This window comes from Myotis yumanensis, unplaced genomic scaffold, assembly GCF_028538775.1.
Source record: "Myotis yumanensis isolate MYYU_CA2020_CCGP unplaced genomic scaffold, mMyoYum1.0.hap1 SCAF_3, whole genome shotgun sequence".
NCBI classification, from domain to species: domain Eukaryota; kingdom Metazoa; phylum Chordata; class Mammalia; order Chiroptera; family Vespertilionidae; genus Myotis; species Myotis yumanensis.
Genome location: NW_027223754.1, coordinates 182,458,552 through 182,580,447, shown reverse-complemented (window position 1 = coordinate 182,580,447; position 121,896 = coordinate 182,458,552). Strand labels below are relative to the sequence as shown.

General features: G+C 36.6%; 1 protein-coding gene and 1 pseudogene across 19 annotated transcripts; one reads left to right on the top strand and one right to left on the bottom strand.

The window, feature by feature from the left end:
- Nucleotides 1–844: 844 nt before the first annotated feature.
- Nucleotides 845–93,067, bottom strand: C2CD5 (C2 calcium dependent domain containing 5). Of its 19 annotated transcripts, none has more exons than XM_070410561.1 (29): nucleotides 92,886–93,067; nucleotides 92,621–92,739; nucleotides 84,487–84,573; nucleotides 83,514–83,685; nucleotides 80,621–80,716; nucleotides 77,019–77,174; nucleotides 75,588–75,786; nucleotides 69,812–69,936; nucleotides 63,616–63,701; nucleotides 62,973–63,005; nucleotides 56,209–56,317; nucleotides 52,941–53,006; nucleotides 44,047–44,161; nucleotides 40,858–40,953; nucleotides 39,841–40,032; nucleotides 34,206–34,392; nucleotides 29,191–29,355; nucleotides 25,280–25,420; nucleotides 22,812–22,875; nucleotides 22,381–22,442; nucleotides 22,069–22,167; nucleotides 20,765–20,854; nucleotides 20,157–20,244; nucleotides 16,199–16,285; nucleotides 7,101–7,151; nucleotides 6,112–6,213; nucleotides 4,392–4,582; nucleotides 3,309–3,455; nucleotides 845–2,145 (listed from the first exon to the last, which is right to left on the bottom strand). In XM_070410561.1, exons 2-29 carry the CDS (start codon nucleotides 92,708–92,710, stop codon nucleotides 2,014–2,016), a joined length of 3,228 nt encoding a protein of 1,075 aa, XP_070266662.1. In that variant the 5' UTR covers nucleotides 92,711–92,739; nucleotides 92,886–93,067; the 3' UTR covers nucleotides 845–2,013. The 19 variants fall into 19 exon arrangements, with proteins under 19 accessions (XP_070266662.1, XP_070266661.1, XP_070266667.1 ...); XM_070410560.1 differs by lacking the exon at nucleotides 69,812–69,936 and adding an exon at nucleotides 68,674–68,825; XM_070410566.1 differs by lacking the exon at nucleotides 52,941–53,006.
- Nucleotides 93,068–98,012: 4,945 nt separating this feature from the next.
- Nucleotides 98,013–98,747, top strand: LOC139005617 (large ribosomal subunit protein uL30 pseudogene; annotated as a pseudogene).
- Nucleotides 98,748–121,896: the final 23,149 nt, after the last annotated feature.

Sequence of the window (121,896 nt, the reverse complement as noted above, 5' to 3'; positions counted from 1 at the left end):
CCAGCTAGTTTTATATTTTAAGAATTAGAATAATGTGTATGCACAGGATATGACACAAAGCAGGTACTCAATTAGTGGCAGTTCTTATTATTCCCCTGCCTAGAAAGGGATCTTAAATATAGACAATCATAAAATAGTTGGGTGGGTGAATAAACAGTCAATTTCAGTGAGTTGCCTATTTTTCCAGACTGAGCTTAATTATTATTATTTCCTTTGGGAAGCTACCTAGCTACCCTTACCCCAAACATTTTCTCACTTAATAGTGTAGGTATCAGAGTCAGGTTGCTGGTGCTTGAATCTTGGCTCCACTACTTATTGTGTCTTGGATGTATCACATAAACTCTCAGCTGCCTCAACTATAAAATGGGGCTTACCAATAGTATCTACCTCATCGGGTTTCTGTAAAGGCTTACCACAAAAATGTATTTGTTAGATTGCCTGGCATGTAGTAAGCATTCAATAAACATTAGCAATCATTACAGGGCTATAAACCACATTTTATAAATTATTTTCTTGTGTAGTTCATGAAAATAAGCTTCGTGAGAGCAGTAACTTAGGTGTGTGTTTTTTCATAGTCTAAAACTATGCCCTGGGATCTGTAGGCCTTCATAAATAGTTGTTGAATGAATACCTACCTACCAAAGACACAGAGTGCCACAATTATATATATATATATATTTTTTTTTTTCCCCAAAAAATTAAGAACAGGGCTTTGCATAGAGTAGATGCACAACAGATATTTATTGATTGAAGGGATGAATGAAGATGATCAAATGTCAAATGACTCCAGACTACTGACAGTAGTGTATCCAGGAGGCAAAAAAGAGATTAAGGAATATTCCAGTATCTTTATAAACATTTTATTTAAAAATAAAAATTATAAACAAAATACAGAAAAATATTGACACCTGTGATAACAAGAAAATGACTCCTAATCTTTAGGGCAGTTTGTTATCCTGGAAGAGCAAAATCATGAGTTTTATAAAGAAATTTGATTGTGCAAAGGAAGAGTGTACTTTTTAAGGTTCATTTAAAACAGGTATTTGGCATTGACAGAAAAAGTATCCCTATGTATACATTCAACATTTTGCAGCATATTTACATTCAAGTTACATTTCCGAATTCTATGCCAAATACAGTCTAACTCACCATCAAAAGTCCCTAAGACATTACTAAAATTCTATTTGGTAGAAGTGCATTATTATTTTATTAGAAAATAATTTTATGTTCCTATTAGATCAATTATATTTTAACTATTTCAACAAAATTCACTGACTTTTTTTTCCCTGGTGAAGCCAAACCTCCTCTAGACGAATTAAGCACCAACTGAAATGGGACACTTATAAAGTTAAATAGTAATTTATTTTCCTCCCTCCTCAGAGATATCATTAAAACTTTCAATAAAAGGACACAGGCACTGATACCCTGTCTTCTTTCACAGTAGCTAAGACATATGGATGCAAGCAGTGGAATTGGAACTTCTTTTTAAAAGATGGCCGAAGCACTGCTCCCCTTCAGTTGTGACCAAATTCCTCATCAAAATAAAACGCATTAAGAAACCCACATCATTTTCTGAAAACTTTTCTCCATTTTCCCACACATCCCTCAAATCAGACCATTTCTTCATTAACAATTTGTGAATCTGTTGCTTAACTTTCTGAAGTTACATTAGGGCAGCTATCTTAGTTTCCTGATGATCTTCCCATTTCATTTTGTAAATTATGATTTTACTAAAATCAACAAAAATTACAAATATCACCCACCTACAGTTCTCTGAGAAATTTAACTTACTCATGAGGCCTGTCGGTCTAAGCTTGGCAAACAAAATGTCAAGATCAGAAAATTCTCATGCTTCCAAGAGATTCTAGACAAATCAAATCTACTCATAATGTATCAATTCTTTTTGAATTATCTCAGGTCAAGTTCAACTTTTTAAGAAGTCTAGAAAGATAATGACAAAACAATGGAGACAGATAAATGTCATGTAGCTGAGCTCTTTCTTTCTAATTTACTTCAGGTTGTAACGTCTCCTCCAGGACATGACGACTGGCAGTTGGCAGTAGGTGGCTGAGATGATACCACTTCTAATTCAGATTCACGGACAAAAATCACTGCATCACCACTTACATTTATAAGACACTGTGCCTATAAGAACAACGGGACATGTTCAGTCACAAATTCAACAATATGCTCATACTCGTCTGTTACTTTAGGGGCACCACATTCATTAGAGAAAAGATAGACAACCCACTAGAAAAATGAGCAAAGAAGGCAATTCATAAGAAAGTAAACTCAAAGAAACATTATAGTCATTTAATTTTTAAAGGACTCTAACAATTTTGAGTTATCTTAACAAAAATGATAAAAGAAATTTATTCTAAAATTTAACCTAAGCAGTACACTTTAGCCCCCATTAACAGAATTACATTACTTATTTAAAAACGAAACAAAGCAGTGTGGCCCCATTATGATGTACTTTTCACCAGCATGGCAGTGAGAACCTGATGGCATCATAATCCAAACTAGAAGAGGGCTTTTTGAATATATATATATTGATTGATTTCAGAGAGGAATGAAGAGGGAGAGAAAGATAGAAACATCAGTGATGAGAGACAATCATTGATTGACTGCCTCCTGCACACCCCACAATGGGGATTTAGACCGCAACTCAGGCTTGTGCCATGACTGGTAATCCAACAGTGACCTCCTGGTTCATAGGTTGATGCTCAACCACTGAGCCACGCCTATCAGGAGGCATTTTTAACTCTCCTCAGTCAGCCATCACTGTATTCCAAAGACCCACCAAGATGATGATGAAAAAAGTAGTAAATCAGAAGCCCAGTCTGCGTCGTCTCGCAGTCTGGGATCCCTCTCGCAGTCCCGGACCCCTTGTTCCTTACTGCCCGCCTGCTCACTGCTCCTTACCACTCAGCTCACTGCTCCTTAGCGTTGCCACGGAGGCGGGAGAGGCTTCCGCCACCACTGCTGCGCTAGCAGGGCCATGAGCCCGGCTTCTGGCTGGGCGGTGCTCTCCCTGTGGGAGCGCACTGACCACCAGGGGGCAGCTCTTGCGTTGAGCGCCTGCCCCCTGGTGGTCAGTGTGCATCAGAGCGACCAGTCGTTCTGGTCGTTCTGCCATAATGGTCGCTTAGGCTTTTATTATATAGATTCTTTAGAACATGTTCTAAGCATCGAGAATCAAAGAGCTTTATAAAGAGCAAATCTCTTTTACAGGGGAGGGTGGCAGGTGGGAAGGCCATGGGGGACATTCCCAGGTTCCCGGTCAGAGGTCTTTAGCTACCTCTTACCTGGTTCTTATTTGGATTCTCCATGAAGACACACTGCTTCATGATGTAGGAGACAACAGCATTCCCTCCTAATGCAGCAACATGAGCTCTCACCATTGCAAACACCTCAGCCACAAAAGCATGGAGAAAACCACTGACTCCTCCTTCCTACATAATAATGCACAGGAAAATCAAATTAGGTACTTGTATAAATAAATGTATATAAAATGTCAAAGAAGATATATTAAAACATCGTCAATGATCTTAATATAATGGATTATTTTAATGTCCTTCATGAGGACTTGTTGCATGAATGAACAAACCTTTACTGAACACATATCTACGATAGGGATTACTCTCCTTATTTTACAGATGATGAAGCTCAAAGAATTTGTTATGTGCCCATGACTAGCTATGATCACATAACTAGTAAATAAATGGCAGAGAAAGAATTCAAATTGTTCCTCCATCTTCAACATCTCCCTCTATCAAATCGTTCCCATTCTCCTTCAAATAAATTAATGATAAATATAAACAATAAAACCTCCCCGCTATCCATATCTCCCCTTCTGAACCATGTTCTAGTCATGTTTACCTTTTATCAGTTTCTCAAAAGTGTCAAGCACTTTCTCTGCCTCAGGTCTTTATATATGCTGCTCCTGAAGGTTCTAAGGATCGTTACCCAATTTTCTACCAGGATAACTCGTATCTAGTTCTTTAGGTCCTGGCTGAAATGGAACTTCCTCAGAGATACCCTCCCTAAATCTAAAGTGAGTTCCCCCGTTATATTTTCTAATGGCCTCTATTATATTACTTACTAACACGTAAGTATTTGTTTAATATCCACCATGCTCCAGTTTCACTAGACTGTGAATTCCATCAGGTCCGGGGCCCCATCTGTTTTGTTCATAAGTCTTATGATAATACTACTGTGGGAAATTTGGTAGGTCTAATTTAGAATCGATCCAGACAGGTTATTGGCGGGGGGAGGGATGTGTGTGTTACTTTTGGCAAAAAAAAAAATGAAACTTGTTTAGTTTTGTCACTAATATCTTCAATCATAGAAAATTCACAAAAATAATAAAATAACATCCATAAAATTACCTCACGTAGAGAAGTGGTTTCCCGAATAAAAAACATGTTAATTATCCCAAGATATTTCGTTATTTTTGCTCCAGGAATGAAAGAAAGAGGTGTCATCTTAACAACCCCAACTGTAGAATTTGCACAAGGTGGAGCAGAACGATTCCGGAAATTTCCTTCACTCATTGGACTTGCTTTTTCAACTGTCACAGCTAAAAATTGGAGAAAGAAGAGAAAGCACCAGGATCAGATGCCAGTAACTCAATTACACCCCCAAGGTTTCCGAGTAAGTGGTGACAACATTCAGCTGTCTGTGAGGCTAAGCCATGTCATGAAAGTCAAGAAATTATCATGCACTGCATGCAATTTAAAGAGAGAGAGAAAGAAAAACATAAGAGAAAATGCTGAAATGGAATTCTTTTGGAAGAAAAATGGCATTCCTGCAAAAGAAAATGTTGATGCGGTGTAGCTACACATACAATGATCGTTATAAAGTGAAGAAAAAGAAAAAGCGGCAGAGCAATTAAAAATTATCTGCTGTGGGAACAAATTATTACAAAGAGTGTGAAAGTTGTTATATTTCCCAGTTTTTTCTCCAACTTTTTCAGATGACTTCATCATTGTCAACTTGTAGAAAAACCTTGTTAACTAGTTGTAAAAGGTTTATTTTCCAAACCATTTTGATCAAACTCATAATTTTAAAAACTTAGAAATGACCTTGGCTATCTAAAAGTTGATTGTTATAAAATATAAATAATAATAGCTATCACTTATCAAATAACTATTATAAACCAGGCACATATATACATCTAATCCTTACAACAACCCAGCAACCTAGGTTTTATCCCCATTTTCAACCTGAGGAAATTGAGGCTCAGAGAAGTTAAATAACTTTCCCAAGGTCACACAGCTATTAAAATGGCACTTCTAAGATTCAAAACCAGATCAACAGGTTCCATATCCTGTGATCTTTCCTCTAAAAGATAGTTCTTTCCCTATTAATGTACTATAAACTCTGACACTCAAATACATTTACCTCAGAATCTACCAAAACACATGGAGTACAGATAAAGAGCATATGATGATCTTGATTCTAACAGTGAGATAAGAGTTTACTTTCTCTCTAAAAATACCTCATTCTTTCAGCCCTCTGGATACCACACTTGGTAAACTGACACATGCCATAGGCTAGATCAGTGGTTCTCAACCTTCCTAATGCCGCGACCCTTTAATACAGTTCCTCATGTTGTGGTGACCCCCAATTTCATTGTTACAAATTGAACATAAAGCATAGTGATTAATCACAAAAACAATATGTAATTATATATGTGTTTTCCGATGGTCTTAGGCAACCCCTGTGAAAGGGTCGTTTCGACCCCCAAAGGGGTCTCGACCCACAGGTTGAGAACCACTGGGCTAGACAGTACCTTGGGTGCTGGAATAGTATCTCTTCAATAAGAGAGCTGACAATTTCCTTCCACTAGAAGAATATAATATCTATTTATATACTTCTAAGAATACCTTCACAAAAAGTGAAATTAAAAAAGAATTCTACAGTTAAAATCAACAAATCTAAAGGCCCTTCAATAACTTCTGTTAAATGACCATTAGTCTGCAGCTTTCACACTCCAACACATGATTGATTCGCAATGTTATTACTGGGTGGAAAAGTCTAGCCTTCACCACTGGGAAATCAGGGATATGCTTCTCAGATCATAATGTGGTAGAAACATCCGCCTACTTGTCTTAATTGATCCGCGCCTTATGGTCTGAGCTTTCAGTTTAATGAGCTCTATCCAGCTGCTGCATCTGTCTGCAAAGGAACTGTAATCAACTGACGTTGCTGGAAACACAGACAGAAAACAAAAGAAAAAATATGTATGACGTCTCTTACTCGTCATAACACTCCTTCCGATGACGTAATTTAACTGTAATACAGAAAAAGAATGGTCCCTTTCAAGTCAGATAAGAGAGACAGTAAAGAGTCAAGCTTTAGACACTGATTTGTCCAAAACCAATTTCTCAGTTAGCTGGCTGAGCGTTTTTGGTGATGTCATAGTTGTGTAGTCTCTTAGAAAAACGGAAGTGGGGTTTAACAGAAATATCAGGACCACATACCACGTTTTAACTAACTTTCTCCCCATTCTTTTTACTTTACAATGTTTTAGCTGTTTATACTTTAGGACTTTAATTTGCAATCCAAACTTTGTGAATAATTGCCTTCCTATGTCTACTTTAAAATCAAAACAAAAAATAATGAGTCAAATATTGAATAGATGAAAAAAAAAATCACTCGTTGACTTATCTTTTATTAAAATACCTTCTTTCTACCAAGAGTAACAGGGAAGCCAAAGGATCGCTTCTGTCCATATTCTCTTTTCCATGTATGATTTTTGGCAACAAAGCTGCTGATAACACAGGGTAGGGTGGCAGGTGTGAACCTATCAAGTTCTCCTTCTAAAAGAATAACTTTTACTACTACTGAGCAAAAAAATATATATATATTTAAAAGCTAAACTTTTATTTTTAGAAACTGGAAAACTATGAAAATGCTTTAAATTTTTAAAATATTAGTTTTATTAATGTTTTTGAGACACATTCTAACTACAAGAAGGCCACATTTTGGTGTCTGAATTCCACTGTCCAGTGCATTTTTCCAATGTCTGTATGTTTATGCACCACCACACTAGAATTTCACACCTTGGTGACTATTTGATTAGACGAACTCACCTCTCTGTGCAGCTGGTATACCTGAGTTAGAACTTGCACTCTCCAGGTGTTCTAATAAGACAATATGAACAACATTAGCTTGGATGCTAAGTATAAATCAGTTTCTCTTCTTTGCTGTTTGTAAGTACTCTCTATAAGCCAGAAGAATAGGAGGAACTCTTTATGCCTTCATTGTAAAAGCAAACCAAATAGAAGTATTTCGATTTCTAATGCAATTTCTATTGACATATGAAAACTAGCTCAGTTAATAAATACCATGCCAAGGAAGACTACTTGTTAGTATAACACAAAAAGAGTTTCAGAAACTTCATAGGCATGAGAAAATATAAACACAGTAACAAATAGGATGAAAGCAGAATGTAAGAAAACTGAGCAGAGAAAAGGGTCGATGAATTGGGAAGAAAATCTGAAGTGAAATATGGAAGGGAAACATTTGTGTGGGGAAGAGCTAGTAAGATTAAAAATTACAGACAAGGCAATGACCGATGTCTCACAGACAAACACAAGCTCCTTACTAGCCATAACCCTCCCCCTGACCACCAACCCCTTCATTCGAGGACATCACTGTCAGCAACTTCCTCTGGTGGTATCAAGACTTTGTGGAACAAAAAAGTGACTGTTCTCCATAGAAATAACCAGGAATCCCAATCACTTCCTTTCCAGTACCTATAAAAATAGCATCCAGAATTTTCTCTGATATTTTATATTTTTTATAGATTTTTAAGGTATTGTACAAATTTAAACAGTACTATAAAAATCATCTATTTCTACTGTTCAGGATCTATCCACACTAGCACATTTGAATTTTTGTTTCAAAGAATTTTATAATTGAAGGAATAGTGTTGTCAAGTAGAAATAACCCATAAGAAATACTGAGAATTATTTGGGTCAGCCAATTGTTTTTTTAAATTTATAAACGAATTAATATTTTTTGTCTCTGCCTAATGGGTTGATCTTTTGGTACTATTCTTAAGTTAATAAAATTTATACTTTCCAAAAGTAAGATTTGTACAGAATGTTTCTGATAATTGGGTGTAATGGAAGTGTCTCCCATGCCGCCCTCCTCCCCCATTTTTATAGGTCAAGCGGCCACTAGCTAATACTGAGCGTGTACAATGGCTGACATGCCCCTTACAATAGAGAGCTGACAAATAAACAGGGTCACTGGGTGGGGTCCACAAAATGCCTGTGAGGGTGCTATGCTGTGGACATGCCCTGATAATCATGGCCTCAGACTGGAGATCCAGACAGGGAGAGTCCTCTGGATTCCGGATCCTGAGGGAACTGGAAGCCCAGGAGGAGATGGAATCTACAGGAAGAAGGCCAGACAGAGCTGACATCTTGAGGCCGATTAGATCTCTAGGGACAGCTCAGCACAGCAAGACCCAGTGCTGGGACAGCCAGAGACCTACCCCAGGCTTCCATGTCTCAGGAGGGTCCCAGGGTTCTCATATGCCCTTGGTGAGCATAGAATTATAGAAAATTAGGAATTCTGTGAAAGTTTTTAAAATGTAAGAAAGCTAAAGAAAAAATGTGAAAATCACTAAAGTGAAATTATCTTCTGTACCTCAATATTATCTGAGTAATATGGGATTCCTCAGTAGCAACTATATATGTTAAAGGCAAATGTCCACAAAAAGAGCTTAAATGTAAAAAGTGTCTGTTCCCTCCCAGCCAGTGTGGCTCAGCAGTTGAGCATCTATCCCAGGAACCAAGAGGTCATGGTTTGATTCTCAATCAGGGCATATGCCCAGGTTGCAGGCTCAATCCCCTGTACAGGTATGCAGGAGGCAAGCATTCGGTGGTGTTGCTCTCTCATCTATGTTTCTTTCTAACCTTCTCCCTTCCTCTCTCTCTAAAAATCAATAAAAACACATTTTTTAAAAAAGAACTTTGTCTTAAGAAGAAAAAAATGTATCTGTTCCCATCTCTAAGTATAGCCAGCAGAAAAAACCCACAAAGGTATACAATGATGGGTATAATATTTGTGTTTTTAAAAAAGAAAAAAATATATAATAAAAATAAAATAAAAAAGAAAAATATATTTGCAAAGACAGATAATAAGCTATTAAGAGTAGTTGCCCCGCCTGGCCGGTGTGGCTCACTGGCTGAGCATCGACCCATGAACCAGAGGTCACAGTTCAATTCCCAGTTAGGGCACATGCCCAGGTTTCTGAGTTCAATCCCCAGAAGGGGACATGCAGGAGGCAGCCAGTCCATAATGTTTCTCTCATCGATGTTTCTATCCCTCTTTCCCTCTCCCTTCCTCTCTCTGAAATCAATAAAGACATATTTAAAGAGTAGTAGTTGCCTCTTGGGAAGGGAAATGAAGGGAGATGAATGCTTTATTGGACTATATGATTTTTTGGTAGGATTTGAATTTTCCACCATGTGCATTTACTACTTTTTCCATCAAATTTTACAAATGATAGGGAAGAGGGAAAATAAAAGCAAAGGAAAATATTTATTCCTGGCCCTCAAATATGAATGTGTTTGAATTAAAATCTGAAAAAAAAATCAGTTTTAAAATTGGAGACATTCTTAAGGGAAAGGGCAAGTGAAAAGATTTATCTCACTTAAGAACAGCAGGTTCATCTGTTAATATGCTAACTATGACCTTAATTTTTTCTCTCCGAGAAAAAGCCCAAGGTGAGCTGGTTCTGACAGCACCTTGGACTGGTTTGACTACTTCAAATATCTCATGACCTTGGGCTCTCTGTCACACTGCTCCTTCTGATTACAATTTGCCTTCCCAGGCAACAGGCTTTTCAGAAGAGAAGGTACTACATATATAAGCTATCTGGCTCATTGACAAACTAGTAATTTTGGTTAAAAAGAAATTAAAAGTACATACGTAATCTCTATGCCAATAGTACAAAAAAACAAAAACAAAAAACAACAACAACAAAAAAAACAACACTTCATATATAGGGAAAGAAATCTTATTTAAGTCATTTGGGCTTTGTTGAGGGCTAATGCTTAGTGTGGGCCATTTGTATATCTACGTGAAAGAGTTTGAGACAAACACTTATGTTAGGTCCCCATTCTAGCTGTAAAGAGAGTCTCAATCAAGCCACATGGCAGCCTACTTCTCTTATGATTTCCTTTCCCACTGAATACAAGAAAAAGATTATTTAGTTTTTAAAAAGCACAAGTGATAACCCTATTATTCCCAAATAAGCAACCCTAGAAAGTTAGCATGGCACGCACACAGCACATATGGCTTTCTTATTCTCTTAGTACATTCTAGCAATACTTAACAAGCCCTAATGGTGTGGGGAGGGGGACTAACCTAAGTTAAAAGCAGTTTAGTGAAAATGAGCAAAATGATGACAAAGAAAAAAATGTGGCAAGAATTCTTTCTCCCTCAATTATACATGTTCCAATGCCTCTAAAGGTTGAGGCTTCCCTATTTTCCTAAATAATCTGTGATACCAATGACAAAGGTGTTGATTAACTATGATAAAGTTCTATACTGACAACTAACTCTTCTGACCACTTACTCACTTTATATCATTAGAATTCACAGAACATCTTTGCTCTTAATAATTAAAATATATTTGAGACAATCTTACCTGGTCAACCTAAGAAAATTACTAAAACTGAAAAAATTCCTGCAAATTATGAAAAAGTTCTCTGGCAAATTATGCATTTCCATCAATCTATAATGCACTGTTTAGCTAAGTCATATAACTATAAAATCTGGATTAATATCCAAGTTAGATAATGGATGTATATGAACATTCAGCATAAACTTTGTCCATAATTATATTCAAATACTGGTGGATTGGTAATCAAATGGCCATATTATAGTTAAAAATTATTAAGGCATAGAAAAAGATAGACCCTCAATTTGGACAGTCCATAAGGGAAAAAAATTTTTCAATTATAAAGGTAATACATACACTAGAGGACAAAGACAAGTAGCTTCTCTATCTGGGTCGTTAAACTTCCAGCTAAAGGTGTACAACATCCTAAACCACTTGTGCTTTTCCTTTAATCACCTATTGTTTTCCTGCCTCCATTACCAGGTACCCACTCCTCCTCTCCATCCTTTATATCGTCTGTTCCAAATAATCCGTTTTCCATCAGTAACTCAATTCAATTTTTCTTTGCTTTTTTTTTTTACTACCTACTCCAGATTTTACTCTCGTCAAGCTACCTTAAAGAAGCTAAAATTTCTTAACCCTACTTCTCCGTCAATTCTTTTCTTCCTTCCTTCCCATTTTGTGGGTAAGTTTTCCACACACTTTCCTCTCTTTAGTTTCTATTTTCCTCTCATTCTCCTTTCCCTCGGTATCTCTCCCTTTCAAAATCTCCCGTGGATTGTTGTGGTCATCAATAACATGGAGAACTTTCTATTGTTGATACCATTTGGTCATTGTGACAAAATATATTTTAAAGAGAGAGAGAAAAAAAACAGGCATGCAATGAGTTGTTAATATATAAAGGGATTTTAGTTAGTATAATGAATTATATAGACTTGTAAGAATTCAGTACAGTTAGTTGGCAGAAAAAAATGAAAGCTAACTTTAAAGGTTTCATAGATTTATATTTTTAATAGCTAGTTTAAAATAATGTGAGGGAAGTCATTAAATTTAAAAAATTAAGATATCTTTTAAAATCAAATTTGATGTAACAAAAAGAAAAACTAACTCTTATAAGCCTACAATAAAAGTAAAGATAAAAAAAACTTCTGATGTGGATACCTAATTATGGAGTATAACGTATTAAAGGAATAAGCCAACTTGTTTTCTTTTATATTGAAACCCAGATTTTGGCCTATGCTTGTCACATTAGTCAGCAGCTGCTTGATGAAAAGAGTAATCTTGGCAGCATATAGCTTATGCCACTGAGCATGAGGAAATCACGCCGGCATAAAGCAAAATGAAAGCAGAAACAAGGTGGGTATAAAAACTTCTCTGTCACGCGGGAGACTGGGGTTCGTTTCCCCGAAGGGGAGCCAAAAAACAACAACAACAAAAAAAAACTTCTCTATACAGTTTTATCCAACAGTGTATAAAAACTAGGATTGACTTAATCAAACCTTTAAAGTCTTAACACTCTCAAAATTTTAATGAAAATAACTATCCTATTATAGATTAGATTTTTAAAGTATTTGAAATTTATTAATAATAGGATATAATTCATACACTTTGTCATGAATGTAAGTCCTAAAACCCTACAATATGGTATCTAATATCTCAAGATTTATATCTTTAGAAATGCATCTAAAGTAATGCTAATCTTTTATTAAAAATACATATGTTTAAAATTCTTGAGATCAACTACAGTTTATGAGAAAAATCTTACTAACTTATTTTTTACTTTCCACGCAAATTATATTCACTCAGAGTCTCCATTTTTACTATATTTGATCCCTTTTTTCCTATATATATCATTTTATAAGTCTCTTGAAACTATTTCGAGAAAAACTGAAGCCTAGATATTAATAGTTAGGAAAAACACTATGAAAGTGGCATAAAAATTCACTATAGCCATCTTTTTTCTCATAAAACAGCTTCATGTGAAAATAATTTATGTCAATGCCACATCATCTATGATCCTTAGTATCAAAATATTTGGATGACCTTCACATGACAATGTCCTTTAAGAAATTATTTCAGCTCAGCACTTTTTAATATTTCAAATCTGAAAAATCAAGATAACTAGCAAGGTAACATCAAGCCAACCACAAATTTGAGACATACTTCAAACTATTTTGTTACCTTGAGAAACAAAACCAAATATAACAAAAGATGGAAGAAAAAAAATTGAACATGGATGGACAATTCAGGCCCAGGCTTACTCTATACACAGAATTAGGATACAAATAATTGAAGCATCTTTTCTTCACATAATATTCACTCATTTCCAATAACATGAAAGGATAAGAAAAGGTTTATCTACAAGTGAAAAGATGGAAGCATTAATAAACATACTGTGCTTAACTTAGCTCTTAAAACTACTCTGTCAACATAAAAGGAAATGAACATTTTAACAAATTATCCTATTTGTGATAAGAACATGAAGAATAAATTAGAATCCAAAACTTTCAGAATTAAAAAAAGAAAAGCTCCATCAGCTTAGCTAATCGAACTAACAAAACTATAAAAACTATATATTTATTTACTTCTCAGTATTAGTAATTTACTTTTAAGCCTCTGTAGGTTGCATATAAAAAAGTAGAGAAGATCCTAACTCATGTAGCTCAGTGGTTGAGCGTTGACCTATGAGCCAGGAGGTCACAGCTCGATTCCTGATTCCCAGTCAGAGCACATGCCCAGGTTAGGGGCTCGGTCCCCAGTGTGGGGCATGCAGGAGGCAGCCGTTCAATGATTAATTCTCTATCATCATTGATGTTTCTATCTCTCCTTTCCTCTCTGAAATTAATAAAAATATTTTTTTTTAAGTAGAGACATTTTTGAACATTTATTCCTAGCACTCTTACCTTGCCCTCGCCTGCCTGTTTCCTCTGAATTGTTATGCTTAATTTTTTCCAGATATTTCTATTCTCTACTCAAAGCCTTTCTTCATTTATAATGCCCAGTTGCTACATTCATATTATAACACTCTATTATAACATTTTTAGGACCTTTACAAAACTCACCCTATCCTCTAATCTTCGAAAATACTTTCTTTAAAATAACTTTTTCAAATATATTTGGTATAGCCCATGTTCTCCTAAAAAGACTTTGAGGGAGCAAAGACAATAAATAAGCATGCAACATAAACCACAATTTACAAAACTGTTTACAACAGATACAGATAAACTTTTTAGTGCTTACTGATGATTTTGAAATGCAATATTCATGGAAAAGCACACAGGTTTTTCAGTTAAGCACTTAGTATAAAAAGTTTTATACATATTAGTACTGGTTGTGAATGATGTTGATCATTATGAACATGATGATGACAATGATAATAAAGGTGAAATGATCTGATTCCATTATTTCCCAACTTTGAAACCCTTTCTTCAAACAAAATCACATGTAGAAAGCAGATACGCAAAAACACACTGAATCGAAGCTGCTCTAAGTTCAGAGGTAGGGTAGGGGGTCCAGAGACCTACCCCGTCACATCCCCAACCCTTTCAGCTTCCTCCCTTCCCACCCTGCCTCCTGGGAAGTCATGAGGCACCTCCGAAGAAACACTATGGTTTTAAAATTATTGGTTTAACTAATTAGAAGCTATTTGGAAAATTTTAAGTTCAGTGTGACCATGACCATAGGCATAATTTAGCTTTTGATTTGTTTTTAGTAATGGGAATATGTTAATAATTAAAGAAACACAAACTACAGAAACCCAGGGAATTGGAGAATTTTAATGGCTAGAGGGAACCTTAATCCTTTCACATTTTACAGATGAGGAATTGAGGTTTACTAGTAACTTGGCCTCAAGTCTCACACTTCTGAGTAGAACTGAGAAGAGGTCTATTGCTTTATTACTCTACCCAATTGAATTGCAAATACTTTAGGTATTGTTCAGATATTACTTATTCCACTCAAATTCTTCTTTCCTCATTCTTCAGTTCACACAGTATAATTTACACAAAATATACTAATGACAAGAAATACTAGTTATAAGACTGCAGATACTGTGTTATCAACACAGATAAGGCAAACTTAAGAGTTTAAATTTGATCTGCAGAACTCAGTAGCTAATAACATGGTAAAATATAGTTACTGGTAACAGGAACCCCAAGAACACATATATATTCCAATAGATTAGCAATTGATGAAATCTTTTTTGTTAATTAGTTTTTTATTTTGTTTCTCCCCTCCCCCGCCCCCTACATTTCAGGGTAAGGATGAATAAAAATGATACCTAAAAGTAGTTTGGAACTAACCCTGCATTAAATACACATTTCTGTATAAAGTAGGCATTAAAAAAAATCCTGTCTAGTCAGTTCAAGGGAGATTCTTAACAGTTCTACTTTTTATTCTGGAATCTATATTTATTTTATAAAGCTGAACTCAGATTATCTTTGGATTTGATTTTTCCTCTCTATTCTTTCAAGGAAGTTGAAGTATGCAAAAATTCTCCATGGAGTTCTAAATTAGAATTTTTATTTAGATAAAAAGAAAAAAGGACCGCAGTTACCATGTCAGAAAGTTACTAATTTGAAAGTACCTCATCTTTTCATCTCCAAAATAAGAGACGGGATCTACTTATCTATATGGACAGGTTTTGCACTGATTTAGTAAAGATTATTATTATACATGCAATGTGAGTATAAAACTATTCTGTATTACATCTAATTTGTCAGATAATATACCTGACAAGAAGAAATCATGAAATAATTTCACTTGTATTATAAAATATAAAAATCAGAAAAGTCAATATGAATTTTTAAATAACAGATGTACCATTTTTCAGAAAACATTTAGAAAAAACACAAACTACATTTATTATATATGTAATGCTATGAAGTAAAGTACAATAATTCTATAAATTTTATAATAAAAATTGCACTGAAATCAGAAGAAAAATGAAATAAAAAACTACCATTTTCTCCAAAGAGTATTAGATCAAAGTAGATGTACTGTTATTAAGAGATGATCATTTTGTATTTGAAAAAATGGCAGCATCTTGTAAATACCTAAAAATGTTCCTCAATTGTACCCAAGATACCTAAAAGAGACAAAAAACACATTCCTTTCTCACATTACTGCTGCCACCCAAAACCTCTCCAAATACCTCTGGAGAAAATAAGTAGTTTGTTGTCATTTTCAAAATGAATATTTTTGTAAAGGTTTAATTGTTGCTGAAAAAAATTACCAAATGTAATATAAATTTCAAATATATCAAATAAATCACTATGGGAAATCCAAACATCTGAAAATAAAACTTTAATACATTTGATATATAAAAATGGAGTCTCATATGAAAAATTACCTTAATAATATGTGCTGATATTACTTGAGAAATTAAAATGAGAATATTACCCCCCCCCCCTTTATGTATATGAACATAACAATGAAGAAATGAAGAATAAATCTTCATCTCAAGATTCAGTAAGATTATCTACTATAATGAAGCAAGTAAAAAACACCAGGAACTAGGATTTGGGTTTGCATTTCCCTTATTTAACCAACCTTTAGCTGGTGGAAAAGGATGAGAAGGAAGTGAATCTGAACAGAGTTCCAGTGGAAACTGCAGAAGGTCTTCATTATCTGTAGAGGCTTAGGAAGCAAGAAAAACACTAATTATTTAGTAATAACCTACTATTAATTTTTTAAAATTAAGAATCTGGTATAACAGATTGTAAGAAAATACTTTGAACATCTATATGCCAACAAAGTGGGCAACCTAGGAGAAATAGACAAACCCTATGTACAATCTGCCAAAATGTAATCAGGAAGAATCAGAAAACCTGAATAAGCCAATAACAACTAATGAAATTGAAGCAGTAATCAAAAAACTCCCAGCAAACAAAAGCCCTGGACCCAGTGGCTTCACAGGTGAGTTTTAGCAAACATTCAAAGACAAATTAACACCTATCCTCCTCAAAATCTTCCAAAAAATTTAAGAGGAGGGAAGACTTCCAAGCTCTTTTTATGAGGCTAGCATTATCCGAATTCCAAAACCAGATAAAGACACTACAAACAAAGAAAATTATAGGCCAAAATCCCTCATGAATGTGGATGCTAAAATCCTCAACAAAATACGAGCAAATAGAATCCAGCAATACATTAAAAAAAATCATACAACATGACCAAGTGGGATCTATTTCAGGAATGCAAAGATGGTTCAATATTCACAAATCAATAAATGTGATATTCCACACAAACAAAATGAAGGATAAAAATCATATGATCATATCAATAGACACAGAAAAAGCATTAGACAAAATCCAGCACCCATCTTTGATAAAAAGTCTCAGGAAAGTGGGATAGAGGGATCATAACTCAACATAATAAAGGTCATATATGACAAACCTACAGCTAACATCATACTCAATGGGCAAAAACTAAAAGCATTTCCCTTAAGATCAGGAGCAAGACAGGGATGTCTGTTTTCACCACTCTTATTCAACATAATACTAGAGGGTCCTGGCCACAGAGACCAGACAGAAAGAAGAAATAAATGTATCCAAATTAGAAAGGAGGAAGTAAAACTATCATTATTCGCAGATGACATATATTGCACATTGAAAACTCTAAAACACTCTACCAAAAATTGCTAGATTTAGTAAGTAAATTTGGCAAAGTAGCAGGATACAAAATTAATACCTGGAAATAGATGGCATTTTTATACACCAATAATGAACTCTCAGAAAGAGAAATGAAAAAAAAAAAATCCCATTTACCATTGCAACAAAAAATAAGGTATCTGGGAATAAACTTAACCAACAAGGTAAAAGTCCTATACTCGGAAAACTATAGAACACTGAAAAAGGAAAGAGAGGAAGATACAAACAAGTAAAAGCATATACCATGTTCATGAACTGAAGAATTAACATCATTAAAATGTCCATACTACCCAAAGCCATCTATAGATTCAATGAAATACCAATTAAAATACAAACGACATATTTCACAGATCTAGAACAAATATTCCAAAATTTATACAGAACCAAAAAAGACCCTGAATAGCCACAGCAATGTTGAGAAAGAAGAATAACATAGAAGGAATCACAATACTTGATATCAACCTATACTACAAAACCACTGTAATCAAAACAGCCTGGTATGATGATCTCATATATGGAATCTAGTGATATGTCTGATAAGGGGTTAAAATAAACTGATGAACAAAATAGATCCAGAGTCATAGAAGCATGGAACAGACTGTGGAATCTCAGAGGGAAGGCAGGGGAGGGTGGGTGGGTAGGAGGAGATCAACCAAAGAGTTTGTATACCAGTGCATATATGCATAACCCATGGACACAGACAATAGGGTGGTGAAGGCCTGAGACAGGAGATGGAGGCAGGCTAGAAGAGGTCAATGGGGGAGGGGGAAAAGAAGGACATATGTAATACTTTCAACAATAAAGATTTTTTAAAAAACCCATCCTGGTACTGGAACAAAAAGAGACAAATAGACCAATGGAATAGAACAAAGATCCCAGAAATTTGACCCACGCCAATATGGTCAGTTGGTATTTGACAAGGAGGCAAGAGCATACAATGGAGTAAAAATAGTCTCTTCAATAAATGGTGTTGGGAAAATTGAACAGGTACATGCAAAAAATGAAACTAGACCACCAACTTACACCACACACAAGAATAAACTTAAAATAGATAAAAGACTTAAATGTAAGTCACAAAACCATAAAAATCCTAGAAGAAAATATAGGCAGTAAAATCTCAGCCATCTCACTTAGCAATATTTTCACTGAGACTTCACCTTGGGTAAGGGAAACAAAGGAAAAAATTAACAAATGGGACTACATCAAACCAAAAAGCTTCTGCACAGCAACAGAAACCATCAACACAATGAAAAGGAAAACTACTGTATGAGAAAACATATTCACCAATGATACATCTGATAAAGGGTTAATTTCCAAATTATACAAAGAACTCATACAACTCAACACCAGGAAGACAAATAATTCAATTAAAAATGGACAAAAGACCTGAATAGACACTTCTACAAAGAGGACATACAGATGGCCAATAAACACATAAAAAAAGTTCAACATCACTAATCATCAGAGAGATGTAAATTAAAACTGCCAGAATAGCTACCATCAATAAATCAACAAACAACAAGTGCTGGCGAGGATGATGAGAGAAGGGAACCCTAGTACACTGCTGGTGGGAATGCAAACTGGTGTAGCCACTGTGGAGAACAGTGTGGAGTTTCCTCAAAAAATTAAAGGTGAAACTGCCTTTTGACACAGCGATCCACTTCTAGGAATATATCCTAAGAATCCTGAAACACCAATCAAAAAGAATGTAAGCATCCCTATGTTCATAGCAGTGTTATCTGGAAATAGCCCAAGTGCCCATCAGTAGATGAAGGGATAAAAAAAGCTGTGGTACATTTACACCATGGAATACTATGCAGCAGTAAAAAAGAAGGATCTCTTACCCTTTGAGATAGCATGGATGGACCTGGAGACTACTATGTTAAGCTAAATAAGCCAGGTAAAGGAAGACAAATATCACGTGATCTCACTTACATGTGGAATCTAATGAACGAAATAGGTCCAGAGGTATAGATGCATGGAACAGAATAACAGACTTCAGTGGGAGTTGGGAGGTGGGACAGGAAAAGATTAACCAAAGAATATATATGCAATAATGCATAATCTATGGAATAGACAATAGTATGGGGACAGCCTGACATAGGGTGGGAGTTGGGTAGAGAGGAGCAAAAAGGGAGAAAATGGGAGACATCTGAAATACTGTCAAAATATGATGGGCTGGTGTGGCTCAATGGTTGAGCGTCAACCCATGGACCAGGAGGCCACAGTTCGATTCCTGGTCAGGGCACATGCCCTGGTTGTGGGCTTGATCTCTAGTAGAGGGCATGCATGAGGCAGCCAATCAATGATTCTCTCATCATTGATGTTTCTATTTCTCGCTCCCTCTGCCCTCCTCTGTAAAATCAATAAAAACATATTTTTTAAATAAATAAATAAATAAAACAAAATCCTACTTTTAACACCTAACAAAACAAAAAAGAATGATACTTTCTAAATTCTCCTGGGTAAATGACAACTCTGAGAATCTGTTGACTACTATGGGACTTTTCCTAAGAAACACATGATGCTTACTACATCAGTAGTTTCTCAAATGCCTTGAGGACCTCCTTAGAGCTACCAGGATAGGAACCTCTAAGTTACTGCAGAATTAATATGCTACAATTTAAATCTATAAAATGACAGTATCTCTATGTAAATACCAGTCCACCACCTATTCACGTATAAAAAGTATCAAATCAGCCATATGCTTATCCTCACCATTACTTTGATAAAGATAAACAAAAAGTGGCAGATTCTCTTCAAGAAATAATTCATTTATTTAATCTACTATCCTCTATATTTTATCACTAAACTATAATGTAGACAAACATGAACTATAATCCCACTCATCATAGATTTACCTCTTTGCAATGACTTTTCAACCTGTGTTTTTGTTGTCTGTAAAGCCTGATTTTTGTCAAAAGTTATTGCAACGGCTGTGACTGTAACCTAGAATCACAGAAACAGTAAGATTAGCAAAATAATCATTGTCAAAATAAGTTTCTTACACTTATTACTCAGTACCATGGAACAACTTAACACTAAGTTAAGGCTAATTTGCCTTTCTTGGTTAAGATTCTCAGTTACAATTCCCAGTTGTAATTCTGGTTAAAATTCTCAGAGAATTATACATCAGCTCAGATATTTAAACTATAACTAAGCCCAACATGTACACCTAAACACAGATATTCCAGAAAGAGCTCAAGAACTTTGTCTAATGGATGGGGACTGGAGAAACTGTATAAGTAGAAATCCTATTGTATGTATGCTGGAGCACAATTGTATGTGATTCCACCTTCAGATAAGCAGAGTTCAGGAAAATAAAATATACACAGTGTTTCATATTAACATGTTTCAAAATATTTTAAATAAAACAGGTTAGTTATTTAATTATGCCATACTTATAATATTATAACAGATCAGATAAAAGCTAGAAATCTTCTTTAATAATAGACTGAATCTTAATTACCTGAATTAATTCATCTTCCGGAAGAGATACTGTAAAATTTACATGGCAAAGGCAGCAGGGGATCATAGACCGTAGTTTAAAATACAGGCTCTATACAATAGAAAATATTAGCAATGTCATTTCTTTTCATTTAAAAATTTACAAAAACTGACATTTCAATGCACATTATATTATGGCAAATAGAAAGTTTAAAGGATTAAAACAAAGCTGGTCCAATTCTGTTTTGTTTATCCTTACATTGAAAATCCATCTATAATAATAAAAGTGAAATATTAGACAAGATGTCCTTCCTTCTGGACAAAGCCACAGTAGGCGTGGGCCACGGAGGCGGGCGGGGGCCGGGGCCAAGGCCCTTGCATGAATTTCGTGCATAGGGCCTCTAGTATAATAATAAAAGCATAATATGCAAATTGACCAAACGGCCGATCAGCGGAACGGCCATCCGGATGACCACGCTATGACACCCACTAGCGCCAGGCCAGCCAAGGCAGGTGTGATATGATTGGTCGGGGGCCCAGCCATTACCCCATGATCGCCCCACAGAGGCAGACCCAGGCCACCAGCCGGCAGGGCGATCAATTGGGGGGCTCCACAATCGCCCCAAAGAGGGAGACCCAGGCCACCAACTGGCAGGCTGTGGTGGGTGGGCAGGGCCTCCCTCTGTGGGGGCGATCCATCATGTAGCCCTGGCTGGGTTGGCAGGGACTACCTCTTTGGGGTGATCCATCACGGAGCCCCGTGATCAATTGCCCCAAAGAGGGAGGCCCAGGCTACCCAGCCATCAGTGCTGCAGCGGGTAGCCTGGGCCTCCTCTGCGGGGGCCATCCATTGCGGAGCCCTGGCCGTGTGGGCAGGGCCTCCCTCTGAGGGCGATTGATCGTGGGGCTCCTGAGCTGTGAGAGGGTGCAGGCTTGGCTGAGGGGCCCCACCCCCTCCAGTGCATGAATTTCATGCACCAGGCCTCTAGTTCTCAATATTATGGCAGACAATAAGGTTTAATCATATCTATCAATGTCATAAAAAATAATATAAGAAAAAGGTATTTTAAATTTACATACACACAACAGATTTTTATGAAGTTTAAAGCTATGAGATAACTTAAAATATATTTCTTTTATAGTATGGTATATTAAGATAGACAGGACAACTTTAGCATTTTATCTGATGGCAGAGCTAAGTTGATATGTAAACAAAAATAATTCAGCCCATAACTGTGTAAGGTATTCCAGACAATATGTACACATTTTCAATTTCATGATTCTTAGGAGTTTTAACTAAAATATAGTTAGTCATAAGGTACCTACCTTGAGCAAATTTTCACAGAGATCATTAAAGTTCTTATTGAGGGCTTGATTAGTCAGGTTAAGACTGCTTAATCGGATTACTCTTACTGATGTGAACATCTAAATATGGGGAGATATGATAGTATGGCATTTTATTACTTTAATCACTATAACAATAAAACTGCTAATGATGAACAATAATAACTAATGTGGTATGAAAAAGGGTAACATTTTAATTGCAATAAGGAGGTGAAAAAGAAAACATCTATTAAGAAGGAACTTGCTAAGATCACTTATGTTGTATTTATTTAAAATTAAAAATGAAAGATTCACCTGTATTTCAGATGTCCAATTATTTATGCCAGGCATAATTTCTGTATTACAACTATAAAAGCCTGTCAAAATAAATTATAGTTAAAATATGATATTTCATTTATTTTTGTGTTAAGAATAACCTGTTCCAATTATTACATGACATTCTAACTATAAGAACCATTCATTCTTTTCTAAAATGTTAGACCATCTTAATAAATTACCACTTTTTAAAAAATGTGTAATCTTAAAAGGATTAAAAATCAGTTCATCTAAGTTCTAACATAAATATTTTAAATCTGTTTTCCGCCTTGGAACAGCAAAGCACATAACAAGGTGTGACATTGATAAAGCCTCTAAAATAAAAGTTAGTCCCATAATAATTATGAACTAAAATACTGATGTGCAAAAAAAAGGACAGTCGCATCTCAAAGGTAATTTTTTCTGTTTACCTGAAGGAGGAGGAACATCAGTAAGGAGAGAATGTACATCTTCCATAGCATCTGTGTCATCAATCTGAAAATAGAAAGATTTCAACTATTACATAAGTAGTAAATATATAATCATTTTCAATTTTTAAAAATTTTTTTACTAAATAAAAAACATAAGAGTCAAAAAAGAACCTTTTCCCTAAATTAAAATATAAAACTTGAAAGAAATTCTTTTCAAATATCGGTATATTTCTCCACAGTAATAATTATAAATACTTCCAAGTGAAATAATTTTTGGGTTTTTTTTTTTTGTTTTTTTTTTAAATATATTTTATTGATTTTTTACAGAGAGGAAGGGAGAGAGATAGAGAGTTAGAAACATCGATGAGAGAGAAACATGGATCAGCTGTCTCCTGCACACCCCTACTGGGGATGTGCCCGCAACCCAGGTACATGCCCTTGACCGGAATCGAACCTGGGACCTTCCAGTTCGCAGGCCGACGCTCTATCCACTGAGCCAAACCGGTTTCGGCGATAATTTTTAAGTATAATTAATTTTTTCTTTTAACGAGCCTTTTCTTAATCCTTTAGGAGGGCATGTTTCAAAAGAAGATACCATAAGCAAAAATTATCTCTATTTGTTTAAATAAATATAGTGCAATTAAAAAAAACACAATTTTGACTAAATACACAATTGCTTTAAAATAAAATTATGTAGGGATAAATTTAAAGGCATGCCTAACAAATTAGGTCTAAATCCTATTTTTCTTATATCACAATATTCCATTGTGAATAATAAAGAGTGAAACTATGCAACTAGACATATACTGAATTCATCTGTACATCAGGGGTCTAAGTCCTGCCTCACACACTCTATGCTTCCACTCACCTCACCCCTGTGACTTCCAGAACCACCTTCACTCCCACTTTACCTTAACTACCATGGTCACGGCTATACCTCAACACTGTTCCCCAAACCATTCCACACCCAGATTCAAGCATTCTCCAACTACAATCCCCTATCCTTTTGCCCTTTCTCTTACTGAATCTGCACCTTGTCCCACATCTTCTGCCCACATTTGAAGCACTTCTGTTCATTACTTAGTCAGGATCCCAGGATGAGAAGTATCAATGATGCTCTAGATCAGCGGTTCTCAACCTGTGGGTCGCGACCCCTGTGGCGGTCGAACGACCCTTTCACAGGGATCGCCTAAGACCATCCTGCATATCAGATATTTACATTACAATTCATAACAGTAGCAACATTACAGTTATGAAGTAGCAACGAAAATAATTTTATGGTTGGGTCACAACATGAGGAACTGTATTTAAAGGGCCAGAAGATTGAGAACCACTGCTCTAGATCAAACTTCAGGTAATGCTAAGACTCACCTGGAGAGTTTGTTAAACAGATTCCTTGGCCCCACCATGAAATTTTCATCTATGAAGTCTGAAGTAAGAGGCCCAGAATTTGTATTTCTTACAAACTTCCAGAGGGTGCTAACACTATGGGTAGTCACAGCACACTTTGAGTAGCACTGCTCTAACCAGTACCCTGAATCCTTTTACCTCCTTAACCTGACATATTCTTTACCAACTCCCATGATTTTTCCATTCTCAGACCATAAAAAAAAGGTGAGAAAAAAGCACAAATCCATACAGATTGAGTTTTCTACAAATTAACACTCTTACCTCAGTTAAGCCTTATGCATTTCCCACGGCTGACATCCTGATCACACTCACAGGCACTGTTCTAGACTCTTCAGAACTCCAATCCCATTCCAATACAATTCTACCGTTAGCTTCCTGCTTCACTGAGATCAAGGCACCTGACTTTTTCTTTCAACAGGCACCTTACCAGGACATTTCTGAGCATCCTCATTTATTTTCCTTTCCTTCAATATCAAAGGAATCTACCTCTTTCAAAGCTAACCGTTCTAGAGAGGAGGGCAGGGGGAGCAGATTTGTTGAGAGAGGAGGCTCCCTGAACCTTTTGTACCACATTTATCCTCCAGAAAAGCTAGTTCTGAGTATATTTTTATAATGAAAGTTCAATGATATCCTCTGAATTCAATAAGAAAACACTACATTCAGATTCACAGTGCCTATATTATTACATGTAAAAATGTTAAAGTAAAATGTTACAACATATAAAGCAGGGAATTCTAGTAAGTGAAACAATAGCACATTAATTTCTTATTTAAATTCATCCAAGTTTACAATAAATAGCTCCAAGAGTTAATATTACTTTAATTTTATTTCAACCCATACATAAATTTTTCCAGAACCACCTGCATTATTGTTATCGGTCTTCTGGTATTGAACAAAAATATATTACTAAGTTCTGATATTCTCAAGTTTATTGTAATATTTAAATATTATATTTTTTATATTTATAACAGTTGTAATGATACAAAAGAATCACATCAAGTATGATTGTAAAATTAAACATCTAAAAACTTTAAGAAATTACTCCAATGCAATAATACCTCCAAAACAAAAGCATCTTTTTTCCCATGTGAAAGGTCCAATTCTGTAACTTCATCAGAACTTTCTGACTGAGATCTTAAGAGTCTTGAACGTTGTCGAGGTTCTGGGATGGGTGATCCTATAATCTCTTCAGATATCTCCTAAAAAATATATATAATTGCTTTATATTACAAAAGACCATAATTTTCAGTTTTTTCTTTTTTTTAAATTGAGGTATAATTGACATATAACATATTAGTTTCAGGTGTATAACACAATGATTTGATATTTGCATACTTTAGTTTGGTTTTAAATTTTTATAATAACAGACAACTACCTTTGGGGGGAGTCTACAAAAAATATTTAAAGTGTATATTTCATAACTAACTTTTTATAGGTATGTATAATTCAAAAACAGACATGGTAAGGCATTACTGACATCTACTGTACAGAGAGAAAACTACAATGAGTAGGGAACTGGCAGTCCTTCCAGCTTAGAAGGTATTTTCTGCACAGCATTTAAAAGTCCTAATACTCCACAAAGAATTAAAGATTTGTGTCCCTAACTATGATTCTACTCTTTATATCTTTTCTTATCCAGTGGTAATTTTTCATAGCTCCACAGAGTAAAATGAGGAATATAATAGATGTATGTGTGTATGTATATGTAGTGCACATATTACACATGTATTTGCTTTACTATTTTTTAAGCTAAATAAACTTTGGTAGTTACAATAATGATCTTTTTGAGGTCAGTGTAAGGTGCAATCCTGTATGGTTTAATCAGCTTTTTCCTATTACATAGCCAAATATCAGCTAACCAGAGGTTCTAAGTATCTGTTGGCAACTTACCAGGAGAATGGATATGTGAGGACAAATGCAAAAGACATAGCTTATTATTAGTATAACAGACCCATCTTTTAAAAAAACAAACAAACAAGAAAACAAGGAAGTTATAAGAAAAAGCTTTTCAAAAGGCTAATTTTAAATGTTCATCGCTAGCGCATAGGTTACGTAAGACTACCACCACAGTTTCATAACACAGCTATCTATGCAGTACTTTCACATCCATTTATTTTGCTTCTACTCCAAATTAACCTGCCCTATACAAATCTGACAGGGTGCCTATTATAATGAATACAAAATGAGAAAGAGACGCAGTTCAGAAGTAGAGTAGTTTGCCTGGGTTTGCACACTAGTAGGTGATGAACTTGTCTAGATCAGTTCTTTTGACCCTGAATGCAATATTGAAACTATCCTTCATTTTATAATTCTATAGTAGTTTAAAATTCAGTTATGCCTCTCTTTATTGTAACATGGATGAAATAAATGTAACTATCTAAAATTGAATATATCTTAGATTCATAATGAGGTTTTACCACTGGTGCTGTTAATTCCCAATAAAAGTTTTGCACCTCATTTTGATATTCTGGCTGACTTAGTTATTTCCAGTTAAGTGGTACTATACCTTTGCATAAGAAATGTTTTTCTTAGCAACAGGGATGAACCTTGAGAACATTATGCTAAGTGAAATAAGTAAGACAGAAAAAGAACCCTATGATTTCAGTAATATGTGGGATATAAAACTGAAACTTGTGAACACAAACAGCCAGAGGGAAGGGGTTGGGGGCAGAAGGGAGTCCTAATATGAGGTGACAGGAGATTTGACTTGGGTAGTGAGCACACAGTGCAATACACAGATCTTGTAACATAGAAATCCACACATGAAACCTGTATGTTCATGCTGACCAATGTCACCCCAATCAATTTAATAAATAAATTTTTAAAAAGTTTCTCAAGGTATTGAGAAAAAAATTAAACAGCAGCACTCACTTTAGCTGGGGCTATCTTTCTAAGATACGGAACACTGACCCACATTTTCAGGGTGGGCATACATTGTTTCAGAAAATTCAAAACACAAAACTGTAATATGAGTAGTGGCCTTGTACAATGACTTTTTCAAACAAATTCTGATAGGTTAAGCTAAAAGACCAGAATGTAATAAGTATTGAAATAAGGAAAGCCATAGTAGAATACTCATAAGTTGATTAATCCTTTTGTAAAAATACATATTCAACATATGAAATCCATATATGGTGAAGTTTTTAAATTCATAAAAGATTTATTCCCGCCCAGCCGGTGTGGCTCAGTTGTTGAGCATCGACCCATGAACCAAGAGGTCCCCGGTCGATCCCTGGTCAGAGTACATGCTCAGGTTGCAGGTTTGATCCCCAGTAGGGGGCATGCATGAGGCAGCCGATCGATGTTTTTCTTTCATCGATGATTCTGTCTATCCCTCTCCCTTCCTCTCTCTCTAAAAAAACCAATAAAAACATATTTTAAAAAGAAAGATTTATTCCCTCCTCTAATATGCAATACTAAACAGTAGCTCATAAATATTTATTGAGTAAAGTAACTTAATTCACATTCTCTAAATATGTCTCTGTCTTCAAGGGGCTTTTATTATAGAAAAGAAAGAGAGACATGTAAAACTAAGTGCACTAAAATGTAACAGGCACCATGACAGAAGCAAATACAGGTACAACAGAAACACAACAGAAGAGCCAGGTCCTGAGGGAGGTCAGGATGGAAGTAGAGTTGATAAACACTGTTACGTGAAAGTTCAGCTCATATCATTACAATTCATATATGGAATCCTAACATATATCTTTGCAAATCATTCTTCCCAACAGGAATAAACACTACTAGATGTTTAAATATCAAAATATAAATATAAAATAAAAATAATTACAGCAAACAAGCAGTCAACAAAGCGTTTTGCAGAAAGCTTTTACAAAGGCTATGTAAGTAAATATATTAACACGTTAACATTTTCAATGAATTTAAAGAAACTATATCAACACTGCTCAATAGAAATATAAAGCAAGCTTCATAGGTAATAATATAAAAGAGATACAAATGAAACATGTAATCAATATAAAAAGAATCCAAAAGGTATTTTACGTTCTTTTTCATTTATTATGTCTTCAAAATCCAGTGTACTGGTATATTTTACACCAATACCACATCTCAATTCAGACTAGCCACATATCAAGTGCTTAATAGCCACATGTGACCAGTGTCTACCACACTGAACTGTGTAACCCTAGTTATGTCCTTAAAATTCCTACCAGCTTAATAACTTTGCTAGAAAGCTGTTAGTTTGAAGCTGGAATTCAGATGTACTATTCCAGAAGACCAACCAAAATTCAGTAGCATATATAAAATAATGAAAATAATGTTATCCAAACAGTTACCTTTTATAGAAGTATTTCATTATCAGAGACTTATAAAAACAAAGTTTCATTCCTACTTCAACACATTTTTCAATTCAGGTTAAAGCTATAGGACATCTGTAGAGTAGGAAGCATTGTGATACCAATTGCAAAGCTGGTGAAAAGACTGACTATGGAAATGACTGGTAGGAAAATTGTAAGAAAAATGCCAAACTAAAAAAATCTCTATTCTTTCACACTTTACCATAGGTAAGCAATCTTTCTTTTTATTAAAAGAGAGAGAGAGAGAGAGAGAGAGAGAGAGAGAGAGAGAGAGAGAGAGAGAAGATTTTAAGCTATTTAACTATTCAATAAGTATTTATTTAAAAAATACCAGAAGGAACTGTTCTAGGCATTAGGGATACAGTCCTGATAGAGCTTGATTCTACTGGCAGTAACAAACAATAGATAAGAAAGGGGGATAGGAAGTACCAAAAATTAATGGGAGAGTTACAATTCTTAAATAGTCAGAGTGAGCCTCCCTAAAAAGAAGACATTTGAGCATAGATGTAAAGGGAGGGAAAAGAATGAGTAATGAGGAGAACATATCTGAACAGTGAAAAAAGTCTTTAAGGTCCAAAGTAAGATAACCAAAAAAATATACTAACAGCTACACAATAACTGATATATTCACAATGTAGACTTAGTTTACTTACTGGAGGATTGATTTCATATAACTCTTTATTCTTAGCGATCGTGTCATTTATCTTCTTTTGCATATGAGATACGTGCTGTTCGTAGGAGCCATCATTAGGAGTCTTCCCAGCAATCTGAATTCCACCAGGCGTTGGTAATGCTGCTAAATATACGCCTGTGGCCGACTTGTAAAAATAATTAGGAAATAATTGTTAAAAATATCTATAGGACAACAGAACCTTAAGTTTTCATATTTAGGAATGTGGTCTTTGCCCAATAGGAGAACAATAATTAATGTCGATGGATGCGCAGGACATAGGTGGACAAGCACGGCAAAACAGAACTGGGAACAGGGGTTGGCTGCTTCTGTTGAGAACCTGGGGTAGATGGTTTAGGAGGACTTACTTTTCACTGTGTACCCAACTGTACTATAAAATTTTTACCTATGATTGCAAGAAATTAATTGCATTGAAAAAGTATAGGAAAAAAAGATAAAAAGTTAAAAGTAGCCCTGGCTAGTGTGGCTCAGTTGGTTGAGCGTCATTCAGTGCACCTAAAGGTCACAGGTTCAATTCCCAAGCTGCAGTTTCAACCTCTGGTCAAGGGGCCTACAGGAGGCAACCCAATCGATGTTTCTCTCTCACATGAATATTTCTCTCTCTCTCTAAAATAAATAAATATATAGAGAGAGTTGTTAAAAGTAAGTTTTTCATCAATGAGTAGATAATTGACCTTTTCTGTGACAAAAAAGGGAAACTTTGCAATGAAAGTGAAGATACTGAAGTGCAGAAAGAATAGGGAACTTACTCAAGATGACACTGTCAATAAATTTGGAAAAGAGACTTGAATCTGTTTCTCCAAACCCAAGAACTTTTCACTAAACCATGCTACCTCCATAATTATCAAGAAGGAAAACACCATGGATGGACCTGGAGAGCATTATGCTAAGCAAAATAAGCCAGTCAGAGAAAGATAAATATCACATGATCTCACTCATTTGTGGAATATAATGAACAGCATAAACTAATGGACAAAAACAGAGTCAAGAGAAAAAAAATATTTTAGAGTATAATAGAAGTAATCCTGTTATTTACAGATTTGTAATATTGCCTACAACATTTGTGATATTATACTATGTTAGTACAGTTTTGATAATATTATTATACTAGAGGCCCGGTGCATGAAAATTTATGTACTGGGGGGGGGGCGTCCCTCAGCCCGGCTGTCCCCAGTGGTCAGTGCACATCATAGCGACCAATTGTTCCCGGTCATTCCACCGTTTGAGTCAATTTGCATATTACCCTTTTATTATAGAGGATTTAAAATATTTTTTTCTTGAAATATCAATGTTTATTGCATGTAATCCCATATAATAAAAGCCTAATATGCTGTGTCTGGTCGACCGGTCGGCCATTCAACCAATCACAGCATAATATGCTAATAATATGCTAAGGCCACTCAACTGCTCGCTATGACATTCACTGACTGCCAGGGGGTAGATGCTCCAATTAGTTGGTTAGCTTGCTGCTGGGATCCAGCTGATCGGGACTGAGTGAGACGGGCCAGACACACACTGGAGCCCTCCTGTGGTCCCTTCCCCAGCTGGCCAACCTCCCATATCTCTCCCCAGCCCCAATCATGTGCTGGTGGAGTCCCTTGGCCTGGCCTATGCCCTCTCGCAATCCAGGACCCCTTGGGGGAATGTCAGAGAGCTGGTTTCGGCTGATCCCTCAGGGGGAGCACCGCTCAGCCAGAAGCCGGGCTATGGCTGGCAAGCACAGCAGTGGTGGCAGGAGCCTCTCCTGCCTTCGCAGCAGTGCTAAGGATGTTCAACTGCCGGCTTAGGCCCACTCCCCCCGAAGCCGGCAGTAAGACATCCCCCAAGGGCTCCCAGTCTGCAAGAGGGCACAGGCCGGGTTGAGGGACCCCCCCCCCCCCGAGTGCACGAATTTCGTGCACTGGGCCTCTAGTATTACTATATTTAAAATCGCTTTTCTTGAAATATTAATGTTTATTGCATATAACATTATATTTAAAATCATTTTTCTTGAAAATTAATGTTTATTGCATGTAACATTATATTTAAAATCGTTTTCTTGAAATATTAATGTTTATTGCATGTAAATGGCTAATTACTTTGTATCTACAATCTGGTAATAGATTTTGTATATTGTAAAAAAATCAAATAAAATAAAGAAAAAAAAGAAGGAAAACTGTACTTGATACAGATTTACTTTAAATTTTTTATTAATGGGCTATTAATTTCTGACTCTGTAACAGTACTATATTCCATTAGTACTAGAAAGCTATTAGGGGAAATACACACACACACTCCACACACTTATGTGCATATATATTTAAATATGCTTATATAAACAAAGCAAAAAATACATAGACGTACTAACATCAAATTGTTCACATCACAGGGGTAGAATGAGCAAAGAGAAGACAATTTTTAAAATCTGGATATTTGTGTTATTTTGAATTGAGGTGGGTTTTAAAAATTAATCAATTGCCAATTTTATAAAAGTCCATTCTCAAAAAGTGTATGACACTTTATGATGAAGACTGGGCAGTAGCCGAAACCGGTTTGGCTCAGTGGATGGAGCCTCCGCCTGCGGACTGAAAGGTCCCGGGTTCAATTCCGGTCAAGGGCATGTACCTTGGTTGTGGGCACATCCCCAGAGGGGAGTGTGCAGGAGGCAGCTGATCGATGTTTCTCTCTCATCGATGTTTCTGGCTCTCTATCTCTCTCCCTTCCTCTCTGTGAAAAATCAATAAAATATATTAAAAAAAAAAAAAAAAAAAAAAAAGACTGGGCAGTAGATGAAACTGATCCTCAGAAGCTCTCCCTCCTGGTTTGTTCATTAGTGTCCATGACTGCACCTATGACCCAGTTTCTGATGCTGATGCTCAATCCCAGAATACCCTCTGTGCCACATGAAGCCTTAGTGTACCATTTCTAATATTAACTGCAATGGCTAATGAGGCAATGGCTCAGAATAGTTGAGAACACACAGACTCTAGAACTAGACAGTTCTGGGTTTGAAACCCAGTTCCAGTACATGTAACCATGTCACTTTGGACAAGTTTCAACCTATCACAGCATACATTTTCTCCTCGCGCAAAGTGAAGATAATATTACATTTCTTCTGAAATAACACAGTGACAGACACCCAGTAGCAATCATCAGAGGTTAACTACCATGGAAGCTACTCTTGGGACCTTGAGTACACAAGCTAAAAACACACACAAAGATCCAAATCTCAAACAGCTATAAATCATGTCACTAGATGACAAATCTCAGCTATAAATGATGTCACTAAATGTGCCCAAGAAAGAAAAGATTAGTAAGAATTAGAAAAGGCAGTATTTGAGGCAGGTATTGAAGCATTATACCAGGATCACATAATAGTTTCCTGGGGTTCTACCACAGGAAGGGTTTGATACATTTGGCACAGTGTTTCTTACACCTCTGAATACAAATCAAGTTCTTAGTTCTTATAGATGCCCACCAGTAACTATAGTTTTGTATGTTAAGTCTTAGCTAAGTGTGTGAGTGATTCTCAACCTTCCTAATGCTGCAACCCTTTAATACAGTTCCTCATGTTATGGTGAACCCCAACTATAAAATTATTTTCGTTGCTACTTCATAACTGTAATTTTGCTACTGTTATGAACCATAATGTAAATATCTGTTATGCAGGATGTATTTTCGCGACCCACAGGTTGAGAACCACTGGTTTAGATGAAAGAATTATAACAGATACTTTGCCCCCCCAAGTTAATCTATCAAATATTTGAATATAAATAATTAATCACTACAAATTCCTAGTTAAAACTTGTGATTACATAATTAATCATCATTACAAAATTATATCCTACATACAGAAATTTCCATATTTGCTCTTATAGAAAAGTGGATGAAGCAAGAAACAACATTTTATGCACAAATGCATACTGAAAAAAAGAATCCAAGTTCCATCAATTTCTTAAGTAAAATTTCTATGCATGTCTCAAAAAGATGACAGAGAATTCCAAATTTAAAAGTACCAATGACATAAAATTCTGGCTATCCAAGTATCTTGTGTGTGAGAGCTTTTCGATAAACATTGTTGCTCAGATTCCAACTAATCAAGATATATTTCGCAGGCAACTAGTTCTCTGGATCTCAGGCTACTTATAAAGGCAGTTCATGCCCATTATAACTTTTCTATACAGAACTTGTTTTCTAATAAGCAAAGATAAACATGAAGCTGAGATAAAGAGCTTTCCACTGCCTCACAATTTATCAGCACTTAAGAGACACATTTTATTGCATATTCTACTGTCTTCTGACCACAGATGTTACATTTATAATAAAATATAATTCTCTGCCCAACAGTAGGCAGTGTCTCACAGGTATTGCTTTACTTTCTCCATTAAAACTAATGATTATTTTAGTTCTTCCCCCTCATCTTCCTTTCAGGAGTGATTTTGCCCCCTAAAGGACATCTGGTAAAGTCTGGACACATTTTTTGTTGTCACAGTGGAGGAAAGTTATTAGCTTCTAGTTGGCAGAGGCCAGGGATGCTGATAAATATCCTACAATGAATGAGACAATCCGCTACAACAAAGAGTTATCCAGCCCCAAATCTCAACAATTCCAAGCAGGATAAGCCCTGTTTTAGCAACTTATAAACAACAATAAAGCCCAGTACAATGGTGGTCAACTTACTAAACAAGCTGCACATGATTATTTTTAGAAATCTGACTACTGAGGTTATGGGCAGAATATAAATATATAATAACATAAATATCAATCAATCAATATTTTATGTGATAATTTATTAAATTAATTTTAAATAACAATTTTATAATTAAAGATAAAATATTTAAAAGTCTATCACCTGATCTGTTAATTCTTATGTCTCCAACCCTTAAAAGTCTTGATGCCAGTTTCTTTAGATAAGTCTTTTAAAAAGACTCTTTGAATCACTTAAAACAGAATCTACTACAACTACAGGAATTGCAAAAACAAAACATGCAAACTTACCGCTAAGCCCATCAACATATTTTCACCCACTGTGATCTGAATTCTCAGTCCAAATAAAGCATTCATTCCTTTGAGTTTTAGTTTATTCATTAGCTGAGTATGCACTTCGTATTCCATAAATGGCAACAGATTACTGATAGCTGTGGCATTTGCTTCTGCCTGTGCTTTCTTTTTTAAACGACATAACCTGTTAAAAAAGAATGTAGTTAGGCCTGGCCACTATAGCTCAGTGGTTGAACATCGACCTATGAACCAGGTGGTTTGATTTCGGGTCAGGGCATATGCCTAGGTTGTGGGCTCATTTCCCTATTGGGGTGTGCAGGAGGTAGCCAATCAGTGATTCTCTTTCATCATTGAAGTTTCTCTCTCTCCCTTCCTCTCTGAAATTAATAAAAATATTTTTTTAAAAGAAATATCTAATTTTTAAAACTTTCTAAGAGTGTGCTTGGGAAGACATTTGCTCATTTCAAATAGGCTTAATTTATATCAATAATCTTTCTGCCATTTTTTTTCACTGTATACGTTTTTGCTGAAAATCTATTTCAACAAACAAAAGGAAAAAAATCTCTAAATCTCTAAATATGAAATACTGATCAAAATCACTAGAGAAGCCGAAACCGGTTTGGCTCAGTGGATAGAGTGTTGGCCTGCGGACTGAAGGGTCCCAGGTTCGATTCCGGTCAAGGGCATGTACTTGGGTTGCGGGCACATCCCCAGTAGGAGATGTGCAGGAGGCAGCTGATCGATGTTTCTCTCTCATCGATGTTTCTAACTCTCTATCTCTCTCCCTTCCTCTCTGTAAAAAATCAATAAAATATTTTTTTTTTTAAATCACTAGAGAATATAATTTAAATCTTAGGCTTCATAACTCCATGTGATTGTATGATGAATGGACAGCAAAGGGAAAATTTATTCATTGAAAGAATATAAACTTATAAAAACGTAGTTTATAAAAAATATAAAACTTGAATATCTGTCATGTGCCAGGCACTCTTCTAGGTGACGAGCACTAATCAATGAAAAAAATACAAAGTCCTGTTTCTCATGGTTATTGCTAGGGACATTCTTGTACTCCATTATGCTCTGCTTGGGGCTCTCGCCCCTCCCAGTGATTGTCCTGTTGTTCTCACTATAGGTTTCATGATTAATGGCCTTTGACTTCCAGTAAACTGCCTCACCCACAGTTTCCAGGGACCGCCTCCACCTGGCCTCCACCTGCACCTGGTCCTCTGACTGACCTTTGTAAGAGACATAAATATCTCGCTCCCCCTCCTCTGCCCCGCTGATGCTGTTTTGGTCTCAGCCCTTCTGCTAGCAGATGTAACAATAAATTTATAATTCTTTACCACTTTTGGCCTTGTGCATTCCTCCTTTGGCGACCCTAACAGTTATATTCACAAAGACCCTTGTTCTCATGAATATAAACCAGTGAGTGAGTGAGCGAGTGAGTGTGAGTGTGAGTGCGTGTGTGTGTGTGGTGGGGGACATAAACAAGGCAACCTCAGATTATGTTAAGAATCAAATATCTGAAGAAAATAAACCAGGTGAAATAAGTGGGAATAACTAGAGAGGCCTCACAAGAGAGATGACACCTGAGTTGAGATCTCTGATACATGATGGGACTGGGAGAGCAGGAGAAAGACAATCATAGAACAGAACTAGCTAGCATATTAGAAGAACCAAAAGGTGACCGCCATAGCTACAGTGAAGTGAGCAAGGGTGAGAGTAGTACTTAGAAGTGTACAGGTAAACAAGGGCATGATCATATTAGGGGCTCATGGGTCATGGTAAGGAGTTTGATTTTATTCTGCCAGCGATGGAAAATCCCAAATGGGTTTTGAGTAGGAACATGAGCCAATTTATATTTTAGGACATCATTTATATTGCTACACAGAGAAGGGAACAAAGATGACAGAATTGATGTAGGGATGGTAGACAAAAGGCTACCATCCCCCATACTGGAAGCCAGGCTATTTATCTTAGTAGTTCTCAAACTTTAGTTACATCAGAACCACCTGGAGGACTAGTTAAGAAACAATCAGTGGGCCCCATCATCAGAGTTTCTGATTCAATAAATCTGGGGTGAGACCTGAGAATTTACACTTCTGTAAGTTCCCCCTAGGATGGTGATGCCATTTCTTAGTCTGGGACCACACTCTGAGAACTGCTGATAGAGACCAACCCCCTTCTACCTAAAACAAACAAAAAAATGGTTAAGTATATATATATATATATATATATATAGATAGATAGATAGATAGATAGATATAGATATAGATATAGATATATAATGTATATGTATATATATTATATATATAAATCTTCTGAAAAGCATCACAGGACCAAGGCAAGGGGCAGTGTGGGGCATAAACATAAGGAGATAGAACAAAAAATTTCTTTTTTGGCCTGGAACTGTTCTGTGTCTTGATTGTGGTGATGGTTGTAAAAACTGAATAAGTTCTGCACTAGATTAACAGAATTATACCAATGTCAATTTCCTCACTAATACTCTATGACAGTTGTATAAGATGTCACCAATGAGGAAAAGTGATGGAACTCCTTGTACCATTTTGTAACTTCCTGTGTGCCTATCACAGTCAAAGCAAACAAAACACTATGAACAATAACCAGCAGAAACAACAGAAAACAAAATATTTCAGATATTAAAATTAATTACAGAATCAGACTATAACATGTGATATTAGATTTGAAAAAGAGTGAAATAAGACTTCTATAAATAAAAATTACCAAAAATTTAAACTCAAATTATTAGGCTTCTTAGCATATTAGACAGCCAAAGAGAAAAATAATTGAAAGACAAGAAAGTATATCTAAAATATAGCAAAGAGAAACAAAAAGATAGAAAATACAGAAGAGACGGTAACAGACATAGAGGAGGCAGTGGAAAGTCTAACATATTTTAACTGGAGTATCAAGAAGAGAGAAGAGCCCTAGCCGGTTTGGCTCAGTGGACCAAAGGGTCCGGGTCTGGGTTCAATTCTGGTCAAGGGCACATACCTTGGCTGCAGGCTCCTCCCCAGCCCGGGCCCTGGTCAGGGCTCATGCAGGAGGCAACCACATCAATATTTCTGTCTTTCCCTCTCTCTAAAAAACAATGGGAAAATATCCTCGGATGAGGATTTAAAAAAAAGAGAGAAGAGATGGAAACATAGGAGAATTAAAATCTAAAAATTTTCTAAAACACATGAAAGACATTATTCTACAGATTCAAGAAACCCAACTTATAACAATTAAGATAAAGATAATTCCAACATAACACTTCATAGGGAAACTGCAGAAAACCAAAGATAAAGAATAGCTTACACACAGCTTCAAAGAAACAGTCTAACAGATTATTTTTCAAAAGTAGCAATAAAAGCAAAGAGGCAGTGGAAGAGTATCTTTAGTGTGCTGAAATAAAGTAACTGCCACCCCAAAATATCTTTTAAAGATAAAATAGATTGAGAAACCAAGATGGTGGCATAGGTAAACACCTGAAATTGCTGCCTCCCACAACCACTTCAAAACTACAACTAAAAGACAAAATGGACATCATCCAGAACCACAGGAAGACTGGCTCAGTGGAAATTCTACAACTAGAAGGAAAGAGAAAAGCACACTGAGACTCAGAGGAGGTGCGTAAGTAAAGTGTAGAGGTACGGAGGTGCACGCAGAAAGGGCTGGCAACTGAGGACGAGGTTGTCTTTTTCAATCGGGAGGGAGACACAAGCTCCCGACTGCTCTGAACTCCAGTTCTGGTTGAGTCTCTCGGGACCCAGACCCATACGGGGAGAAACTGGACTTTCTGGCAGCGGGTGGAACTCGAGGGCGGCTTTCTCTCAGAGGTGCTTGCAGCGATTACTGCGGGACACTGAGATCCGGGGCCTCTTAGGGCAGGGCTGAGGATCAGCCATAGCTGTCTGCTCCGCCTTGTTGATTCCCTGAGACCCCGCCCCACCCAAGCTGTGCGCAGAGGCTTTTGCATATGAATGGCCTGGCCCTTTGCAATCTAAAATTACCTAACAAACTGCAGCTCGGTCAGAGAGACCCAGAACATCCAAAAGAAGGCCCAAGGCCCCACAGCAGCTTGCATTGCTTCATAGCTGGGCCTCATCATGGGGGAAAAAAGAGGAACAACTGTAATAATCTGAACAATAAAGATTTAATTAAAAAAAAAAAAAAGAAATATTCAACTCCCCATCAAACCAGAAAAAGAAAGAAAGAAAGAAAGAAAGAAAGAAAGAAAGAAAGAAAGCAAGAAAGAAAGAAAGGGTAGAGATGAGAAAACTATAATTAAAAAATTAAGAAATAATCCTTCAAAAAAATAAAAAATAATAAAATTTTTAAAAAGATAAAATAAACACATTCAGATAAGCAAAAATAGAAAGTTCACCACCAGCAGACCCACCCAAAGAAATACTAAAGGATATACCTCATGCAAAAGTAAAACAACCCAAAATGAAAGGCCTAAAATGCAGGAGGGAATAAAACAAAAGTAAGTAGATTAAAAATATATTTCGAAGAAAACGCAACATGACTATGTAATAACAAGTGGGGAAATTAGGAAAAGGACAACGTCAAAAAATACCATATTTATCATGAAGAACTGGATAGAGCAAGGCATAATTTATTAAAGTAGAGAAGGCTAATATGAAAGAAGTAGAAAAAACCAACAGTTCAATTTGGAATTAGCATGAGACATCTATTACACATCAATAGCATGGTGAAGACTTGGGGAGGGGTTGGGAGGGAAGGGAGGGGGGTCAATGGGTAAAAAGGAGGGCATCCGTAATACTTTTCAACAATAAAGATAAAATTTTTAAAAATAATTTTTAAAATGGGATGTGAAGTAGCAGGTTAGTATATGGGTCTGAAGCTCAGAAGAAAGTTCTGGACTGAAGTTATAAATTTGGGAGACACAGACACAGGTAACATGGGTTCAACTATGGAGAGAGTTTTGAAAGGAGGATCCAGACCCATGGCTCTCAAGGATCAAGAAATGAAAAGGAATCAGCAAGGAGACTAGACACCATTCATAAAGGTAGGAAAAAGCAGAAGGTTTGGAGTTCTGAAGTCAAAGAAGTTTCAAAAAAGAGAAAACAATCAACTGTATGACTATGCTGGAATGTCAAGGAAGATGAGGACAGAAATGCTCACTGGAGTTGGTAACCCGGCAGCTGTTAGCGACCTACTAGTAGACAATCAGAGCTGTTTCCCATATGCCTACCACAATTTACCATTTCCTACTCTTGTCAGTTTAAAAGGAACTCTTACCAGCTAAGAGAAATAATAAAAGAAATACTAAATAGCACTGTCTTTTAAAAGAAAAATGTCAGTTTCCAAAAGCATACTGAGTCACATCCCGGTCCTTCGACAGGTTAATTAATAATCATCATCATAATAAAAATATATACAGAATTTAAATGTTTAAAACTAATATATACTTACTTAAGTTTTATAATGAGGGTATTTTTCCTCCCAATTTTCTCTATGATAATATACAAGGTTCAGACAGAACTTCCTAGCCTGTCCAGGATCCCAGGTAGCAAACAGAGCAGATATTTGAAAATATGTCTATTTGGCTCCATACCCGATACTCTTTCAGGGACCCCAAATACTGATTTCACAAACATACCTTGCTTGAATAAGACAACCTTTTCCAATAACTGTAGCATCTATTGGGAGGTCTATAGTTGTAAAGAGAACATCAGGAACTTTTTGTTTCCTGCAGTTATAGCAATATGTGAGATGAGCTGGAAATGGCATATTCAGTTCATCATATGGTATATGGCAAAATCCACAGCCTGCAGGCAAATTTTCTTCTAGCCTATATGAATACATTAAGAAGAAAAATAAGGCACAGTTGAAAATTCTGTGCTTCTTTAAAAACAAACAAACAAACATATTACATACATAGTTCTTGTGTACAAACTACACAACAATTTCTACCACAGAGAGTACCACTATGACTGGTAAGAATTACAAATGACCATGAAATGAGAACCATGTGAGAGAAAAGGCTTATACAAATAGAAAATCATTTTTTATCAATTTGTGTGATGACTTACCATCTGACAAAAAACACTATTAATTCAAAGTTTTTTCTTTGGGATACAACATAAAAACAAATGGTTAGACAAAAAAGGTGATATTTGCTTATTGCATGACAGATATAATGCAAATGTAATTTAAGAATTTCTAATAAAAACATTTCACTTTCCATGAAGCTTTATATATAATTTTGGTATAATATAGTGTTTTGATGGTTTTATAAATGAAGAATTCTCTTTATGAAAATTGTTTCATAGTCTTTTTCCATTTTAGAGGTAAGACAAAAGAAAGAAAAAATCAAATCAAAGGAATTATTTCTATAATGTAACAAACAAAAAAATGTCTCCTTGAAATTCTGCAATTGGTAATCATAAATGTCACTTAACAAGATACTAGAAATTATGTGTGTCATATAGTGCAGATTTCAATACTGCTCTGTTGCTGTGCATTAGATAAAAATCAGTAAAGTGCCTGGTACTGTTTCCTACACTGTCCCACTGTAACCCACCCTCACAGAGAAGACTTATCCCAGCTCTGACAAAAGAAATCAACCTCTCCCTTCTCTGCCCTTATGGAAAACAAGCCAGGCTGCCATGACAACCTCTGTTCCAAACAGCTCTCCACGGTGCCATCCTGCAGAAATCTAGGGTTCAGTACAGCTGCTGTGCCAGATGCAGATAAAATACAGACCTCTTCACTATAAAAGAAAAAAAAAATAAAACAAGTTAACATTTTCAGGTTATCTAAGTTTGGAAAATGTTAAATATCAGAGTGATTACTAGGATGACAATTTAAATTCAGGTTAGACTCTACTAAATATTAATAATATCACAGGATTACCTCCTAAACCTAGGAGAGAAAATAGAAGAAATGTAATGTTATTAAAATGGAGAAGGCAAGAATTCTTTATTACTTAAAAATTGTAAAAGATAAGTATAATATTAATGACAATAAATTCCTTTAAAATATGGTAAAGCTGAATAAGATAGGAATATTTCAAAATAAAAGTAGTAACTGTATTGTTGAATCAGGCAATGTCTCATTAAAATATATTACAATCTTCTAAATGCACATTAAATTTATTTAAGTTATTCTAAAAGCAAACTACATATATATCTATATTGCTAAAGCTTAATATAAACTTAATAAAAAGTATCTGAAACAAATAATATCCAAAATATACTAAATGGAGCTTAAACTACATCGTTTTATGTATATACTAAAAATTTATATTCAAAAGAATTCTTTGAGAGTCTTTACTATATATTACCCAATTTGAAAGCCAAAAAAAAAAAAGTAGACAACACAAATATTGAAAGAGATCACAAAGCAAATCAGAAAAGTAGCAGCCTAGGGACAAAAGGCTGGAAACAAAGTGTAAATGGATGGGAAGCCTAAGAGGACAAGAAAGAAATGATCACTTGATTAGAGAGAGGCCAGGCTTAAAATGTTCAAGTGGGTACTGAGAATGGCAGAAGGAATAACATGGAGTAACTAGAAGACATGGAATCAAGGAGCTGTAAGAGCAGGTGTAGTTCAAGGAGTTTAATACAGTAATAGTAAGTTGGATGGGTTAGAACAGAACACATTAGTAAAGATGGGATTCAATACAAAGACTTTTTGAGGTCTAGAGAAAAAAAGGAGTGTGTGCAAGATGAATTCAAACTTCTAAGTAAATTAATTGGACTCATGTCTGTAGACCTCACATCTGTGATCTATCTCCAGCCTCACTGAATCTAAACCTCCTCCAGTGTTGTTTTTAGCCTTGAACACTCCTTATGCCTCTTCACTTCATTTATGTGATTCATACTCATCCTCCAAGATTCCATTCAAGCTTCAGTTACTACATTAACACTTTCTTCTAATCATACCTTTAACCTCCAACCCTCTGGGATCCCAAAGCATCCTGGGATATCTCTATCATAAAATGTATATTCATCATAATTCTCCAGTATAATGTGAATCTGATAACAAAAACTATGTCTTTTAAAACCATATCCCTAGGACTTGATAGTGTGTGCCCTTAAATCTGTGAATGAAGCAAGACTATATATTGGGGAATAAGGCAGGATAAGCATAATAGAGTTAGTAGTTTAACAAAAGTAGAACTACAATGGGAATAAAACAGTTCAAGAAGATAATACATGGACTGTAAAGATAAAGATGCAACAGGCATGGCTCTGTAATGTCCACATTTACTACAATCTAATCCTTCTTCTCTAATAATGATCACCACAAATGCAAGAGAATTATCCATGTAATAATTCCAGTAAGAATTATCTAAGAACAGAAGATGAAAAATAAGACAGCAGAAGGTTAGTTTCTAGATGATATCTATTGTAAACTTTGAAGGAAATTATAGTAGGGTACAAGGATGGCAGAAATAAGTAAAGCCAGAACCTGAGTAAGGAACTAGAAAAACTCCTGGTTATGATAGAGGCCCAAACAAACCAAGTGCGCATGAGCAAATGGTGTGGAGGAAATTATTGTGATCCAAGAATGAACTCTTAAGAGTCTCACATTTTTTTAAATTTCTTTATTGATTAAGGTATTACATATGTGTCCTTATCCCCCCATTACCCCCCTGACCCCCCAAATAGCTGCAGCGATCCTGAGAAAGAAGAACAAAGTAGGTGGGATCTCAATACCAGATATCAAGTTGTATTACAAAGCCACGGTTCTCAAAACTGCCTGGTACTGGCACAAGAACAGACATATAGATCAATGGAATAGAACAGAGAATCCAGAAATCGACCCAAACCACTATGCTCAATTACTATTTGACAAAGGAGGCAAGAGCATACAATGGAATCAAGACAATCTCTTCAATAAATGGTGTTGGGAAATTTGGACAGATACATGCAAAAAAATGAAACTAGACCACCAACTTACACCTTACACAAAAATAAACTCAAAAATGGATAAAGGGCTTAAACATAAGATGGGAAACCATAAAAATACAAGAGGAATCCACAGGCAGCAAAATCTCAGACATATGCCAAAGCAATTTCTTCACCAATACTGCTCCTAGGGCAATGGAAGAGTTACACATTTTTAAGAGGCAACAGTTTTGAGTGAAAATGAGGTCCAAAGTATGGTTAAAAGTCAAGTGGAGATAGAGGACTTAAGAATGAGAAATACAATGCCAGGGTGATAGAAGTGAGTTAATTACTCTAACTGGAGGAGATGGCAGAGAAGAAATTAAGACAGGCAGAAGGCTGCTTTGGAGGGAGGGAGAAAAGTCTGAACTGTGGAACGGCATGGACTTTAAAGGAGAAGAGGTTGTTCAAATGAGAAATAGGGAAAAAAGATTTTGAGAACTAACAGTATGGAAGTCCCTTCATTGCTTGGCAGAATTAGAATGATTTGGTTAGTAGGAGAAAGTTAAGTAACAGTTAGTAAAAGAAGGTAGAAAGAGTGTACAGATGAGCTTTAACGACAGAAGGCAGTACATTTGCAAAGATCAAGGGTTCCAAAGATCCCAAAGGCAGAATTTGATAGAGTCACAACCTGGAATAAAATCAGCCTAGAGTTAATATTTACTGTGTGCCAGTATTATATTCTCATTCAATGTGTACGTTGAGGCTCAGAGGAGTAGAGTAACTTTCTCAAAATTTCACAGCAACTCAGAGGCAAAAATGGCATTTAACCCTCAGTCTGAGGTACTCTAAAGACCATGCGCCTGGATCACCTGCTATTCTTCTCTCTATATTTGCATAAAGCTTTTCCCCTTTCAGAATACAATCTGTAAGTTACAGCATCTAGAAAAGCACGTTGTATTATCATTTACCAGATGCTAGTCGATTCACTGTAGCCCACTACAGCGTGACAGCCTAATGCTTTAGCATGTGACTTTATTTCTTGTCTGATTTCTGCCCACCACGCATCTCGAGTTTCTGGTTCATCTGAAAAATAAATTTTAAATCAGTTTACTACTCAATAGTACATTGTCTATATGAACAAGAAATGTTTATATAAACATACTCTGGAAGGCAAAAAAAAAGGTACTGTTCTACAACAGATTTTACAACGTCACACCTTTAAAATACTACTTCTCAAAAGCTTAACATTTTAATGTAATGCTACTTCTCAAAAAGTATAACATTTTAAACTTGATTGCAGGGGGGGAAAAACACCTAGTTCTATTTACTTTATTACTTTAAGGGACATCTATAGAGATGTATTTAATTAGATACAACTTAAAATGTTGACCCAGACTTTCCAGATTCTAATCTTAAATTGAGAAGGTATCTTATATCTCACCTCACTGAGAGAACATACTATGAATCATATCTATAAATTTAATATAGATTCAGATTTCATTTCCTGGTACCTATCTTTTATAACCCACTATATTCTGAGTTCTTTCCAAGGTAAAGATTTATTGATGTTAAAAAAAAAGAGAGAGTGAGAGAGAGAAAGCCCGCCCTAACCGGTTTGGCTCAGTGGATAGCACGTCAGCCTGCGGACTAAAAGGTCCCAGGTTCGATTCCGATCAAGGGCACATGCCTGGGTTGTGGGCTTGACCGCCAGTAGCGGGCATGCAGGAGGCAGATGATCAATGATTCTCTTATCACTGATGTTTCTCTGTCTCTCTCCCTCTTACTTCCTCTCTAAAACCAATAAAAAAATATTTTAAAAAAAGAGAGAGAAAGCCATCTGTAGCTATCCTTCTAAAAAGATGTGGGTCCTAAAGCAAAATGACAAAATATAAAGGGACTAGCCAATTCAAAATAAAGAAAACAAATACATTTAAAAGATTAATACAAATAATTTTGGTCATTGTATATAGGGACAAATTTCAGATAGAACACTGTAATTCCACGTATGGCTCTGTAATTACGTAAATGCCTTAGAATCCCAGAATTAGATTTCATTGCCATAGAGAAATCCAATGTTGTTTTGTAATGGAGCATTATAAATGGAGCATCACTCACACATACTTCCTAATCACTTGCATATAGCTGCAAAATACTGGTGAACAGCAGCTGCAAATTATAGTAGCTTTTTATATACAAAGATGTTAGAAACAGAAACGGACTATAATCAGCACATCCTAATTTATTTCTTTTTGTGGCAAATTGTTGAGATAGAAAAAAACCAACTCTAAATAGTATGTTAAGCTCTTATTGTAAATTTTCCACACATAAGGCACTACTAAAACTGAAAATGAAACAATCTCCAAACCTTTTTTGAATTTCAGTATATATCCATTTTCAAAATATGTTTTGCAAAATACGAAGAATAAGTAGAATTATACTCACTAGTGAAATATTGAAGACAGCAAAGTAAAGAAAGGTTAAAGGCTTACTATGGCTCACATTCCTATGATGTAATTTTGTTTCCTCCACGGGAGGAAGATCAGCAAAAGGTAGAAATGAGGAGATAAAGGCCAGAACTACAAATGATGCCAGCCACTTCTTGAATTAAAGCTTTGGATCCAAGACAGAGCTACCCTAAAACTTTCTTTCAGAAGAAAAGAAAAAATGCAGACTCCAGGAAACTAAGAAAAATGTCAAAGTAGGAGAAAAATAAAGAAAGAGAAATAGAAAAGACTACAATATGGTGTTAGCAATCAATATTATGAATTAAGACATGTGTGAGAGAATTAGGTGGTCCTATTTTGCACATATACTATTATGTTAAAGAATTTCTTCATAGTTTTAACTGAAATGCAGACATTAACAGCACAAATACACTTTCAAATCCATACTCTTTTTCTTTTAAGACAAGTATAAAAAAACATCTATTTAATATCATCCTTTCCTAACAGGGAATTTTTAGAACATAGTTACTTAATCTATCAAATTATTTATTCTTTGAAAATAGATACCATAAATAATAATAGAAATATTTCTGTTTAGAAAATAATTATTTTTGTAAAAAACTGTGTAAAATAAAAAGTCTAACTTTTCCTAAATGCACTAGTAGGGCCTGCTGTTTACTTCTTATATCTTTCTGTAAGTTTAAACTATTTTTTGCTAAGACAAATAATTATATACTATGGTTTTATAAAAATATATTTTCTCACATTAGGTGTGCCTACATTTTTGCCACAAGTAATACATGGTAGCTTTTCTATTTTAAGAATGAATTTTACAAGAAGTAATACATAACACTTTTTCAAATTAATGAAAAATCGAGGGAGCCTCTTAGTTTATGTTAAAAATATATTTATTTAGAAATGACTAGCATGTCTAAATAGAAAAGTATGTAATAATAATTACTATGAGATACATGTAATCACATAGAATACAAAGTTTATTACATCAAACTTACCTTGGTATAACACATAAAATAATCAGATAATTAAACCAAACACTATGAAAGAATAGGTGGCTGATTTAAAAAAATAAAAAATAAATAAAAAGCTGAATGCAGCACAAGTGGAGCATTCATATTCTTCTGACAAGTTCACAAGCAGCCTTTATTTTGACACACGAGCCACGCAGTTGCACATGGGGATGCCACTGTTGTAATTATTTACAAGTTTAATAAAAGCTAACAAGTTACATAACATGGAGCTAAAGAAGCAAATGGCATATGTCCACACTCAAAACAATTTCTTAAATTTGGTTTTTGGCTAAAGCAAAAGCTCAGAGAACGAAAGATTTTGCAAAGCAGATTCAGCAGACAGGAGCCAGAAACAGTGGATATTTTGGGCGCATGCTTGGATCAGGTGACAGTACAGACCGAAAACTATGGCAGCTCACTGAAATGGTTACAGAAAGTAATGGCCCTAGATTCTAGGTGAAAGCAAGGCAAGCATACAGTAAGTAGGGAGCACTTCATCACAAACTAGTAATTTGATTAACAATAATTATCTACAACTGTAAGCAGAAAGCCAAAGGATGAATTTTTTGGCTATTAAATTTAGGGGTTGTTTAATTAAAATAAAATGAAGGTTAATTATTTATTTAATATTAAAGATAAATTAAATTTATCTTCAATACCTCTCTCATACTTATGCCAGATAAGCCAGAGAATCTTGAAGTATTAATTATAATCCAGTTTAACGTAATACAACTGATAATTCAGAAATATAGTTTTTAACTGCTACAATAGAATCTTAAATGCTTAAAAACTGCTAACTAACATTCTTATAGGAAACACACTAGTGAATTTAAATTGTTTTATTCATCCTACATAAGGCAAAAACTGTAGGATTTCCCATACTTATAAAAATGGCAAAACCAAGAATCTGGCTTAAAAATGTATGGTGCCCGGCCAGTGTGGTTCAGTGGTTGACTGTCGACCCATGAACCAGGAGGTCACAGATCAATTCCTGGTCAGGGCACATGCAAAAAAAAATCAATAAAATTTTATGGCAACCACACATGCCATACATAAAACTGAATACAATTTAGTCACTTGGAGGATATACAGCTGAGATGTGAGGGTCACAATTGATAACATTTCAAAGATGTTAGGAAAAACATACCTTCACTTGAAATACCATGCACCTCCCAATAATCTATGTAGATTTATTTATAATTATAAAGATACCATTTTAGGAGGTAATAACATATATTTATTATACAAATTATGTTTTATACTATTTTATGTTTTTCTTCTATGAGTCAAAATTTCATAGGTAATATCACTCATTTCATATTTTTAATATATTCTTTTAATTGTAGGCATGAACTGAGCTCTAGAATAGTATCTCACTGATACCTCTTTTAAAAGTAATGTCTGCACACTTGGGTTGACAGCATAATGAATTCTTTTTGCTGCTATTACTTTTCTAGAGCATAGCCATAGCTGGATATCTTGCCATCTTTTTAGCATTCTATCTTGTTTCTGAAGTGCAGGTGAAACTGGTAAAGGTTCCTAAAATAACAGTAATAGTTTACATCTCAGAAAGAAAAAAAGTAAACAACTCAATGCAACATGCCTTTGTAAAACTCAATCCCTTTGAGCTTTTAGGCAATCACACACTTGCAATTAAGAATCACTGACTATCTGAAATGTTAAACTTAGCTCTATTTTTACATAGCCCTGGAAGAGGAAAAACTCTGTCCTTCAGAATCTAGTTGAAAGAATAAAGAAAATATTATTCAACCTACTTTTTAAATGAACAAGCGGAGATAAACTGTTAGGTAAAATCAAAAGTTTGTAATACAATTATATTCTATCTTGTTATTGGAAGCATAAAACGCTATATTCTCAAATACCTGAAAGAATTATTCTAACCCACAACAAACTTTGAAGAAGATATATTTTCCCTAATGAAATAGAAAGTACAGAGTTTAGGTTCAAGGGAATATAACAACCCCAAATTGGGTGGGGATTCAGAACCAGACCAGGAAGAGTCTTATTATACAGGGAATGATGTACAAATTCAAACATCACGATGCAGGAATTTGGGATGTTAGGAGGTAGCTGAGATATAATCCATGTTAGACTAAACTGGAGTTCTTTACTATTTGTGAAAAAAAAGTTATACGTAAACTTCTCCCTAATTTTGAATTTAAACTCTTCATGTATAAAGACCAGTTACAGTATATATAGAAAGAAAAAATTATATATTACATTTACATGTTACATTATAATAATGTAATGAATATCCAATTGCACTATTATACATATAGAGTGAAATTTCACAATTAAGATTATATATGTAATTTTTATAGACAGTAAAAAAAGTGGATAGTAATGAATATAGTTTACTTTATATAAAGAGAAAATTATATATACATTTATATGTTACCTTATATATGAAGAAAAGTTCACATAGCATACATGCTATATTTACGCCTTCTTGAATTCTACAGGGTAGAGCAAAAGTAGGTTTACAGTTGTGAGAATGCAAAACACCATTTATTCTTGTGTTATCTATTAATTATTGTATTATTTTCCATACAAATAACTATAAGCCTACTTTTGCCCCAACCTGTACATATCTATTTCCTCAAAACCTTATTAAAATACTAAAACCTAAAAATTGCTTCACTACTTAGTTTGCACATTTCCTTATGTGTACCTCCCTCTCAATGTAGTAAAAAGAATAATTGCTGAGATCATCAGTAGAATTCAAGTTCCAAGAAAGCCTATCTCCATTTAACTAATACACACACACACACACACACACAGCAAAACAGTATAAAAAGTAACCTAGACTAGATGTGCAAATAGGATCTCTGCCTGGCTGAAGAATGGTTTTCCCAATCTCCAACACTGTGCTTAAGATATGGCAGACACTCCATGAATATCCACTAAATAAAGGCTTTTCTTTAAAATTATTTTTAAAAAAAATTTTGGGCGCTCAGACTGATATGTATATTCTATAAATATTTCCTTAAACATAATCTGGTACCAGGCCAAAAACATAAAAAGCAAGATAATAAAAAATAATATTTATAAAATAAATTCTCAGATACTGAGTTCCTTCTTCCTGCTCTATAAAATATTTTCTATCACTGTAGTTAACACAAACTAAGATAGCAAATCAGGCAAAAGGAGAATGGGGAGGGGGAGCTAAACTAACAAAGACATTTTGTACTCAATGGGAAAACTTAAGAATGAAGTAACAATGCCGAAACCGGTTTGGCTCAGTGGATAGAGCGTCGGCCTGCGGACTAGGGGGTCCCAGGTTCGATTCCGGTCAAGGGCATGTACCTGGGTTGCGGGCACATCCCCAGTGGGAGATGTGCAGGAGGCAGCTGATCGATGTTTCTCTCCCATCGATGTTTCTAACTATCTATCTCTCTCCCTTCCTCTCTGTAAAAAAATCAATAAAATATATTTAAAAAAAAAAAAAAAAAAAGAATGAAGTAACATCCAATGAGTACTGGCTAGGATATTACTTTGCAAATGCTGAAAGTTTCAGCACTACATTCAAAGAATGTACATTAACATAGCTCCAAAAACACTGTCTAAAATATAAATATACATGAATTGCCTATATATCCTTTAAAATCTGAGCTCAAGAATTACTTCTGCTGAAACCGGTTTGGCTCAGTGGATAGAGCGTCGGCCTGCAGACTGAAGGGTCCCAGGTTCGATTCCGGTCAAGGGCATGTACCTGGGTTGCGGGCACATCCCAGTAGGAGATGTGCAGGAGGCAGCTGATCGATGTTTCTCTCTCATCGATGTTTCTAACTCTCTATCCTTGTCCCTTCCTCTCTGTAAAAAATCAATAAAATATATTTAAAAAAAAAAAAAAGAATTACTTCTACAAACTTCCTTGCCACATAGAGTTAATCATGCCTTCCTCTCTAACACTATATCTTGTATCACATCAGACCACACAGTAAACGACTTACATATTTCTCAGGCCCTGGCATCTTTGCACACTTACTATCTAACAAACTGCATGGCACAAAATAAATTATAGTAAATGCTTGCATGATATATCATATTTCATGAAATGTTATTGTATAACATAAAATGTTTTCTTATACCATTCTACATTTTAATGTTTGTGAAATAAGAATGTCTAATAATTGATAAGTGGGCTATTATTAAATTGATGATATATCATATAATACATGGTATCAGAGAATCCAGAGAATACACAGTATGGATGGACAATTTTTAGCATTAGTAGAAACTACATCAAGTAGTTTTCTCACTGACTTGGTCAGTTCTTGATTCATATAGTAATATGGGACAGCAATATTCCCTAATTACAGAAAAGAAAACATAAATAATGTTAATATATTTACCAAAATATATCACTTTTTTTTTCAGAAATGTCAAGTTATTTTTCCTAAACTAATGTCAAAATCAGCCTGATGTCTGAATATGCACCAACTGTTACCATAATGATTCTAATACCTCAGTCAAAAGCATACAACTATGAGAACATTAAACTGACAGTCATCTTTTATGTTCTTTTAATAGTCTATAACTTATACCCATCTTTTTTCCCCATACACTTATGACTGGACTTTATTTTTAAATGATGGCAAGATATACTGCTTCCTCAACCATGTTTCTCCTTGCCAAATTCTGTAATTTTGCTTACATGGGACAAAGTCTTTATTATGTCTATAGGACTTATCTTTTGCCCTTTCCGCTTTTCAGGACTGTTCTATCATCTAACACACACATCTCACCCTCAACATCTCTGCCCTGACGAGGTTTCAACTCTTTAAATTATTAATCTGCTCTCCATGTCCTTTTTCTATATAATAAGCTTTTTTTCTTCCCACTATACTAATCTCCCTAATGTTTTAAATATATATTCTTATTTATTAAAGGAATCAAACAGGGTATTTTTAATTCCTTACTAAAAACTAAGTATACAGCATTACAATAAAAATGATTATTTTCATTCTAATCAATGTGAGAACATGCTGGCCAAAACTTGGATAGCCAATAGAGATAATTCCCCTAAAGATTTACCAAGTGATGTCAGTCTAAATCTGCAAAGGTTGGACCTGATCAGATTGTTTACTAGACTGAATTTAGGTAAATCTGCATGATGAACATGAGTTACTTCATAGTCAAACATGCATTACTTACATCAGAACTTAAATCCTGGCCCCTAAGAACAAAGAAAGTTTACAATATTGAAAAGATTATAGGATATTATCTAAAAAAGTGAGCTTCTGGATTTTTGTTTTTGTTTTTTCTGACACAAAGAACTGAAAAGATTCTTTAGGCAAAATAACAGCTTCTGATACTGAATCAAGATGATTCTACTGTTTAATTCTAACATGTAAATGACATCAAAATTAAGATATCTGTATTATTAAAAGAATATTCTTTTATCAAAAAGGAAAATCGAAAACATTATTCTAAGTAAAATAAGAAACTCAAAAGAAGTTAAGAACCATATGATTTCACTCATATGTGGGATATAAAACTGAAACTTGTGGACACAGACAACAGTGTGGTGGTTGCCAGAGGGAAGGGGTAGGAGTTGGGAGTGGAGGAGGCCTAATATATGGGTCAGAGGATGGTTTGACTTTGGGTAGTGCAGTGCAATATACAGACCATGTCCTATAACCGATGTCACCCCAATAAATTTAATTTTTAAAAAGAAAAGAAAGAAAAATTAACTGACTTTGACTTTAAACCACATCATCAGCTGTAAAGTTATCTTAGTTTAGTTTCTTTAAAAGCTACAAACAATATCTGTATGTAAAAGTAATTAAAAAGAACGTGTATATTCTCATGTAGAAGGGGAATGAGGAAAGCTTATGCAAGTTGTTAATCTCCCCAAAATCTGCTCTTACCAAATTTTGGAACACTTTTAGAATTATAAATAAAAATGCTAAGTTACATTATTATCATATTTATAGAACACGAAGTACATTATATTCAAATCTAGATTGAAGTTTAAATATACTTTAAGATTATCAAGCTAGTCATTTAATACTTATATTTAATATTTCCTTAATCATAAAGTTAATTCTTGTGTCATTTACCTGATATGAAAAAAATGTCCAAAATATAACATATTTTAAAATTATTATTCTGAAGGTCAGTCACCTAACAGAAGTCATTCATAATTTATGGTGTTTCTATGGTTTTAGTTAATTCATTTTAGTTCACACATTTTTATATTTGCATTTCAATGGAAATTAGAAGAGTCAGAATATATGTACTGAAGAATATATCTATATAACTGAATTGATATGAAACCTATTTAATCTAGAACATTTCTAAAAACTTCACTGAGCTGCCATAATTTTTGTCAGCGTATGTAGTACTGAATGACCATTAAAATACCTGAATTGAAACTATTCCAGTCTAGCAGTTTGTAAGATCTTGTGTTACCCATAATTCCGACAAAGGCTGAGTTCAAAACAGCAAATTAGAAGATCAGTTTTAGGTGCAGAATAGTAGGGGGGGGAAAACAAACTATAAACAAGAACACAATTGACAACACCACTCGACAGGAACTGGAAAGACACAGACAGCAGAGTTAATAAGAAGTTGAAATAGAAAAAGAAGAAGGAGCATGCTATCATAATCTAACATTAACTAAAGTTTAATTATTTAAGATAATTACCTTGATTTTTAAAACCACCCCATTTGTTCCTTTATTATATGACCTGGTTTGCTAAGTACTTAACAAAGGAGAAAGTTCAAAAGAAATAACTCCAAAATAATAATCCATAGAATTAGCAGGTGGTAGTGGTTTTAAAATAAGATTTTTTTCTTCTACACTCAGTTTAAAATGCAAATTTCCCATACTCACTAGTCAAAAAAAAATTGCTGCAGCATTCATTTGAGAGTGCAAATACAGCACTTTTAACATTAGCACATGTATCTCAATTCACCCTAAGTTCTGCAGATGAACTCAGTGTCATAAAATTAATACATCATTATGGAAGATGCTAATCTAGAGTTTTGTTTTGTTTTCACATTCAGCTATTTTCAACAAATTGACATGTTTTTATAAATAATTATTTAATGGCCTGAAGATTAAGAAAATGTTCTTAAGAAAATGTTTCTTTTTAAAGTGTAAAAGATGTATTAAGCTGTCAAAAGAATGTGATATCTATATCAAATTAACACTGGAACCTTTAGAATATACAACTGATTTGTATTTAACTGAAGATAAAACAAACTTAAAATATAACTTATATACCATTAAAGCATTTATATGTTTATGTCCATAATCATTTGGGAAATAGCCCATTATTAACTAAGAATTTGTACATGTGAATTGAAAAACTACTCTGAAAAGAAAGGAAAGGCAAAGAATGAATGAGCTAGTAATTACAGTATACAAAATGTGTTCTTAATAAGGGTTCCTATTTTCTTCTCTGGGCCCGGATTCTTACATTTCTTGCACAGCTAGAATATACTGACAAGTACAACAGATCCCACAATGCAGTTTTTTGTACAAAATAATATGATTTTAAATATAGCGCTCTACTTAAACTTATTTAAATAACCTTCATTTGTTCTCCCAGACTCGCATACTACTTACTCAGAGTACATGGAAGCAACAATAAAAATGTAAATAAGCCCTAGCCGGTTTGACTCAGTGGATAGAGTGTCAGCCTGAGGACTGAAGGGTCTCAGTTCAATTCTGGTCAAGGGCATGTACTTTGGTTGCACACTTCTCCCCCGGCCAGGCCCTGGTTGGGGTTCATGCAGGAGGCAACCAATCGATGTGTTTCTCTACATCGATAATTCTGTCTTTCCCTCTCTCTTCCACTCTCTCTAAAAATCACTGGAAAAAAATATCCTTGGGTGAGGATTAAAAATAAAGAAATATTTTTTTAAATGTAAATAAAAAGACGCCGAAACCGGTTTGGCTCAGTGGATAGAGCGTCGGCCTTCGGACTGAAAGGTCCCGGGTTCGATTCCGGTCAAGGGCATGTACCTGGGTTGCGGGCACATCCCCAGTAGGAGATGTGCAGGAGGCAGCTGGTCGATGTTTCTCTCTCATCGATGTTTCTAACTCTCTATCTCTCTCCCTTCCTCTCTGTGAAAAATCAATAAAATATATTTTAAAAAAAAAAAAAAAAAAAGACATTACCAATAATTGAATATATTCCTAATATCATTTTTGAAGTTATTATATAAGTGTATGCAATCTAACAAAATATTTGAGTCAGTGGCCCACAGAAACACAGGCAACTAGCCTTGGTCATATAGTTAGTGTCATGTATCTAAACCCAGTATTTCCTTGCACTTTCCAAATAATCCAAGTTCTTAAACACAAAAATATAAACTTTGCATATCCTCAAGGTCTCAATTCATTAAACCGGCATCAGTCTAAATTTGCCTTTAATTACTGCAGAAATACAAATACTATATGAGGGGGAATAAGTTCTTAAATTGACCAGAAAAATAAGAAACAGGGGGGAAAATAATAAATCATAGGAAAAAAGAAGACTGATGCTTAAAATATGTATTCACTCAGCTTTAGAGTTTTTATAAATAATCCCAGCTAGTATTGCTTCTCTGAAATCTTGTTCAGAGTCTAAAAATTCCATTGTTTCTCTGTAATTAGTAATTCAAAATAAATGACATCAGACCACAGGGCACAGATTACTGTATTTAATTTAAAAGAATAGTAATTTTATGTATCCTCAAAATCGTTATCTGCAATGTTTGGCATTAATAATTTCAAAGCATTTCACTCTTTTTATAATTGTCAGTACAGGCCTCAGGAGGAGGTCATTAGAAGTCACAATTTAAATTTTTTCAAAAGTATATATGTATATATGCCAAATAAGAATATTAGTATGACTTCAGGTTTAAAGTATGACATTAAGATAATAAATGCCTTGGGCAAGTGATTGGGCATCTTGTCAGAAAGATGTAAGAACACATTCCGTATGAAAAGTTCCTACCACATTTGTCGTGCTTATTTTAGATTTAAAAAAATCACCAAACCATTTTTAACCCAAGGGCCTGAAATTACGGGGACTTTAATGCTTTTCTTCTTTTATAATGATGGCCCATGTCTTAAAGAAGTGAGCTTTCATTCTTACTTGTTCGGTTATACAGAACAAATAGCTACCCAAAAGAATCCAAGGAATCAGACAGTTTTGTTTTTAAATTCTTAGGTATTCTACACAGGTTTACAATTACATTTTAAAAGAATACTTCTTTTAGGAATAAGGAAATAACTCAAATAATCTATAAAGGGTTATTGCCAGAAAATATAAAAAAAAGAGTTATTGCCAATCAAAAGAACTAACGCCTTAATTTAATGGTCGCAATGGGTCAACTGTATCTGCCTGGCTCAAAGAAAATAGAGAACTCAAAAGATACTTAATGATTCCCTTGGCCAAAAGTGAATCAAGATTTGTATTTTTATTTTGTATAAAAACGTAACTAAATTATACTTCTTCTTAAGTGTATTTTTAATTAAGGTCAGTGAAAATATTTTAAAGCTACATGTGTCAGTTTATACTCTTTTTCATTTCTCATGCAGATAAATTTGGCTTAAAAACAGCATTATAAAAATCAACTTTAATAATCATAGTCTAAATAAATAAAACATCAAAAAACAAACTTTTAAAGAACGTACCAGGATTGTGGATACGATCCAAAAGCTTCACAGAGCGTGCACTAACAACACCCCCAACATGCACAAGAAATCCAGGAGGGAATGCCGTCAAGGTAAAAAATGGAAATTCCTAGTAGAAACAAGAGGAAAAAATATAACTGTGTGTGCAAAGTACAAAAAATTTGCTTGTTAAAAAGCTGTCATAAGGAAATAAATTCCATCCCTTAACAAAGGTTACCAATTATACATTACACATGCTTTGTATGTAAGTTTCCTTGGATGTTTAGAGTTTTTAATCCACTTTCTCATATATGCAGAACCCAAGCACTCTTTTCATCAATTCCCAGTAAGAAAAACGTTCTTGGAGTTCCTTCCTCTCAATCTCCTACTCTGACAGGACTTCGAATTGAGATGAGGAGATTCCCCTCTACCCCATACCTACATCTTATTGGGACTGACTCCCCCTCACTTTAATGCTTTTCCCCAAGTCCAGGCCACTGGTAAGACTCGGAAGGCCTTGGAGCTAGAGATCTACAAGAATGTGGGACTGAGGGAGATGTAGGAAGGGGATGAGCCGTGTGGGTTAAGAAATACATAGAACAGTGAAGACAGGGAAAATTTCAAGTTGAGGTGTGTAGAGAATTGCTGTGTGATTATTTACTTTATCAAGACCAGGGCAGCAGGAGAAAATGTAAGCTCATAAATGTATTTTAAGGAAAGGAGAGAGGTAAGTGATGACAGCAAGGGAAGCAATACAATTCCACACGTTTTTTGAAGCTATATTCTTCCTTTCTCTCTCAAGGACATCAATCTCATCAATTTAGAGACAAAGAGAAGCATGTGAGAGGAGAAAACAGTAGAGAAAGGAAAGTCATTGAAATAGTACCCAGGAAGAAAAGGGAGCCCCTGTAGCTGCCCAAATATAAAGGTCTATCACATTATTCAAGTTGCATTTGAGTCAGGGAACTAAATATCTGACTTGTCTTGCTCCAAGATTAATATAGCTCACTTAACCAGAAATCACTTACGAGTAGCCTCAGCTATTCAGAACCTAACTGAGAACTGGAAAATAAGCAAAACAGGGCTCTCAACAGTAAAAAGAACTGTTACAGTTCCAAGTACTAAAGTTTATGTGCTTTATTCATAAGAAATCCCCACTGATCATATTCACAGTATGGCACATAATAATTTTAAAGATATAACTTTAGGGACATATTCTAAAATCTCAGTATCCTTTTCCCAGACCACAGTAGATTAAATGCAGCAAATAAAAGCTGGAAGATAAAGAGATACAGAATACTACTAGAAGCAGGTACATTAAAAGCAGCAAGAACACTGACTGAAGAATACAAACGTAAAAGATGGAGAATACAAATGCACCAAAACATAATTTAACAAAGCATAGCAATTGGAGTCATTCAGCAAAAGGCAAACAGTTTGGTACATCTCAGTAACCCAGGAAGGTACAGAATAAATGTATATATGTATATGTATATATGCATATACATATATATATGTGTGTATGTATATATGCATGTGCATGTATATATAATTAGAAGGTAATTCAGTTAGAATGTATAAGTAATCTTTAAATTAATAAGGGCAAGAAAGCCTAGGCTATGTAAAGAAGAGTAAAAAAACAATGAAAGTGGGTAGGTTTGGCTCAAATGAAAGCAGAGGAAAGGGAAGGCAAGGAAGAAGACAGAAGGGGAGTTTCACTTAAATGTATTACAAAATATTTAGTCAAAATGCCTTCTTATTGCCCCCTGAATTTTTTCAATATATATTTTAAGTGAAAAAATGTCCAGGTAAGCTTGTGTTACTACAAACTTGAGTATTTTACCTAATAAGCTAAATCTTAGAAAAAGAATTTTTTCAATTTTAAAAACACAAGTTTTTAATTTCCTCAAAATACTGAGGCATAATATAAAAAAGCCCTTTAAATTTACTTTTTACATTTAAATATAGGATGTCCCAAAAATATATACACATACATATTTTCGATAGCTCAATTGATGTTTCTTTCTTTTCCAATTTAACCCATTGGAATTAATAATTATTCAAAGTATGTATACATTTTTTGGGACATCCTATATTATAAATATTCTGGACCAGAGACACTGAAAATAAGTTTTTTAAGCAAATGGAAAGTACTACTTCCTTCTAAAACATAAAAATAAATTGGGTAAATTCATATATTAAAAACTTCTGCAACCCTAGCCGGTTTGGCTTAATGGAAAGTGTTGGCCTGCGGACTGAAGGGTCCCAAGTTCGATTCTGGTCAAGGGCACATGCCCAAGTTGCAGGCTCAATCCCCTGGAGGGGGTCGGGGGTATGGAGGCAGCTGATCAATGATTTTCTCACATCATTGATGTTTCTCTCTCTCTCTCTCTCTCTCTCTCTCTCTCTCTTCCTCTCTGAAATCAATAAAAACATATATTTTTTTAAAAATCTCCATATAAGACCTGACGTATGAAAAAATGAACCTAAATGCTTTCCCTATTTCGGATTCTTTGACTCTTCTACCCAAATTTCCGAAGATGGGATAAATGAAGAGGAAAAACATCTAGAGCAGTGGTTCTCAACCTTCCTAATGCCTCGACCCTTTAATACAGCTCCTCATGTTGTGGTGACCCCCAACCATAAAATTATTTTCATTGCTACTTCATAACTGTAATTTTGCTACTGTTATGAATCGTAATGTAAATATCTGATATGCAGGATGTATTTTCATTGTTACAAATTGAACATAATTTAAAGCATAGTGATTAATCACAAAAACAGTATGTAATTATATATGTGTTTTCCAATGGTTTTAGGCGACCCCTGTGAAAGGGTCGTTCGACCCCCAAAGGGGTCACGACCCACAGGTTGAGAACCGCTGATCCAGAGGGTCACAGCAGAAAAAGTAGGGAAATAGCTGCCCAAAGAGGCAGAGGCCAACTTCACCTCTGTGCTGCATGTCCCCGGTTCATGCATGCAGCACACCCACTACTTTAACACACATACTTTAACCTACAGTATAGAAAATGGCAGTTATTCAACCTCAGAACTACTGCTCATGTCTACAGCCTACCTGTAGCTATGAGGTTTACCACCTATCGTCTCCACCACAATCACCAGCAGCTATGAAGTATTCAGAATGTGCCAGCCCTGAGCAAAGTATTCTAAAACTGTCCTTTAAAATTGTTCCCAAACCCTAAGAAAGAGGTACTATTATCTCCACATTTTAGGTAAAAAAAAAAAAAATAAACTGAGCTCAAGAGGGCCTAGAGCAGCGGTTCTCAACCTGTGGGTCGTGACCGCTTTGGGGGTCAAACGACCCTTTCACAGGGGTCCTAAGACCATCGGAAAACACATATATAATTACATATTGTTTTTGTGATTAATCACTATGCTTTAATTATGTTCAATTTGTAACAATGAAAATACATCCTGCATATCAGATATTTACATTACGATTCAAAACAGTAGCAAAATTAGTTATGAAGTAGCAACGAAAATAATTTTGTGATTGGGGGTCACCACAACATGAGGAACTGTATTAAAAGGTCGCGCGGCATTAGGAAGGATGAGAACCACTGGCCTAGACTCTTACTGAACAACAAACCTCATCTGGCTTCTTATTATTTCTGGTTAAAACATTAAGTTAAAGAGTTGATTTTAATCTCTAGTCTATTATTATACCTGATGAATGTATGGGTTCTCTCGTCCACAAGGACAGCTTCCTTAAGATCAGCCCAAGCACACACTGCTTACATTGCTCAGATGAAACTTCCAGGGACTATAGGAGACGTTTCCTCTGGAAAATCCTTATATTTAAAACATCTTGCCCTTTGGGACCTAGATAAGACTTCATATGTTGATGTTTTGACATAAGCCAAGTGCATGTAGCATAAATCTATTAATAGCATGTACTCAGGACAGGCTAGTTGAAAAATCTTGAGAACACAAGGGAGTATCTCTTTTAAGATTTAAATAGGATTTTTCTTAGATGTTTAAATAGCTTATTTTTAAATCATATGTTCTTTTTATTATCCTAAGAGACCAGAGTAACTTTCTAGACATAAAACTTCATGCCAGATTCCTATGATTTATTATATAATTTTACCCCCACTTCTAAAAAAGTCATAATTTATCAAATAAGTTTGCTCTTTATCAATGTTTCCCCAAAATGTGTTCCTCACTAAAACATATTTAAATGAAAGATTCCATGGTAAAATATATTTAAAAAACACTAGGTCAAACTAAGTTAACCAGGTTTCTTTACTGAAGAAAAATAAACATCCCAGAATCGACAGAGTAATTTTATTTTTCTTACAGGTGAAAGAAAAGTCATATTGAAAAATATATCTATTTGCCTTTCATCAAATAGTTCATAGGCAAAACCTAAATCTAAATAAAACTTTTAGTTCTATTTCTCATCTCCCAGTAATTTGACACCTGTTCCCAAGATCTTGTCAACTTATCTTATATAATAAAAGCCTAATATGCCAATTGTCCCCTCGGGCAGTCGTTCAACCGGGAGACCAGGAGTTCAACCACTAGCTATGACGTGCGCTGACCACCAGGGCGTGGCGTGGAACATAGCAGGCATCAGTGAAGTGCTGCGACCTCTCGCCAGCTACCCTGGGGCGGGGGTGACTGGGATGGAGGTGCGGTGAGAATGTGGGGTGTCTGAAGAGCTCGCTCTCACTCTCCCTGCTTACCTCCCCCGGGACGCCAGGGCTCGTGTGATGGGGAAGCCCCCGCGCTGAGGTGCCAGGCGCCCGTGAGGAGCCCACCCCACACCCACGCAGCCTCATTCGGGTGAGCCAGGCCGCAGCCACCGGGACTGCAGGGGCTGGTCAGTCTCTCCATGGGTTCACGCAGGGCCAGTCTGTGAGGCTGGCTGGGAGAGAGCACACTGCCCGCCTGGCTCCCGTGTGGTGCCGCTGGGCAGCCCAGAGGCCCATGCTGCACCCTGGCCCGCAGCATCCAGCCGTGCTCACTGCATCTCCACATGGGGACTCGGGCGCCATGACTCAGGCTGAGGGGGGCGCACGGGAGCTCGGGGACCCAGGTGCTGCCCAGGGCCCAGAGGTCAGCTGGGACCTGCCCTTCCACCCAGACGTTCACACTTCGATTACTGGCCAGGCCTAGGGATTGCACCATGCACGAATTTCATGCACCAGGCCTCTGGTTTTTTAATATTTAGGTGAAAGGGGGAAAATACTTTTATTTTTGAGAACTCTACTTGAATAATCCATTAAATAAAGGATTTTCAGCAAAGTTTCTCTTTTCCTCAAGTAAAAAAAAGCAATATAATTTATTAAGGGTGGCAAGAGGTAGAAATAAATGTGTTTAAAGTGAATATTAAAAAATGATACAACTAGCCTAGGTTCAACTTGATTCAGTGCTCAACTTGGCAGAGTTAAGGCACATCTGAACATATATGGAGAGAATTCTTCATACTTCTGCACAAATATTTCCCAAAATAAAGCCACACTACTGGCAGCCATAAAAAAATAGGAAAGTCAAAGATGATAATGCTCTTTCTATTTATTTTGTATACGGGGTAGAGAGGTGGTCTCATAAACTCAAGTAACTGATACTGCAAGGTTAAGGTTACGTAAATATATTGCTAACTCAGGTTTTACCAAATTATAAATGAAAATTTAAAGTTCTCCACACCTCTGCTGTTAATTCCATAAAGATTATCTAGTAATGTATGCCCAATGTGTTAATGTGTCCAAAATTTTAAGAATGTTTAAAAGCATATTTGTAAACATAAATTTTATCAAAACCAAATCCAAAACCATTTTCAGTGATTAGAATTATTTTTCTTATAATGCTAGATGTTTTTAAACATTCTTAGTACAGAGAGTAAAGTCACGGGTACAACATACAGGCAAAATCTCATTATATCAAACATCAAGGCAACCCAAGTTTTTCTCTTCCTGTGAATTCTAGAATGATAATTAGATTACAGGACATATTCCTAGTGAAAGGGACTCTGTAGAGAATACAAAACTGGGAGGGGTGGAAGTAAGAGCATTCTGCACTAAAAAATGATAAGGGGACACACCTTCACTCTGGCCCTCTTCTCCCTCTTTTTAGTCCTTATCTTGATTTGCTTTCAATGGATGATGTGAATATTTAGATGGGCTTTTTGTGCCTGCAAGCTGTGAGAATAGCTGAAAGGCAATTGCTGCTTAGTAGGGTATAAAGCCAAAAACCGGGTACAGCTAAAGTCTCATCACTCTGCTTAGTACAGGTCTATTCTCTCCAGCCTGTCTAAAAGGCAAACAATGCATACACAGATACTCTCAGCACAAGCAAAGAAAGCCTAAAAAAAAAAAAATCGTATTGTTCATAATAATGGAATCTGAAAAACACAAGTATTCTCAAAAGGCCAACCTCTAGGGGGAAAAACACACCTTTGTTTTATAAAGTGCATCCTTTTATAAGTATTTGCTGTATTGCAACTTTTTTTTTAAATGCTAGTGTAAAATAGAACCTGTGAAAGACATTCTGTAAATCAGACATAATGAGAGCTATGGAACTGTGCCTTAAAGTAACTGACAGGACATAAAATCATGCACTGTATTAGTTAAGTAGGAAAAAGGAAAAAAAAAAAACAGCCTCATAGTGCTATTAAATAAAAAAAACAAACTTTGCATTACGAAAAGAAAAAAAGCTGGCAACATGTGTTAAAAGCATAAATGAAACTTAAATGATCAATATTAAAACTAGAAAAACTACCATACAAGAAATAGGCTCTCACACATGTTTTAGGAACATACCCGCCTTCTACAGAACCTATGAGGCGATCCTCCCTTAGCATTGAAGTTTATAAAAAAATAAAAATGAAAAGAGAAAAATCATCCAATAACTTAACTACTCATTTTTCCATTTAACATATTCAATAAAATGTTAACCTATAATATTTTAAAGAAATTTACTCAAATACTGAACCACATTATTTATGTTAATCCATAGAAATATGAAATCTGTGCATTTCTTATGCTAAAGAGATTGGCCAGTAATAAATATAATCTCAGCAAATAAAAATATTAATATACTAATAATATACTTTTAATGTTTAAAACTAACTTTTTTTTCAGGAAAAATATCTATTATTTCTTTTTATATATTATAATCTTAATGTAAAATTAGAAATAATTTCACCTTCAATGAATATTTGCAAATAGACTATTTCTAGTAAGAAACTGAAGGATAAAACAAAAATAGTTATACAATTATTCCAAATTAAAAGTTATTATACATAAACAAATCACTATGATACCTTAAATACAGTTTAGACTTTGAAATTACATTACAGATACATGACCAAAAGCAGTATGGAAATAAGTTATAAGTACATGGAAGACTGATAATACAATCACATCAACAGTGTAAAAATAAAGAATGTTGAGTGAATCTTACCCTCTGTTCCAATGCTGACTGCGTCTGTTGTCTTAAAAGAGCTTTAAATGGCCCCCCTTCTTTTCCAGCACTACCACTTCCCATTCCTACAGAACATCAGTACATAAATAACAAAAAAACAACTATAGAAGCAGAAAGATTAATTGCATTTATCTTCATAAATATCATGAGTCAAATCTGTTTGATCCAAACATTTAAAAGTATTTGAGGCAAGTAAACACATATTTTACTCAGCAAGTTCATTTTAGAAGCAATATGTCAACGTTCTACTGATCACAACTAGTTTTAGACTTAATTTGTTCTAAAAATTATTTTTAAATTAAATTAAGGTATTGAATTTTTGCATAATAATCAATTTTGTAAATCAATCTTCCAATAAAATATAATCATGATAATACCAATTACTTATGCTAACAATTTTAGAATACTAAATATGAGAAATGTTAAATGTTTGTCTAAAATTAAGTATAAAAAGGAAAGCACTAATTGTCCTTACTTAAAATATTCCAAAATTCTCTAAAGAGCATGAATTTCAGGGTAATTTTGAAATATAGTCATATGTGTTTTCTGATAAATTCCATTCCTAAACATAACATTAATGTCAAAACAGTATTAATATCCATAGTTTTCCACACTCGTTTGCAAAAATCAACATAATTTTTTTAAAAACTAAAAATCACAAACATGTAATAGACACATCACAAATGTATGTCGTTATGCATGAAAGAATTATATTTCACAATTTCTTAGATGTATTTTTAAAGGCTTAATTATAAACTTCTTTCCCTACCTTATTTTATTCTTTTGATAATACCAAAAGATCAACTATGGTAAAAGAATTATAGAAAGCAGGGGACAGGTGAGAAGCCAGTTCTCTAAAACTAGAGTCACTAGTTCATCAATCCCACCATTTAAACTGAAGAAACATATAGTCATAGTCACTATAATGACTTTTATATTTTTAGCTGTTCTTGGATAAGGAAACAAAGGTTAGCATATGTATAGTCCCATTCTGTTCTGTTTTTTAAAAAAAAGGAAATTTATTGTCCTTGTAGTAACCTAAACATGATTCTTAGAGACTATACAATACTAAACATAGAAATTAAACTAAGCTCTTTACATGAAGCATATTGAAAACCATAAAAAAAAATCTAAGTTTGTAGAGGTATATGAAATATAAAAAAATACAGCAGAATAATTTGAAAATTAAACCAATGGACAGGAAAAAAAAAAAGGATAATGAAATAATATTACCAAAACGAGACTTAAACTGATTCAAACAGAATAATTTACTAATGTAACCATATGGTTTAGCAACATGATGGTACAGGTCCAATGTGAACAGAGTTGGTATGAAGGGAAAGAAAGTAAAACAGACACTCTAGTAATAAGAACCTATTAATAATTGGAAATATGTCTATCTGTGTCCTTAGAATATTATATGTTTTAATATATAAGCAGAATATTCACAATTATCTATCAAGTGATCCTCAATCATGTCCTCATGATAATTCTAATCACTTAAATCTGTCTAACAATAAGAAAATAAGAAGTACATCCCGCATAAATACCCACTACTTCTTTGTAGTATCAAAAATGATTCAAAACAAAGGGATTAAAAAGCTGACATTAAGGTGATCCTACCAGAAGCAGCCAGGAACAGCTCGTCACTGAAAGAAACACTTTTCCTCAGAACTGGGCTGACAAGGCTAGAATGATGAGGGGAAAGGCTAGATTCCGAGAGGAGGAGACAGGACTTTTTAAGATGAAGGGAACCACAAGAGAGAGAGGGGGAGCTGGGATACAGGAAAATCCCTTGACTCTGTGGGTAAGGTGCTGTGGAGGAAAGCAGCAGAGAAAAAGATGTACGTTCAGAAGATGATCAGAAAATGCAGGATAAGGAAAGCAATGATGAACCAAAACATAACAGTAAAAATGAATTTTAAAATGCATACACAAATTACACTAAGCTTATGAAGTCATTAGCAAGACATATACCCAACATAATATAAATAGAAGGCATAGTCTAAAACTTAACAAAACCTTTACAAACTTTGCATTCTTTAAAATTTTTAAATCACTAAAGTAAGATTTTATGCCATTCTAATAACTTTTAGATGATTTCCTTAAAATACTTAAATTACCTGCCTTCTTTGCATAAGAATGTGGAAGATTAAAATGTACTGCATCTAACAAATTTTTAAAGCCAGAAACTTGCTGCCTCAAATAGAAATACTTATTTAAAGTGGTAAAGTACAGCTCTTCAAATGTTACTAAAAAAAACAAACATATCCCTATGAGTATTTAAATTGAAAAATCAAACAGTACCACATTAAGCAGTTGCCATTATTCATCTTAAATAAATAAATGTGAAGTTATTTCTGTTCAGGTTCAAGATGTTAATACTTTTCTTTCTCCTCTAAAATTTTAAATACTCAAATTTGACCATAGTACTATTTGCATTTACAAAAATTAGAGTACCTAGGGGTCAAATACCATTTCTTTACATGGTTAAAAGCCTGACTGAAAAAAGTAAAAATGAGCTTGAGTTAGGAGCCAAGTCAGTATCCTAACACTAGCATTCTAAAATTCCACTGTGACTAGTTGAGTATTTGGGAAAAGTATGAAAATAAAATCTTATAAAATGTCACAAATTTAAATCAACCGAAATAAATCAAATTTTTTTTTAAATAAGACCTACCTGAAAAACAGATGATAGCTTTAACTACGAATGGAAAAAAAATATCGCAGTCTAAGGTTTATTAACTTCATTCTATTTTTGGCTCCCCAGTTTACATATAATAAGTCAATAATAATCAGCTTATCTACTCTATTTCTCAGGAGACTGATTTTGAATCTAGGTAAATTAGAAGACAGAAAATTATGAAATACATACTGAATTACAGTTTTAGAAATTTTAGAACAATCATATTTGCAATTTTAAATCTCCATGAGAAATGAGAATGCTCCTCAGGAGTATTTGAAGATATTCAGGGAATCATGATAAAGCCAAAGGACTAAAAATGACTAATATCCTATAAATATGCTACTGAGGTAGTGAATAATTATAGGCAGAAAAAAATAATTTATTTAGAGGTAGCTTATAGATATAGAAATATATGAGAATACTTCTATTATAAATAAATTTTAAAAAACTAAAAAGTTGGAGCTAGAAAATAAAATACAAAAATATTTTCATTTGATAATACAACTGACTGCAAACTAGAAAGCTAAGAGAATAGACTAGTTCAGTTAATGTATTACTTGACAATCTTCTTTAGTCTTGGACTTTATGGTGAACTAAAGAAAAAGAAACAGAAAGATCAAGGAAATACTTTCAAAAATTAAAGATAATATTGAAAAGTGGCCTGGAATACACAAATAAATAGCAAGTGGACAGTTTTAAAAATATTTTTAAGAAAACTTATTCTTCAAATACTATCCTAAGTCTTTCTTGTTTTTTTATTTGTTTGTTTTTAAAATATATTTTTACTGATTTGAGAGAGGAAGGGAGAGGAAGAGAGAGATAGAAACATCAATGATGACAGAGAATCATTGATTGGCTGCCTCCTGCACATCCGCTACTGGGAATCCAGCCCACAACCTGGGCATGTACCCTTGACTGGAATTGAACCCAGGACCCGTCAGTCCATAGGCCAACACTCTATCCACTGAGCCAAACTGGCTAGGGCAGTCTTTCTTGTTTTGACTGTCATGAATTCAAGGCCAGAATTTCATTCTTTAGTAAAAAACAAAGAAACCCACTATTTGAAGATACTATATCATAGAAATACATGCTTGAAACCTATATGTTAATGTTGACCAATGTCATCCCAATCAATTTAATAAATAAATATGTTTTTTAAAAAAGAAAAGCACTATTTGAATGGTTTCATGAATATGGTTAAGATGCTACAAATCATGTTAAGATGCTTAACAGGAATATGGTTAAGATTACTATCAAATATCAATTATTTTAAGATGTCAGTCATAATTATGTATATATAAAAATACAGATACTCTTTTCAAAGAATTAGGTGCTCATATAAATGACTACATTTATAAAAGTAGATATTAAATCTATAGGCTTTTTTTTAATATCCTCTTTTACTTTGGAAGTAGTACTGGTTCTGGAATTAGATTTCTTTACATTGCTTTCATAAAATCAGGTCATTTTATAAATTTCTTGGCTAACATGAAAATAAGGTTATTCAAGATAAATTAAAAATAACACAAATAAGAACTATGCAATATGTTTTCATTAATCTGGCAAGAAATTGCCAAACAAAAATAGTATTTACAAAAATTGCAAACTATTAACTTTTAAATGTTTTATTTATTTTTCTTTTTCTCAAGAATAATAATTTAATGATTAAGTTAATTCTATTTTATGTAGTAAGGGAGGAATTTAATTTTTAATCAATTTTTGTCATAAAATATGTTCATAAAATTTCAAATTATCAAAACACACATAGGAGACAGAAAAATTATAAATTTCATACATTAAAATATATGCAAAAATAAGTAAAGAAAAACTGCTATTTTCTAACCTAGAAATTAAGACAAGAAAAAAACAAACATTTTAAATAACAAAAAGTTAATAGGTGTATTATTCCAAAATAACCATATTAGTTGTTCTTAAGATTTTTTCATAATAAAATCTTTACAAATATATTCAGATATAGACAAAAACAATGAATTCAAAATGCTTATACTGCATGAGGAATTCAACTGCAACTAATAGTGTTCCTTTTTATTCAAATGCTTTCAGATGTTATTCCTCTTAACTTGAGCATGAAATGAAAAATATATACTGCAAAAATAAATCCTGGACTTCATAGCTACACTGTGATAAAATCAATAAAATGTTGATTTCTGAACTACACAAAATCTTCACATTTTAATTGTAGTAGTAAAAATGATCACTGTTCACATTACCTTTAACCTTAAATGCCAAAAAACTGGAGAAAAGGCTTGGATGGAAAGCTAACAAGGAACAGAAACAAATTTGAAAAAGAAAAAATAGAAAAAAATAAAAGATGGGTGGAAGCGCCTTACCAGTTTTGGGTGTCAAACTCAAATCTGTGTCAGAAGAAGAGGACTGTCGGCTGTAGGACTTGGAAGGTGAAAAGGAATAAGTTTGGTTTTTCAGAGGGGTGGAGGGTCCTGATGAGTGAGTATTGGGGTTGGGATCTTCATTGAAGGGAATCCTGCCAGAAGAAGGTGGAGAAATATTAAATAATCATGTGCCAAAGGATTTGATGGAAGGCAGCATGATCCAAACACCAAGAAATATTGGGGCAGGGCCAGCAGTCATTTCTTAAGTGTGGAGCTGGGTATGAGGCCAAAGTCAATCAACTGCTGTTTAACCATTCATCATTCTTCAAATAAATAATTATCTGCATTGAAACAGTTAATAAGCCAAGTAAAAAAGCAAAAAAGCATGAAATGACAGACTAAGGAGGGGTAAAAAATATTAAAAGGAGAAATAAACAAAAAGAATAAATACATGACTGAAAATACTTGCAAATAAACAATGCTCTTTTTTAAGTTATCAAACAACGATGACTGCAAATGGTGTGTGTAAATATTCACAACTGTTTTTATATTTGCACACACAGATATCATCAAAAGAAAAATGTTTCCTTATCCTATAGCATCAAGAGTGCCACAGCTAAAAACAGAGCAGAGAGGAAAATGAATATAGCTACAAAAAATCATTGCATTTTATGCAGCATAGTTGCTTACCTCTTTTCCAAAAGCTCTCTTCCACAGAATAAAACAGACCCTACTGTAACAAGTTTGTACATAAAGAACATAAGCAAATCAGAAGCTTTGGAAGCTATTTTATTTAGAATCCGATCATTAATTTTTATTCTAACCAAATGTAGTTGTAATGGCAAAAATACATACTGGAGGATTCCCCAAAAAACGCACAGTGTGCATACAGAACCCAGGGTTGTTAGAAGACCTATGGAAGAGACTTTGGAAACTGGAAGAACACTTTCAATTCCATGTAGTTAGAGCCTCTATGGAGGCTAAATACAGGATTTCTTCACTGCAACTGGACTTTGAGTGAGAAAAGGAAGAAGCCAAGACTTGTGGTACCTGCCTACACTACCTGCCTGCCTGCCCTCTGCAGCCACTCTGCCTGTGGCCTGCCTTCCCCAGCTCTGGAGTCTGAGCAGTCTCGTACCAGTATAGATGAGAGTGGGAACAGACACAGAGAAGTTCTGAGTAAGTCGGGAGCCAGTAGCAGTGTGAATTGGGCTGTTGTGAGTCGAGCGGCATCCATGGCTTGGAGGATGAACCAGCGGAGACCTGGGGGAATTTGTGGTCAAAGTGGAAGAAAAGAAAACAATACATACAACAGATAGCAAAGTTTTGTTAAAATAATTTCAAAGGAGCTTTAGTTAGGGGAGAGGAATTATTTTTTTAATCCCTAGCATACAAAAAAACAAGTTGAAATTTTTTAAAAATAGCTAAATATTCATTCATTCATTAGGATATAATTATAGTTTTAAAGGATCAGATTAATAAATTAGGACTGTGAATACGAAAGATAGCAGGTAGAATTGTCAGTGGAATTAAATTTCTTAGAAAGACTAAGATTTGGATTTAAGCTGCTCTAAAATGTTTGTTATTATTTTGATCACCACAGAATTTTAGGAAGAAAATACCCATAAAAGTGAAAAATCTATAAATACAAAGTTCTTATATTATTTTTGAAACTGATATATAAATAATTGCTGATATAATTAATTATATTTTCCATAAAGAAAGTTTAACTAACAAACCTATTTCTGTCTAGAATCTTGAGATAGGGGTACTTAAGAATAAGAAAAATGACAGCATAAAGAGAAATGACTGAACTGAATGGATATAAGCCAATATAAACATTGCATATTTTAGCATATCAAGTATAACTCAAGTTATACTGGGAACCAAACAAAACAAGGAAACAATTCTTTTAAAAACACATTAATAAAGCAATTTAAATGATTTTTGTCTAGCTCTCTCAAACATATTATTTAAACTTAAAACAGATTAAACTATATTCTGAATTGAAATATTTTAAGATATCAACTTATATCCTGCAACAGACCACATCATGAGCATGTATGAATATATTTAGATCAGATACACAGGTATATATTCATATACAACCTTTCAAAATAAAGTATATTACAGAACTAAAAATCCTAACTTCATATTAGCAATTATTTCATTATTCAATGCCTTTGCTTATATATAATAAGGTGAAAATAATCCTTATATATACTCTGAAAAACTATCATATCTCCATTTTTTTATTTTAATTTTTTGTTGTTGTTACCCCTCACCCAAGGATATTTTTCCATTGATTTTTTTTTACAAAGAGTGGAAGGGAGGGGAGAGAGAGAGAAAAACACTGATGTGAGAGAGACACATCAATTGGTTGCCCCCTCCACACACCCTGACCAGGGCCAGGGATCAAGCCTACAACCAAATTATGTGCCCTGGACCTGAATCAAACCTGGGACCCTTCAGTCTATAGGCCAGCGCTCTATCCACTTACCCAAACCGGCTAAGGCAATCATATCACAATTTTTTTAGAATTAAATTAAAAGCAGGCCAAGAGCCCAACTTTTCCTGGCGTCTCCTTTTCTTTTCCATTGCCCAACAATCACAACTTGTCAAGGTTCAAACATGAGCTATCATTAATTGACAATAATGGTCTACAGACTACTTTCTGGAAATATCACTGATTTTACAATGGGATAATTATTTCTGTTTTTGTTGCTAGTTTAAATTTAAAATGTGTTTAATATAACTAATAAAAATCAAACATCTCATTGATGATTTATTTGTATACAAACTGAGTGAGGTTTTATTTTTGTTTTTTCTTTCTCTGTTGTAGGTACTAATGAAGTTAAAAAGTCTAAAAATCAGCCCTGGCTGGTGTGGCTCAGTGGTGACAGAATCAGCCCATGCACAGAAAGGTCTTGGGTTCGATTCCCAGTCAAAGGCATGTACCTAGGGTTGTAGGCTGGACCCAGGACCCGTCAGGTCCTGTGCGGGAGAGCAGCCAACTGGTGTGTCTCTCTCACATCAATGTTTCTCTCTATCTCTCTCTCACTCTCTTTTTCTTTCTCTCTCTCTGCCCTCTCTCTTTCCCTCCCTTCCACTCTCTAAAAAAAAGAAAAAAAGGAAAAAATATTCTCAGGTGATGATTAACAAAACAAAAAAAAAGTCTAAGAATCAGTGTCATACAGAGGAGGAATTATGGCTAAAATCTCTTAGAAAGTACTTTTTTTTCGGAAGTAGAGAAGTAATAAATCATATTTAAGTGCACTTTGTACCATCAAGATAATTCAGCTAGGAAACAAAAAAGATTTATATTGTACATTACATTAAACATCTAAAAGGAAAAAAAACTGATGGAGTAGAACACACATTAATAAAGGTAAAATAAAATAAAATGAGCATTGTAAAATGTTCAAATTATGATATCACATTAAAACTCAAATACACTGGAGCATCATCATAATGTATTCTTGGAGTTCTAATTCATAACAATCTCTTTTCATGAAAGGTTGCCTTTCAACAACACCCAAGTGGCACTTCTAATATCAAATCCATTCAGGCAGGAACATAATCCAAACTACCTTTTATTAAATTCCTATCTAGAATCAACAATGTTATAATTAAATACCAGAATAATTATAATCAACTGAATCATAAAACAACTTTAAGCTAGCACTCAAATTGATTCATTATCAAAAATGCAAAAGAAGCTAGTTGAAATAAAGCAGCCTGAGTATAGAGGGTTTTGTGTGTGGGGGGGGGGGGGGTTAAAATAATATGACTTAAGTAGTAAGATGTCTTGCAGAAAAATCTTAATGAAGCAACTTAAATTCTTCACAGTGAATATTTGACAATTAAATGCAAATGGCTACAACAAATTTAGAAAAGGAGAAAACTTACATAATCCCAGATGATTTACATTATTGAAACACTTCCTGAATGCAGATAAAATGTATTCCCCTAGTACCCATACATCATTTTAAGACACCAACAGGTACTATAGTTTTCTCTTTCCATTAAGTTAGTGAAAAGAGGAAAACTTCAGAAATCACAGATGCAAAAGCCAGACCCCTTGAGGCAGTGTAGATAAAGAGGGATGGTGGCAGGAGGAGGAGGGACCCCAGGTCCTTACTTAAATTTGCTATGGAAAGAGAAGAAAAAAAAATCTGAATTCCAAATTCCCCGCCAAAATCTACCCCTGCAATCTGACTTCCCCTGTAGCAACAGGCAGTTCATATATTTTAAAGACACATTTTAAGTAGAATATAAAGCAAATTCACTCTTCCATTTTATTTAACAGTTATTTCATTTGCAACATATATATATAAAAGCCTAAGCGGCCAGCCAACTGGCTGGTAGCGATGATGCGCAATGATGACCAGGGGGCAGACACTCAACGCAGGAACTGCCAAGCTGCGGTGACTTGGCAGCTGTGGTTCTTGGGTGATGCACCCAGAACCAGAGAGGAGGGAGCCCAATTCCGGGGTGTGTCATCCAAGAACCGCCCTCTCGCAATCCGGGACCCCTCAGGGGATGTCGGGGAGCCGGTTTCAGCCTGATCCCCACAGGCCAGGCCGAGGGACCCCACCGGTGCATGAATCCATGCACCGGGCCTCTAGTTTCCAAATAAAATAAGGCAATATATGTGCTCCCTCTCTTGTGATAAAATTTAATCCAAATAACTAAAAAAAAAAAAACAAAAAACAAATAACTAAAGGCCAACAGAAAGGAAATAAATAAAAAGAATAAACTTAAGATAAAGGGGAAAATCTTTTTTAAAAAGGTTGTGTTTTAGGCCCTGGCTGGTTTAGTTCAGTGGATAGAGCGTTGGCCTGCTGACTGAAGGGTCCCAGGTTCAATTCCTGCTAAGGGCACCTGGGTTGCAGCTCGATGCCAGTGTGGGGCATGCAGGAGGCAGCCGATCAATGATTCTCTCTCATCATCGATGTGTCTAACTCTCTCTCCCTCTCCCTTCTTCTCTGAAATCAATAAAAATATATTTTTAAAAATTTAAAAGAGAAAAAAAAGATTGTGTTTTAGCTGGGCACACGCCCGTGCATTGTGGGCTTGATCCCCAGAAGGGGGCATGCAAGAGGCAGCCAATCAATGATTCTCTCTAATCATTGATATTTCTGTCTCTCTCACTCTCCCTTCCTCTGAAATCAATGAAAAATTTAAAATTTTTTTTAAAAAGGATTGTTTTTAAAAAGATTGCGATTGTTTTCTAGTCAACCTCTCTTGACTATTGCTTAACTAGAAAACATTTCAGGTTTTTGACTACAGAATTCTAACTCTGATGATACAGGAAAGGGGTCAGCAAACCCAACACAGGCCAAATCCATCCTGCCATCTGTTTTGTGAGGAAGTAAGTTTTATTGGAACACAACCATACTCATTAATTTTCATACTGTTGATGGCTGCTTTCACAGGACAGTAGCTGAGTTGAGAAGCTGCTGAGGGCAAAGATTAAATTATTTACCTGTACCTTCTGGTTATTTACAGAAAAAGTTTGTTGATCCTTGATCTAGAAGATTCTCTAGATCAAACTGTCATTGGAAGTATTATTGGCATTTAGGGTGGAAAAGTTTTCATAACAAAGAGTTGTCCCTTGCTGTACAGAATAGTCAGCATTTCTAATCTCCAACAGAATCGTCTGTCTCACCCCAAGCATTCTGACAGAAATTCTATTTCAAACATTCCCTTTCACAGCACCAGCACCACCATGCTGAACAATGACACAGGCTGAATCCAGCCAACAAAATTGTTTTCTTGGATCACACATAGTTTTTTTTAAATGTGTGAGCCTAAGTGCCTTTAGACAGGATCAACAAACTCCTTTTTTTTAGTAAATAAAGATAGAAACTATAGAGCTAGTGCCTGAAATACTCAGTACCTGGCCTTTTATTTATATATCTATACTAATAAAAGGGTAATATGCAAATTAGACCGGATAGACTGGACGTCTTCCGGACAAAGCTGCGGTGGCTGTGAGGGCTGAGGCAGTGGCAGCAGCAGCAGGGTGATGGGGACGGCACCTTCGCCTGGTTGCCTCCTGCAGAGGGAGACCGGACTGCAGCTTAGGCCTGCTCCCCGTGGGACATCCTTCGAGGGCTCCCGGACTGTGAGAGGGGGCAGGCCAGGCTGAGGGACCCCCCACCCAGTGCATGAATTTTATATATTTAAAAAACATATATTTTTTAAATATATAAAATATATATATATATTTTATTGATTTCAGAGAGGAAAGGAGAGAGAGAGAGAATCATTGATTGGCTGCCTCTTGTATGCCCCACACTGAGGATCAGGACTGCGACCCAGGCATGTGCCCTGACAGGAATCGAACCGTGACCTCTTGGTTCATAGGTTGATGCTCAATCACTGAGCTTACCAGCCGGGCAGTAACTGGCCTTTTATAGAAAAAGTTTTCCAATGTCTGCTTTAAACAGTCCCCAGTATTACCTATTTAATTATACCCAATTATTTATATAAACTGCGTGGCCTTTGTAGACATTCAAGTTTGAGACCCCTGAACAAGTCAATCTTTCCTGCTTTCTATACTATGTTGCTAATAATCAGCATAACTAAATTACCAAGTATAGGGTTTCAAGCATTCCCCAGAGAATAAGTAAAATTCCACACAATTCATAAATATTCATTTTATGCTTTAGATATACAGTGCTTAAAGATCTGGATAAGTTTAATTGTATCTTACTTTATTCAAATTTCATATTAAGACTATATATAAAATATTAGGAATATCTAAAGAGTTTTAAGCTTCAAATGTTGACAGTCATCATTAGGAAAAAATGTATATCGAACAACACTACCAAAATTTTCGAGCCAAATGAAAATGTATAGTAAAAGATAAAAAGTTCCTTAAGAATAATTCAGTGATTCATACTTACTCCTTCATGTCTTTGGATGGGGAATTACATGCAGGAAGGAATGCTGCTGGGCTACTTAATTTATCCAGTGTACACGCTGTCCCTATGGCTCGTACCACTAAACCAGATTCGCCTTCCAGATCAAAACACTGTAAGTACCCAACAACCGCATTTCCTCTCATTTCAAGTACTTTCAAGCCAATCTTCCTCTGCAATTCTCCTACAAAAAAGAAAGGAAACTCATTCTGCTTTATATCTCCACATTATATAAAATAAAACTGGATATAGTAGTAATAAAAGAGTCTAAAAAATCATGGATTCTTAGAACTTGAAGGGAACCAACTTTCATGGAGGCAATATATTAGCTACATTTTACAGATGTGGCAGGTAGCATTTATTTACCAAATAATTTTTAGTTGTTTGCTATGTGCCTGGCCTTCCTCCTTCTTCTAGGTGCTAGATATATAGAGGTAACTAGAAAGGTAAAGACCCAAATCTAGTGGAGTTTACATAATGTGAGAGAAACAAACAAAAAACAACAAATATAAATGTTATATATAACATATAGTAGAATACATAGCATATAATATAGTCTAATGTTATTATATATATAATATAATTTAGCATTATATATTACATATCATATACTACAAATATGTAGATTATAATACAAAGTAACAATTAAATGTATTATTTAATATATTAAATCTAATGCATGTTAACTATGAATTAACATATTCATAAATATTTATAAATATTAGTTAAATATAATTCATCTAATACTACTATAAGTACCTATTTATAAGTATAATTTAAAAGTAACACAAATATAAATATACTTATAAATAAGTAATGTAAGTATAAATATAATTAATTTAATAGTAATATAAGTGTAAATATCTATTTCAAATACATAAATTTATTAAAAATAAATACTTATACTTATTTATTATCTAGAATATATATGTATGAATATGTGTGTATACAGACACTCACACATATATACATATAAACATAAATTTTAGGTAATAAGTTCTTCAAAGAAAAATAAAAGTAAATTGGGTAAAAGTGGCAGGTAGGGGTAGAAAGAGCTATAAGTTGTCAGAGAAGAGCCATGAAAAGGCAGCATTTGAACAGAAAGCATTAGAGAGATTACCTAAACCTGAGTACAAATAAATGCTAGAGGGAAAAAACTAGAATCCAGTTTCCTACCTCCTTGCCAGGGCACTTTCTACTATACCACTTCATGAACATAATTTCTTTTTACTGCCTAATTAAGAAAGAATTATAAGCTTCTGATTAGATTTATCCTTGTTATACGATGGAAATTCATGTGTTCAGGGGGTAGAGAATCAGTCATTTATAATTCATAGTCTTCTTTATAAAATTTGAGGTAACATGTCAAAAGGAAGTGAAAAATTTTGCAGTAATAAGGGTGGATTTTTAAAATACCTGACATTAAAGAAATGAGTCTCTGTCTGGCCTCATTTGATGCCCTTGGTGTGCGAATTCGATCAATCCACTGATATTCTGGGTCTTCATTGACCACAAGTTCTTCTACAAATCCATGAATTATTACAGCTCTATAGCACTTTGGAATAGATGTTGCTGTTAAAAGAAATGATCTATTATGCTCCTATTTATCACAAGGTTAAATCAATTTTTTAAAAATGTACAACTAAGTTCTTACCTTTTGGATAAATAGTACAAGAACATCTTCTACAGTGATAATCTAAATGTAATTACATAATACTTGCAATCAGTCTTCTAAGTTCCATTTTACTCTTACAAATAATCATTTTCTTTCATGAGACCTCTCATCTTTCCCATGTAAGCATAATGAATATACATTGTACTTGTATAACTTAGAAAACAGCTAAGACTTCTTAAATAGCATTCAATGCAAAGTGCAAAAAATCAAAATTAAAGCCGGCTACCTGATTATCTAAATAGGTGAAAAACAGATAAAGTACACAAAAAACTTTACTCAAAGCTGTATGAAAAAGTTCTGTACACCAGACTCAAAAATCAAACCTTTCTGACATAATCTGAGGAAAAATAAAGCTCTGAAGTTTCTAATAATGCACGGCCATATGGCCAGTGGTTCAGTAGTCACTCTACTTAACAGACTCATTTAATATGTAAAACACCAAATGTCATTGGATTTAACTAAGATCTGGTCACATTCAAAAAGAGAAGAACCTGAGAACATCTACACCAAACTAGTTTCTTAAATTAGAAATTCGTACCTTAAAGCTAACTCAACTACTTAGGACTTTTCAAGTCTATTAATTCAAACTGGCTATAAATTGCCCAGATCTGCCCAATTCTGATACATACTGCATGGTATTCATGGGGCTCCATGTGCACGCCTATGTAATTTTAGATAGCACCATAGCTTAGCAATACTGCTCTACTCCTATCTTTCAGTGCTCTGTACTAAAGTAAAATCCCATTGGATTTTTTTTTTTCTTTTTGACAGTTATACAAAGTTTAATATAGTCATATCTTTTACACATTTGGCAAAAGTAACTTGTTCTAACTTATGAAAAAAATTTACTGAGCAATAAAATATTAACCTCTGTGCAAAGTAATAAAATAAATATGTGACAGTTATTTTTAAACCTTGTTTTTCATAAATGTTGACCAACTGGTACAAGAGTAAAACCTGCATTAGATGAGTGGCCACAAGCTTCTCCATAAGATGGTGTCTAATAATTATGGTTAAGGTCACTGGAGACTTTTGCAAGATACATACATATATCTACCACAAAAGGTTCCACATCTGTATTGTTTAGTTTTAGACGGCCCATTTGAATGAAGTCTGAACATGCCACACATGTAGCCTCATCAAATTTGTTTCCCCAAATGCAGATATTAGAGAGTGTGGGATTTGTTTTCATTGATTGAGAAAGTGCAACAAGTCCTTCTCCCTCTATGTTGTTGCTGACTAATGACAACCAGCAGACATCAAGGTAGCATAGGCTACTCTTCAGATACAGTGCATCATCTGTTTTATACTCCTTTTTTTTAATATTCTTACACATATGTAGTTCGACAGGCAGTGATTTTCTTTTAACATGGGCTTAGTTGAGCTGTAGAGTCTTCCTGTTCCATACAGGTCGGTTCAGTTTCATTCCCTTTGGTATTTGGTTTTGAGTTAGGGCTATAGCAAATATTATCACACTTTACCTTCTCAAATGAAAGGCACCACATCTAACTTCTCTAAGGATAAATTAATTTGTAGCACTGCAGCAAAAACACATTCCACCTTTGTTTTCAATCTTATTTCCAGTCATTCTTAGTTATTTCAGAATTTTATTCTTTTTTTTTAAATATATTTTATTGATTTTTTACAGAGAGGAAGGGAGAGGGATAGAGAGTTAGAAACATCGATGAGAGAGAAACATCGATCAGCTGCCTCTTGCACTTCCCCCACTGGGAATGTGCCCGCAACCAAGGTACATGCCCTTGACCGGAATCGAACCAGGGACCCTTGAGTCCACAGGCCGACGCTCTATCCACTGAGCCAAACTGGTCAGGGCAGAATTTTATTCTTATACTAGAGGCCCGGTGCACGAATTTGTGCATGGGTGGGGTCTCTTGGCCTGGCCAGCGATTGGGGATGGCAGGGGTACGGGAGGTTGGCCAGCTGAGGGGAGGGGCATTTGGTTGTTCGGTCGCTTAGGCTTTTATATATATAGATAGTGCTTTAACAATCACTTCTTCACCTTTGGTCCCAATACCATGAAACATAAGGTTTAAAAGTAAATGAATCATATGACCCAACAATCCCTCTCCTGAATATATACCCCCAAAACTCGAAAACATATATTCACAAAGATATATGCACCATACATGTTCACTGCAGCATTATTCACAGTAGCCAAGGCCAAAGTGTCTTGCAATAGAGGACTGGATAAAGAAGATGTGGTACATGTACACAATGGAATACTACTCAGCCATAAGAAAGGATTAAATACTGCCATGTGCAACAACATGGATGGACCTTGAGAATATTATGCTCAATGAAATAAGTCAGTTAGAAAAAGCTATGAACCATCTGATTCCACTCATATGTGAAATAGAAAACTGAAGCTTATGAACACAAACAGCAGTGTGGTGGTTGCCAGAGGGAAGGAGTTGGGGGGAGAAGGGGGTCCTAATATATAGTGATGGGAGATTTGACTTTGGGTGGTTGGCACACAGTGCAATATACAGATCTTGTAACATAGAAACCCACACCTGAAACCTGTATGATCATGTTGACCAATGTTGTTCCAATAAATTTATTTTTTTTAAAGAAATATTAAAAAGTAAATGAGGTTGCCCTGGCCGGTGTAGCTCAGTTGCTTGGGCATCATCTCCTGCACAGAAAGGTTGACAGCTTGATTCCCATTCAGGGCATGCATATACCTGGATTGTGGACCTGATCCCTGGTAGGGGCCTACAGGAGACAGCCAATCAATGTTTCACTCTTACACCAATGCTTCTCCCTCTCCCACTCCCTTCCTCTCTCTCTCCAAGTCAATAAAAAAAAAATTTTTTTTAAGTAAATGAGGTTAAATTGTTTCATTAATATATGGATTCTTTAAAATTCTGGGAAAAATCCAAAACCTTCACCTGGTACTCTTTCTACTGCCATGAGGTAGCTATTATCAGCAATGGTTAATGTTATTCCTGCTAATCATGCTCACAAGCTGGGGGTAGAGACTGGAGTAGGAGCTGGAGAAGGGAATAGAGGTGTGGCAGCCTGAGTACAGCCTCTCTGTGGGCCACAGGCATTGTCATGACAACCACGGGTACACATGTGCCCCACTGAATGTTTCTAATAAAAATTTTGATGAACTTGTAAAAAATTAGATATAATTTATTTTAAAATCAGAAAAGTAGTCTCTAGAGCTACAGCAGTTTCTGAAAAATTAACAACTTTCTCTTTGCTATGAAAACCAAAGTATAAAAGATTTTCCATTAGCCTTCTAAAATATTAATTTGATTTCCCATATTTGTGAATTATTAAATTTCCTGTTAAATAATAAAATGTATTTACTTACTGCAAAAGAATTTGACTCCACATGATGACTGCCTAAATCGATTTAAATCATTGAAGAGGTCTACTTTGACAACTACATTGATTTCCCCACGAATACCTATAATTTCAAAAGAAAAATCAAGTTTCTACCTTAAATAATAAAGTATAATTAAATAATCAAGCAATGCCAATTAATGATTTTAAAATAATGTATCAATCATAATAGCAATGCTAACTTTGTTTCCCTAATTATTTTTATTCTAAGTAGTCTCTTTATATTTTCTGAAGAACATGTACACATTAAAGAATGAATAATATTTATTGTACCAGAAGTCTTCACTTATTTGAACCAATCTAAATGGAAAGGAGTACCACTTAATTTGATGATGATAATGCGCATTGGTAATGTTCTAAATGCTTTACAAGTAGTATCTCACAGTGCTCATGCCAATCCAGTTAGGTAATTTCTTTAGTATTAGTATTCCCATTTTACAGAGGAAAAAAGCTACAGTTTAATAAAAGTTCAATAATTTTTATAGAGTCAATAGTTAGTAAGTGATGAAGCAAGGATTAAAAGTCAGATCTTTATTATCCCAGAGTAAATGCTCTTAACAACTAATGCAAGAATCTGATTTAGCACAAAAGATCTTTCATTCTTTTCAATGAATACACAGCAATAAGTTAAAATAAGCTAAGAAATTCTAAGATAACAGGTTTTTAGAAGATGCCCTAACAAATAAAAATGACACAGCCTCAATCCCTAAACATTTTTTTTTTTTTTTTGGCTGTCCTGACTTCCTGTCAAATTCATACTTTTGGAGGAACCCTTCTAAGAAGAGTGACTTACTCATTTACCTACTGAAATAACAGATTATATTCCTAACAAAGGGCCCATGTAACCTATTAAACCAACTATAAGCAATTTTTAATATAATATGTTTAGAAAATTCATTCATTCTGATAGCTACTGCTTTTAATCCAAGTCCAGATTCATTCTCCAGTGGCTTTTTTATTGGTAATCTATACTAATAAAAGGGTAATATGCTAATTAGACCGGGTCAACTGGACATCTTCCAGATGTCCAACTTCTTTCCGGACAGTTAGAGGGCAACCAGGCCAGCAGGGGGGTAGTTAGGGGGGGACCAAGTTGGCAGGGGGGCAGTTAGGGGGTGACCAGGCCAGCAGAGGGATAGTTAGGGGGGACTAGGCCAGCAGGGGAAGGCAGTTATGGGGTGGTCAGGCTGGCAGGGAAGCAGTTAGGGAGCAGCCAGGCCAGCAGGGGACCAGTTAGGGGGCAATCAGGCCGTCAGGCAGAGGCGATTAGGGGCAATGAGGCCAGCAGGGGAGGACAGTTAGGGGTGATCAGGCCAGCAGGGGAGGGCAGTTAGGGGCAATCAAGCAGTCTGGTAGAGTGGTTAGGGGAAATCAGACAGGCAGGCAGGCGGGCGGTTAGGAGCCAGTGGTCCCGGATTGTGAGAGGGATGTCCGACTGCCGGTTTAGGCCTGATCCCGCAGGGATCCCTGTGGGATTGCGCCTAAACCGGCAGTCGGACATTCCTCAAGACCTCCCAAATTGGAGAGGGTATAGGCCAGGCTGAGGGGGCTCCCCCCCTATCAATTTCATGCACTGGGCCTCTAGTATAACATAAAATGGGATTTTATTTTATTATTACAAAGATAATACATACAGGGTGGGGAAAAAGTAGGTTTACAGTTGTAAGTATGTGAAACACAGAGTTCATTCTTGTATATTATTTCTTAATTATTGTATTATTTGCCATACAAACAACTGTAAATCTACTTTTGCCAAACCCTGTGTACATTATAAAAAGTATAGAAAAAAGCAAAACAGGACAAAGAGTAAAATAGGACTATAGTCCACAAATAAAATTATCCAAAGGTAAACATTTTATCACATATTCTGCCAATTTCATAAGAGCATTACATATAACAATTCTCTTGTTTCTAAACTATCTTGAGATTATCCTATAATGTTTTATAATCTGGATTTTGCAATTCATAATACATCATGCACATTTACTTCTGCCATTGTATTATGAAAACATGCTTCTAGTTCTGGCTGTGTCAACTTATGTTTTAAATTATTTAAGTAAATCCTATTTTCCAACTTATTTTTACCAATTTAAACATTAGTAAATGATAATAGAATATAAGTAACATCACAATAAATATACATAAGTCTCAGCAAACATCTTGGTTTCTTACAATAAATGACTATTAATGGAATTGTCGGGTCAATAATGTAAACTAGTAAGAAAGATGCAAGACTAGATAGAATCATCTGCTTATGCCTTTTGGGTCCATTTACCATTCTAAAAAGATGGCACCTTTTAGGCTAGCTGTTCTCAAACTTTTCAATTGCAGGACCCGTTCAAACTTAAAAATTACTGAAGTCCTCAAGGAGTTTTTATATATGTTACTTATATCTATCAATATTTACCATATTATAAGTTAAAATTGAGAATTTTAAAAAGTATTTGCTCATTACTCCATTGAAAGTAATAATGAATCTGTTAACATAAGCAATATTTTTTATAAAAATAACTATATTTGGAAAAAAAGTAATGAGTGGCATTGTGTTACATTTTTGCAAATCTCTATAACATCTAGCTTAATGGAATACAGTTTGATAGTTAATTTTAGGAACACAGAATACAAATATGAGATGATTTTTAAATAATGCATATACTTGCTATACTGTACAAATTTAACTCAGAAAATTGTTTCAAATTATGTTCAGAAAATAAACAATTCTACCAATAATACATTACTACTAAGTCTAAAAAGGAGATATCTTTTAAAGATATAAATTTTAAAACCACAAAGTGTACATAACAGTCTTTAAGGATAAATTTAAAAGATTGTGATTTATTTTCTTAAAATATACTCCTTACCATGTATGGTATCATAAATTGGAAACCATCCTGAGATGACTGTTGCAGCTTCACTGTAGAGTAAAGGATCAATATCAATGTACACTTTACCAATGGCATCATTTGCACTATAAGTATCATGGTCAAGAACTGTGATCTGTAGAGGTTCATCTTGTAAATCTTCATCATCCACCTAAAAGCATACTTTAAATTAAATCTTATAATTTAAAAATCTTCGTTATCATAAATGTAAATGTAAATTTGTATAGCGAATGTAAAAGATTACTTATTTCTGGGGAGGAAAATCCAATTAATATACAAACAAAAAATTTTAACTCGATTTTCTACACAAGATGCAGATGTACAGTTTGCCTCAAGAACAGAGTTAGGATAATTAACCAAAAAAAAAGTTTTAATTTCTTTTCTGCATATTATCCTGTGTTTCACTACTCTACCAATGGTTTCCAGCAAAAATGCTTTAGGAATATCATAACGGAGTCCATATATTTTCTACAGAGTAAGGATGCTAATGAGCACAATGACAGCATAATTTCTAAGGACAACTTCAGAGAATAAAACTATAAGCAAAACTAACATTATTTGTAAGAAAGAACAACTTAAATTCTTGAATTAAGTTCATAAAATAAATGTCTACCCTCTCTCTCTCCTTCTGTTTACTCATTATCAAGTACTTATCATGTGCCAAGCACTGTGCCAAAGAGAGGAACTATAATTGTTCTTAAGTGATTTCTGATATATGCTAAAATTCAGAGAAATTACTATATAATAATATAATACCTTTTTAATCTGGGTTCTCCTACATGTATTTATATTTTCTTAACTGTAACATAATTTTTAAGTGCAATATTCCTAAGAAACATTTTTATGTTACAGGAAAACTACTGTACCTGAAATAAAAGGTGTTCTTATCATTCCTAGGGAAAGTGTCACCTCAAAAAACACACACTAAAAATGCTAACATTTAAAAACTTACCTCAAATTTAAACCATTCTGAGTTCCACTGAGGGTTGAGGGACTTGAGATACACATCTGTTTTAAAGGTGGTATTACCAAATTTTACCTAAAAACAAATAAAAAATAATCAAATACAGATATCAAATATGTGAATATAAATAAAATTTAATGTGAGCCAAGCAATGAGAGGATTAACATTGGAGAGGAAAAAAGACAACTATCCCCTGAGCCAAAAAGAAGAAAGTGTGGATAGTTCCTGGTAACTTTATAGACTATACCTGGTCCAAGGGATTACCCACTGTTCTGCTTGACTAGCTTTATAAGAAAATTAAAACATAGACCATTATGTCATTATGGAAAAAGGAATCAGTATGCCCTTCACTAAACAAGAGCTCAGACAAAAGAGAGTTTTAAGGGTGGGGGATAAGCAAAAATAAAATCAGAAGGTGAAAGGAGAGCTTTCTCTGGCATATCAGCAAGGGAATCCAGAACTACAGCTCATTATTACAAAAACTCAGTAATAGATCTCTGTTGTATCTTCTGACTTCCCCATACATATTTTTAAATATCTTAATCTGTGCACACACAGGGATCAGCAATAAAGTATGGTCAGTAAGGGTTTTATATTCTCACGAGAGGCCCAGTGCATAAAATTCATGCACGGGTAGGGTCCCTAGCAGCTGCCGGCTGCCGGCAGCCGGCTGCCAGCCGGGGCCTCCCTTCCCCCGGCTGCCTGCCACCACTGCCGGCCAGCCCGCACCCTGGTCAAACTCCCAGTTGAGGGGACAATTTGCATATTAGGCTTTTATTATATGTTCTCATCTTTAAGGACAATGAAAGGGATTGGATGGAAAGACTTGCAAACACTGAGTCACAAAGATCCAAAAATCTATGCATATATAGATATATAAAAGCCTAAGTGACCAAACGACCAAACAACCGGTTGACCGGTTGCTATGATATGCACCAACCACCAGGGGGCAGGCGCTCAACACTGGAGCTGCCCCCTGGTGGTCAGTGCACTCCCACAGCCAACTTCCCATGGTCCCTTCCCCAGGCCAGCTGGCCCCGATGGCCCCTATCGGGGCAGCCAACCTCCCATGGCCCCTCCCCCCGCCTGCCAACCTCCCACGGCCCCAATGGCCCCGATCGCCAGTCAGGCTGAGGGAGCCCACCTGTACACGAATTTGTGCACTGGGCCGCTAGTAAGTAAATAAAAAGAAACAAAGGTGGCGGGAAGCAAGCTAAATCTTTGGAACTTGTTTCCAGCAAAGAATGGAAATTGTGAAACCTCAGATGACTTAAGAAGTGGTCAGGAAGCTTAGGAGCAAAATAGCTAGGCAACTACTTCACCTTTCCTAAATTTAATCTCTTCAACTCTTCCCTAATTCTATCAGTTATCACCTTTCATAATCTCAGAATTCACTAAAGGTTATATCCTCTTTATCACAATACCCAGCACAGAGTTTTTTGCATACTGCAAGTATGTAGGAAATGCTGGTTCAATCAGATAATCTATAAAATCTCCTTTCCTTTTTTACTACAATCCTACTTTTGGTATTATAATACTTATAGGTATTAATTTTAATCAATACAGGAAATTTTCTAAAAGCAAAATATCCAAAACTATTTTTATTTATCTTCTATATATTTTTCTAGTTATTATATCACTCAATTGGAATGATTGGGAATGATAGCAACCATGTGGTACCTAGGCAGTTTGGTTAGAGGATAAAAAAGTTTTAAAAATTACATAAAAATAATACCGTCTTGCATGATAATTTGACAAAATCAAAGATAAATAAGAAATGGAGAAAAAATATTTACCAAATACATCACAAAAAATAATTTACTCAATTTTTAATGAGTTCCTATAAACCAATGAGAAAAATATCTATAAACCAACAGAAAAAAGGACAAGGGACATGAACAAACAATTAAAAGAAATGAAAAATAAATGTCTTAAATATGTCAAGAGATGATCAATGAGTGTAAATTAGAACCATCTCAATGGACTACAGTTTGACAATACATATCAAAACTTTAAATGCCTATATCCTTTACGTTCAGATGTACAAAGGATATACAATGCATATAAGCAGCATTATAATAGCAAAAGATTGGAAACAACATAGATATCAGTTTGGAACTGGTTAAATTATATATGGTAAAGCCACACAAGGCAGTCCTAAACAGAAGAAATGAAGCAGTTTCCAAGCACTAGTACGGAACAATGTCTAAGATATATCTTACTATTGCAGAACAGTATGTATGGCATAATTTGCATAGAGAAATATGACAAAATGTTATGGCAAATAACATATGCCTTCATATGTACAGATTATTTCTAAAAGGATATATAAGAAAGGTTAACAGTGGCCACTACAAAGAACAGAACAGACTGCTTTGTTAAAGGAAAGGCAATGAGAGGCTGACTCACTTTGTTACCTTTTGGATTACAAACCATGAACATATATTACCTATTTTTTAAATTTAAAATGATACAAAAAAACTACCTAGTCCTTCAACAGGGAAGTGACTGAATAAATAACTAAAGAATCCTACTGAAAAATGGAGTTGATCATACATATTGTCCTGGAAAAATATCAATGACATAACTGAAAAAAACAAGTAGTAGAATATGTAACAGCAATTATCTCTGAAGAAGCGACTGACAGGGTGTAGGCAATACAGTACGGTGTAATAAGAAAGTAGTAAGGAGCTTTCAAGTTTTATTTCTGAGTATTCAAGTTTTTTGTAATTGGAGCTGTTCGAGTATTTCTTGTGTGATTTTTTTTAATTTTAAATTACAAATGTTAAAGAAATAAAACTTAATGGGGGAACAAACAACCCAATTAACAAATGGGCAAAGGACCAGAATAGACACTTCTCCAAAAAGGACATACAGATGACCAACAGACATATGAAAAATGCTCAACATCACTAATCATCAGAAAGGGGCAAATTAAAACTAGTGAGATAATCATCTCATGCTTGTCAGAATGGCTATCATCAATAAGTCAACAAACAAGTGCTGGCAAGGATGTGGGGAAAAGGGAACCCTCAGGCACTTGTGGTAGGAATGCAGACTGATGCAGCCACTGGAAAACAGTATGGAGTTTCCTCAAAAAATTAAAAATGGAACTGCCTTTTGACCTAGTGATCCCACTTCTGGGAATATATCCAAAGACTCCCAAAACACCAATTTGAAAGAATATATGCACTTTATGTTCACAACAGCATTATTTACAATAGCCAAGCTCTGGAAACAGCCCATCAATTGATAAGTGGATAAAAAAAAAAAGCTGTAATACATTTACACAATGGAATACTACTTGGCCGTAAAAAAGAAAGAAATCATACCTTTTGCAACAGCATGGATGGACCTGGAAAGCATTATGCTAAGTGAAATGAGCAAGTCAGAGAAAGACAAATACCATATGATCTCACTTATATGTGGAATCTAATGAACAAAATAAACTGAACAAAATAGAAACGGAGGCAGGAAGGCATGGAACAGACTGACAGCTGTCAGAGGGGAGGCAGGGTTGGAGGGCTGGATGCAAGCAGGTGAAGGGATTAAGCAAAAAAACACATATATAACACACACAGACAACAGTGTGGGGATAGACAGAAGGAAAGGGAGGGTGGGATAGGTAGGTGGAGGTAGGCAAAGGGGGATAAATGGGGACAGAAAGACTTTGCTTTGGGCAATGGTTGCACGATGCAGTTTCGTTGAGTTGTCACTTGAAACTTATATGTTTTTGTGAACCAATATTATCCCAAAAAGTTCAATTAAAAAAAAAAAACTTAATGCAGGGAAAGAAGAATAGAGGTTACTGCTCATTTATTAATTTAATTTTCAATACATTTCAATATTCAAAATATCTAAGAAATACTTAATATTTAATTTACCTAAAAACTGCTTTATTTGAAGTAAAATGTAGTTAGGATTTATAAAACCATTCAAAAGCCAAATGTACTTAAGGGTTGTGGTTCCGTTGCCAAAAATAGCATAGTATTTTTTAGGTTCTAATTTAAAACCCCCTTCAGTTTTATCCCACTATATTGTAGTACTATACTGCACTTTTTTTGGCCAACTGTCCATTTTGGATATAGTAAAGATAAGATAGTCCCCACACTGCATTAAACAAACAAAAACCAAGATTTTAGGAAGAAAAATAAAGGCTAGAGTGTGTATTTTGCCAATATTGTGATGATTCCCCTTCTACTAAAGAAGAATCACAGTCCATTCGGTCTTATTTAATTCAAAGGAGATTTTATTACTCAGCAGTTAAGTGAATGCCTTACAACTTTGTTAAAGAACATCAGGGATTTTAATGAGATTACCTAGTAAAGTACAAGTGTTCTCTTTCCCCACTCATTAGCTAAATTACCTTGAGAAGGTTATTTAAGGCTGCTTCCTCCTCTGAAAAAGGGGGTTGTTGTGAGCATTACATGAGGTAATGCATGGAGAGATCTAGCAAAATGTCTGATACAAAGAAAATACTCATTTAACAATAATTTCTTTTCCTCTCCCTATTCCCTAAAGGCTCCTGGATAAACACAAAATGATCGTGTAGTTCAGCAGAACAGTTTGTAACACTGAAATATATTTCCATTAATACTTTCCTTACACAGAAAACCATCCCATTCATCCATGAAATTCCTGCAAGAATAATCATCTTTAACTACTACTTGGTATTGACTTCACATCATATATTGTAGAAATTCCCTCAACAGAAGGATAAAATCAAATAACCAGGTTAAATCAGATAATTATTAAAAATGATACAAACAGTAAACATTAAGATAAAACATAAATATTAATTCTATTTTTTTTCTGTTAATCCTCATTAGAGGATATTTTCCCATTGATTTTTAGAGAGACTGGAGGGGGAGAAACAGAAAGAAAAACATCGATGTAAGAAAGACACACCCAAGATTTAGACTGCAACCAGAATTGAACCCGGGACCTTCCAGCCTGCAAGCCAATGCTCTCTCCATTGACCCAAACTGGCTACGGCCATTCCTCTATCTTTTAGTGTAAAACTGACTAAGGGTCCATTCTTTAGAGTTGTACATCATCTTCTTCTGTACCCATAATGTATCACCTGTAACTGCCAGTTTGAATTTCTTTAAAATGTAATGGTAAAACTTAAAATTGCTTTTAAAAAACTATGAACATAGAATCCTAGAATTTTTACAATATTCATCTAGTTCAGAGTAATTTTTAGTGACTGTATCCATAAGTCTTTATGTAGCATTTATCAGTGTACTTCACACTTATTTCACTAATGTATAGATTTAAATAAATTAAATTTAAATAAACAATTATAGAATTGGCAAAAACAACTGCCTCTTGGTAAAGTACATCAGCCAACCGATGGGTGGCAGGTCCACAGGTACACTGGAGAATAATATAACTATGTAGGGTATTGAAGAATGTGCTTGTGGAAGGAATGCAGAGCACTGGGGACTGTAACAAGTCAGTTCATGGAAGTTGGTTAAGAGAATTTCTACTGAAGACTATTCCTTCTAGCTTTCAGACCACTCGGTGGTCAGTATGCCCACCTACCTAGCCAAATTTTATTTCTCACTTCTATTTAACATAAACCCAGCCTTCAGTTATATATGCTCTATCTTGCCTTTGCTTTTACCAAATTTGTCCTATTCATCTAAAAATGCTCCCTTTTTCATTCTGCCTGTGGAAATTTTACCCTTCTTCAAACCCAGCACGAAGATTTCTCATCACCAGCCCAGGCTTCATTATGTCCCTCTCCTATCTATAATCTATAATAATAAAAGCGTAATATGCTAATTAAACCAGACATCCTTCCGGATGTCCTTCTTTCCAGACAAAGCTATGGAGGGCGGGGCTGGAGGCAGAGGCCTGAGGCAGAGGCCTGAGGCAGAGGCCTGCACCCCGAAGCAGCGGTGGGGGGGCAGGGGGGAGGGGACAAGCCCCTTGCACGAATTTAGTGCATCAGGCATCTAGTGAGCTTATAAAGTACTTACAGTCTACATCATACAATTTATCCCTTTATTAAATTATAATCCTTCATTATCCTCTTTTTCCTGCATTAATCTTTCCCTTCCTGCTGGATTATTCCTATTAGCACACAATTATGTTCTATTATCTTCTAACTTACTTTTTTTAGTACCAAAAACTTTGTATTCCCCCCAAATACCACACTATTTTTCCTCTCCCCTTCATATTTCCTGAAACAGTTGCCTATTCATACCACTCCTACTTCTTCATCTTCCATATTCTTTAACCCTCTTTAACTCACTAGACCAGTGATGGCATGGCGAACCTTTTGAGCTCTGCGTGTCAGCATTTTGAAAAACCCTAACTTAACTCTGGTGCCGTGTCACATATAGAAATTTTTTGATATTTGCAACCATAGTAAAACAAAGACATATTTTTGATATTTATTTTATATACTTAAATGCCATTTAACAACAAAAAATCAACCAAAAAAATGAGTTCACGTGTCACCTCTGACACGCGTGTCATAGGTTCGCCATCACTGCATAGAGGCTTCCATCCTTATCACTTCTGCAATCTAGGTATGTGCCCTGACCAGGAATCAAACCCACAACCTTTTGGTGTATGGGACAACGGTCCAACCAACTGAGCCACTAGGCCAGGGCAGAACCATTTTGAAAACTAATTTAAAAGTACTTAGCACAGATCTGTCAATAAAGACTCAATACCTGTTAGTTATTAACCTAAACTATACACCAGTCTCTGAGCTACCTGAAAGCAAAGACTATGCCTTGGAAATCTGTGTATCTCCATTACCTAATATCTGGCCCAAGAACACACTCAGTAACTACTTCCCAAACAAAGTTGAGGTTGAGAATTACCACAGTAATGTTTGGGGGCAACATCGCAGTTATTAGGTTAGAGAACCTTTATGAAACATCAAGAATATTTTATAGCCTGACCTGCATGGGTTCGATTGCGGGCAAGGCAGATGCCCAGGTTTTGAGCTCAACCTCACTGGGGGAGTGTGCAGGAGGCAGCCAATCAATGAGTCTCTCTCATCATTTTTTAAAAATATTTTTATTGATTTCAGAGAGGAATGGAGAGAAACAGAAACATCAATGATTAGAGAAAATCATTAATCGGCTGCCTCCTGTACGCCCCCTACTGGAGATGTGCCCTTGACCAGAATGAACCTGGGACCTTCCAGTCTGCAGGCTGACGCCCTATCCACTGAGCCAAACTGGTTAGGACTCTCTCATCATTGATATTTCTCTCTCTCTCTCCCTCTCCCTTCCTCTATGAAATCAATAAAAATATATATTTTTTAAAAAAGAATATTTTATAGAGATAAAAATCAAGCTATATATTATCATGTATCTATCAACTCCCTGCATTAATAGGGTCAAATGATTACGGTTCTAATCCTCTGGCTCATCATGTCAATTTTTATTACAATTTTTACTTGGCTTCTTTCATACATTAGCTTATTACTTTCCGGGGCCCTAGGCCTGTGATAATTTGCATGAGTTATAAGCCAATCATTAAATTTAAAGGGCAGTTTTGCAATTTAAATATCCATAGCACTTAATTGACTTCCTACCCCAAGGCACTATATTACCCTACAACAGCTTTTCAGATCTACTAGTCCAGACAAGAGCAGGACATGTTTTAGAATTTACAATGGCAATTCGGAAAAGACTACGGTAAAGAGGGGATCTCCTAGCCTTGTAGGTCTCCAAAGTGCCTATTCGGACTGTCACCTACATTCTTGAACATCATCTCCACTTCACCCCACCCCACCCCCAAGAAGGGCGCGGGTGCGCGTGCGTGCGCGTGTGGCTCTCGGTGGCCCCGCAGCCACGCCTGGCACCTCCTGCCTGGCAGGTGGACCGTGATCAGCCCTGACATCGGCGTCACCCCAGCATGCAGAGCAGTAACAGCCACCCCGCGCGGGCGCACGGTGCCGCGGACGCCTGCGAGCCGCACACCCTCCACCTGGACTGCAGTCTCGGCAGACAGCCCTCCGGGAGGGCCGAATCGGCAGGGCACACGCCACTGTCGGGAGGGGAACGGGCTGAGGGGCTGGGGCCGAGATGGGTAGGGTCCTTTCGAGGGCGTGGCGCGCCCTGAGTTTTGAGCAGCAGGACCTTGCACCAACCTCCACGAAGGCATCAGTCAGGTCACTAGCTCGGTCCATCACTGGCAAATGGCGCCCGGCCACGATTTTCACCTTCAGCTTCCCAGGCATGGTCTCGGCTCGGGCCTCTCCTTACGCTCCTGCAGAAACAAACAAGCGAGCCTGCGCGGGGCGCCGGGCGCCAAGCCCCGCGGGGAGGGGCGGGAGCGCGCGAGGAGCGGCGGGAGCGCGCGGGGTAACTGACAGCTGGGCGCGCGGGGGCGGGACGCCGCCGGCTGTCACTCACTCTCGGCCGGGGGTGGCGGTCCCGCGCGAGAGCTGAGGCCTCATGCCGGAGGGGCCGCCGGAGGAGCGCCCGTGGCGGGGCCTGCTGTCCCGGTCCCACCGCGCCGGCAAGAGAAGCAGAAGCCTGTCAGCATCCCGCTGAACCCCGGCCGCCGCTCCTAGCGTTCCTCCTCCCCCCAAGATGGCGGCCTTCGGGGCGTGGAGGACGCATCGATCGTTCGGCGCTCGGCCCACTTCGCCGGGGAGGGAGAGGGGCGGGGCGGACTCGGGAGGCCGGAGGGCAGGGAGAGGGCTGAGCCCGGCATCATCCACCGGGCCGTGCGCGGCCGCTTTCCCCGGAGGAACGCTCGCTCCGTCCCCGGGCGGAGCGTCGGGGCAGCTCGGCGCCAGGCCTGGGGCCGCCGCCTTCCCGGCTGCGAGCGCCGCCTTTCGCAGCGGCTGTGACAGGACAGCTTACCGGAGCGATTTCCCTCCGTCTTAACCACCCGTTAGGGGTTCGCAACGTCCATTTAGTAATTGGTGTCTGCGCGGACGGGGAGACGTTTTGATGTGAATAGAGCACAAAATGTCGGGGAATGTGGGATAGCTGGCTTACAGTTTTTGTTCACGGGGTTCTGTACTGCGCCCTGGGTTACGGGTGTTACAGTAGATTTTGGGCAAAACAAAAAAAAACCCACAACATTATGTTGAGATTCTGCTTCCTGGCAAATTGTCGACAGTTTAGCTCAAATTAACTCACAAAAATTCGTTAAAACACACACACACACACACACACACACACACACAAACGCAACAACTTTGAAAAATCCCGCCGCTGCTTGAAGGAGCTGGCTCGGCCCTCACAGGTCATCTCCGCGTGCTCATCGTGGACCAGCCTGTAGATGAGACACTGGGAGGAGTTCGGGCCTCGGGAGGTATATGTGCTACAATGAATAATACGGAGGCTCCGACCATCGGAAGAGTAGGGACCTGAGGAACACGCACAGGAGGGAACACAAATCATACCAAACACAAAAACAGCCTTAACACATGCCATATCACATGCAAAATCATTAAGTCCATTGGAAAGATTACACTTGGATCCATCAGGAATGGAAAATTGCTAAATGGAGGTATCAGGATGGTTATCTTTTTTTTTTTTTAATATATTCTTTTGATTTTTTACAGAGAGGAAGGGAGAGAGAGAGACATCGACCAGCTGCCTCCTGCACATCTCCCACTGGGTATGTGCCCGCAACCCAGGTACATGCCCTTGACCGGAATCGAACCTACGACCTTTCAGTTCGCAGGCCAACGCTCTATCCACTGAGCCAAACCGGTTTCCGCCAGGATGGTTATCTTAACTTGAAAAACACTCAACAGGTTAAATGCAGTACTCCAGGTGACAGACTTGTCTTTTCAGGGCAAAAAAAAAAAAAAAAAAAAAAAAATCCTTCTGCAGAGAGAGTATTGTTCACATAACTGAGAAGGTGAACTATTCCAAAAAGAAAAGAATAAGGCTTCCTGAGGATAAATATCTAAAAGATAAATCGCTGACTTTGGGGACTAGAGAAACCTCTACCCATTCAAACTAACCAAAGGATAGGAGCCTCATGCATATTTCCTTAGATCCACCTGCAGCTTTTTGTGGAGTCTAACTCTGCCCTTAAAATGCCCTTGCCCAGCTCTCAAGGTCAGCTACCCTAAGTGATAGGTTAACTCTGGTGTGTTTTAGTGGTAGAGCCGAAATAGCCTTTTTACTAAAATCAAAGAATTGCCATACTACCAGTTCATTTTTTTAAAAAAAATACCAAAATATATAAAGAAAAAATATTAGAAAACTGAAGTTTAGCGATAATCTTAATGGAAAATAACACATTGTATAACATCATGTTGTAATGTTAAAAAAAATTGCAAATTGAACAATTAGAGGTTAGCAATCTCAGCTTCCTAATTAGTAGCCTGTAAGATACTTACTGATACATACTTGTTGCCTTAGGCATCATCAACAGGAGATTATAATTAAGATGCTTCCTGAAGACTTTTTTTTTAGTTGAATTAAGCCTGACTTCAGTTTGTTTTTCGATAATTGTACTAGTTTGTTTTAATTAATGCTGGGAGCAATGCTGACTTTTGTGACAAATCTCTCATGACAGATCATCCTGATTATCTTCCTTAGCCTTATACCTTGCCACTCTATTTGCATTTTAGATCCTACAGTAATAACAAGAATTAATGTGTACTGTATTGATTATTTGCTAACTATAAGCCACTGAATTCAGTGCGTCACAGCTTTTAAGCCTCCATAGGATTCTATGCACTAGGAATTATCAGCCTTCATTTTATAGGTGAGGAGCCAGTAATGTTGGAGGCAGGATTTATATCTAAACATTGTGATTCCAAGAACCCATGATCTTTAAAGGCTACATGTAGTTTTCCAATAAGCTACGCTTTTCTCTCCATTGGAGATGTCTTTCTCATAGTCATCCTAGCAAACACTTAAGAATTCATAACCCAGCCCTAACCTGTTTGGTTCAGTGGATAGAGCATTGGCCTGTGGACTGAAGGGTCCCGGGTTCAATTCCGGTCAAGGGCATGTACCTTGGTTGCGGGCATATCCCCAGTAGGGGGTGTGCAGGAGGCAGCTGATCGATGTCTATCCCTCTCCCTTCCTCTCTGTAAAAAATCAATAAAATATTTTTTTTTTTAAATTCATAACTCAGGTTAAATGTTACTTTAAAGTCTTCCCTGATCTCCACTACCGCCACTATACTACCACTAAGTCTAACACTTCTATTATTGCACTGTCCTTATACATAATTATTGATCTGTTTCTCTCTCTTATTATTAAACTTTGAGCACCTTGAGGGAGGGACTGTTTCCTATTCTCAATTCTCAGTTCCTTGCCATGTGCCTTTCATGTGGTCAATAAAGGCTTAAGGGATTTAAATATGAGGGACAATTAACACTTATACATTTACTACTTGGCTTTCTCTTTCCTGACTTCCTGAAATGTTCCTTTGAATATCTCTTCACCCCTTCCAGGTTAAACTTCTCTAGGTTGTCTAAATTTGGTGTTCTCTCCTTCCCTCACAGGCATGCCCTAAAACTTTTTCTATTTGGCTTAAGCTACCACCACTCTACCAAAACTACTTTCACTAAGGCCATCAATAACCTTTGATTGCTAAATCTAGTGGTTTCATTTTACCACTGGTTTTCATTTTACATGGTTCTCAGTAGCATCTGACACTATTGATCACGCCTTCCTTGAAATACTCTCTCTTCGTATTCAGACACCATGCTTCTCTTACCTACTCTGCTACATATATCTTTCTTCTAAGCTTGCTCACTGTCCTTAACAAATACGGTTTTTTCAGGGTTCAGTTCTTAGCCCTCTTATCTTCTAACTATACTATCTCCCTAGGTGATCTCATTCATGCCCATAAATTCAATTTTCTATCTGGTTAGCAAAGGTTTCTGAGATTTTTATGTTTAGCCCACAACTTTCTTCTGTGATCTGGACCCAGACATGGAATGGTCGAGTTTCTATTTCCACTTGGAGTATGAAAACCACCTTAGTCGTCATATCCAAGACGGAACTTTACCTCTCCCACAGCTGCAGTAATTGCAATTACAGCAAGAACAATACACAAAAAGTCTAGTCCTCCTCCACTATGTTCCCCATCTCAAACAGTAGCAACCTCAGCTACATCGTCAAGTGCTCAAGGCAGAAACACTGGTTTAAGTTTGAGGTTGTACTTAGTTGAGCTATTTTTGCCTCAATTTACTTCTAAAGCCACAAATCAGCTGAGTAAAGGGTAAACATGGGCTAAATAGACAGTTGAGGAGCATTTTCTTATTGGTTCCCTTGTACCTCATAAAGCTGTGTCTAATGTACAGTGGGCATAATGGCCAGATTGAATAAAATGTTCTCCGGATTAGAACTGAAGTGGCACACACCACATGTATCAGAACCCATTAAATGCACTCAGTGAGCCACATGATGTAATTACACCCAGGTGTAATGGGCAGGTGATAGGCCTTGACTTTTTATTGTGCCAACACCGAAACAAACTTTCCTTTTGGTGCTTGTCCTGCAAAGCCTGAGAGGTTTTCCACTATATCTGCTTAATGCCTTTGTGGAAAATTCTAGCCACATTTAACAATTATCTTTGACTCTTCCTGTTCCTTACCCTTGGCACCCAATTAATCACCAAGTCCTATTGTTTATAACTCCTAATTTCCACCATTATCACCTGAAAAACTGCTATTTCCCAATTCCACTCTTGCTTTCCTCTCAATTCACCATAAAGTAGCCCGAATGATCTTTTTTCTTTTTAATATGTTTTTATTGAGAGGAAGGAATAGGGATAGAGACAGAAACATCAATGATGGAGAAAGATCATTGATTGACTGCCTCCTGCAGGCCCTGGGGATTGAACTTGAAACCCAGGCATGTGCCCTGATCAGGAATTGAACCCCAATCTCTTGGTTCTTGGGTCCACACTCAACCACCGAGCCACACAGGCCAGGGTGGAGTGATCTTTTTAAATAGCAAGTATGTTTATATCACTCTGTTTTGGGGGAACTGTTCATCAAAGATCAGGGGACACTCCCTTACTATCAGACCGTTTTCTTTATAAGAAAGTAAAAATGTTCAGAAATTCAAGAGAGAGAGATGGGTAAGAAGTGGATAATTTTATTTTATTTTGGCTTTGTTGAGATTAAAGTCAAACTGACTTCTCTACTTTGTGTTACATTATCACCTAGTGCTTGATTGTTTCATTTTGATTGATTGTTGTTCAAATGAATTTTTCCGTTTCAGTATCTACAAACTGAAGTAGGTCCCAATTCACCTCTGTTCATGTGATCCAAGTGATATGCCTGATCCTTAAAAGTTTTGTTCAGCCGGTGTGGCCCAGTACTTGAGCATTGACACATGAACCAAGAGGTCATTGGTTCAATTCCTGGTCAGGGCACATGCCCAGGTTGAGTTTGGGCTTGATCCCCAGGAGGGGGCATGAAGGAGTCAGCCAATTGATGTTTCTCACTCATCGATGTTTCTATCTCTCCCTCTCCCTTTCTCTCTCTAAAAATCAATAAAAATATTTTTTTAAAAAAGAAGTTTTGCTCTTTTCCGGCTAGAACCATGGAGGGTGCCGAAGAGAAGAAGAAGAAGGTTCCTTCTATGCCAGAAACCCTCAAGAAAAGCGAAGGAATTTCGCAGAGCTGAAGATCAAGTGCCTGAGAAAGAAGTTTGCCCAAAAGATCCTTTGAAAGGCAAGGAGGAAGCTCATGTATGAAAAAGCTAAACACTATCACAAGGAATACAGGCAGATGTACAGAACTGAGATTCAAATGGCTAGGATGGGAAGAAAAGCTGGCAACTTCTATGTACCTGCTGAATCCAAATTGTCATCAGGATCAGAGGCATCAATGGTGTGAGCCCAAAGGTCCGAAAGGTGCTGTAGCTTCTTCACCTTCTCCAGATCTTCAATGGCACCTTTGTTAAGTTCAGCAAGGCTTCCATTAACATGCTGAGGATTGTGGAACCATATATTGTAAGGGGGTACCCAAACCTGAAGTCAGTAAATGAATTATGTACAAGCGTGGTTATGGCAAAATCAACAGAAAACGAATTGCCCTGACAGATAACTCATTGATTGCTTGATCTCTTGGTAAATATGGCATCTGCATGGAAGATCTGATTCATGAAATCTATACTGTTGGAAAGTGCTTCAAAGAAGTAAACAAATTCCTGTGGCCCTTCAAGTTATCTTCACCATGAGGTGGAATGAAGAAAAAGACCACCCATTTTGTAGAAGGTGGAGATGCTGGTAACAGAGAAGACCAGATCAATAGGCTTAATAGAAGAGTGAACTAAGATATCTACCATGGTTATTTTTGTAATCTGGTCAATTAATAAACAATGAGCCCTTTAAAATTGAAGAAAAAAGTTTTTTAACCCAGCGCTGGATTTCCTTATGCACACCATTTTTCCTTTGCCAAGTAGGTAGCACTACTAGACTTTTTATGACCCTATTATCTTCAGAGACACTAATTATGTCATTAATTGGATTAATTTTATTGATATATAATTTCCCAACTCCTTTGTTAATTTTTTCCTATTGTTAGAGGAGTAGTCTAATAATGTATACAGCGTACCTTGGAAAGCAAAGCTAGATACGTTAACCAGCTATGGGTAGACATTACTCAAAAGAGGAATGCTGACAAGTGGGAAGAAAAAAAATGAGCTGAATCTATAGCTGTACAACTACTGTGATATGATACTTATTCAGTCCATTCCAGACAATTGCATAAAGGATTTCTAAACCTGCTATTGGTCATGTTGCTAACCACAGGAGGGAATAGTTTCACACATTACAGGTACCATACATGCAGGCATCTACTGCAATTCAAATGAAGTTGTAGGGGTTCAGAACAAGTCACCTCAAGATGTGCTTCTGCACTATGTAGATTATTTTGAGTTAAAAGGCAACAGGCTTTGCAGGCTCAAGATAAACATTTGCCCCTCTTAATTACCTAGAAGATTTTAAATTTGGGTTGTTGCCCATAATAAGAGATTATTCTCTACCTGCATAGTTTAGTGGAAGCAGAGTGATGAGAGTCTTTTTTTCTTCTTCTTCTAAATTTAGATTAGCAGGAGAAAATATTTGTGAAACTAGTTTCTTTAGCTTAGCGACTCTTGGTTATTTGGTATGAGTATTCATGGGTTTTGTTAATTCTGTACTTCACTATCTGGTTTCTCTTCTTTCATCTTGTCATATGTCCTTAAGAGCATGGCCTTTATGACCAGTGGAAGTATTTCTTCTCTGGCCCCCACCATCCAGAGAGTGTACTTGCCTAGCTCTCTGTCCAGCCATGCCAAGCTCTCAAAGCAGTTTTTTGTGTCTATCCATTTCCTCTGAGAGATGGTAAAAACAGGGCTTCTCATTCTTGTTTTTCACCACTCAGATTGCGTATGCATCTAGCAGCCAGGCTAGTAGACTGTGGATCTGAGTGTAATGAATGTAAACACCCCGTTCAAAAATGGAGAGGGGACATGTTATATTCCCTGTGTTTTGCAATAACTGTTTCTAACTCTGGAAATGAACTTCATCTTGTGCAGGTTGCATCATTTAGCACTCTGTTTTGGGGATACACCTTGCATCCATAGTTACTGGTTTGAGTTGCTATTAAGATCCTATTTATCAGCCCCCGCTGGTTTGGCTCATTTGATTGAGTGTTGTCCCATGAATCAGGAGGTCATGGTTTAATTCCCCATTAGGATAAAGCCAGTTGCAGGCTTGATCCCCAGTAGGGGGCGCGCAGGAATCAGCCAATCAATGTTTCTCCTCTCCTCTCTCTCTGAAATCAATAAAATATGTTTTAAAAATAATTTAAAAAATAGATTTGACTTTTTAAAAAATCCTACTTGTCAAGGCCAGGTGATGGGTCTTTTGAATTGAAAAATCTTCTAAATTGAAAAGAAAGAAAAAATTTTAGAGAGCTTTTAAATTATTATAATGGCTAGTCATCACGGTTCCTTCACAAGATGGAAGGAGATTATCAAGAGAAGATGGCGGCTGAATAGGCAGACCTTTCTTGCATCTCCTCCCAGGGCCAGGCTGGAAATAACTAAATTGGGAACCATTCACCCAGAATTACCAACTGAGGTTCAGCTGAGGAGGAGATTTATATCAAGGAAGGACAGAAAACACCTAGAGAATAGTAGGAAGGGCAAGATTGAAAGAGGGGCTGACCCAGCTTCTATGGCCAGAAAGACCTTTTCCCTGAGAAGAGTGAGGCTCGGAACCCAGGCTGGGCTCCACAGCCCAGAGCACCATAGATGAGACCAGTGGCCCATGTAACATCCAGCTGTGAAAGGCAGCAGGGCGTCTGCCTGCCTGAGAGGTCAGAGGTGGTAGACCAGAGCCTGTCAGAGAGAAAGCCTCGGTTTTCTTTTCTTTTTTTTTTAAACCCAGAGCACAGCTACTTATCCAAGGCTTTAGTGGAAGGAGGGTAGTGAGGATTCGAGGTGGTAGGGTAGAAAGCATCGTGGGGGAGGGGAGGGAGACAAGGAAAAGCAGCAGCTACGAGTCCTGCATTTGGTCATACCCCCACCAACCAAAACAGCCATTTTTCCTGAGAGGCAATTGGATTCTTCAGAAACCACAGCTCAGGAAAAGGAAAAAACTCTGCCCTAGGTGATACAGCCTGCCCCACCCTCAGGCACCCTGCCTACCACACTCTGCATCTTGACCTTTGCAGGGGAAACAGCAGGAGAGGCCAAGCCCTCAAGGGTTTGAACAGTTTCAGGAAGCCTCAGTGACTGGATAAGGGTGGGGCCATCCACCCCACGATCCCAGGAACCTGACTGGTGCTTCCCCCGCAGCACGGGAGAGCTGATGGAAACTCCAAGTATCCAGCTGCTCCCACTGGGCGGCATACAAGGATCTCCGCCCAGCTGAGCACAGAGTAACATTCTGGGACACTCTCAGAGGAGTAGCTCCGAGATGGGGAAACACACTTACCACTTTCCCTGAAATCTGAACAGCATCTCCCTCAACAGGGGGGACCCAGAGGTCTATACTCCCAATTCCTCCTAAAGCCCTTTCAGAAATAGACTTTTGAGTGATTAAGATTGACAGCTGGCTGGCAGATGAAGGCGGGCAGAGGCAGTGCTTGGGGAACCTGGATAAGTTTGCTGACCAAGCCCTAGACCCTGTGCTGCTAACAAACCAGCCTTACAGTGCAGTTTGCCCCCCCTTGCACTTAGCCAAGTCCTATGGCAGTGATGGCGAACCTATGACACGTGTGTCAGAGGTGACACGCGAACTCATTTTTTGGGTTGATTTTTCTTTGTTAAATGGCATTTAAATATATAAAATAAATATCAAAAATATAAATGTTTGTTTTACTATGGTTGCAAATATCAAAAAATTTCTATATGTGACACGGCACCAGAGTTAAGTTAGGGTTTTTCAAAATGCTGACACGCCGAGCCCAAAAGGTTCGCCATCACTGTCCTATGGAGACAGACACAAACTGTGGATTGCTTGGAGTTTCAAACTGGGCTGCTGAGAGATAATGGGGACAGTTTCTGAAAGTGGTTAGTACCTAATTACCTCCCGGGGAGCCCAGAACTGGCGGATATAACAGTCAGCTGCAGTAATCAGAAGATTGGAATCCAAAGAGACCTCCCAGAAGGCATGAAACTGCTGAGATGAACGCCACTTCACCTTTTTTTCTTGTCCCCCCCCCACCTTTTTTCTTTTTAAATTTATCTTCTTTATCTGCTTTAGTCTCTTGTTTCTTTCACATATCTAATTTTTCTCTTTCCTTTTCCTACTCTATTTATTTTTATTTTTCTCCTGCTTTCTCATCTTTTTTTCCTTTTCTTATTTTGTATCTATCTGCTTTCGCCTCTATTTTCCTTTTCAAAATTTTTTCTTCCTCTTTGCTTTTATACCATTTTCCTTCCCATATTTTTTATTTTATTTATTACATATCTGCCCCTTCATATTCCTTTTTCTTCCCCTTTTTCTTCTTGTATTTTCTTTATTTTTTTCTATCATTCTCACTCTCTTCTCTCTTTTCCAATTCTCTTTTATTTTATGATTGCTTTTGGTGTTGTTGCAGGGGTCTTGTGTATGTTTTTGTTTTGTTTCTTATTTTGTTTTGTTGTATTTTGTTCTGTTCTGTGAATATCTACACAACTCAAACAACGTGGTTGGGGGTGAGCCTCACAGTCAGCCAACCTGAGAGGAGATCCCATCCACAAATGGGACAACAACACTCAAGATCCAATTATAGCAGGAAAACCCAAATAACTCAAACAAGGGGCACTCCCAAAGCACTCAGCTTAGGAGATCTAAGAGACTGCACCACTGGGCCTCACAAAACACCTAATACATAAGACAATCCTACAAACACTGGGAGGATAAGCAGTTTGATCTAATACATAGAAACAAATACAAAGGGATGGTAAAAATGGGGAGACAGCCCAGCCAGTATGGCTTGGTGGTTGAGCATTGACCTATGAACTAGAAGGTCACAGTTCATTTCCAGATCAGGGCACATGCCTAGGTTGCAGGCTTGATCCCTGGTGTGGGGTGTGCAGGAGGAAGCTGATCAATAATTCTCATCTTTGGTGTTTCTATCTCTCTCTCCCTCTCTCTTCCTCTCTAAAATCAATAATATATTTTTTAAGAAATGGGGAGACAAAGAAACAACCCACAAATGAAAGAAAAGGAGGAATTGCCAAAAAAGGAACTACATTAAATGGAGGCAAACAATTTGTTAGATAAAAAATTCAAAGTAATGGTTATTAGGGTGCTCAAACTTAGAACTATAAGGAACTTAATAACAACATTATGGAACTTAATGAGAACTACACCAGCATAAAGAGGTAGAACCCTAGCCAGGCTTGTCTCAGTGGTTAGGCAATTAGCCTGTGCACCTGAGGGTCATGGGTTCAATTTCTGGTACAGGATACCTGGGTTGCAGGTTTGATTCCCGGCTCTGGTTGGGGTGCCTTCAGGAGGCAACCAATTGATGTGTATCTTTCACATCAGTGTTTTTCTCTCTCTCCTCTCTCTCTTCCCCCCCTCCCTTCCACTCTCTTTAAAAATCAATGGAAAAAATCTCCTCACTCTGGGTGAGGATTTTTAAAAATGGTAGAAAACTTACAAAGAATCAAGTGGAAATGAAGAATGACAGCTGAAATAAAATATACTCTGGAAGGAATCAACCGTAGACTAGAAGAAGCAGATGATGGAATCAGTGAACAAGAGCATTCATTCAGAGCAGCAATTGGAAAAAATTTTAGAAAGCAGGAGAGTTTAAGGAAGGTTTGGAACTAATGAAATGTAACAACATCCGCATGACAATGGTTCCTTAAGAAGAAGAATCTGAGCAAGGAATCAAGAGCCTGTTTGAAGAAATAATGACAGAAAACTTCAATAACCTGGTGAAGGAAAAAGTCATTCAAGTTCAAGAAACAGTCTCAATCAATATGTACCCCAAAAGACCCACATCTAGATACATCATAATTAAAATGGAAAACATTAAAGACAGAGAAAGAATCTTAAAGGCTGCAAGAGACAGACAGAAAGTTACCTACAAGGGAGCTCCCATTACACTGTCAGCTGATTTCTCAATAGAAACACTTCAAGCCAGAAGGGACTGGCATAAAGTATACAAAGTAATGAAAAGCAAGGGACTGCATCCAAGACTACTCTATGCAGCAAAGCTATCATTCAAAATTGAAGGAGAAATAGAGAGCTTCATAGACCAAAAAAAAGGCTAAAAGAGTTTATTACCACCAACCAGCACTGAAAGAAAGGTTAAAGGGACTGAGGAGGAGGAGGAGGAGGAGGAGGAGGAGGAGGAGAAGAAGAAGAAGAAGAAGAAGAAGAAGAAGAAGAAGAAGAAGAAGAAGAAGAAGGAGAAGAAGGAGAAGAAGAAGGAGAAGGCAGAGAGGGAGAGAGGAACATAGGCATAAAAAATAAAATTGGCAACAAATAAGTGCCTATCAATAATAACTTTAACCTTAAATGTAAATGGCTTAAATGCTCTAATCAAAAGACATAGGGGAGCTAAATGGGTAAGAAAACATAACCGATATATATGCTGTCTATAAGAGACCCACCTCAGAAAAAAAGACTCTCACAGGATGAAAGCGAAGGGATAGAAAAACTTTTCCATACTAATGGAAATGAAAATTAGGCTGAGGTAGCAATATTCATATATTACAAAATGAAGGCCATCATAAGAGTCAATGAAGGCCACTACATATTACCAAAGGGATCAATACAACAAGAGGATATAACCCTGGTAAATATATATGCACCCAATACAGGAGCACCCAAATATATAAAAAAAAACTTCTGGAGGATTTTAAGGGAGAGATTGACAACAATACAATCAGAGTAGGGGACTTTAACACCCCTCTCACACCACTGGATAGATTTTCTAGACAAGAGGTCAATGGGGGCAAAAGGGAGTCATGTAATACTTTCAATACTAAAGATTTAATTTTGGAAAAAGACATTAATGGGATTTAAACGAAGGTTTTAATACAGCATTACCTAAATTTGGGTGAGCCAAAAAGTCCCTTTCTTTGTCCCCCAACATTAAAGGGCCCTGGACAAGTCTGCTCTATCCCAGTTTGGAGAAATTAAAAAGCTGAAAGATGGATTACAATGAGAAAACCTGACCAGCAATAGCTTGGGGCTACAATTAGGCAAGTTAATCAAGTTAAAGATTGACCACAGGGCCTTGGTATGATCCCTGGCTGAGGAACCAAAGTCTTTTTACTCAAGAGTGAGTAAAATGATCAGGGGATAGAAAAGAGAAATTTCCAGGACTCTTCGATATGGCAATTCAAGAACTGTTGTACCAAAACCCATTGGTGAAGTCCTGACTCAGGCTATAATTAGATTAAAAGAATATGAAAATGTAAGGTTTGATAAAATTATGAAAATTGGAATTTTCACAAGTTTTGTAAAGAAGTTATGCCAACTTAACTTGATCATTTTATGGGAATGCTGATATTATAGCTGGCTGGAAACACATCTCCTACCCAGTATTGTAAAACCAAACTTATTGATAAAGTTCTAATGAAGCTACAGTAAGAATGTAAGAGTTGATGAAATCAAGGTCAAAGTTTATAGGTGAATTGGTAAATTTTGAAAAGGTTTTATATGAAGTGTCTCTTTTACCCGATTGTATTGTGGAAATAGACATTGTGTCTTACTGGGGGAACATTCCTCTGTCTAACATACAGTGTCCCAAAAAATGTATACACACACTTTGAAGAATTATAAGGCAGTGTTTATTTTTTAAATATACTTTTATTGATTCCATAGAGGAAGGGAGAGGGAGAGAGAGAGAAATAGAAACATCAATGGTGAGAGAGAATCATTGATCAGCTGCCTCCTGCACGCCCCCTACTGGGGATCAAGCCCAAAACCCGGGCATGTGCCCTTGACCAGAACCAAACCCGAGACCTTTTAATCCACAGGCTGATGCTCTATCCATTGAGCCAAACCAGCTTGGGCGGCAATATTTATTAAAATACATTTTATTTTCAAAATTGAACTACCAGCTGTTAAAGTGTGTATACATTTTTTGGTGACACCCTGTATTATAAAACAGAAGGCATATCCATCTACCCTTCAAGCAATATTACTTAGATATGCTAAGCAGAAAATATAGCTTTATTGAAAGATTTGTTGCAAAAGGCTTGAAATGTTAAAAAGATAAAAGGAACCTAAAACCAAAGACTATAAAACTGATGTTATTTCTTAAAGGTGATTTCCTCAGATATTTTTTCCTTGGTCTAAGGCCAGTCTAAAGGCCATGTTGAAAGGGCATCTTAAACCAGGGAGGATCCTCAGGTTTTTTGTAAATAGATTATCTCCTGAGCCCAGATAGAAAGGGAAATAAAGTTTCACATATTCTCTTTCCAAATCTAGACCAATTGGTTACTGATCTCTTTTCTCCCAGTTCTGTTGACTGTGTCCTAGGGGTGGATGTGGCTTTGCCTGCCTGGGACTTTCAGGTGGTCAGATCTTTTAGCTATCGGAGGAAATGACTCTGGAAGGTAATAAACTGCACCATCTAGAGCCCATTTGATCATTTAGTACTTCCAGAAATATTTACTATTTGTCCAAGTTGAAACCTGACAAGACACTTGAAAGAATTTAATTACCTTTTTGTCAGAAATTTGGCAAAATTGAAGCCGATGATTCAGAATCTGATAGAAATTTTCTCTCTCTCTCTTTTTTTTTTTGATAGGAATTTTTTAAGGCCTCCTCTCCTAAGCTAAAATAACACTATGTGCCCAGAGTAAAAGAGTCAGATCAGGAATTATATTATAGTTGGACTGGTAGATAAACCTTTAATGTCACTTAAGTTACAACCCAATTCTTTGAGGAACTGAGAACAATTGTTCTTATCTTACACATCTTTGTGAAAACAGAAATGTAGTTCTAGAAATAGTTCAAAGCCCACCTATCTTTACCATCTTCAGTTTCTAAAACTGAAGAAAAAAATGGGGTGGAAATTAAGTTTTTGGGTTGTTTTTTTTTTAAGTACAAATGGCTATAGGAGCACCCTTGCCATTTTCTCCATAAATACCAAGAAAAGCATTAGCTATCTAGCAGGTAAGCTTAATTTATTCCATCTGCCAAAAACAGTTTGAATCCAAATGTTCTTTTACATGATCATACCCAGCTCATGAGAATAATTTTAAAACAAAGACTGTGAGATCTCAGGGAAACACTTATGTTTATCAAGCATTTAAAGAATATGATAAAGGATCCAGATGAAGAGATACATAGGGAGAGATTCTAGGAGGGTCCCCAGTACAGGAGCTTCTGTCTCCATGGAGTTGGGGTGTGTCATCCTCCCAGTACATGGAGGTGTTCACAGGCTTGGAAGCTCTCTGAACTATTGGGATATTTTTATGGAGGCTTTATCTTTTGGCATGATCGATCATTAACTCCACTTTTAGCCCTTCTCCCTCTCAAGCGAATTGGGAGCAGAGCTGAAAATTCCAAGCTTTTCATCATGGCTTGATTGTTCCAATGATCAACAGTCATCCAGAAACCATCCAGAAGTCCGCCCAGAGTTGCCTCATTAGAACAAACGACACGCCTACCACCCAGGAAATTATGAGGGTTTCAGGAGCTCAGTTTCAGGAACCAGGGTCAAAGTCCAAATAGTATCACAAAAGATATTTTTAGTCCTCTTATCACTTCGGAAATTCCAAGACTTTTAGGAGTTCTGTGCCAGTAACAGGGATGGGGACCAAATATACAGTGTATTTATTATTATAAATCACAATATCACATCTATATATCCTGACTGGGAATTATCCTAAGGACAAAAATAATTACAAATAAATATTATGTTTTTTATAATCATATTGTTAGTAATAATATTGGTGTATATCCAGAATTATATATGTATTTTAATTTTACACAATATATATTATTGGAAACATCAAATATGTATACATATATTTTTTACTGGAATACATCAAATTTGTAAAAATCTAAAGTATATATGATATTAACAAGAACAGAAAACAAACAAACAAAACAACAACAACAACAAAAACACACTTAATTGAACCCTATGGAGAATGCTAGGATACCAATACATTATTCTGAAAACAGAAAGTAAATGAAGAGAATGGATGAAGCATTTATCTTGCCTTCCCTGGAAGAACGACACTTCAGGGTAGTCTGAGGGAATAAGAGATCAGATAAAGTTTCTCTATAGAGAAATATTCCAGTTAATAAGTGAAGAAGGAATGGTAAAATTAAAATATTACCCATCTGCTACCCCTAATGAAACCCTGGTGATCAATAGTTCCTGACATCACAAAAGGAAAGACAAATAGGCTTATATGTTTCCTGATTTGATTCAATAAGACATACACAACACCAAAGAAATCTTCCTGCTCCCCCCAAATTGAGCCTGAATCTGAACAAATCTCTATAACTAATTACCAGTTTTACAAAAAATATAGGAGACAGAGGAACAATTTTAAATAACACCACGGGGATGTAACCAGGAAAATCCTAAATAAGGGCAATTCTACAGAACAAATTACCCAAGTTGTTTTTTTAAGGAATAAATTCAAGCAGGATAAAAAAGAGGTGGTGAAATATATTTTAAAAGATTTAAAATAAAATTCAACCAAATGTAGTGCATGAATCCTCAGTAGATCCTTATGTTAACAAATCAATTATAAGAACAATTCTGAAACAATGAGGAAAATTTTAATTTTAACTGGATATTTGATCACATTTATAATTACATTTCTTAGGCATAGTATTCTATATATTTTATCTCTCTACATTTCAGAGATACATAGATTAATAAAAGTTTTCCTTAATGTTTCTTTTACCATGATGCATTTTACTCACCTTGTGCCTGGGTTCTCATAACATTTGGTTTGAAATCTGAAAGAGGAGTAGGAATGAATTTCAGCCCAAATGTCATTTACTCCAATTAACCGTCTCTGAATCCCCAGACTCAGTTTCTCTAGCTATGTAGTGTCATAAGTACCTTAAGTTATTCCTTCTGATACTAAAATAATTGTAACTAAATAATTATGCAAAAATTATTAAATGTTTTCTGCCCTAATCTATATATACATAAAGAAGTAATATGCAAATGAGGTTGGGAATCCATAACAGTCATGACCAGCTCAGAAGGAGGGGCTGGGCACGGACCCAAGCCTGAGAGAACAACATGCAGGCACGGCCTGCAGACTGAGAGATCAACACAGAGGGGCGCCTGCTCCGAGTCTTCACGGCGTGGCTGGCGGTAGGCCCCCAGTGGATACATACACACACACACACACACACACACACACACACACACACAAACGGGGTGCCTGCTCCTAGCCTCTGCAGCCAGACTGCGGCTTATCCCCTGAGAGCTCCTGGACTGTGAGAGGGGTCAGGCTGGGCTGAGGGACTGCCACCCCTCCTCAGTGCATGAATTTTATGCACTGGACCTCTAGTTACATATAAAATAACATGAAATCAACCACTTCATTTCTGCCTCACCATTGCATCTTTAACTCATAATGCCCCTTAGGCATTTCAGGATATCTTTACTGAATGAATAAAATGTCATATCCCTATATAAGAAGATACTATGGTGGATTCTGATGTCCAGTGGAATGCCAGGGATTCACAAGGAGGTAATATCCCTGATTGAGTTAATGGCTTACCCCCTACAATAAATAAAGGAGTGTTGGGAGAATTAAGATAATGCATTTAAAGTTTCTTATCTATAGTTTCACTTTTTGTGCTTTTAGTTAATCACAGTTAACCATAATCCAAAAATGTTAAATAATAAATTCCAGAAATAAAAAATTGATGTTTTGATTATAAGCATGATAAAATCTCATGCTGTCCCACTTCATCCAGGGACGTGAGCCATCCTTTACCTGACAGTCACTTTGCAGTTGTTTTGGTTATCAGATTGACTTTCATGTATTGCAGTGCTTATATTCAAGTAACTTTTATAGTAGCCTAATGCTATGTCATAATGCCTACTGCATTCACCTTACTTTATGCCATCACATAGGCACTGTGTCGCCTCACATTATCACAAGAAGGGTGAGTACAATAAAATAAGATTTTGAGAGAGAAAAACCACATTTGCATAACACTTATTAGAGTACTAGAGGCCTGGTGCACGAAATTTGTGCACTAGCGAGGGTGTCCCTCAGCCCAGCCTGCACCCTCTCTAATTGGGATCCCTCTCACAATCCAGGACTGCTGGCTCCCAACTGCTCACCTGCCTGCCTGCCTGATCACTCCCTAACTGCTCCCCTGCCAGCCTGATTGATGCCTAACTGTTCCCCTGCTGGCCCAATCGCCCCCAACTGCCCTCCCCTGCAGGTCTGGTAGCCCCCCAACTGCCCTCCTCTCCTGGCTATCTTGTGGTGGCCATCTTTGACCACATGGGGGTGGCCATCTTGTGTGTTGGAGTGATGGTCAATTTGCATACTGAGTGTGACTAATTAGCGTATCTGGGCTAATTAGCATATCCCTCTCTTGTTACATAGCATAATTGTTTAATGAGTAATTGTTGTTAATATCTTACTATGCCTAATTCATAAATTAAACTTTATCATAGGTATGTATGAATAGGAGAAAACAGTATATATGGGATTGTTACTACCCATGGTTTCGAGCATCTACTGAGGGTCTTGGAACATATCCCGCACAGATAAGGGAGGACTACTATACACAGAAGTATCTAACAATTGTTAATTATTAATTATTAATTTATTCATAAACTGTTCTGGGAACCAGAGATTTCATGGTGAATGAAATGCCCTCATGGAATACTTTTAGTAGGGGAGAAATTAATAAACAAATAAATGAATAATATAACATTATACACTGAGTGGCCAGATTATTATGACCACCTGACATTTATAGGCAAATTAGCCGTACACTGCGTCGTATAGGGTATGAAAGCCGAAGGCCTGTTCGAACACCTTTGCTGTCTGCAGTTACCAAGATAAAACGTCTCCAATTTGCACAGGAATACAAGGATTGGACAGTCGAGCATTGGAAAAAAGTCATGTGGTCCGATGAATCACGTTTCCAGTTGCATTATGCAGATGGCAGAGTGAGAATTTGGCAGAAACAGCATGAAAGCATGCACCCCACATGCATGAGTACAACTCTTCAAGCTGGTGGGGGCAGTGTTATGGTGTGGGGCATGTTTTCCTGGCATGATTTGGGCCCTTTAATTTGTGTGGAACAATGTCTGAATAGCACAACATACCTAAATATCGTTGCTGATCAAGTTTACCCTATCATGTTGATGGCATATCTCCGTGGTGGGCAAACCGAGGCTCGAGAGCCACATGCGGCTCTTTGGCCCCTTGAGTATGGCTCTTCCACAAAATACCAAGTGGGGGTGCGCACATACAGTGCGATTGAAACTTCGTGGCCCATGCGCAGAAGTCGGTATTTTGTGGAAGAACCGGTGTTTTGTGGAAGAGCCACACTGAAGGGGCCAAAGAGCCGCATGTGGCTCGCGAGCCGCGGTTTGCCGAGCCGCAATTTGCCGACCACTGGAGATGGCTTCTTCCAACAAGACAATGCGCCATGCCACAATGCTCGTATTGTGCAGGAGTGGTTTCAAGAACATGAGGAGACTTTACCTTACTTAGGTGGCCCCCACAATCACTAGATCTCAATCCAATTGAGCATTTGTGGGACTAAGTTAAAAGAGCCATCAGGCAGCTGGTTCCACAAACATCAAATCTCACAGAACTGGACAGTGCTATTCATCAGGCATGGTGTCAGATTCCTCGCATTACCTTTCAACATCTCGTGGAGTCAATGCCAAGAAGAATCGCCGCAGTATTGAAGGCAAAAGTTGGCCCAACGAAGTACTGATGGTGTGGTCATAATAATCTGGCCACTCATAATAATATATATCCCATGTTCAAAGGCTGTTAAATCGCGTTGTTTACCCATATCTTCAGAAAAAAATCACTTCTACTGTCGTGGTAAACAACCTGCTTCCCTATTTATAATATTCTGGCCCTCTAGCAACTTCAGCGTGAAATTATAGCTAATTTGCCTACAAATGTCAGGTGGTCAGTATAATCTGGCCACATAGTGTATATACTATAAGGAATGATAGAGAAACTATTTTAAATGAAATAACTTGAAAATAACTCTCTGAGGAGATACCTGAAATAAGGAAGAGAATGAGCAATGCAAAGATGTAGGGAGAAAAGGGATGGTAAAAAATTTAACTTTTCCATAATAATCTACTATGATTGTGGATTTATTTTTCATTATAGTTCTGTCATTTTTTTGTTATTCAGAACATACAGAAATAAAATTGTGACATCTTCCTGATGAATTTAACATTTTCAACATTATGAAGTGACCTATTAGAAATATTTTTGCCTCAAAGTGTATTTAATTTATATCAATATAGCTAGACCAGCTTTCTTTTCTTTTTCTAAAAATATATTTTTATTGATTTCAGAGAGGAAGGGAGAGGGAGGGATAGAAACATCAATGATGAGAGAGAATCATTGATAGGCTGCCTGCTGCATGCCCCCCACTGGGGATTGAGCAACCCGGGCATGTGCCCTAGACTGGGATCAAACCTGGGACCCTTCAGGCCATAGGCTGATGCTCTATCCACTGAGCCAAACCAGTTAGAGATAGACCAGCTTTCTTTTGGTCAGTATTCTCGTGGTATATATTTTTTCTACTTTTTTTCAACTTTTGTGTATATAATTTCCCCTAGAAAAACACCCATCTCAGAGTGGGCACTCAGAATATTTGTTGAACAAATGAATTTGTTGAATGAAGACAGCATTATGCCAGTTGTTGGAGAAAGTTAAGATTGCTTATAAGTGGTAGTTCCTCGGTATTTCACTTGACCAACTGTGTGACCTTTTCAAATATATGCGAACAGTACCCCTTCCAAAGAGCTCTTAGAAACTTTTTACACAGGGCTCTCCCTTCCCCCACCCTGCTCCCTATCATGATGCATTTCCTCCCCTGCTAACCACAAGGCAACTGGGGAGGAAGGTGAGAACCTAGGTATATAAACTGGATCCCGTAATTTTATATGTTAAGGAACTGGGGTGTGTTGATAATTTGCCTACATTAGTGAACACCCCCCCCCCCCCCATTTCCTTCCTGCTACGCAGTTCTTGCAAATAACAAAGTAATATTAAAATTCTATTTCCGTGATCATATTTTCCAAAAGGGTAAAAATCCTGAGGCCAAACACACCATACATTTTCTCACTTGTTGCTCTTGTTCCTTTAGAATGCCTCTTCTCTCTCCACCTACCCAAATCTTACTGCCTCCTTCAACATCAAATAATATCTACTGACAACAGTTTATGTTTACATAGGCACAAGATACTGTCGTGAGCAAGGGAGCATCCTGGAAAGGAGTCACTCACACAAGTTAGTGTCTTTCCGCAATGCCAGATTTTATTTCGGGAGATCTCCCCAATAAGCCAATAGAGTCACAAGCAGGTTACACAGGGGAGCTTATGCAATTGAAGCGAGCATCCAGCACGAAGTCCCAGTCACTGGCAGCGTCCGCAGGTGAAGAGGTGGACATCAGTCTCAAGCCAGGCAGCTGCAGTGGCAGCACACGCCTGGTGGGGTGGAAGTCTGGCAGGGTTCTAAGACTGTCCCCGTGGTACAGCTAAGCTCTAGCACTGGGTGTTCAGAGCCCACAAGGGGTTAAGGTCCCTTGCATACTGGGGTCCAGATGGAGTTTTTATCCAAGTGTCTAGACTTGTGGTTTGTAGTGTTTCAGGGCCTTCATAAGGGCGTTCCTGTTATACCCCATTACCTCAGTCTTTTTTTTTTTTAATATATTTTTATTGATTCAGAGAGGAAGGGAGAGGGAGAGAGAGATGGAAACATCAACGATGAGAGAGAAACATTGATTGGCTGCCTCCTGCATGCCCCCTACTGGGGATCGGGCCTGCAACCCTGACGTGCCCTTGACCAGAATCGAACCCGGGACCCTTTAGTCCACAGGCTGACACTCTATCCACTGAGCCAAACCTGCCAGGGCCCATTACCTCAGTCTTAACATAGCACTTGACAAAGCTGTCTTAGCTGATAGTGACTCCATATTGGATTGTCAAAGGTGTCCACAAATTCTGCTGTGCGCTTGCTCTATACAGCTAGGGACCTTGATCTCCAGAACGTTGCAAGTTAGGTGCCTGGATAATACATTTACACATGAAAAAATGTAACTATAGTACATGACTAAATAGTGGACGCTAATGGAATGATTTGGACAACAAAATAATAAAGGTTTTTAAAAATCTAGCAATAACTATGGGAGAAACTTCATATAGAAAGTAGAATTAGATGTTTTTGAATGAACAAGATTTAGATTATGGGAATTTGAGGGGGAAGAAATTCAAGAACGCCTGACCAGTGTGGTTCAGTGGTTGCGTGTGGTTCAGTGTTTGCACATTGACCTATGAACCAGGAGGTCGGTTCGATTCCTGATCAGATCTCATGCCCAGGTTGCTGGCTCGATCTTCAGTGTGGGGAGTGTAGGAGGCAGCCGATCAATGATTCTCTCTCATCATTGATGTTTCTATCTCTCTCTGCCTCTCCCTTCCCCTCTGAAATCAATAAAAATATATCTTAAAAAAACTTAGTCCAGCTGACACTTTGATTTTGGCCTTGCGGTGCCGTGAGCAGAGAACCCAGCTACCCCTTGCCAGACTTCTGAAGAGCTGGTGAAGCACAGGATAGGAGAGACTTTGTAATGACCCCTGGCAATTCTGACATGGCTTCTCCATGTGAGAATCCACACACTACAGTTACATTATGAAACTAGAGCACAACAAAGATTTGCAACAGGGAAATAGGAATAAACAAAGTATCACGTTGCCCTGACTCATCTTGGAGTCATATTTAATAGTAGCAAGCCCAGCCCAGCCACATTCAATTCACCATTGTCATGAATCAGAACATCTGGTAGCCGGCATATATATCATGTCTAAGTATGTATCTTATGTGTAAAAAGCTTAGAAGCCCCTGATAAATCTCAAATTTTCTTAATGTTTCACTCTCTTTTGCTTTGCTACTTCATTAGTTTCTCTGAGGAAAGCAGGTTTCTCATTGTGGTCAAGATAACCATTCCCTCTATCTGTATTCCTAGGGCATTTAGGAAAAAGCCCACTCTATAAAATTTTTAAAAAGCCTTTTTTTATTTATTCATATATATATATATATATATATATATATATATTTTGCCAGGAAGACAAATTCAGCTGCATTTTAAACTTAATAGCCACTGCATGTGATTTTAGCATAAACACATAATCTCAGCCCTCTTTGATTGAGAAGTCACATTCATTCCTTCACTCAACAAATATCATTTGAGCTGCAGCTGTACATCTTTAAGTTAGGCTCTGGGATATAAAGGAACAATACCATCCCTGTCAGAGGAATTTAGAGCCTAGAGATAGAGATGGGCTTCTAACCAGGAAAAGCAATGCAGCAAGGCAAGTGCTATGAGAGAGGCAAGACAGGGAGTTGGGGGAACATTGGGAAGGAACGGCTAGCTCAGTTTGGTGGGGACCAAAAAAGGCTTCCTTGAGGAAGTGTTTCCTATTGCTGCTGCAACAAATTGCCACAAACTTAGTGGTATAAAACAGGACACATCAGTACAGCCCGGTGACTATAGCTGATAATACTGTATTGTATATTGGGAAGTTGTTAAGAGAGTAAATCTTAAACATCTCATCACCAGAAAAAGAATTGTAGTTATGTATCTTGATGGATGTTAACTAGAGTTATGGTGGTGATCATTTCAGAATCATTATGTTGTACCCCTGCCATAGGCAGAGAACCTAGCTACCCCTTGCCAGACTTTTGATATTCAGGTAAAAACAATAACAACACAAATTGGTTATCTTGCAGTTCCTGCCACTGGAGGTCCAAGGTCAAGGTGTCAGCAGAGCTTACTCCTTCTGGATGCTCTCTGTTCCTTGCCCTTTGCTACTTCTTTAAGGCAATCTACATTCCTTGGTTTATGGCCCACTTCCAGCAATGGCATCACTTTGACCTCTACTTCCATGTCACATCTTCTCTCTCACTCTGATCCTTCTGCTTCCTGCTTGTGATTACTTTGGACCCACCCAGATAACTCAGGATAAATTCATCCATTTCATTCACTCAGGACAAAATCATCCAAAATAATTCACCTCAAAAATCTAAACCTAATCACATCTGCAAAATCTCTAGGTAAGGTAACAGGTTTCAGGGATTATAAGGTGGATGTCTTTGGGTAACTATTATTCAGCCTACCACAGGAAGTAACCCCAGAAGGAGAATGGAGATTTCCAGGCAATGCAAATATGTGGAAAAGCCTAAAAGAGACCTAAAGGAGGGGAGTTATCAAACTTCATAGCTCTGTGTCATGGCTATAAAATAATATATAAATAATAATGTAAGAGTATTTACTCTACCTCATTAGATAGGACAATGTAATACCTGTAAAGTTCTAAGAACAATGTGTTCATTCTGTGCTCACACATAATGTTAGCCAGAGTGATGATGAGTAAAGGAGGGAGAAATTCAGAAGAGAGGCTAAAATAATAAGCCTCTTTGAGGTCTTGTTGAATTAACCTGAGAGGAATCCATGGAAGAATTAAGCATAAATGTGGCATGATTATATGTGTATTTTAGTTGACTGTCCTTGCTGATTGAAAAAATTGTGAGAGATAAAACTAGAGGTAGTAAATAGGGCTGGGACAAGGTCGAAGTGAATGAAGCACATGGTTTGTATGCACAATTTGAGAAGGCACCAAAAGACTCAATAAATAAGTGATACATTAATGTGATTTTTTTAAAAATAAAAATTAATGCAAAAAATTCACGATGAACAACTTATGAAACCTTTAAATAAAGGCAGGGTTATTAGGGAGATCATTGAAAGGGTGTTATAATAATCTAGATGAGAGATGATGACAGCCTGAAGCAGAGGAGTAGCATTGGATATAAAAGCAGTTGGATGGATTAAGGAAAACTATGAATGAAACTATGTTGAAGAGTTGGTAATATCTTTTTCTAAGAGAGTATACTCAAGGGGAGGCAAAGGTTTAGATAGGGGAGATGGTAGGGTGCGTTCAGGAGAATATTAAGTTCTGTTTTGGATGTATTGCACTAAGAAGCCTGTGATACATTCAGCTTGAGATTTCAGTAGGCAATTGAAATATCTATAATAATAAAAGCGAAATGTGCTAATGAGACCAGTCAGCCGAATGACCTTCCGGACGTCCTTCCTGATGAAGCCGCCGTGGCAGGGGCCAAGGCAGAGGCAGTTAGGGGCAATTAAGCAGGCAGGCAGAGGCAGTTAGGGGCAATCAGGCAGGCAGGTGAGTGGTTCAGGGTGATCAGGCAGGCAGGAAGAGTGGTTAGGGGCGATCAGGCAGGCAGGCAGGCAAGTGGTTAGGAGCCAACGGTCCTGGATTGGGAGAGGGTTGTCCGACTGCCGGTTTAGGCACGATCCTGCAGTGGGATCAGGCCTAATCCAGCAGTCGGACGTCCCCTGAGGAGTCCCAGATTGTGAGACAGGGCAGGCCAGGTTGAGGGCCCGCCCCCCCCCCCTTGCACGAATTTCATGCACCAGGCCTCTAGTATGAGTATAATGAAGCAAAAATTGTTACCCCAGTTTTTCTGCTCCCTCACCTCTAAGTTTTTTCACTATTGTTTCCCTGCCAGACAAGTTATTTAGGAGCAAACAAAAGGATCTTGAAGGACTTAATTTCTTGGAATATAAGAGTAAAAAGTTGGGAAAGAGAGATAACCAGGGAGTATCAGGCATGTGTTAGAGCAACTGATGGATCTTACTTTTGCCTGGACCATTTTCAGATCATTACATTTTTACTCTCACTGTTCCTTTATGGTTCATGTCATCAATTGTACTAGGCTGTAACCTTTGTTGATGCTGTCACTTATTGACAACTTGGTCATTTCCTCTTTCTCATCAAAGACTTTAACCCCTGGATTAGCCACACACATCCTGTTATTACCTGGAACTCTTTTACTCTAAAATGCAAACATAACACTCTAGGACTTTAACCTTCCTTCCAGCTCTTCCCTCTGTCACTCCTATCATCAGTTCCTTGAGATCATCAAGATTCAATAGCCCTGGGCCTCCTGGACTAGGTGTCTGTCAGCCCCTTCCCACCTTCACTTCTATTCCTATCCAGGTTACACTGCAGAAATGCATTAATTCAGTCACTTTTGCACCAATATCTTAAATTCCCCTACTTTCTTCTTATATCATCTGATTGACTCTAACTCTCCATGATTTTTGTCCATTTTCTGGTGGTTTGCTGGCAATCTTTGGCATTCCATGGCTTGTAGAAGGATCCCCTCAATCTCCATTTTCACCTTCACATGGTGTTCTCTCAGTGTGCATGTCTGTATCCAAAAGTACCTTTTTTATAAGGACACCAGTCACATTGGATTAGAGGCCCACCCTACTCCAATATGACCAGGTAAATCTTCAACAACCCTATTCCCAAATAATGTCACATTCTGAGGTACTGGGGGCCAGCACTTAAACATATATGAATTTTGGAGGGGAACACAGGTCCACTCATAAATTACATGTTTAATGAAAATCACTGTTTCCATTTCTTAATAACATTGATGATAGAAGTATAACTTGTGTAACATGTTTGCCACTGTGTAATCCACCACGGGACCACAGGGACAGCACTGACTATGGAAAATCTGAAAGACACAGGAAGTTGAAGAAGCATTGGTATCTACTTCAAAAGTGAACACATTTTTAAAAAAAATATATTTTATTGATTTTTTACAGAGAGGAAGGGAGAGAGATAGAGAGTTAGAAACATCGATGAGAGAGAAACATCAATCAGCTGCCTCCTGCACATCTCCTACTGGGGATGTGCCTGCAACCCAGGTACATGCCCTTGACCGGAATCGACCCCGGGACCTTTCAGTCAGCAGGCCGACGCTCTATCCACCGAGCCAAACCGGTTTCGGCAAAAGTGAAAACATTTTTAAAAATTTATTTCTTTATTGATTTCAGAGAGGAAGGGAGAGGGAGAGAGAGAGAAAAAAAAAAACATCAATGATGAGAGAAAATCATTGATCAGCTGCCTCCTGCACGCCCCTTACTGGGGATCGAGCTTGCAACCCAGGCATGTACCCTTGGCTGGAATCGAACCTGGGACCCTTCAGTCTGGAGGCCGATGCTCTATCCACTGAGCCAAACCAGCTAGTTCAAAAGACTATGCCCAAAGACAAAAATTCATCATATGCAGGTGAAGAAAGCCCATGCATATATCTCTTTGTGGTTCATTAGATCAAATGACTGTTTCAATTAATTTCTTTTATTTTTTATTCATTGTTTTCTTGTATACTTATGAAAAGCGGAGCAATAGCTGTTGGTGTGTTGTGATGAAGACCAAATATATATTCCTTATTAAAAATCAGAGAGATTATTTCTCACACTCCTCACAATTTACTTGCTTTTGTTGATGGTACTATGCAAGACGTCACATAGGCCTGTGTATAGAAAATCTTGGATTTATCCCTCTTTTTTAAACCTAATCCAGTTATTTATTATCTTCTGTTATTAACTTCTAAAAAAATAGCTTTTAAAAAGTCTTTTATTACTAGTCTCTTAGCTTCCACCTCTATAATGTTTTATTTCATAGGAAAAATGGCTGAATGTTAATATTTATTAAATCTGCCTTATATGTACACGATTGGTTGCAATATTGTCCTTGGTACTCCTCTATATGTCCTCATTACTTCATTTTTAAAAAGTTAGAGATGTTTACTTGATATGACTAAACTAAAATGTTTGATTATAGAGAGTGGGATAATAGCTCCTCCTGAGATATAAAGCCACGGTTAATTATACAGTAGTTCTAATATTGACATATGGTTTTAGTTTATATGGAAACATACTGTTTTAGAGCTATCTCCATAGTTTCATTCATTACCATATCAAAAGGGTATGTCTTCATAGTGTGTGTCCTTGAGAACCCTCCTGGTTGCTTGGTAGACCAATAACAGTCCTAAGGTTAATTTTCAGTTGTCCCTGACAGTTACTAAGCTAAATAGAACCAAAGAGTTGTAGAGGAAGAATTCATGTGTGCTGATCAAATGACAGTTTTAGCCTCACGTTCACTGACATGTAAAACACCACACTAAGCCTCTGAAGAGTGCAGAGAGAGCTAGAAGGCAATCACTGCTCGCAAATAAGTTCTATTTTAGTTTATATACTTAAAATGTAATAAGAGTATGAAAATGAATGGTAAATATTATAGGAATTCAGAAGCAGATGCTTGGTAAGAATTCAAGGTGAAAATGGGACCTGAGGTGGAAAAGTCAAGGGTGAGAACTATTCAGATAAGGAAGCAAGGTGGGAACTAAGGTTTAGAATGAGGAGATCTACAGTCATAGAGCTGATAAGATGAATTTGAACACCACTTGCTTTGTTCATTACAACTGGCTCTATTTTATTTCCCTTTATTTTTTTTTTTAAAAATATATTTTATTAATTTCAGAGAGGAAGGGAGAGGGAGAGAGAATAGAAACATTAATGATGAGAGAGAATCATCGATCAGCTGACTCCTGCATGCCCCACACTGGGGATCGAGCCTGCAACCTGGGCATGTGCCCTGACCTGGACTGAAACCCTGACCTCCTGGTTCATAGGTCGATGCTCAACCACTGAGTCATGCCAGTCAAACCAAGCAACAGTATTTTACCATATACATAGGTAATTTTCCTAAGAAAAAAGAGGTATGGTATAAAAAATTGACTTGGAGCTAAATTCCCAGATCACTTCAGTGCAGCGGAAGGTAAGGAGGGGAAGACACAACATGAAGCAAAAGTTCAGTCTTGTTCAAAGGGAAGATATAATACCAGTTAATACTTTGTTGAAAAGTATAAATGCCGGAAGCCGGTCCATCCTTGCTGCTTGACACAGTCGCTGCAGGAAAGAAACGTCTGCACAGCATATGTTTCAAGGGACCTGGCATATATATCATAGTGTTCTTAATATGTTTGCTCTCCTTAGCATCATGTGTTTTAACCAAGGTCACCTCTCCGAGAAAGGTTGTTTCCCCAGGTGGGGATTTTTCCCTGAGGTTAGGGAGGGGATACAACCCCTTAACTAAGTGCCAGGTGGGTAGTTAATCACTTTAACTATAAACAATCACGCTTAAACTACATAATCTTTACTCCCTGGAATGGAGATAAGGAACGCCCTAACCTTTGCAATAGAAATTGACAGGATTAAAATTGACTGGTATAAATACAGATGTAACAAGACAATAAACATCAGATCCTAACTAGAACTTGGCTGGAGATCCCGACCAGAACTTTGGCTGGAGATCCTGGCTAGAGGTCCTGACTAGGCTGCTGATCAACTGAAGGCTGTCTCCGTGTCATTCCTTCTTTGCCGACTCCCTTTGGGGACCCCTGGACCGGCTGGGGTTGGACCTCAGCATATAAATATATATATTACCCCCGGCTGGTGTGGTAATATATATATTACTGTGTTTCTGCACTATTTGTTCATCATGAGTTAGAGCTACCAGTCCAGATAACTAACATGGCAGATGAATCCTTGCTAAGCAACTCAGAAACAATGGGGTACGGGTATATATCAGGCCCCTTGCCTGAAGCCCTCTTATTTACCATACTTAATTCAAACTAGGCTAAGGCCCTATCCTAAGATCTCCTTCCTGAAGTGGGTTTCCCTGTCTTAATCACTAGGGCAGGAGTTGGGGGAGGGTAAAAGGTTCTTTCTGAGCCTTGTTTCTTAATAAACAGCTTAAAATCAATATCTCAAAAAGCAGCTTTAGGGTGGCTGAATTTTGGTCTGTTCAGTCCCTCTTTTGAAGCTAAGTTGGTAGATTGCTTCACGTTTCACTGATTCAATCATTCAGTCCTGAGAAAAAGCCAG

What these genes read in the sequence shown, in the direction of transcription:
- C2CD5 (XM_070410560.1), bottom strand. Translation starts at nt 92,710, where the DNA reads ATGCCTGGGAAGCTGAAGGTGAAAATCGTGGCCGGGCGCCATTTGCCA. An exon ending in TGGAGTCAAATTCTTTTGCA is followed by an intron (nt 77,175 to 80,620) that starts GTAAGTAAATAC and finishes TTCTTTTAACAG; the next exon opens with CAACATCTATTCCAAAGTGC. An exon ending in CCATCCAAAGACATGAAGGA is followed by an intron (nt 68,826 to 75,587) that starts GTAAGTATGAAT and finishes TTCTTCTGGCAG; the next exon opens with GATTCCCTTCAATGAAGATC.